Here is a 144,179-nt window from a genome sequence, read left to right on the forward strand (position 1 = left end):
AAACCCACACACCTATGGATAGCTTATTTTTGACAAAGGAGGCAAGAATACACAATGGGACAAAGATAGCTTCTTCAATAAGTTGTACTGGGAAAACTGGACTGTACGTGTAAAAGAATTAAATTAGAACACTTCCAAAAAAAAAAAAAAAATTAGAACACTTCCTAACACCATACTCAAAGATAAACTCAAAATGGATGAAAGAGCTAAATGTAAGACCAGAAACTATAAAACCCTTAGAGGAAAACATAAGCAGAACACTCAATGACATAAATCAAAACAAGATCCTCTGTGACCAACCTCCTAGAATAATGGAAATAAAAACAAAAATAAACAAGTGGGACCTAATTAAACTTAAAAGCTTTTGCACAGCAAAGGAAACTATAAACAAGGTAAAAAGACAACCAGAATGGGAGAAAATAACAGCAAAGCAAACAACTGACAAGGATTAATTTCCAAAATATACAAGCCACTCATACAAGTAAATACCAGAAAGAAAAAAAAAAAACAAACAACCCAATCAAACAGTCGGAAAAAAGGCCTAAACAGACATTTCTCCAAAGAAGACATACCAGTGGCTAACAAACATGAAAAGATGCTCAACATCACTCATTATTAGAGAAATGCAAATCAAAACGGCAATGAGATACCACCTCACACCTCTCAGAATGGCCATCAACAAAGTCTACAAACAATAAATGCTGGAGAGGGTGTGGAGAAAAGGGAACAAATGCTCTTGTACTGTTGGTGGGAATGTAAATTGACACAGACACTATGGAAGATGGTATGGAGATTCCTTGAAAAACTAGGAATAAACCCACCATACGATGCAGCAATCCCACTCCTAGGTGTATACCCTGAGGAACCCAAGATTGAAAAAAAGACACATGTACCCCAGTGTTCATTGCAGGACTATTTATGATAGCCAGAACATGGAAGCAACCTAGATGTCCATTGACAGATGAATGGATAAAGAAGCTGTGGTACATTATACAATGCAATATTACTCAGCCATAAAAGGGAACACATTTGAGTCAGTTCTAATGAGGTGGATGAACCTAGAGCCTATTATACAGAGTGAAGTAAGTCAGAAAGAGAAATATCGTATACTGATGTATATATACGGAATCTAGAAAGATGGTACCAATGAATTTATTTGCAGGGAAGCAGTGGAGAAACAGACAGAGAGAACAGACTTATGAACACAGGGAGAGGTGAGGAGAGGGTGAAATGTATGGAGAGAGTGACATGGCAACTTACATTACCACATGAAAAATAGATAGCCAATGAAAATTTGCTGTTCGTCTCAGGAAACTCAAACAGGGGCTCTGTATAAATCTAGAGGGGTGGGATGGGAAGGGAGATGGGAAGGAGGTTCAAGAGGGAGGAGACATAAGTATACTTTTGGCTGATTCATATTGATGTTTGACAGAAAACAACAAAATTTTGTAAAGCAATTATCTGTTAATTAAAAAATATATTAATGTTTTTAAAAATCCCCCATGACCGTCCAGTCTGAGGGGACTGTCCCATTAGTGCCTTCACCTCAAGACTCTCAGAGTGAACTCTTAGAGGAATGGGCCATGTTTCATTGACTTATCCCTGCTGCCTAGAAAAGTACCTAATATATAGAAGGGTCTCAGTTTGTTGAATGGCCACATAAGTACATGAATGAACAAATGAGTGAGTACTTGCTGAAATAAAATGAGTCGTGTGTAAAGTACCTTATACCATGCCAGATATATAGCTGCCCCCCAAATTTATTTTCATTCTTTCTTCTACTGTCCTGTGAATCAATTTCCCCTGCTTTTTTCTAGTCCATGGGTACAAGCGGGATCCTTTTGACAGGAAGGATGCATATGCTGCCAGTGCTTGGTCCACCTGTTCTTGAAGGACACTCCCTCCCACTTTACTTGCTAAGTGATTCTGAGAGGCTCCAGAGGGTCTTACAAACTGACCCACTGGCTACTTTCACCACATTACATCTGCCATGCCTTTTTTGCTCTAGCCTTTCCTCCAGGACCCACTATGCAATCAGGACCCTCCAGAGCCACTTTCTCCAGGGCTCACAGAATAATATCAGTGACCCTGGTCAGGTTGCTGTCTCAATGCTCCTTAGCTTATACTCACAGCCCCTCTCGCCACCAGGCTCCAGAAGTGAGGAGTACACCAGATCATACCGCCCTCTCCATCCTGCCTTCCCTGCTCCCCCAAGCAAACCCCTTCCTCCCACACCTACTGTGGGGCTCCCTAATAGTCCCTGGCCCTTCCCAGGCCCTAGGCTCCAGGCAGCCCCTTTCCCTCCTTCCTTTCTCAGACTTGGGAACCCACCTAAACTTCTCTGAGTGCATGTCTGCCTCTCAGGCTTGACCTTGGCTCTGGGGTCCTGATTGCATAACTAGGAGCTGGATCCCTACAGCTACCAGGATACCATAACAGATATGATTTATTCCCATCATGCTTCCCTCTAAATCTGAACTATGACCATAAAGGTGGGGGCCGGGGGTGGGTGGGGGGGCGTGGGTGGTGGGCCAAGGGGAGGAAAAGGCAAGTAGAAGAGAGAAATGAGAAAGCATAAGAACAAGATGCCTTTTTCAGTTGCTTCTCGCATTCTGTCAGGGGCTTATTCCAAAAGATGCTTTAATTGGTCAAACTATGTGTTTTTCACATAGTTTGAAATAGTTATCTTTCAAATAGTTTGAAAGAAAATGCCACAAATAACATAAATTGCATCTGGCACAGCAAGGCAGGGGGAGGACTTCGCCTTTGTCAGGCACTTCAAAACAGAATTAAGGTGGGATAAGGAGGGCCCAGGACCCCCATGACCCTCAGGGGACAAGGACACATCCTTGGGAGAGCCATGGAGTCTGTGTCCTGCATCAGGCCAAAGTGGTCAATCCCGTGTGCCCTCACTTACCAGCGCTCACATGGTGGCTGCACTCTAAGTATGTGAGAATGGCTAGGTGGGGTTGTCTGCAGCCCAGGAGCACTGGGGCCATGAGCAGGGGCGGCCAGGAGGACTTTCCATCCCCTAAGCAAAGGAGGCATCCAGAAGCCTAAACAGGTTGCACAGACAGGAGCAGCAACCTCTCCTGCCCACATTTGCCCCTTATTCTATCTCACTCCACACTCAACAGCATTTCATTTAGACAGTGCTGTCAAGTACTTCCAAACAAGGAAGAGACTTCCTGTCTACTAGGAGATAAAAGTTAGAGACAAAAGATGTCAGAGTGACAAAAAGGTAGTCAATTCAGTGTGTGACACAAACTTGGGACCAACCCCTCAATGGTAAATTTCAGAAGTTCACAGATAAACTTACCCCCCTCAGACAAACCTGCCCCTACTAAGGCCAGGAGTGCCACCATGAGAGTTCCATCCCAACAACTCAAGATCTGAAAAACCTGTAAGAAGTGTTTATCAGTTCCCTAGAAGGTTTTGGTAAGGGGGGTAGGGAATGATCATGAGGACACTGGACACTGATGACAGGGATAGCAGGAAGGGGAGAAGGGGAACAAGAAGATAGGTGGGTAAAAGACGAGGTGGGGAAGAAAGCCCCAAAGTAGAAAGGAGAAGTTGGGGTCACACACAGCCCCAATCAATCAAGCTTTTCTCAAAAGGTCACAGAAGCCCAGGGTCAGGGTAGAGCAGAGCAGTCAAGAAGGCCTTCCTGGATGAGGCAGGATTTGAGGAGTCCTAAAATGAAAGGGACAGTTTAGGCCAAGGTGAGAGGGAGCACTCTTCCAATGAGGTTCCTGTAAAAGCAAATACATTTTACCTGAGAAGACAGAGATGTGGTGAGGTGTCTTCTGGCAAGCAGTTTTTTTACATCCGTGAGTAAAGAAAACTGGATCCCGGGAAGGAGGAGGTGAGGCAGGGGTGGACCAGGGAAAGGAGAGACCAGAGAGATGAAACCAGGGCAAGTGAGCCTGGGTCAAAGGAGCAGAAATGTGCCCAGAGGCCAATGTGAGCTGTTAAAAATGTTGATGTGAGAGAGCAGGGAGCCCTGAAGGGACCCTAAAGACCAACTGTGCCATATGGCACCAGCCATTGGATATAAGGAAAGTGCCCTGCAGGCTTGTTAATATGCCCTGGTGCCTTCAGTCCCTTGCAAGTCCTAGGACTCACTCAGATCTCATCAGGGTTTCAGTCTCAGGCTGGCATTCAATATCATGAAGTTTACTTCCCTCTTCAGAACGTGACTCCCCGAACCCTATCTGGGCCTACCCAAGAAAATGTTCAAAAGTCTTCATCCCAGCCTATTGGCATGGAGGCCCCACCAGGCACTTTTTCTCCTTCTGTCTCTCTCCTCAGTTCTGTCTCAATGTGAAAAGAGCCCTGGACAAGGAGTCCACGCCTGATCAGGGCTGGAGACAAGCCAGCTCTCATTTCTGGGCCTCTTATGTCCTCCATCAGGAAAATGGGAGCCATATCACCAGCCCTGCCTACATCACAGGGCACTTTAGGATAGAACAAAGTAAATACAGACAAGAAAACTCTTTGGAAACTTTCAAATGGTGTGAAGGTTTATTATGATCATTATTCACGTCTGATTTTGCCGCCTCTGTGGAGCCCAGCTCAAGTTCGTGCCTGTGCAATGCCAAAACAACCAGTCAAATCCCATCAAAAAGTCACTCAGTTGAGTGGGGAAAAATGCAAGCACCTCTGTCACATGCTACCAAAAAAAAAATAAAGCCACTAGAAAATCACTGGTGTTTTTGAAAATGTGCAGTGGATTGTTCTAGGTACTATTTTTTAGTTTGTCTAGGGCTTTACCTCCTGTGAACCAAAAAAAAAAAAAAAAAAGACATGGAAAAATCAAGCCCCTCAGTTGTTTCCCAAGGATGAGTACAACTTCAAGATGTCAGGCTTAGGGAAATAAAGGGAGACAAAAATTCATGCATGGGAGAGTCTATGTGTCACTCTGACCCCCTCACTCATGACAGGTCTTGGGCCAATGGGTTATCTTCTGTTGGCAATATCACCTTCTCCAGTTGAGAAGGGACTTTGGAAGGTATCCAGATAGGTTAGGGAGAAAGAAGGAGTTATCTGGACAATTAGCCAAACCCTCAAAGGCTGAAGGAGTCCTGGCTCTGACTCAAGGGGCTGGCACCCAAGAGACGGAGACCAGGGTAGAAAGGGTTGGCATGTGAGGGAAGAGAAGATTCTGAGATAAGATGTTTTTAAAACATAATTGTCCCAAGAGGGTTGCTTCAGAGGAACAAGTAACTCAAGCCAGTTGGTTTTGCTCCATATAAGCAGTTCTCCTAAGTGTTTGCTGGGGGAAAAGATGGAATCTAATTTTTTAAGAGGAGCATTGGCAGTCATCGTAAGTTTTATTTATGCAGGTCTCCCAGCACAGCATTCTCCTCAGGAGGTATTCACCTCTAAGAGAACATTTCTGGATGAAAATGGGGATGTATATGAGTGAAAAAATGTCATATCTTGAATTTAATTCTATCAGCTAACAAGTCCTTCCTGAGCATCCATACATTCCCAATCCCTTGTTAGAGATAAGTGGAAGGTAGGGGAGGAAAAAGAGAGGAAGAGTGTCCAGGAGAATAAGACCAGAAGGCATGAAAAAGGATAAACAAAGACTATGCCATAGGGTGGTAGGACTTAAGTCAAGTATGGGCTGGAGCTATCCACAGGGACAAAGTAGGTCTTGAGATAATATTTGAAAAAGAGATTTTTGTGAAACATTAACTATCTGTATACAAATATAGACAGATGATAGATACACAGATAGGTAGATAGATTAAATAGATAGATAGATGTTCATTAGCATACTGTTTGAAGTGGAACTTGAAAGATGATCAACATAGTAGATGCTGTCAGTTATCTACCTATATCCCCTTCAAAACACCCATTTCCATTTCTACCACTTGCCAGCACCTGCAGCTCCAGGGACTCCCTGCACGAATAGAGGGCAGGTTACAAGCAACAGGGAACTAACACCCATCCCCAGCAGCCACACCATTGACTGATATATGTATGTATGATATATGAACTCTTCACCAGGATGCATTAAAATATTTGGGCCTTTGTTGTTATTTTTTTATGGAAGCACAATTCAATTGTTTTAATTTTCATCATTTCTCATCTCTGAAAAATATTATTTATGTCTTTGATTATTGCTCTCATTTCATTTTTGTGTTGGGCTTCATGCTGTCTCTTCAGAATTGTCATTCTCTCTTATCAATTTCATCTCTTTGAGCTCTTACCTGGCTTTCTGGGAGATTTTCTTAAATTGCCCCCTCCATTTTATTTCCTACAATGTCATTTGGGTTCTTTACTATTTTCAATGCATACTTTAACTCTGCTGTTGAGCTTTTGTCTTGCTTGAATAGGTAATACACAAATAGGATGCAAAATTGAAAAGGGGAAAAGGAAAACAGTGAAAAGTAGGTCTTCCTTCCAATCCTGTCCATGACACATTTCTCTCCATAGAGGTAAACACTGTTACCAGTTTTTTAAATCCTTCTAGAGATAATCTATATATAAGCTATACACACACACACACACATATATATATATTTCTTTATGTTTTACTGGTAAATCCCTATACTGTTGGGGGTGATAATAGGTATGACAAATAAGTATATTTTCTAAACTTTCCAGCCTTGGGTATCAGTTATTACAGTTGTGGATGCAAAAAACCAGATAATTCAAATTAGCAAATAACTATTAACTATTTTCCACAACAGGATGGCAGCTTCAGGACTTGTTGGCTGAGCAGCCCACACAAGTCATCAAGAATCCAGATCCCTTCCATCTTTTTGTTCTTCCAGGTCCAAAAAATTATTTTCTTAATATGAGTCTTTGTAGTCCCAAGATTAGTGCAGGAGTTCCAAGCATTATACAAGAAACAATAATTTCTAGAAGTGAAAAAGTGGCTTTTATGTGTTTTTTTATTAAGAACTAGAAAATAATTCCAAGAAGACATCCTTTTGCTTTCCATTAGACAGAATTTCATCTCGTCCTTATACCTAAACCAAACATTAGGTACAAAAATAGGACTTTTGTGATGGCTTTAACCAGTTATGACTCACTTCTCAGAGCTATGGAAGGGACAAATACAAGGTTTGATGATAGAGAAGGCTCTTTCAGAAAGGCAGAATGGGATGGGGCAAAGTACACTGAGGAATGGATGTTGGATAGGCAGTCAACCATGTCTCATCACCACACATTCTTTTTTTTCATTCTTAAAATTATTTTAAAATTATTTCTTTATATAATTATATTTATAAATTCAATTATAAATTTAAATATAAATTATATTTATAAAATTATTCTTAAAATTATTTCTTTATATATTTTCCTCATACTCAGGTTAATAAATCATTTGTTATTTATATAAGGCACATGCACATTTGTTGGTAACTAGACAGAAAATGTATTAAGTTTTCTCTAATTTTATTTAGCTTTTAAATGTTTTTTTTTCATTTATTTTTATTAGTTGGAGGCTAACTACTTTACAATATTGTAGTGGTTTTTGCCATATATTGACATGAATCAGCCATGGATTTACATGTGTTCCCCATCCTGATCCCCCCTCCCACCTCCCTCCCCATCCCATCCCTCTGGTCTATTTATTTTTAATTGAAGGATAATTGCTTTACAGTGTTGTGTTGGTGTCTGCCATACATCAATACGAACCAGCCATACGTATAGATATGTCTTTTCCCTCTTGAACCTCCCTCCCACCTCTCACCCCATTCCACCCCTCTAGTTGTCACAGAGTACTGCACTCAGCTCCCTGTGCTATACAGCAACGTCCCATTAGCTATCTATTTTACATGTGGTAATGTATATGTTTCAGTGCTACTCTCTCGATTCTTCCCCCCCTCTCTTTCTCCCGCTGTGTCCACAATCTGTTCTCTATGTCTGCATCTCTATTCCTGTCCTGCAAATAGGTCCATTAGTACCATTTTTCCAGATTCCATATATATGTGTTAATATGCCATATTCGTTTTTTTCTTTCTGACTTACTTCACTCCGTATAACAGGCTCTAGGTTCATCCACCTCACTAGAACTGACTTAAATTCATTTCTTTTATGGCTGAGTAATATTCCATTTTATATACATGCCACACTTCTTTATCCATTCATCTGTCAATGAACATTTAGGTTGCTTCCATGTTCTATTGTAAATAATGCTGCAATGAATAGTGGATTACATGTGTCTTTTAGAATTGTGGTTTTCTCAAGGTTTATTTCCAGTAGTGAGATTGCTGGGTTATATGGTAGTTTTATTCCTAGTTTGTAAAGAAATCTCCATACTGTTCTTCATGGTGGCTGTGTCAATTTACATGCCCACCAATAGTCAAGAGGTTTCCCTTTTCTCCACACCCTCTCCAGCATTTATTGTTTGTAGAGTTTCTGATGATGGACATTCTTAGTCATATCAATTACCAACATAAAAACTCCCAAATCCTCAGCTAATACCTTTCGGCACTTACTTTTGTGATGCAAACCACCACTTCTCTCTGCCCTCCTAAACACATTGACTGTGTCCTCCTGTACCACAAAACTCCTCTCAGGACATTCCACTGACCTCTTGCTTTAACCTAGCTGCCCCCTAAGACACTGCTTCTCTGAGGCCCTCTCTAGGGGTTATCTGTTTCACTTTTCACATCCCCAGAATCTCAGACTTGGATAATTCCTATGGACTGTTTGTGTCCCTTACCTCCAAATTTCAATGTTAAGTTTTAATTCCCAGTGTGATATTATTAGAATGTGAGGACTTTGGAGGTAATTAAGTCATGAGAAAAGAGCTCTCTTAAATGGGATTCGTGACTTTAAAAGAAGAGACATAAAACAACTTGCTTGCCTTCTTCCTTTCTTTCCCCCACAACGTGAATATATGAGAAGATGGTCATCTGCAAACCAGGAAGAGGACATTTACCAGTTCAGTTCAGTTCAGTTCAGTCACTCAGTCATGTCCAACTCTTCGTGACCCCATGGACCACAGCAAACCAGGCCTCCCTGTTCATCACCAACTCCCAGAGTTTACCCAAACTCATGTCCATTGAGTAGGTGATGCCATCCAACCATCTCATCCTCTGTCATCCCCTTCTCCTCCTGCCTTCAATCTTTCTCAGCATCAGGGCCTTTTCAAGAGTCAGCTCTTCACATCAGGTGGCCAAAGTATTGGAGTTTCAGCTTCAACATCAGTCCTTCCAATGAACACTCAGGACTGATCCCCTTTAGGATAGACTGCTTGGATCTCCTTGCAGTCCAAGGGACTCTCAAGAGTCTTCTCCAACACCACAGTTCAAAAGCATCAATTTTTCAGTGCTCAGCTTTCTTTATAGTCCAACTCTCACATCCATTCATGACTACTGGAAAAACACTTACCAGACACCAGATCTGTTGGCACCTTGATCTTGGACTTGTCCAGAACTATAGGAAATAAATGTTTGTTGTAACCAATCTTTGGTAATTTGTTATATATAGCAGCCCAAAATTACTGACAGTAGTCCTCTTGCTTCTGGAACCTGGTCTCCTCACTGGCTTATTAAAACTCCAGACCCACTGAGATTCATGTTATATGGCATTGCCACTCTTTCCTGCTTCTCACAGCTGCCATCCATCAACTTTCCTAGTCACTCTTCCCATTTGCTGACAATTATAGCACCTAATGACAGTCTTTCTCTCATTTCCAGTTCTTGGGATTTCAACATCCACAACTATGACTCCACTCAAAACCCTAGTCTTAACTGTAACACTTCCTTTTCCACTCATCAACTATTCCTAAGTCACACTCTAGACTGAAGTGACTGAGCGACTACTCAGTCACTTTAGCCATGTCCAGCTCTTTGTGACCCCAAGAAACATAGCCCACCAGGCTCCTCTGTCCATGGGATTTTCCCAGCAAGAATACTGGAGAGGATTACCATGCCCTCCCCCAGGGTATCTTCCTGACCCAGGGATCGAGCCCACATCTCCTGTATCTCCTGCATTGCAGGCAGATTCTTTACTGTTGAGCTACAGGGAAGCTCCCAACTCTAGACTTTGGCATCACACCAATAATTTCTGATAAACACTTATTTTTTAAAAGCTCTCTTGTTTGACAATACCTCAGAAAATTCACATATGTGAACTTTTTGATGCAGCAATCTCACTTCTAGGAATCTATCCCAATGCTGAACTAGCAAAAATATAAAAGTATGTATGAATAAAACTGGTCTTGGTAGCATTCTTTTACATAGTGAAAGACTATAAACAATCTGCTGCTGCTGCTGCTAAGTCGCTTCAGTTGTGTCTGACTCTGTGCGACCCCATAGACGGCAGCCCATCAGGCTCCTCTGTCCCTGGGATTCTCCAGTCAAGAATACTGGAGTGGGTTGCCATTTCCTTCTCCAACGCATGCATGCATGCTAAGTCGCTTCAGTTGTGTCCGACTCTGTGTGACCCTATGGACAGCAACCCACCAGGCTCCTCTGTTCATGGGATTCCCTAGGCAAGAATACTAGAGTGGGTTGCCATTTCCTTCTCCAAGAAACAATCTAAAGATAGAAAAATATGGAAGTGGTAAAATTAGTTACAGCTCGTCTATACAATGAATTAAAATGCCACTATAAAAGGCAACAAGCAAATCTCTATATACAATTAAAAAGTGATTTTCAAATACTTTACATCCAAAAAAGAATCAAGGTGTAAGACAATGTGCACAGTTTGCTGTGTATAAGAAAGGGAAGAGAAAGAAAGACTGTACGTCTATGTGTATGTGTCTAAAAGGTAGGTTCTTAGTTAATTTGAGTTGTTTTAATACCAAAACCATAGAATAGGTGGCTTAAGCTACAAACATGTATTTCTCATAGCTTTGGAGGCTGGAACATCTAAGATCAAGACACTGGCAAAGCTAGGGCTGGTGTGAGCCCACTTCCTGATTTGTAGACAGATGCTTTCTTGCTATATTCTCACATGACTGAATGAGAGAGAAGAAGCAAGCTCTTTCATGTTTCTTCTTATAAGAACACTAATCCAAATGACCTTCTAAAGTTCTACCACCAACTATCACCACACTGGTGATTAGGGTTTTTCAACATATGAATTTTGGGGTAACAAAGCAAAAAAATAAGCCAAAAACTAATTTAATGGCTAATAACATGGGAAAAGAGAGAACTTGGGAAATGAAATTTTGAAATCATATAAATATTTCATTTTTAAATAAGTTATTAATTCAAAAAGAAAATATGCATTTCTGTAAGTCAAAAGTAAACAAACAAATGTGAATGTTCACAGTGGCTTTATTTATTTTTTTAGGTCTTAGGATTGTAATTTTATTTTTTTATTTTAACTTTTATTTTGTGTTGGGATATAGCCAATTAACAATGTCATGATAATATCAGGTGAACAGTAAAGGGATTCAATCATACATGTACATGTATCCATTCCACTCCCCCCAAACTCACCTTCCATCCAGACTGCCACATAACACTGAGCAGTTTCTTGTGCTATACAGTGGGTCCTTGTTGGTTAAGAAACATAGTATTTTGATGATACAACCCTAGTAAGTTACATTCTAAAGACAAAATGAACCACAAAGAAATCTTAAACTATACACAGTGGTCTTTTTGTTGGCAATAAAACAATGAATTAAATTAAATTTAATTAAATTAAATAAATGAATTTTTGTTGATGTCTTCATTTCTTATTGCTGCTCTAACAAATAATCAGATTTAATTTTTAAAACAACACAAGAGTATAATCTTCTACTTTTGGAGGTTGGAAATATGAAATGAGTCTCACTGCATTAAAAACAAGGTGTCAGCAAGTTTGCGTTCACTCCTGAAGGCTGTAGGAGAGAATCCAATTCCCAGGGGCTGCCCATATTCCTTGGTATTGTGGGCCCCTCCCATCTTCAAAGCCAGCAATATCCAGTCTAATTTTTCCTGCCCTCTCTCTGATTCCAACTCTTCTTCCTTCTTCATCTCCATTTAAATACTTTTTGACTCCATTGGGCTCACTTGAATAATCCAAGATATTCTCTTTGTTTTCAGTTTTGTTGATTATCGAAGTTAATTCTCTGCAGACTTGATTTTCTCTTGCCATGTGATAAAACATATTTACAGGTTCTAGGGATTAGAAGTGGACATTTTTGCAGGATCAATATCTGCCCACTAGCCCCCAAACATTCACAACTATTCCACATGAAAAATGTATTCATTCCATCGCAAGGTCCCCAAAGTCCCAATTCACTACAGCATCGAGTCTAAAATCTCAACTGAGTATCATTAGTTCAAAAATCTCAAATCTCACCATCTGAATCAGGTGTAGGTAAGACTCTGGCTATCATCCATCTTAAACACTATTCCTCTCCATCTGTGAGCCTATGAAACTCAGGAGACAAGTTATCTGCTTCCAAACAACAGTGGTGGGACAGGCTATCTGATTCAAAGAAGAATAAGATGGATGGAAAAAAGGAGTCACACTCCCAAGCAATTTCAATATCCAGCCAAGCAAATTCCATTTAGAACTATGGTCAGGGAAGAACACCCTCTAGCTCAAGGCTCAACCCTTAGAGTCATGCTCACTTTCTTTTATGAAAGGTCTCAGATTTGCAGCTGAACAGATATAATTGTTCTTTCTGATATAATTTTAGGAGTCCAGCAGCCTTTTTTCATTTTCTTTTTTCTTTGTTCCATTTGAGCCAGGTGATGGACAGGGAGGCCTGGCATGCTGCGATTCACAGGGTCGCAAAGAGTCAGACACGACTGAGCGACTGAACTGAACTGAACTGATAGTGTTTCTGCTGGCATAAGCTCTCAAGAGCCTTGTGAATTTCCTGTACATAGCTCAAGGAGTCACTCCATTAGGCAAGAGGCGCCCCTACAAAAATTTCCTGAATGATCCCACCTCTAATCCTGGCTTCTGTTGAGACAGCTGAGGGATCCACGAGTCATGCACCTTCAAGAGCCCTCTGTAAGATCAGAAACTCTAAACTTTGAGCTTTTCAAGGCACTAACAAAAGTTGCTGATCTATAGCTTCGATTTCTCTCTAGACTGTGATTTCCTAACATTGAATCTCCTAATTTTAGCCTCTTTTGCCCTCTGGGTAAGCTGACAACTTCCCAAATGATCAAGTTCTGGTTCCTTTTCACTTAACAATTATTTCCTCAACCTATATCTTTCTTTAGTATTTTGCTATAAGGAGCAAAAAGAAATCAGACCACACATTTAGCACCTGGCTTGGAAACTTCAGCTAAATATCTAAATTCATCATTTGCAAGTTTTGCTTTCCATGTAACTGCAGAACACAATTCAGTAAGCTTTTAGTTAATCGCCTTTCCACTGGTTTCCAATAATATGTTTCTCACTTCCATCTGAGCCCTCACCAGCAGTACTTTTAATATCCATGTTTCTAACATTCTGTTCATGGAGACACTGTACTGGGAAAGATCCTCAGAGTTCTTCTTACTGGCTGCAAGTAATAAATCCTTCCTTCTCAAACAAAAACAGAAAAACAAAAAAAAACTTCTGCTCATGATGATTTATATATCCTCTAAGGCTTCCCTGGTGGCTCAGTAGTAAAGAATCCATCAGCCAATGCAGTTGACAGAGGTTCAATCCCTGGGTCAGAAAGATTTCCTGGAGAAGGAAGTGGCATATACTACTATATATATATATATGCTTCCTATTGCTACTATAACAAATTATCACAGATTTAGTGGCTTAAAACAATGCAAATTTATAATCTTACAATTTTGGAGGTCATATGTACAGAATTAAGCTAGGCTCCAACAGTATGTGAACCAAGAATTTCCAGATATTCAAGCTGGATTTAGAAAAGACAGAGGAACCAGAGAACAAATTGCCAACAGCGACTGGATCACAGAAAAAGCAAAAGAATTACAGAAAAACACCTACTTCTGCTTCATTGACTATGCTAAAGCCTTTGACTGTGTGGATCACAACAAACTGGAAAATTCTTAAAGAGACGGGAATATATGGCAAAAACTACCACAACATTATAAAGCAATTGCCTTCCAATTAAAATAAATAATTTTTTAAAAAGGAGATGGGAATACCAGACCACCTTACTGCCTCCTGAAAAACCTGTATTCATGCTAAGAAGCAACAGCTAGGACTGGACATGGAACAATGGACTTGTTCCAAATTGGGAAAGGAGTTCATCAAGGCTGTATATCATCACACTGCTTTTTTAACTTATATGTAGAGTACATCATGAGAAATGTGCACTGGGTGAAGCACAAACTGGAATCAAGATTGCTGGGAGAAATGTCAATAACCTCAGATACCCAGATACCACCACCCTCATAGCAGAAAATGAAGAGGAACTATAGAGCCTCTGGCTAAAGGTGAAAGAGGAGAGTGGAAAAGCTGACTTAAAACTCATTCAAACTTAAAACATTCAAAAAGCAAAGATCATGGAATCCAGTTCCATCACTTCACGGCATATAGTTGGAGAAACAATGAAAACAGTGACAGACTTTATTTTCTTGGGTTCCAGAACCACTGCAGATGGTGACTGCAGCCATGAGATTAAAAGATGCTTGCTCCTCAGAAGAAAAGCTATGACAAACCTAGGCAGCCTATTAAAAAGCAGAGACATCACTTTGCCAACCAAGGTCAGTATGTATAGTCAAAGCTATGGTTTTTCCAGTAGTCATGTATGGATGTGAGAGTTGGATCATAAAGAAGGCTGGGCACCAAGGAATTGATGCTTTTGAACTGTGGTGTTGGAGAAGACTCTTGAGAGTCCCTTGGACTGGAAGGAGATCAAACCAGTCAGTCTTAAAGGAAATCAATCCTGAATATTCATTGGAAGGACTGATGCTGGAGCTGAAGCTCCACCTGATGCAAATACTTTGGCCACCTGATGCAAAGAGCTGACTCATTGGAAAAGACCCTGATGCTGGGAAAGATTGAAGGGGATGACAGAGGATGAGATGGTTAGATGGCACCACCGACTCAACAGACATGAGTTTGAGCAAGTTCTGGGAGATGGTGAAGGACAAGGAAGCCTGAAGTTCTGCAATCCCTGGGGTCACAAAGAGTTGGACACTACTGAAGACTGAATAACAACAAATGTCCAAAATGGACCTCACTGGAAATTAATTATAGTTTATTATTAAGAGTATTTATTCAAAGAGAACAAGTGAATCCCATTAAGAACAGTGAGCCCTGATGCAATTTAACCTACCCTTAATCCATTCCCCAGTCTCCAGCTCCACAATAGTCTTAAAAAATAACAACCAACATTTGCAGTGTAAAGTAGCTTCCTGACTGCCACAAGGAGCACAACAAAGTTAGAGCTCTTTCAAAACTACAGTCCTAAAGAATTGTCATAATTTCATTGGTTTGATGATTTCTTGGAAGATCTGCAGACTTGCAAGGCTGTCTGTATTTGACCTGACTCAGTGCTTTCCAAATAGGAAAAACAATTAAAGGCAAAATGCTTATTCATGCTATCTATGGTGGTGGATATCAATTGGAGCAAACATTAGACTAGCCAAAAATTTTAAAAGGAAAACCTTAAGAGTGAGATATCCATGAGGACCTGGAAAATTTCTGATATATTCCTGGGGATCTAGAAGACAATTTGCATGCAGAGGGCTGTGCACATGCTCAGAAAAGGCTTGAGAAGACCCTCAACTCTCATCTCTGGCTGACTTGAAGGAACTACACAGGCTAGTGAAGGCAAAAGGAGGGAGGGACATTGCCTGGCTTAGTGTTAAGTTCGTGCCCTAACATGAACACATATCCCTTTGGCAAAGACTAGGAGGCTTATCTAAGAAATTCTCGGTTCATTAACTGACAACTAAGCTACCAAGCAGAGATTTCAGTAACCACACATGACAAACAGCACAGACTTTACAGAATTGGTTCAGAAAAGTCATTAAACAAACAACATCTACAACAAACAGCAATAAAAACTAACTCTGATGGGAAAGAGAGGGAAGAATCTAATTTCCGAACTTGCCATATTGTATTTTTAAATGTACAGATTTCAGCAAACATTTAGGAAACATACAAAAAAAAAAAAAAAAAAAAACTAGAGTGTATGTCCCATACACAGAAAAAAGGGCAATCAATAGAAACTGTCCCTGAGAAACCCAGATGACGAACTAACTAGACAAAGACTTTAAATCAGCTACTTTAAATAGAATGGAGTAATATTCATCTACAAACAGGAATGAAGCACTGAAATGTACTGAAACATAGATGAATCTTGAAAATATTAAGCAAGGTAAAAGAAGCTGGCCACAAAAGACATATACTATTCCATTTATATTAAATGTTCAGAATAGACAAACCTATGGAGATAAAAAGTAGATTAGTGATTGCCAACGGCTGAGCTGAACTGAACTGAGGACTGCAGAGGGTAAGTGTGAGGGAACGGCTCACACTGTGAGGGTAAGTATAAGGAGTGACTGCTTATGGGTAGGAATTTTGTTTTGGTAGACATGGGAGAGTAGGTAATGAAAATGTTCTAAAAATAACTTTGGTAATAATTGTTCACATCTATGAATCTAATAAAAAGCCCTGAATTATATTCTTCAAATGGCTGAATTGTATGGCATATGAACTACATCAATAAAGCTGTAACTTAAAAAAAATTTAAAAAACTAGGCCTAAGCAAGAAGTGCAGCCAAACTGTGACCACACAAGGGAAAATCATTCCTTTGCCAAATGCTGCTTACCCAGCTTCTTCATACTCAAAGACTCTTGAAAAAAAAAAAAACCAAAAACGTATGTATTATGTCTGCTTTAACTTTTCTTTTGAATAAATTGATTAAAGGTGACCACAATAACTGCTTGCTTCCATTCAGTTCAGCTGGCTCAAACTGTTACAAGGAATTAAAATGGAGACCAGCTAATATTCATTTATTCATTACTTCAGTATTTGCTGGACACCTAGAAATCTCATGCAACCAGGAAGCATGTGTATTGGTCAAGTTCATAGTCAAAAGAGTGGCTTCTACCTTGGATGGTCAGTGGTTCAGTCATGATGAGTGACCCAAGCCCAGAGTGTAACCCAAGGATGAACTGAACCACCATGTTCTTGCCCTTAGGGAGCCTCGAATCTAGTGGGAGAGACAACCATGAACTATGTTACCAACCCAGGTGAAGACTCAAAGGAAAGATGGCCATCCTGAAGGAGACCGTAACCAAGGGCCTCACCAGGACTGACAACTAAGAAGGGCCAGTTGGCCACCATGGGATGAGAATGAGTTAACATTGTATTTCTTGAGCTGGGCAATTGCTACACAGGTGTGTTTACTTTATGAAAGTTCAGCAAGTTATTTACCTATGAGCTGTTCCTTTTTCTCTATGTATGCTATACTTTAATTAAAAGTTTACTTGACAAAATTTCATTATGTGGAGCTTTGAAGTTAAATACAGATACACAGATATCTACATCCCTGTGTTTCCCCCAGCTTCCTCTCTAGCTTCAACTCATGCCCTCAATCCTCATACTCTGCTCTAAGTTCAGAATTCCAAGATTTTCCTGAACTGAGACTTTTCTACATGCTTTTTTGTATGCCTGCTCTTCACAAATTTGATATTTCTGAAAATCCAATCTCAGTTGAAGCACCACTCTCTCACCTATGTTTCCCAGTGCCCTCCATGATCCTGCACAGTGCCATGTGAGTGTTCATTGATTATACAGACCTCAGACAGCAAAGTGATGTCTCTGCTTTTTAATATGCTATCTAGTTTTGTCATAACTTTTCTTCTGAGGAGCAATCTTTTAAAGAGAAGGAAATGCATTAAACAACACAATGACAGGAACAAGGTCCCTGTCATTCCTACCATCTCCTCATTCCTACCAAGCTGGGAGGTTTGCAGCATCATAGCATCTGGATCCTTAACACAATGGCACAAGGGCAGCTCTGGTTTACCAGAAGATATGATTATCAAAACATCTTTGTGTGCAGATGTGATGATGCTTTACTCACATGGTAGAGAAAGACTACACGGGATAATTTTGCCCAGCCACACCATTATCAAAGTCATGCCACTTCCTGCCCAACACTAGACTATACCTAAAATTCTCCCCCAAATGTACCAGGTGCAATTGGAATTGTTGTTGTTGTTCAGTCACTCAGTCTGGATATTTGTTCATGCTGTTCAGTCTTCAATTGTGTCCGACTCTTTGTGACCCCATCGACTGCAGCATTTCAGACTTCCCTGTCCTTCACCATCTCCCAGAGCTTGCTCAAACTCATGTCTACTGAGTCAGTGGTGCCATCCAACCATCTCATCCTCTGTCATCCCCTTCTCCTCCTGTCTTCAATCTTTCCCAGCATCAGGGTCTTTTCTAATGCGTCAGCTCTTTGCATCAGGTGGCCAAAGTATTGGAGCTTCAGCTTCAGCATCAGTCCTTCCAATGAATATTCAGGATTGATTTCCTTTAAGACTGATTGGTTTGATCTCCTTGCAGTCCAAGGGACTCTCAAGAGTCTTCTTCAACACCACAGTTCAAAAGCATCAATTCTTCAGCACTCAGCTTTCTTTATGGTCCAAATCTCACATCCATACACGACTACAGGAAAAACCATAGCTTTGATTATACATACCGACCTTGGTTGGCAAAGTGATGTCTCTGCTTTTTAATAGGCTGCCTAGGTTTGTCATAGCTTCTCTTCTGAGGAGCAAGCATCTTTTAATCTCATGGCTGCAGTCACCATCTGCAGTGGTTCTGGAACCCAAGAAAATAAAGTCTGTCACTGTTTTCATTGTTTCTCCATCTATATGCCGTGAAGTGATGGAACTGGATTCCATGATCTTTGCTTTTTGAATGTTGAGTTTTAGGTCAGCTTTTCCACTCTCCTCTTTCACCTTTAGCCAGAGGCTCTATAGTTCCTCTTCACTTTCTGCTATGAGAGTGGTGGTATCTGGGTATCTGAGGTTATTGACATTTCTCCCAGCAATCTTGATTCCAGTTTGTGCTTCACCCAGTGCACATTTCTCATGATGTACTCTACATATAAGTTAAAAAAGCAGTGTGATGATATACAGCCTTGATGAACTCCTTTCCCAATTTGGAACAAGTCCATTGTTCCATGTCCAGTTCTAACTGTTGCTTCTTGACATGAATACAGGTTTTGCAGGAGGCAGGTCAGGTGGTCTAGTATTCCCATCTCTTTAAGAATATTCTACAGTTGTCGTGATCCACTCAGTCAAAGACTTTAGCTTAGTCAATGAACAGAAGTAGATGGTCTTCTGGAATACTCTTGCTTTTTCTATGATCCAACAGATGTTGGCAATTTGATCTCTGGTTCCTCTGTCTTTTCTAAATCCAGCTTGTACATCTGGAAGTTCTCAGTTCACATACTGTTGAAGCCTGGCTTGGAGAATTTTGAGCGTTATTTTGCTAGCATGTGAACTGAGTGCAATTGTGCAGTAGTTTGAACATTCTTTGGCATTGCCCTTCTTTAGGATTGGAATAAAAACTGACCTTTTCCAGTCCTGTGGCCACTGCTGAGCTTTCCACATTTGCTTGCAAATTGAATGTAGCAATTGGGGGAAGGTCTCTTAATGCCAAATGAGATATTGAGAAAGCAAGAAGAGCTTAAGTTAGAGCTGGTCAGAGATTGGGCCAGAATTACTGAATCATCCTTTCATCACTAGCCTATCTGCTTTGGCCAACTCCCTTACTCTGCCCTGACCACAGCCCAACACCTCTCCTGAGTACAACCCAACCCTCATTCCACCTACACCTGACCTTCAGCCTACCTTCAGATAGATCACATTATCCCAGGTACAAACAGTCTTGTCCTTGAATGTACATCTTATTTCTTTACCCAGACTGTGAGCTTTCTTGGGCAAGACACCAATGTCTCCTCAGATATTGAATATACAAATGGACAATGGCCAGACCATATATGACAATAGAACTCTAATCCACAATCTGTAACAACCAGCCTAGTAAGCCAAACCCCTACAGCAATCATCCCAGAAGGGTCAGGAATTGGTCAGTTACTTCCAGCTTCCTTATTTGTTGCATATGCTTCCAACTCAGGACCAATTAGAAAAAGGCAAGTATGTTCCCCAAACCAATCATACAAGATGCTTAGCTTCTTGTCTGGACCCCTCCAGGGTCCGCATGCAAACAACCTTCAATTATAGCATACCTGAAACTTTCCCTTTTTTTTTTTTTTTTTTGGCTGTAATTCTTCCCTACTTTCTGCCTGCCTTTGAGTCCCTGACAAATGCAAGTGATGGTGACTGACTCCCTTGCTAGAGCAGGCTCTGAATAAATGGCTTCTGTTTTTTCTCATTTGGGTGGTTTGGGGAAATTAACAAGGTGGCATCAGTCAGGCTCTCTTGCCCCACACTCTCATGCCCTCTTGCCCCATGTTCTATAAACAATGACTTTGCAGGGTTTTGTAACAGCTGAGATCACTCATAGCACTGTGCATGCACGTCACAAGGTACTCACTTGGTCGCAGGCAACTTTGTGCAGTACACCTATATCAACTTCACCATGAAAGCCCTGGTTGTTGCTCCATTGGGGCTACACTGGAGCAGCCTCATGGTTATGTTATATGAGGTTCTGTTATGTCTATGTCATGGTTACATTACGGTTATGTCGTGGCTGCTGTGTCATCCAGGAGCGAGGCTGTGTTATGGCTGCCATGCCAGCCAGGAAAGAATAAACATGTCTGCATTTCCTACAGCTTCTCAAGTCTTCTTTCAGCCTCTTAGCTCACATCTTTCCTACCCTAGGTTCAGAAACAGTGAAGACAGTGTGAATAACGAGACAACTGGCCTCACAAATAGGATAGCAATACAGGTGGTATATTATTTCCAGTTTTCCTGGAGGTCCCAATGAGATACAGTCTGTACTACCCATCACTGGTGATCCCAGCCTTTGGCCAGATGCATTATCTATAGATAGTAATATATGAGCCCCTTCTGACTTGCTGCTCATGACTTGTCAGATCCATGCCAACATGATAAATCAGTGCTAGGTTTGAACTCTGCAGTCCAAGCTTCCAGAAGACCAGAGCCCTGCAGCTTCTGGGGTTTCTTCCTGCCTCCCCAAGACTCCAGCATCCCCAGCCAAGGCCCCACTTGATGAGAGGACTCCTGCCACCCCCCTAGTCCAGGGGTCCCCACTATGGCAGCCCTGGAGGCCCCCAGACCCTGCAGCTCTCCTATCCAGGAGCTCTCGGGCACCACAGCCTGGAGCAACCCCCAGCCACCTCATCCCAGCCCCCGATGAAGGGAGATAAGTTGCTGAACCTCCCTTGGACGTTTTCATCAGGAGAGGGGGTGGCCACAGGTGATGGGGACCTCCATCCCATTGCCCTGGTTCAATGCTGATTTTCTGAAGGTGTTCTGTGGCCACCCGGCCAAGACAAGGAGAAGCTGGGTGCTCGCTGGTTGCCCTGCCCCACACCCAGGGGAGCCGGTTGGATCATTTCTTTGGGAGTAGGACAGAATCCAACCAGAGCTTGTCATGGTCTCTTGAATGGACCTTTCCCGTGGGGCCTTCAGGTCCGGTGGTGTGGTGACTGGACTCCCCACCCCCTCCTCTATCACTGAAGCCACTGAGGCTGCTGAGGCTGCCGAGGCTGGAGATTGGGCTGTGTACAGCAGGGAGGTAGGCACGTACAAGGGGCCCTGTCAGCTCCAGAAGGCCTGCTTCCTGGGTGCAGATGGATGATCCATGAGTCTCCCCAAACCCAAAGGGGATGGGGAGGGCTATCCTCAGGCCCCAACTGTCCCCCTTGAGCACTTGCCAACAGCAGGGGGCCCACTCAGACCAGCCTTGCTACAGGCAGAGGAGACATAGGAAGAATGGAAGTCCTTGGCTGGACAGGAATCCCTGCTCCCTCTACCCACCAGGGAGGGCACCCTGACCATCCTGGACCAGTCCTGGAGTAGCAGCAGCCAGCATCCTCTGACCAGCCTTTTGTCCTCTTTGCTGACACCTCTGACCCCAGGCAGGCACTGTCTGCCAAGGAGAAGCCCGTGAGCCTGACCTGGGCTGACCTGACCCAAAACAGAAGTTCAAGATCCCTGTTGGGCATCCCCTGAGCCTGCAGGCCCTGAGAGCAGCTCCCAGGGGCTGGAGGACCTTCTGGCATAACCACCACTCTGTGCACAGCAGGGAGCCAGACCCGAGCTGAAGGATGCCCAAACCTGCATTGCCTGCTCTGAGGCTTCTCAGGTGGTGCTGGTGGTAAACACTCTGCCTCCCATTTCAAGAGATGCAAGAGATGCTGGTTTGATCCCTGGGTCAGGAAGATCATCTGGAGTAGAACATGGCAACTTGTTCCAGTATTCTTGCCTGGAAAATTCCATGGAAAGAAGAGCCTGGCAGGCTATAATCCATGGGGCCAGAAAGAGTTGGACACAACTAAGGGACTGAGCACATCCTTTGGACTCAGTTCAGTTCAGTCGCTCAGTTGTGTCCAACTCTTTGTGACCCCATGGACTGCAGCACGCCAGGCGTTCCTGTCCATCACTAACTCCCGGAGCTTATTCAAACTCATGTCCATTGAGTCAGTGATGCCATCCAACCATCTCATCCTCTGTCATCCCCTTCTCCTCCTGCCTTCAATCTTTCCCAGCATCAGGGTCTTTTCAAATGAGTCAGTTCTTCGCATCAGGTGGCCAGAGTATTGGAGTTTGAGCTTCAACATCAATCCTTCTGATTCAGGACTTATTTCCTTTAGGATTAACTGGTTGGGTCTCGTTGCATTCCAAGGGACTCTCAAGAGTCTTCTCCAACACCACAGTTCAAAAGCATCAATTCTTCGGCCTTCAGCTTTCTTTATAGTTCAACTCTCACATCCATACGTGACTACTGGAAAAACCATAGCTTTGACTATATGGACCTTGGTGGGCAAAGTAATGTCTCTGCTTTTCAATATGCTGTTTAGGTTGGTCATAGCTTTTCTTCCAAGAAGCAAGCGTCTTTTAATTTCATGGCTACAGTCACCATCTGCAGTGATTTTGGAGCCCAAGAAAATAAAGTCTGTCACTGTTTCCATTGCTTCCCTATTTGCCATGGAGTAACAGGACCAGATGCCATGATCTAAGTTTTATGAATGTTGAGTTTTAAGCCAACTTTTTCACTCTCCTCTTTTACTTTCATCAAGAGGCTCTTTAGTTCTTCTTCACTTTCAGCCATAAGAGTGGTATCATCTGCATATCTGAGATAATTGATATTTCTCCTGGCAATCATGATTCCAGCTTGTGCTTCATCCAGCCTGGCATTTCACATGATGTACTCTGCATATAATTTAAATAATCAGAGTGACAATATATAGCCTTGACTTACTCCTTTCTCAATTTGGAACCATTCTGTTGTTCCATGTCAGGTGGTAACTGTTGCTTCTTGACCTGCATACAGATTTCTCAGGAGGCAGGTCACGTGGTCTAGTATTCCCATCTCTTTAAGGATTTTCCATAGTTTATTGTGATCCACACAGTCAAAGGTTTTGGCAGTCAATAAAGCAGAAGCAGGTATTTTTCTGGATCTCTCTTGCCTTTTCAATGATCCAGCCAATGTTGGCAATTTAATCTCTGGTTCCTCTGTCTTTTCTAAATCCAGCTTGAACATCTGGAAGCTCATGGTTTGCGTACAGTTGAAGCCTGGCTTGGAGAATTTTGAGCATTACTTTGCTAGTGTGTGAGATGAGTACAATTGTGTGGTAGTTTGAATATTCTTTGCTATTGCCTTTCTTTGGGCTTGGAATGAAAACTGACCTTTTCCAGTCCTGTGGCCACTGCTGAGCTTTCCAAATTTGCTAGCATATTGAGTGCAGCACTTTCACAGCATCATCTTTTAGAATTTAAAAAAGCTCAATTGGAATTCCATCACCTTCACTAACTTTGTAGTGATGCTTCCTAAGGTCCACCTGACTTCGCACTCCAGGATGTCTGGCTCTAGGTGAGTGATCACATGATTGTGCTTATCTGGGTCATGAAGATCTTTTTTGTACAGTTCTTCTGTGTATTGTTGCCACCTTCTTAATATCGTCTGCTTCTGTTAGGTCCATGCCATTTCTGTCCTTTATTGTGTCCATCTTTGGATGAAATGTTCCCTTGATATCTCTAATTTTCTTGAAGAGATCTCTAGTCTTTCCCATCCTATTGTTTTCTTCTATTTCTTTGCACTGATTGCTGAGGAAGGCTTTCTTATCTCTCCTTGCTATTCTTCGGAACTCTGCATCAGATGCTTATATCTTTCTTTTCTCCTTTGCTTTTCACTTCTCTTCTCTTCACAGCTATTTGTAAGGCCTCCTCAGACAACCGTCTTGCATTTTTGCATTTCTTTTTCTTGAGGATGGTTTTGATCAGTGCCTCCTGTACAATGTCATGAACCTCTGTCCATAGTTCTTCAGACACTCTATCAGATCTAATCCCTTGAATCTATTTGTCACTTCCACTGTATAATCATAACGGATTTGATTCAGGACATAACTGGATGGTCTAGTGGTTTTCCCTACTTTCTTCAATTTAAGTCTGAATTTGGCAAAAGGAGTTCATGATCTGAGCCACAGTCAGCTCCCAGTCTTGTTTTTGCTGATAGAGCTTCTCCACTTTTGGCTGCAAAGAATATAATCAATCTGATTTTGGTGTTGACCATCTGGTGATGTCCATGTGTACAGTCATCTCTTGTGTTGTTGGAAGAGGGTGTTTGCTATGACCAATGTTTTCTCTTGGCAAAACTCTGTTAGCCTTTTCCCTGCTTCATTTTGTAGTCCAAAGCCAAATTTGCCTGTTACTCCAGGTATCTCTTGACTTCGTACTTTTGCATTCCAGGCCCCTATGATGAAAAGGACATCTTTTTTGGATCTTAGTTCTAGAAGGTCTTGTAGGTCTTCATAGAACCATTCAATTTCAGTTTCTTCAGCATTACTGGTTGAGGCATAGACTTGGATTACTGTGATATTGAATGGGTTTCCTTGCAAATGAACAGAGTTCATTCTATCAGTTTTGAGATTGCTCCCAAGTACTACATTTCAGACTCGTTTGTTGACTATGAGGGCTACTCCATGTCTTCTAAGGGACTATTGCCCACAGTAGTATAGTGGTCATCTGAATTAAATTCACCCACTCCAGTTCATTTCAGTTCACTGATTCCTAAAATGTCTATGTTCACTGTTGCCATCTCCTGTTTGACAGCTTCTAATTTACCTTGATTCGTGGACCTAACATTCCAGGTTCCTATACAATATTACTCTTTACAGCATCGGACTTTACTTCCACCACCATTCACACCCATAACTGGGTGTTGTTTTCACTTTGTCTCTGTCTCTTCATTTTTCCTGGAGTTATTTCTCCACTCTTCTCCAGTAGCATACTGGGTACCTACCAACCTGGGGAGTTCATCTTTCAGTGTCATATCTTTTTGCCTTTTCACACTGTTCATAGGGTTTTCAAGGTAGGAATACTGAAGTGGTTTGCTATTTACTTCTCTAGTGGACCATGTTTGGGCAAACTGTGGGAGATAGTGAAGGACAGGGAAACCTGGAGTGCTGAAGCCCACGGGGTGGCAAAGAGTCAGATACAACAGTGACTGAACACAAACAAGGGACACATGACCTAGAGCCAATTCCTCTGGGAGACAGCATGACCCACCTCAGACTGTAACAACATCTGGTGGGTCTCTATTGCCTCAGGCACTCCCCAGTACATCTCAACTGTGGCTGCTATCCCCCTTCTTCTCCCCAGCCTAACTGAGCAAGTGAGCCCTAATAAACCTTGGCCTGTGCCCCCTCTTGTCTGGGTGGGGAACGAACACCAAAGGGTGACCTATGAGCAGAGGTTGGACAAAACCAAAGTAGAACACTTCTCTGTAACCAAAGAAGAGGAGGGTGATTAGCTCCTGCAACCACAGGTGCTACAGATGAAATCCCCAAAATTAACCTGAGACTCTAGAGAGTAGGGACAATTGTGGACTTTGGGAGCCAGTGCAAGCTAAGGTAAGGCAAGTTCTGAATCTGAGCTGACCCCACACTGCTCACAACAGGTCCAGAGATATCCCTAGAGATATTGGAGGACTTTCTGAGTAGGCAGAGTGACTGGAGCACACTGTGTGGAGAGGAAAATGGAGGAATCACAAGGACATTCTTCCGACTACCACTTTATATAGTTTTCCATTTTTCTTCCTTTTTTATCATATTGTTCTAATGTTGTTCTTTACTATTTCTTTAATTTTTATATTCTATAATTACATTTTCCTTTTTTTATACACCTCATTTTTAGATAAATTCATTTTATTTCTTCCTGTTTTTACTGTACTGCTTAGTTACAAAGCATTTTTAGTCAGTTTTTTACTTTGTATTTATGCTAGTCTAGTTTTTAGTACTCTATTTCACTTAGGGGTTTGTTTATTGGTTTGATTGCTCTCCTCTTTTTAGACTCCTGTTTTTATCCTTTTTTCCTCTTTTCTCTCTTTTCCCTTCTCTTTGTAAATCTATGAGCCTCTTGGCATGTTCTTGGCTGTTGAGCATTGTTTCACCATTAATCTTAAAGTTTTGTCTTCTATGCTGGGTGCCTGTGAAGTCTTGGTGCTGCAGAAAGGGGTTGGCTGAACCCCTGAGGTCAGAGACATGAGTCCAAGACTTTGAACCACCAGAGAACTCCCAGCCCCACGGAATATTACTCCGCAAGAACTCTCCCAAAGGCCTCCATCTCAACACCAAGATCAATCACCACTCAAAGATCAGCAAACTCCAGTGCTGGATGCCTCTCACCAAACCTTTAGCAAAACAGGAGAACACAACCCTTCCCACTAGCAGAAAGGCTGCCCAAAGCCGTACCACGCCCATAGTCACCCCAAAACACTTCTGGATATGGCACTGCCCTTAAGAGAGACAAGATCCAGCCTCATCCACCAGAATACAGGCACAAGTCCTCCCAACCAGGAAACCTTCACAAGGCACTGGTCAAAACCCAACCATGGGGGACAGACTCCATATTTAAGAGGAACTACAACCTGCATAAAGGAGATCCCAAACACAGTAAATTAAACAAAATGAAAAGAGAGAGATATGCAGCAGATGAAGAAAATGATAAAAACCAACAAGACCAAACAAATGAAGAGGAAATAAGCAGTCTGCCTGAACAAGAATTCAGAGTAATTATAGAAAAGAGGATCCAAAATTTTGGAAATAAAATGGAGGCACAGATAAATAGACTGGAGGCACGGATTGAGAAGATACAAGAAAATGCTTAACAAGGACCCATAAGAATTAAAGAATAGACAATCACCAATGAACAATACAACAAAAGAGATTAAAAATACACTAAAGGGAACCAATAGCAGAATAACTAAGGCAGAAGAATGAATAAGTGAGCTGGAAGATGGAATGGTGGAAAAAACTGAAACAGAGAAGAATAACCAAAAAAAGAATAAAATGAAATGAGGACAATCTCAGAGACCTCTGAGACAACATTAAGTGCACCAATGTTCAAATAATAGGGATCTCAGAAGAAGAAGAGATAAACAAATGGTATAAGAAAATATATGAGAAGATTATACTCAAAAACTTCCCTAACATGGGAAAGGAAATAGCCACCCAAGTCTAGGAAGCCCATAAAGTCCCATATAGGATAGATCCAAGGAGAAACATGCCAAGACACATATTGATCAAACTAACAAAGATTAACCACAAAAACAAACATTAAAAACAGCAAGGGAACAGCAACAAATAACATACAAGGTGATACCCATAAGGCTAATAGCTGACCTTTCAACAGAAACTCTGCAGCCCAGAAGGGAATGGCAGGATACACTTAAAATGATGAAAGGAAAAAAACTAAAATCAAGATTACTCATTCCAGCAAAGATCTCATTCAGATTTGAAGGAGAAATCAAAAGCTTTCCAGACAATCAAAAATTAAGAGAATTCAGCACCACCAAAGGAGCTTTACAACAAATGCTAAAGGAATATCTCTAGACAGCAAATATTTGAGAAAGAAAAGGCCTACAAAAACAAATCCAAAACAACAAAATAAATGGTAACAAGACCATACATATCAATAATCACCTTATGTGTAAATGTACCAAATGTTCCAGTCAAAAGAACGAGATTGGCTGAATGGATACAAAAGCAAGATCTCTATTAATACTGTCTACAAGAGATCCACCTCAGACCTAGGGACACATATAGACTGAAAATGAGGGGCTGGGAAAAGGTATTGCATGCAATTGGAAATCAAAAGAAAGAGGGAGTAGCAATATTCATTTCAGATAAAATAGACTTTAAAATAAAGACAATTACAAGAGACAAGGAAGGCCACTACATAATGATCAAGGGATCAATCCAAGAAGATATAATAATTCTAAATATATATGCACCCAACAGAGGAGCACCTCAATACATAAGGCTAATGCTAATGACTATTAAAGGGGAAACTGACAGTAACACAATAATAGTGGGGGACTGTACAACTCCCTCACACCAAAAGACAGATCATCCAGACAGAAAATTAATAGGGAGAAATGAACTTCGAATGATACATTGGACCGGTTGGACCTAATTGATATCTATCAGGCATTTCATCCAAAAACAGTAGACTTCACTTTTTTCTCAAGTGAACGTGGAATATTCTCCAGGATAGATCACACCTTGGGTCACAAACCAAGCCTTGGTAACTTTTAAAACATTGAAATTATTTCAAGCATCTTTTCTGACCACAGTACTATAAGAGTAGATATCAATTAAAGGAAAAAATATATAAAAAGCACAAACACATGGAGGCTTCCACACACAATATGCTTCTAAATAACCAAGAGGTCATTGAAATCAAAGAGGAAATTTAAAAATACCTAGAAAGAAATGACAATGAAAACATGACAATTCAAAACCTATGGGATGCAGTAAAAGCAGTGCTAAGGAGGTTTATAGCAATACAAGTCTACCTCAAGAAACAAGAGAGACATCAAATAAACAACCTAACTTTACATCTAAAGCAACTAGAAACAGAAGAGCAAAAAAACCCAAAGTTAGTAGATGGAAAGAAATCATAAAGATCAAAGAAGAAATAAATGAAAAAGAAAAGGGAATAAGAGCAAAGATCAGTAAAACTAAAAGCTAGTTCTTTGAGAAGACAAACAAAATTGACAAACCATTGGCCAGACACATCAAGAAAAAGAGGGAAAAGACTCAAATCAATAATATTAGAAATGAAAAAGAAGCTACAACAGACAAAACAAAAATACAAAGGATCATAAGAGATTACTACAAGCAATATATGCCAATAAAATAGACAACCTGGAAGAAATGGACAAATTCTTGGAAAAGTATAACCTTCCAAAACTGAACCAGGAAGGAACTTTAAAAATATGAACAGATGAATCACAAGCACAGAAATGGCAACTATAATCAAAAATCTTCCAAAAAAGAAAAGCCCAGGGCCAGATGGCTTCACAGTCAAGTTCTTCCAAACTATTCCAGAAAACTACAAGATAGAAAAACTCAAAAACTCATTCTACAAGGTCACCATCACCCTGATACCAAAACCAGACAAAGATGCCACAGAAAAAGGAAAATTACAGGTTAATATCATGGATGAATATAGGTGCAAAAATCCTTAACAAAATGCTAAAAGACAGAATCCAACAACACAATTTAAACGATCAAGTGGGCTTTACGCCAGAGATGCAAGAATTCTTCAATATACACAAATGAATCAATGTGATACACCACATGAACAAATTGAAAGATAAAAGTCATGTGATCACCTCCAGATATGACAAACCTAGACAGCACATTAAAAAACAAAGACATCACTTTGCCAACCAAGGTCCATATAGTCAAAGCTATGGTTTTTCCAGTAGTCATGTACGGATGTGAGAGTTGGACTATAAAGAAAGCTGAGTGCTGAAAAATTGATGCTTTTGAACTGTGGTGTTGGAGAAGACTCTTGAGAGTCCCCTGGATGGCAAGGAGATCCAACCAGTCCATCCTAAAGGAAATCAGTCCTGAATATTCATTGGAAGGACTGATACTGAAGCTGAAACTTCAATACTTTGGCCACCTGATGCAAAGAACTGACTCATTTGAAAAGACCCTGATGCTGGGAAAGATTGAAGGCAGGAGGAGAAGGGGATGACAGAGGATGAGATGGTTGGATGGCAGCACTGACTCAATGTACATGAGTTTGATCAAGCTCTGAGAGATAATGAAGAACAGAGAAGCCTGGCATGCAATAGTCCATGGGATCGCAAAGAGTCGGACATGACTGAGCAACTGAACAAGAATAGATAGATGCAGAGAAAGCTTTTGACAAAATTCAACATCCATTTATGATAAAAAGAAAAAACTCTCCAGAAAGAAGGCATAGAAGGAATGTACCTCAACATAATAAAGCTCATATATGACAAACAGCAAACACTATTCTCAAGGAAGGAAAACTGAAAGCATTTCCCCTAAGAACAGGAACAAGACAAAGCTCCCCACTCTCTTCACTATTATTCAACATAGTTTTGGAAGTCCTAGTCATAGAAATTAGAGAAGAAAAAGAAATAAAAGGCATTCAGATTGGACAAGAAGTAAAACTCTCATGTTTGCAGGTGACATGATATTATAAACAGAAAACCCTAAAGATGCCATTAAAAAATTACTAGAACTGGTCAATGAATATAGTAGTCACAGAATGTAAAATTAATACACAGAAATCCCTTGCATTCCTATACACTAACAATAAAAAAGCAGAATGATAAATTAAGGAATAAATCCCATTCACTATTGTAACAAAAATAATAAAATACCTAGGAATAAACCAGCCTAAAAAGACAAAGGACCTGTATGCAGAAAACTATAAGACACTGATGAAAGAAATCAAAGATGACACAAACAGAGAGATATACTATGCTCTTGGATTGGAAGAATCAATATTGTGGAAATGACTATTCTTCCCAAAGCAATCTACAGATTCAATGCAATCTCTATCAAACTACCAGTGGTAGTTTTCACAGAACTAGAACAAAAAATGTCATAATTTGTGTACAAACACAAAAGACTCCAAAGCCAAAGCAATCTTGAGAAAGACAAATAAGACTGGAGGAATCAATCTTCCTGGTTACAGACTATACTACATAGCTACTGTCATCAGGACAATATGGTACTGGCACAAAAACTGAAACACAGCCCAAGGGAACAAGATAGTAAGCCCTGAGATAAGCCCATGCACCTATGGGCACTTTATCATTAACAAAGAAGGCAAGACTACACAATGGAGCAACTAGTCTCTTCAATCAGTGGTGCAGGGAAAATTGGATAGCTACATGTAGAAGAATGAAATTAGAAAACTTCCTAACACCATACACAAAGATAAACTCAAAACTGATTAAAGACCTAAATTTAAGGACAGAAACTATAAAACTCTTAGAGGAAAATATAGGCAGAACATCCTTTGATATAAATCACAGTAAGATTCTCTATAATCCACCTTCTATAGTAATGGAAAAGAAAATAAAAATAAACAAATGGCACTAATTAATCTTAAAAGCTTTTGAACAGCAAAAGAAACTATAAACAAGGTGAAAAGACAACACTCTTTGAAGTGGGAAAACAATAGCAATGGGAGGAAGTTTATAGCAATATAAACTATAAATAAGAAAAAGAAGCAAGGAAATCAAAACTGTAATCAAAAATCTTCCATCAAACAAAAGCCCAGGACCAGATGGCTTCACAGCTGAATTCTACCAAAAATTTAGAGAAGAGCTAACACCTATCTTACTCAAACTCTTCCAGAAAATTGCAGAAGAAGGTAAACTTCCAAACTCATTCTATGAGGCCACCATCACCCTAATTCCAAAATCAGACAAAGATGCCACAAAAAAAGAAAACTACAGGCCAATATCACTGATGAACATAGATGCAAAAATCCTTAACAAAATTCTAGCAAACAGAATCCAACAACATATTAAAAAAATCATACACCATGACCAAGTGGGCTTTATCCCAGGAATGCAAGGATTCTTTAATATCCACAAATCAATCAATGTAATACACCACATTAACAAATTGAAAGATAAAAACCATATGATTACCTCAATAGATGCAGAGAAAGCCTTTGACAAAATTCAACACTCATTTATGATTAAAACTCTCCAGAAAGCAGGAATAGAAGGAACATACCTCAACATAATAAAAGCTATATATGACAAACCCACAGCAAGCATCACCCTCAATGGTGAAAAATTGAAAGCATTTCCCTTGAAATCAGGAACAAGACAAGGGTGCCCACTCTCACCACTACTATTCAACATAGTGTTGGAAGTTTTGGCCACAGCAATCAGAGCAGAAAAAGAAGTAAAAGGAATCCAGATAGGAAAAGAAGAAGTGAAACTCTCACTGTTTGCAGATGACATGATCCTCTACATAGAAAACCCTAAAGACTCTACCAGAAAATTACTAGAGCTAATCAATGAATATAGTAAAGTTGCAGGATATAAAATTAACACACAGAAATCCCTTGCATTCCTATATACTAACAATGAAAAAACAGAAAGAGAAATTAAGGAAACAATACCATTCACCATTGCAACAAAAAGAATAAAATACTTAGGAGTATATCTACCTAAAGAAACAAAAGACCTATACATAGAAAACTATAAAACACTGATGAAAGAAATCAAAGAGGACACAAACAGATGGAGAAACATACCGTGTTCATGGATTGGAAGAATCAATATTGTCAAAATGGCTATTCTACCCAAAGCAATCTATAGATTCAATGCAATCCCTATCAAGCTACCAACGGTATTTTTCACAGAACTAGACCAAAGAATTTCACAATTTGTATGGAAATACAAAAAACCTCGAATAGCCAAAGTAATCTTGAGAAAGAAGAATGGAACTGGAGGAATCAACCTGCCTGACTTCAGACTCTACTACAAAGCCACAGTCATCAAGACAGTATGGTACTGGCACAAAGACAGAAATATAGATCAATGGAACAGAATAGAAAGCCCAGAGATAAATCCACGAACCTATGGACACCTTATCTTTGACAAAGGAGGCAAGGATATACAATGGAAAAAAGACAACCTCTTTAACAAGTGGTGCTGGGAAAACTGGTCAACCACTTGTAAAAGAATGAAACTAGAACACTTTCTAACACCATACACAAAAATAAACTCAAAATGGATTAAAGATCTAAATGTAAGACCAGAAACTATAAAACTCCTAGAGGAGAACATAGGCAAAACACTCTCCGACATAAATCACAGCAAGATCCTCTATGACCCACCTCCCAGAATATTGGAAATAAAAGCAAAACTAAACAAATGGGACCTAATGAAACTTAAAAGCTTTTGCACTACAAAGGAAACTATAAGTAAGGTGAAAAGACAGCCCTCAGATTGGGAGAAAATAATAGCAAATGAAGAAACAGACAAAGGATTAATCTCAAAAATATACAAGCAACTCCTGCAGCTCAATTCCAGAAAAATAAATGACCCAATCAAAAAATGGGCCAAAGAACTAAACAGACATTTCTCCAAAGAAGACATACAGATGGCTAACAAACACATGAAAAGATGCTCAACATCACTCATTATCAGAGAAATGCAAATCAAAACCACAATGAGGTACCATTACACGCCAGTCAGGATGGCTGCTATCCAAAAGTCTACAAGCAATAAATGCTGGAGAGGTGTGGAGAAAAGGGAACCCTCTTACACTGTTGGTGGGAATGCAAACTAGTACAGCCGCTATGGAGAAACAGTGTGGAGATTTCTTAAAAAACTGGAAATAGAACTGCCATATGACCCAGCAATCCCACTTCTGGGCATACACACTGAGGAAACCAGATCTGAAAGAGACACGTGCACTCAATGTTCATTGCAGCACTGTTTATAATAGCCAGGATATGGAAGCAACCTAGATGCCCATTGGCAGATGAATGGATAAGGAAGCTGTGGTACATACACACCATGGAATATTACTCAGCTGTTAAAAAGAATTCATTGAATCAGTTCTAATGAGATGGATGAAACTGGAGCCCATTATACAGAGTGAAGTAAGCCAGAAAGATAAAGAACATTACAGCATACTAACACATATATATGGAATTTAGAAAGATGGTAACGATAACCCTATATGCAAAACAGAAAAAGAAACACAGAAATATAGAACAGACTTTTGAACTCTGTGGGAGAAGGTGAGGGTGGGATGTTTCAAAAGAACAGCATGTATACTATCTATGGTGAAACAGATCACCAGCCCAGGTGGGATGCATGAGACAAGTGCTCGGGCCTGGTACACTGGGAAGACCCAGAGGAATCGGGTGGAGAGGGAGGTGGGAGGGGGGATCGGGATGGGGAATACGTGTAAATCTATGGCTGATTCATATCAATGTATGACAAAACCCACTGAAATGTTGTGAAGTAATTAGCCTCCAACTAATAAAAAAAAAAAGAAAAAAGAAAAGAAAAAGAAATCAGAAAGAATGGGAGAAAATAATAGCAAAGGAAACAACTTACAAAGAATTAATTTCCATCTATATAAGCAACTTATGCAGCTCAATACCAGAAAAGCAAACAATCCAATCAAAAAGCGGGCAGAAGATCTAAACAAACATGTCTCCAAAGACATCTCTCATACAGATGGCTAATAAACACATGAAAAGATGCTCAACATCACTCATTGTTTAAAAAATGCAAATCAAAACTACAATGATGTGTCACCTCACATAGGCCAGAATGGCCACCATAAAAAAAAAAATCTACAACCAATAAATGCTGAAGAGGGTGTGGAGAAATAGGAACCCTCTTGCACTGTCAGTGGGAATGTAAATTGATACTGCCACTACGGAGGACAGTATGGAGATTCCTTTAAAAACTAGGAATAAAACTACCATATGAACCAGCAATCTCACTATTGGGCATATGTCCTGAAGAAACCATATTTGAAAAAGTCACATGTACCCCAGTGTTCACTGCAGCACTGTTTACAATAACTAGGACATGGAAGGAACCTAGATGTCCATTGACAGATGAATGGATAAATAAAGTTGTGGTATATATGGAATATTACTCAGCCATAAAAAGGAATGCATTTGAATCAGCTCACATGAGGTATATGGACCTAGAGCCTATTATACAAAGCAAAGTAAATCAGAAAGAGAAATACAAATATTGTACATTAACACATGTATATGGAATTTTCAAGGATGGTACGGATGTATCTATTTGCAGAGCAGCAATGGAGATGCAGACATAGAGAAAAGACTTGTAGATACTTTGAGGGAAGAAGAGGCTGGGATGAACTGGGAAAGTAGTATTGAAACATATACTTTAACATATGTAAAATGGATAGCCAGTGGGAATTTGCTGTATGACACAGGGAGCTCAAACTCGGTGCTCTGTGACAACCTAGAGCGGTGGGAGGGAGGTTTCAGAGGGAGGAGACATATGTAAACCTATGGCTGATTCACACCGATGTATGGCAGAAACCAACACACTATTGTACAGCAATTATCTTCCAATTAAAAATAAAATAGAAATTCAAGGCAATTAGAATAGTTCAAACAATTTTCAAAAAAAAGAATAAAATGGGAAAATTTAAAAAAAAAGAGAGAGAGCGAGCGAGACTAGTCTGGTCTCATGATTTGCTTGAATGCAGCTGAAACTACATTCTTGGCCCCAGTGTTAAGAGGACTGACATCTGTTTTCTGCCTCTTGGGTACAGTCATTAAACTAAAGATATGTAGAAACACTCTGGTGGATGAGATGAAAATTTTGGTCTTTTCAGCCCCAACTGACTTCCCAGTTGAAGATGACCTCATTTGGCCTGTACAATGTAGGAAAAAATGCCAAGTTTAGCTCAATCAATGCATAGAACTAAGAGAAATAATAAACTATTTTTATACCATTAAATAATTAAATAAAAAGAAAACGCAGGCCTTAAACAATACATTAGACTGAAAGGGCTTAACTGATATCTATAAAGAATATTTCATATGAATGCAACAGAATATACATTCTTTTCAAGTGTACATGGAACAGTCTCCTCCAGGTTAGATTACATGCTAGGCCAAAAACAATCCTTAGAATATTCAGGAAATTAAAATCATATCAAACATCTTTTCCAACCACAACACTATGAGACTAGAAATCAACTACAAGAAAAAAACCGCAAAAAGCACAAACACGTGGAGACCAAACAATATGATACTAAACATCCAATGGATCACAGAAGAAATTAAAAAGGAAATAAAATATACCTAGAAACAAATGAAAACAAAAATACAATCATCCAAAATTTATGGGATGCAGCAAAAGCAGTTCCAAGAGTGAAGTTTATAGCAATATAAACTATAAATAAGAAAAATAAATCAGGAGGGAAAAAAAAAGAAAAATTTCAGATAAGCAACCTAAATTTATACCTATAGTAACTAGAGGAAGAGAACAAATAAAACTCAAAGTTAACAGAAGGAAATAAATAGTAAAAATCAGAGCAGAAATAAATGAAACAGAGACTTTTAAAAAACAGTAGAAAAGAGCAATGAAACTAAAAGCTGGTTTTTGTAAAGATAGACAAAAATTAATAAAACTTCATCCAGACTTATCAAGAAAAGAAGTGAAAGGGATCAAATTAATAAAATTATTATAGAAATGAAAAAGGAGAAGTTACAACTGACACTACAGAAGTACAAAGGATCATAAGAAACTACTACAAACAACTATACATCAATAAAATGGACGACCTAGGAGAAATGGACAAATTCTTAAAAAGGTACAATCTCTCAAGACTGAACCAGGAAAAACATAAAATAAGAACAAACTGATTACCAGGAATGAAACTGAATCAAACTTTAAAAACTACCAACAAACAAAAGACCAGGATCAGATATGGCTTCACAAGTGAAGTCTACCAAACATTTAGAGGAAAGTTAATACCTATCCTTCTGAAACTATTTCCAAAAAATGCAGAGGAAGGAATATTTCTGAGCTTACTCTCTGAGACTAGCATCACCCTGATACCAAAAGCATACCCCAAAAAAAGAAAATTAGGGGCCAGTATCACTGATGATACTCATTGGAAAAGACCCTGATGCTGGGAAAGATTGAAAGCGGGAGGCAAAGGGGACGACAGAGAATGAGATGGTTGGATGGCATCACTGACGCAATGGACATGAGTTTGAGTAGGCTCCGAGTTGGTGATGGACAGGGAAGCCTGGCATGCCACAGTCCTTCCATGGGGTCACAAAGAGTCAGACACGACTGAGCGACTGAACTGAACTGATCACTGATGAACATAGACGCAAAAATCCTCAACAAAATACTAGCAAACCAAATTCAACAATATACTAAAAGGATCGTACACCATGATCAAGTGGGATTTAATCCAAGGATGCAAGAAGTTTTTTATATTTACAGATCAATCAACATGATATACCCATTAACAAACTGAAGAGTAAAAAACATGATCACGTCATCAGATGCATAAAAATGTCCTGATAAAATGCAATATCCATTTATAATCAAAACTCTCCAGAAAACAGGTAAGAGCAAACATACTTCAACATAATAAAAGTCATATAAGGATTTCCCGGGTGGTCCAGTGGCTAAGACTGCACTCCCAAAGCAGGGGGCTCAGGTTCTATCCCTGGTCAAGGAACTAGATCCCACATGGCCCAGCTAAGACCTAGGGCAGTGAAATAAATAAAAATTTTTTAAACCATATATATGACAAGGGACTTCCCTGGTGGCTCAGTGGTACCAAATCTGCCTGCCAGTACAGGAGATGCAGGTTCAATCTCTGGGTTGGGAAGATGCCCTGGAGAAGGAAATGGCAACCCACTCCAGTATTTCTGCCTGGGAAATGCCATGGTCAGAGGAACTTAGCAGGCTACAGTCCATGGGGTTGCAAAAGAGTCAGACACAACTTAGTGACTAAACAACTACAACAACAATATATGACAAACCCATAGTAAATATCATATGCAATGATGAAAAGCTGAAAGCATTTCTTCTCATACCAGGGACAAAGCAAGGATGTTCACTCTTGCCACTTTTATTCAACATAGTTTTGGAAATCTTAGCCACAGCAATCAGAGAAGAAAAATAAATAAATAAAAGGAATCAATATTGGAAAAGATAAAGTAAAACTATCACTGTGTGCATATGACATGATACTATACATAGGAAATCCTAAAGATCCCACCAGAAAACTACTAGAACTCATCAATAAATTCAGTAAAGTTACAGGATATAAAATTAGTATACAGAAATATGCTGCATTATTATATACTAACAATGTAGTATCATAAAGAGAAATTAAGGAAACAATCCCATTTACCATCACACCAAAAAGAATAAAGTACCTAGGAATAAATCTACCTAAGGAGGCAAAATATCTTTACCCCAAAAACTGTAAGCTGCTGACAAAAGAAATTGAAGGTGACACAGATAGAAAGATATACCATCTTCTTGGATCAGAAGAATCACTATTGTTAAAATGACCATACTACCCAAGCAATCTATAGATTCTATGCAATTTCTATCAAATTGTGAATAGCATTTTTTCACAAACCTAGGACAAATAATTTTAAATTTGTATGCAAATGCAAAAGACTCTGAATAGCCAGTAGCTTCAGAAAGAAGAATGGAACTGGAGGAATCAGGTTCCCTGAATTCAGACTGTACTACAAAGCTACAGTAATCAAGACAATAAACCATCAACAAAATGAAAAGACAACATACTGAATAGGAGAAAATATTTGCAAATGATATGACTGGTAAAGAATTAATATTCAACATATATAAACAGCTCATACAACTCAACATCAAACAAACAAAACAAACAATTCAATTAAAAATGGGCAGAAGAACTGAATAGACATTTTACCAAAGAGGAAATTCATATGGCCAACAGGCACATGAGAAGATGCTCAACATAGCTGATCATGAGGGAAATGCAAATCAAAACCAGAATGAGATATCCCTCAACCTGTCAGATATCCCTCAACCTGGCTGTTATCAAAAAGAAAACAAACAACAAATGTTGACAAGGATGCTGGCGAAAAGGGAACCCTCACCCACTGATGACGGGAACAGAGATTGGTGCAGTCATTGTGGAAAACAGTATGGAGGTTTCTAAAAAATACATGGACCCCAATGTTCAAAGTAGCATTATCTACAATTGCCAAGATATGGAAACAATTTCAGTCCATCAGATGAATGCCTAAAGAAGATGTGATACATATACACTGGTTTGGCCAAAAAGTTCATTCATTTTTAACGTAAATATCCAAGGTATTTTCCCCCTAAACATCCAACATATATTAACTATAAATATAGATGGTTACCCTCATTCTTGTTGATGCTTCTCAGGAGCTTTCCTCCTATGAGAAAGATACTCATGCCTTCCCTAGCAGACCAGGTTCCCTGGAATGTGTGAAAACCCTCCCCAGTCACCTACTGCAAATGGTTGGAACTCTGGAATAGACATATATACTCTAACCATCAGTGATACTCAGAGGCGCACAGTTCATGCTTTTGTGCATTTATTCATTTCTTCATTTGTTGATTCATACTTTCACTATCTCTAGCTACCACTGATAGACAATGAAATTACAAAACACTGCTCAAAGAGAAATAAATCAAAAGATACTGGGGACACAGAGGAGGATGTAAATGGGATTTTTGCAAACACTTAATCCTCATGCAGGACAAAGTTATTACAATTATTTTACACTTATAGGGAAATGAAGGATCAGAGAGATTAAGTGAATAACTCACAGAAGACAGAGGAAGGGAGAACTGCTAGAAGTCCATGGGATAAGGCATAGAGAAGAGTAAAGTGGGGAGAGCCAGCCTCACCTCCTAATTTTTTTCCTGGGACACTTGGAATTTTTTTTGTTTCCTCCATTCTTCCTTTCCTCCAATGAATCATTATCAAGGGAAATCCTCCTTTCTTCACTGTTTCCTCCAGAGACTGAATGTTGGCCAGAAGAAAGGAAATGGAAAATGGCTTTGTGCCATCTTATTTGTGAGTTAGAAGGTTGACATCCCAGCAGGAGTGGTCTTAGCCTTCTTAATTGGGATTGGAGTCATGCAATCTTGCCAGGTCTCTTGAGTTGATTATAGGTCACTTCCTCAAAATTAAGTGCCCTATATTGACTCTGTTTTAGGAATTCGCCCTTATTAGCATTTGCGGCTCCATTTGGGGATCAGGTTAGCCAAGTTTACATGTAGAATTTTCTCACATTTCTTCTCATTACCACAGAATATCCCTATGGAACTTCTTCCCCACTATTCCAAGTTCCATATCCCACCATGGGTAATCAGATCTTGGGAATGGAGGAGATAGTAACATTATAACCTCTAAGAAACACTTGTTCCTGGAGTTAGAGGACCTAGGCTGTAAGGGTGGGATTTCAGGCACTAATACAGGAAACGAAGGGATTCCCCTTGGTACTGAGTGGACTCTTCTAGCGAGGGTTTGCTTTTTCTCCAGGGAGGCTAAAGCAATACTACCTGAGTTTCTATTGCCCACTTTAATTCTCATTTTGCATTCCCAGAGCTGAGTGAATTAGAATTATCGTTGTCACCAGCATATTCTTAAATGGCACTCTCAACTTTAATGCTTTTTCAGTAAGCCATACTGGAAATGTGCACCTTGGGACTGGTCTAGAAGAAATAGCCACATGAAAAGTGTCCAGTGGACTGGGTAGAATATTAGCCAAGAGTTCAGATCAGTCAGTCCACCTACTCTTTTCACAATGCACCTATCGGGCATTGCCTAGTTAGTGCTCAAATGGAGTCTTCCTGGGACCCCTGCTTTCCTGCAACATAATATCCTGCAAGCTGAATGGTCATCAAATCCATTCCCTATTCTTGGGAACTTGGCTGACCCACATTTCCCCCTTGCATCCAAGTGGAGGCATGAACTTAGACAAGATTGCTGTACTTGATTACTAAAATGTCTATATAATCCTCCACAAAAGGAATCCCTTTGTCCTTTGGGCAGGTGGATATAGACAATCTATAAGAGGTCTCCAAGGCCTTGGAGAATTCCAGGATTCTAGGAAATAGTGGAGTCACACATTGGAAGAAACCTGGATCCCATGGAGATCTGTCCGGGATAGCTGCTGCCAACCAGGTACATTCATATTGGATGCTGAATAAATGACAAATAAAGTTTTACTGTGCTAAGCTACTGAAGTTTGGGGGTTATCTATTACAGCTTTTAACCTACCATAACTAATCTCTGCCCACACCAAGAGTTTTCCACCTTAGTGGGCCTTCCAACTTTCTTCAATATCCTGCTTCCCAGCTTACTTGCTCTCCTAAAGAAAATAAAAAGAAACAAAAGAATAGCTCTTACACAAAAAAACAACAACAAAAATAAATAAAAGAACAACAAGAAAAAACCAAAAGAATATCTATTAGGAGCAGAATCAAACACAGCTGCAAAGCAAACAGCCACACCAAGAGTCCCCAAAGCAGTAGACTGCTTGCCAGGCTTCAGTGAGGAATATCATTCCATTGGTGCCCATTCCGAGAATCTACCATTTCTACTATGATGAGAGATATAATCACTAACTCCCAACTCCATTGATTTTAGGTAGATATTAGCATAAACAGTCAAATAACAGGCCTCTAGTCCCCCGTAGCCTCTACTGACATATGAATGAAGACGGGAAGATGAATTACGAATCTCCTTTCTGCATAAATATTTTCCCCACATACTCTGTAACCCACAAGCACTGAGCGATAGCCAGCACCAAACTCTACTGTCCTCATGGTGAAACAGTGGAGCACTAATCCCTTCCCTTCACTCAGTACCCCTATTGACCATACATAGTATGTATTTGAGGTGAATGGCACTATTAAGTGGATCAGGAAGCCTTAGGTTTCGGGTCAGTCAGGGTTGTAGGTCAGCTTGTAACCAGAGGTAGGGTCAGGCCATTGTAAGTTTAAAGGTCAGGTCAGAGCTAAAGATCCACTTGCAGCTGAAGAACAGAAGGGATGTCCATGTTGTTCATAGTAACTGATCCCAGGAAGTGGCAACATTAGCCAAGTTTTCCAATAACATATGTGAATGTGCGTGCTTTCAGCTTCCACTGCTACTCTGAGGCAGGGTAGAACTGGAAAACAGTTCCTTTGGGTTTTGAGGACATAAATGAAAAGAGTCTCAGGAGCCAGATACAAAACCCAAAGAAAACTTTTTGTCCATGGGAAAGCTCTCCTCTTAACTCTTTTGGGTAGCACTTTCTACAATTTGAATGCAAACACCAGGAAGTCAGGAATTTTACTTTTGTTATTGCTGTTGTTGTTTGACACTAAGTCATGTCTGATTATTTGCGACCCCATGGACTATAGCAAGAGTGAACATCCTTGCTTTGTCCCTGATGTTAGAGGAAATGCTTTCAGCTTTTCATCATTGCAGATGATGTTTATGATGGGTTTGTCATATATTGTTGTTGTTGTTGTTTAGCCACTAAGTTGTGTCTGACTCTTTTGCAACCCTATGGACTGCAGTCCGCCAGGCTCCTCTTTCCATGGGATTTCCCAGGCAAGAATACTGGAGTGGGTTGCCATTTCCTCCTCCAGGGGATCTTCCCAACCCAGGGATCAAACTCAGGTCTCCTGCATTGCCAGGTGGACTTTTTACCACGGAGCCACAGTGAAGCCCCCTTTTTCTTTACTGTCACTCTAAAGGGGTCTCTTAAGGGAGAAGAGACAACACAGGTGCTTAGTTTTCCTTCTTAAACTAGAAGTCATGCTGCTGGATCACAAAGGGCCAACCAGGTCTCCAGGGCTTACTGGTCCAGCAATTTAACCCCTTCCCAGATTTGAGCATAATAAACTAGTAGGGGAGAGGAACAATTTCATAGCTCCTGCCTTTCCCTGTTTCTTCCTCTAGAGCTCTAGAACCTCCAAAGCTCTCCTGCAGACCAAGATCTGAAAAGCAGCAAGCTGCCCTGTCTCCTTCCAGGCAACCTATCACACAATTCCTCCTCAACCTACTGGCAAGTATACATCCAGCCAGTCTTATGCTGTTACTCTAAACCAGAATTAGGCACAGATCTCTATGTGACACCTGTCAAGTAGCCCCCTATCACCCCAGGCCCAGCTTAGGTTTAACTATGTCTCCTATTCCCAATCATCCTTGAAAACTGACCAAGATCAGATATACTCCACCAGTGTTACCCCTTGTCCTACACCGTGAGATAGCAGCCAGTTACAGACACAGAGCCTGCCATCCAATATTTCCATGTGAGAAGCTCCTGGCCTCTCTTTCCAGAGTCCTCTGCCCCTCCCCTTCATAAAGGAAACCCAAACTCACAGTTGTGCTTTGGGTCAGCTGCCAAGTAATCCTTATAAGGCACCTTGCTTTCATTTCAACTCTCCACTGTAAGTTCCCAAAGACCCAAGTAAAAGATGAAAGATGTAATGGGAAGCTAATGACCTTGGAAAAGCTGTTTCTAACCCAAGACTATAGCAGCTTTGGCTTCCTAGGCTGGGGAGGGGGGTTATTCACCTCATTTCTCCCATTTTTCTGCTTCTTCTCCAAAGTACCTTCTCATCTAAGACTCTCAGACATCACAGTCAGGGGGCACTGAGACCATGAGTTCTCGGGCCCCTCCCAGATACCTCTCCAAACAGGTCCTCATCTCCCTGGCATGGCTCAAGCCTTCCTCATCCTGCACTTACTCAGTGACATTATTCTCCTGACAATTCCCTACTTCCCTGCCACCCAGAATGTCCAGTTGGGCTTGACACATGACAGCAGCCTGGTTAGTATTTTTATGTCGGCCAAAGGAATGGTCTCTTTTTGTTTCTCCCTACCCAGTCTTACTTGTCAACAAGAGTCTCCTCAAGCCCACCCCTCCACCTGTGTCCTGGTTCATATCATCTCCACATACCCTCTGCCCTCTGTTCTCCAGTTCAAATCCTGCCCCGCCTAGTGCCACTCAGCTAAGGAAGCAAGCACTGCTCTAGAGTGTGTGCGTGCATGCTAAGTAGCGTCAGTCGTGTCCAACTCTTTGCAACCCCATAGACTATAGCCCACCAGGCTTCTCTGTCCATGGGATTCTCCAGGCAAGAACATTGGAGTGGGTTGCCATTTCCTTCTCCAGGGTATCTTCCCAATCCAGGGATCTTATGTCTCTTGCATTGGCAGGCAGGTTCTTTACCACTGCTGCCACCTGGGAAGCCCATAACTCTGGAGCCCTAACACATATTAATTCATTAAGCCTTCAGGCCAGTAGGTAGACACTACTCACCTTCATTTTACAGATGGGAAACTGAGACATAAAGAGGTCAAACAGCTAACACTGGGGGAGCTTAGATTTGGAGCCAGACTGTCTGCCCCACCTCCTTTAACCATCCAGCCAAGAGACCTTTCCCACCCTCCAGCCCTTAAATTCTCCCTCTCTAGAAGGAAGCCACTTATTTAGTGTAAAAATGGGAAGTTTCATTTCGTCATTGGATATGGAGTAAAGTAACAGTGCAGAAGTTGGTATATGCAGACTGATGTGTCCTGGGCAGGGTCTGAAGGCTGTAACCATATAAGTAGTCTCTTGTTCCTTCCCCATCACAGGCCCCCCAAGCTTCAGACCTCCTCCCTGGCTCTCCACACCAAGACACTGGACAGAGGTGACTGAGATCCTCCCTTGCCCAGTACCCTGAGAGAAGAAAGGAGGTGCAGCAGATTGATCCAGGCTGTCCCTGGAGGTGACCCGCCGCAGCCCGGCGAGGCCCAGCCGCAGTCTGCAGATCTCAGGCGCTTGCTGCTCTCTGACGGCCACCGGGGACCCCGGAATTGCACCTTCTACTTTCAGTGCCCCTAAGGGCACCAGCAGTGACCGCGACGCTGGGGGAAAGGCGGCAGGAAGACGCAGCTGAGAGAAAAGGGTGAGGAGGCTCGGGAGGGACGCGGGAGAGGGCCGGGAGCCGATCGCTTAGAGAGAGGGCCGGCAAGGGCATCTGAGGCGCGGCAGGGGTGGCTGCCGCGGGGTCGGAGCGTGAGCCACCGCTGCCGCCCCTGGGGACCCCGGAACGCCAGCTGGCTCGGAGCACAGATCCCCTTCATCCCGCAAGTGTGGCGCCGGTCCCTCGGAGCCGGCCACCCCCTCCTCCTTCCTCGGGCTGCCCTGGCTCGGTCCCGCCCTCGGCGCTCAGGAGCGAGCGCCACAGCGGTCGCCGCCCTCACAGCCCGGCCGCGGCTTTGCCAGCTCGCCTGGGCACGCTGCGGGAGCGGCGCGCGTCGCCGGCCCCGGTTCTTCGATTCCACTACGCGGCCAGCCCACTCCGCTCGCGAGCAGCTGCGCTCCACGTCACAGGAACTGGAGTAGGACCCTGACAAGACCGGCGCGTAGGGCTGGAGACGGAGCCCCGAGGCTTTGCCCGGTGCCCCACGCTCTACCAGTCGCTCGTCGTGTGCCCAGGCCGGGCCCCCGACGGCTGCGCGTTGAGATGACTTTCCGCGATCTCCTGAGCTTCAGTTTCGAGGGACCCGGCTCGGACAGCAGCGCCAGTGGGGGTGGTAGAGGGGGAGGCGCGGGCGGTTCTGCCGCCTCTGAGGGCCAGGCGGTGGACGGCGTGCCTGCGGCCGCGGGCTGCGGCGGCGGCGGCGGCGGCGTGGTGGGCGCCGGCAGCAGCGAGGACAACCGGAGCTCCTCTGGAGAGCCGGGGAGCCCAGGCGCCGGCGGCGAGGTGAATGGCACAGCGGCCGTCGAGGGGCTGGTGGTGAGTGCTCAGGGAGTGGGCGTGGGCGTCTTCCTGGCAGCCTTCATCCTCACAGCTGTGGCGGGCAACGTGCTGGTCATCCTCGCGGTGGCCTGCAACCGCCACCTGCAAACGGTCACAAACTATTTCATTGTGAACTTGGCTGTGGCCGACCTGCTGCTGAGCGCCACAGTGCTCCCGTTCTCGGCCACCATGGAGGTTCTGGGCTTCTGGGCCTTTGGCCGGGCCTTCTGCGACGTCTGGGCCGCCGTGGACGTGCTGTGCTGCACGGCCTCCATCCTCAGCCTCTGCACCATCTCTGTGGACCGGTACGTGGGTGTACGCCATTCGCTGAAGTACCCCTCCATCATGACTGAGCGCAAGGCAGCAGCCATCCTGGCGCTGCTCTGGGCCGTAGCTCTCGTCGTGTCCGTGGGGCCACTGCTGGGATGGAAGGAGCCGGTGCCCCCTGATGAGAGCTTCTGCGGCATCACTGAGGAGGCAGGCTATGCTGTCTTCTCCTCATTGTGCTCTTTCTACCTGCCTATGGCAGTCATCGTGGTCATGTACTGCCGCGTCTACGTGGTAGCGCGAAGCACCACGCGCAGCTTGGAGGCGGGCGTCAAACGCGAGCGCGGCAAGGCCTCCGAGGTGGTGCTGCGCATCCACTGTCGCGGGGCCAGCGCTGGCTCAGCTGAGACCCACTGGGGGATGCGCAGCACCAAGGGTCGCACGTTGCGCAGCTCCCTGTCGGTCCGTCTGCTCAAGTTCTCTCGCGAGAAGAAGGCGGCCAAGACGCTGGCCATTGTCGTGGGCGTCTTCGTGCTCTGCTGGTTCCCCTTTTTCTTCGTCCTGCCGCTGGGTGAGTGACCCCTCTCCCACCAACCTCTAACCTCCCTCCCTGAGCCTGTGGCCGTCCCTTCCTGGCACCCAGACTTGGATGGCTCTCCAAGTGGAGAGTGACTGTCCACCTGAACGTGGAAGGTTTACTTAGCAACCTGCCTGGTCTCTTAGGTGCTTCTGCTGCTTTGTGGGAGAATAACAGGCTCTTCCTGCTTGCAGGATTTGTTATGAACTCACTTTTCTGACCGCCTTCTTCACTGCTAGTAGAAGCCCTGGGCTTGTTTTAAGTTCCCTACTGTTCTAAATATAAAAGATCAATGGAAATCTGTGTAGGTGACTTCCCATAGTAACTGGGGAACAGTGTATCTGCTTGTTTATATATCCCCCTCTCTGCACCCCCAGCTTTAAATGCCAACACCCAGTAGTGGCACCCAGGGTGGGTTGGCCTGCATTCATTCATGGGCAGCAATCCCTGGCCAGTCTACAATGAACATCAGCAGACACCCAAAGCCACCTGCTTTCTCTCAGTTGGGAAGCTGGCCCCCTCTGAGAGGCCTTCCCCAGCTGGTATTTGTGAATACCCTGGGCTCTCACTTCTGAAATAGGCATGAGAAGGAAAAGTAAAGGACATATTATCATATGGAAAGTTAATATTGTTCATTGTAGTTTCTCAAATTTACCAAGTCCTTCAGCACTTCCAGAGAACTTTGCTATTTCTTCCACAGGCTCTCTTGTTGTCCTGGGAGGTGGGCAGCTGTTCTCAGGAACTTCCTCCCATACCTTGAGGCCCCTTCTGGAAGCCCTGGGGCTTCCAATACAGGGAGGGGAAGGGGAACAGCATCTCTGGGGACACATTCATTACTCCCATGGTTGGAACTTCAGCCAGCCCAAGCCAGAACCTCCCCTTTCTCAGGCCTTGCTCCTTCCGCGCTCTGCAGCTGAGTCAGGAAAGGAACAGTAGCCCCCTCCTGCTCCCTTGCAGGTCCTCTCCTCACATCAGCTAGAGTGATCGTTATGCATTATAAATTAGAGTGTCATTCTCTACTAAAATCCCTCAATGCTTTTCTACTGTCCTGGAAACAAAATCCAAACTGTCCATCATAGCCTATGATAGAGTGACCTTCAACTTTATTACTGTCCAGACCAAAATGAGCTATAAAATGTATATTTACACTGAGATCACAGGCACATACCAGGACTATGGTGGGTAAACCCAGACATATGGTCCCTCTTCTGCAAGGAAGGATCTGAGTGATGAGTTACCTCCCCCCTGACCCCATGGCTTTGTTGCCCTGAACTTTGCTCACTGTGCACTCAGGCCCTTCTGGCCCTCTTCTGGGTCCTTGATCATGCCAAGCTCATACCTTACACTTGTTCTTTTTTTTTTGTCTGGCTTGCTTTCTCCAAATCCTTCTGGCTATCTCCCCATCTTTTAGGTCTCAGAATAAATGTTCCTACTTCATTAAGGCCTTTCTTCTTTTTTCTCAATTTTGCTGTGTCTTTCTCTGTATATTCTCCCTTGGGCACGAGTTTCTTTTCTTTTATTAGCTCCTTAGCTGTAATCACATTTCTGTGTTACTTGACTTGGGGTATGATTGCCCCCTGCCACCACTGACCCAGAAGCTCTGTGAGGACAGACTATGTCAGTTATGTAATCACCAGTGCCCAGTACAGTACCTGGCATATGGGGAACAATGGAGGAGAATAGAATGATCCACAGGCTCTGGTGCCAGAGCCTGGTCTCAAAACCCAGCTCTTCTTATGGGCTGTGTAACTGCTAGCAAATCCCTGAACCTCTCTGCCTCTGTTTTCTCATCTATAAACTAGGGATGGCAATGATGGTAATAATACCCACTTGTACTACTATGGTGATACTTGAGTGAGATATTATGTGTGAATTTAACAGACACATGGTGAGTACAGAGTGAGCTGTTGCTTTTGTAGTAGAGGCTCAGTAAATACAAGATAAGGAATGACTAAATCACCAGCTTGAAAATCGTCTTGCCAGAGGCTGCTGTCAGGGAAGAGAGAGGGATGGATGGAGCAGGAGGTGGCAAATAGGCAAGAGAAAGTTGGTGTGGCCCCCCTCTTAGAAACCCACATATCCAGGATTTAGAATCCTCCCAAGCCTACTGCCCAGGTTTCTTTCCTACCAACCAAACCACAGCTGTGACCTGTTCCAGGTGCCCTCAGCCTCCTCCCTACCCCTTCGTTCATACTGGCCCCCTGTCAGGAATGATCAGGGTGCATATAGAATGCCACCTCCCTTTATGTTCCTTTAACTTCTTTTAAAAATTTTAGTTACAGAATAATGCACAGATAAGGAGAAAATAATATAAGTGCCCATGTATCTGTCATCAGCCATATTGAACAGATGATAACATTTCACGTTTGCCTCAGATCACTTCCTCTCTCTTTTCAAAGAAATAGAACAGCCACAACTAAGTTCCCTCCTCCTGTCCCTTCCTCTCTCCCCAGAGGTAAATCTAGTGTTTATCACTCCCACACACATGTTTTTACTCTTACCACAAACACCTGAATCCATAATAATAAACAGTATTGTCCTGTGTGTCCTGCGGACTTATATAAGTTGTACCAGCTATGCACATTCATCTTCAGTTTGCCTTTTTTACCCAATGTTTTGTCATTGAGATTTATCCATTCTGGTTATTTTAGCAACAATATAATATTCTGTTTGAGTGTATTCCATGGTGTGTTGACAGAGTCTCCTGCTGAGTGTTCAGTTTTTCTAATTTTCCACTGTTACAATCAACACTGCAAAAGGCTACTATTTTTTGAGGTTGAGATCACGTCTGCCTCCTCTAGGAAGTCATCCCTAAATCTCCGTGGCCTCTTCCCTTGTTGGCATGCACTGCTCTTCCTCAGTCCCTCATCTCGGCTGCTCCTCACAGCTGGAATGGCAACCCAGGGGCTATCCTTGCCTCTCCCTTCCTGCTAGTCTGCACTGGGCACCTCACCAAGTTTTGGAACACAGCCCAGGGCCACTGATGGAGCCAAACTGAGTGGAATCTGGCAATAATGAGCAAGCAGGACTGAGGCCAAGCAAGGATACAGAATATTCTGATCTGCCATGATGTGGCTCGGAGGGCAGGACAACAGAAAGAACAGGAGGACAGAGCCTGCAGTACAAGCAGGAGTCATCTGAGGGCTGTGCAGGAAGGACAGGGCAAGCCTCCCCCTCCAAGAGCTCTGAGGCAGGCCTGGAAGAAGGGAGGCACTTTTGGAGGAACAGGGAACATTCTGAGCAACAGTTTTTGGGGTGAATGTGGAATCCAGGGATCTGCCACATTTTGGTATGAAGTGGCAGTATGTGCTTGGGGAAGAAGGTGCTGGGAACTTAGATAAGGGGACCAAGGATGGATGTGTTTGCAAAAGGGGGGTGTGAGGGTACAGTCTCCAAGGAAGAGGATGGAGGAACAAAGAGATGAGAGGGGCTGGGGAAGGAGCCTTAGGGAGCACCAACTTTGAAAGAACCAGAGGAGGCAGAAAAGGGGGCAGCCAAGAGAAGTGGTACCTCCCTCCTTACTGGCTATAAGGTGTGAGGAGCAGCAAAGATGGGAGGATTGAAAAAGAGTACTGTATGCCAGCAAGGGCCACAGGCCAGGAAATGAAGGCACCCAGTAGGGCGACAACCTGGGAGTTGTCGAGCAGACCCAGGGTGTTCTTTACCCACATCACCACACACAAAGCCAAGTGGAAGCAGGAGCCTCAGGCACAATAGTGACATGGCCAGGGAGCAGCCCCAGAGGGTATCAAAAGCCTTAGGAAGTGGGCCCAGGGTTCCATGGGGAAGTTGGCACAGAGGCCGTCTATCACCTAAAATGTTTTAGTCAAGCTAGAGCTGCAGCAGAGAGACATACAGCCAAGGTATGCTAAGCTGTGGGGCCACTGGGACCTAAGTGGCCGGGCAGGAAAGACTGGGACAGAGACACAGGGCTAAAGTCCTGAGGGGCTCAGAGAGGGACTCGGGGCCATTCCCCCCACCTCCATTGCCCTGTCTGTGACTTTATCTGAACAGTGACTACGTTGGTGAATATATATGTAAAGTCATCAGTCTGTATTCATAAAATGTACCCACTTTATAAATTTGACTGTCAGTATCTTATGCCTTAATGAGAGAGAAAGTGAGAGGAAGAGAGGTGGGAAGAGGCAGGAGGAGGCTGTGAGTTATCTGAGGAATTGGTGTCCAGGCTGGAAAGCACACTTTAGCAGCCAGGCATGGAGGGTAGAATCAGTGTTTGCATCTCAAGAGTTTGGCCAAGTGCGGAGGGACCCATCTCCACAGGCTCCCTGAGGTGATACAAGGTCCACAGACGCACAGAGAGAGGCAGGGGGTGTACTGTGGCAAGTGTTCAGGAATAACATTACTGTGCCCTGGCCCAAAAGCCTGAGGAAGAAACTGACATTACATCTCTATCTGTGCCCTTATGGCATCTGGCACATAGCAGGTCCTCACTCAGTGAGTGTAGAAGGAAGAAGTGGCAGAACCCAGGGTCTCTTCACTTCCTTCCATGCCAAGGATCTGGGTGACAAAGCATAGCCCTGTATCTTTATTATTATTATTATCATTATTACTGTGGCAAGAACACTTAACATGAGAGCTACCCTTTCAACATTTCTAAACATGAACATTGTTAACCCTAGGCGCAAGTTTGTGCAGCAGATCTATAGAATTCTTTCGTCTTGCTTAACTAAAACTTTATGCCTATGGATTGGCAATTCCCCTTCTCCCCCTCCCTCCAGCCCTCGGCTCCCACCATTCCTGTCTTTGATTCTTTGAATTTTAACTGTTTTAGATACTTCATAGAAGTGGAATCATACAGTCCTTTTGTGACTGGCTTATTTCACTTAGTATAACAGCCTCTATATAAAGTAGACCCCCCTCTTACTAGCAATGTATTGGGGGTGACCCCCCTATTTATGTGGCCCCCAAAATTTTAAATATAACAGCTAACATTTATTGTGTGATTTTTATGAACAAGTAATGAGCTAGGGGGTTTATTTTCCATTTTAAAAAATCATGGATAGTTTCAAATATATGAGTAGACAGTGTGATGGCCCTAGTACCTATGACCCAGCTTCAACAAGTATCAACCCAACCAACTGATCTTGGTTCATTCCAACCCCCACCCGCTTTCCACCATTGCTTATTATTTTGAAGAAAATCCAAGATACCATATCAGTTTATCTGTAAATTCTTCAATATTTTTAGAAGAACTTTAAAAAAAAACTACAGTCCATTATAATACATAAAAATACTTGTTTAATGGATACCAAATGTCTTTGTGTTCATATGTAGCTGATTACCTCATAAATTTTTAGTTTGTTTGAATTAGGGTCTCAAAAAAAAGTACATCTATTACATGCAGTTGATTTACCTCCACCATTTCTTTAATTGATAAGATTACCTTTTCCCCACCTTTCCCCTTTTATCTTATTTGGTGAAGAAATCAGATAGTTCATCCCAAAGGAGTTGCCCACAGTTTGAAGTTTACATCCCTGTGTGCTCAGATGCTCAGTCATGTCCAACTCTTTGCAATGGCTCCCTTGTCCATGAAATTTTCCAGGCAAGAATACTGGAGTGGGTAGCCATTCCCTTCTCCAGGGGATCTTCCCAACCCAGGAATCAAACTCAGGTCTCTTGCATTGCAGGCAGATTCTTTACTGTCTGAGCCACTGGGGGAGCCCTGCATCCCTATAGTGCCATTTAATGTGTCCTACTGTTCCCGGTACATCATATAAATTGGCTTAAGCAGATTCAAACTCAGTGTCTGGGACAAAAATTCTTCTTTCATAATGTTAAGATTGACCAGGGGTTCAGATGCAGTCATCTTGATTCATTTATTATAAAATGTCCCATCAACCTTTTACCTGCTAGTTTTAGCAGCCATTGACCATGGCCGGGAGCCATTGTATCACTGGGGTTTAAAGTGGTGATATCCAAATTCTGTCGTTCCTTCTGCATTTGTAGACTTAAATTCTAAAAAGAATTCACCACTAGATGTTTGGTCACTTGAAATAGAGTCTATACAAGAAAAGTAGGAGAGCTGCTCAATGCTCTCCATTATCAAAAAAAGTCAATTTCCTATCCATGTTTCCAAAAGGGACCAACAGATATTTTAGTACCATGATAAAGTGACTTTTTAATCTGTCACACATTATATATGTCACTGTTTGAGGGCTAGCCAATAGGTGCCCTTTCAGGTTGACTCATGAGACCTATGGCATAACCCAGAGAGTCCTGAATTTTCTGGTCTGATGAGATGTTTCAGGCTCAGCTTGTACTTTTTTTGACCTGTCCCATTTCTCTAAAGAGGCCTGGTCTCTTTTAGTGAAAAATTATCATTTAAAGACCACAGTCTGAGCTCTCAGATGTTCATTGATATTAAGTTGGCCACTGACTCAGTGGACAGAGCTAGGAGATTTTTTTTTTTTTTTTTTTTTTTGGGAAAAGAAAAATATACCACTGATGGAGGGTAGGCTCCTGTTCTTGGGTGAATACATACCCTTCCTCCACTTAGGGTCCTGTACTCTGCCCAACTCCTGTTGATATGTTTGTCCCAAACATCTGATGAGCTGTTAATCACTCCACCTCATTCTTTAAAACTAGGATACGGGGGTCATGTACTTTCTCCCCCATGCTCATCTCCACCCTGGTTATCTTTGTGACTCCACTGTACTGAAGCTGACCCATGTTGACACCCTGTGACTCTCCCTCCACTCTTTCTCCCAGGGTCATGCCCTGGCCTATGTGCCACCTTGATCTATGAGCCCCTAAATCCTCAGTAAATCTCCGCCACTTGAGTCCACCTGCTCATTCTGCTTACTGACTCCAGCCTTGACCAAGCCTTCACCTCCCTGCCTTTCCCCTTGTCTTCTTGTCAGTTAGGCCTCCGTTTCCAACTGGCACCATAATCCATCACTTCACCCTCTCTTGCCATCTTTAACTCCCTTGCCTCCACCTACTTCTGTGAGCCCCAGACCCTGAATCAAGTCATTCCTCCATGTGATACACAGAGGTGTGCTGGCAAGTGTTTAAGATTGGCTTTGAAGTGTGGGCTAATTTGTAACATCTGTCCATTTCCATGATGGAAATATTCCCACCATGGTCAATTTCAAACTACCAAAGAGACAGCCAGCTTGCAAAGTTCCTGAAAATTTATCAATCAGCTCTTATGAACCACAACAAACCAGTGTCTAATACTGGAAGAACACGTTAAAAGAACACGTTTAAAAAAAAAAAGAAAAGAAAAATCCCACTTTCCGTTGGTTAGGTCTCCTCCTCAGGGCAGTCCTCAGGATGTCCTTAAAGTCCTGCAGGTCCCTGTCAGCTCTGAATCTCTCTCAACCCTCTTTCCTTCCCAAGGGATTTCCCTCTGTAAGTTATTTCTCATCCCTCCTTAACTTCCACCTCTCCTCTGCCTGCTCATACAGCATGTATATGTATCCACAACTTCTTAAAAATGATTCACCCTCAACCTTGTGGCCCCTTCACCCTCACTCACTCCCACTTTCTCACTGTAACGTTTTCTCCTTTTCACCTTCTTGAAATTTTCACCTTCTTGAATATCCCATGCTACTTACTTCTTTAAAAAAAAAAATTCCGATATTAATCTTAATCCTAAATATCAGAGCTGAGTTTAGAACCCAAGTACTCTGGCCCTTAGAGTCCTTGTTACTTCCTCCGTAGGTCAGAGAACAGAGGCCAGGCTGAAGCTAGGGTTAAGGATCAGTTGGGATCTGCCATGTTTTAAGCTTTGACTCTCACCAAATGCTTCAGTGCCTACTTACCCCCCTCAGGTTCAGTTCCAGGCTCCCTTCTGCCCCAGATCCTGGCCATGAGGGCCGTGAGCATCACCACAGGACATGACCACTTCCTGTCTGTCTTGATCCTCCCAAACCCCCAGAGCCCTTGAGCCTACTCCTTGTGAGAAAACCTCTGAGTTCCTGAGCCTACTTCTGACCCCACTTGAACCCTGCTCCATCCTGGGCTATATGCCCACAAAAAGGTCTTCTTGAATACTAGAGGATTTCCCTGCCCTCCTTTGCAGATGATGACCCAGCAGAACATTGGCCTGAGCCCCTGAAAGCCAGCATTGGGACCTAATGGGCAATGCACCATCTACTCAGTGCTGGGACTCCTGGACAAAATGACCACTGTCTGGAAACCTTCTCTCCTCTGGCACAAGCACTGATCTGCTCCGACTTAGGAACCATTCGTCAGTATGACCCAAGAACTGAAAGGTTCATGCTCAGAATAGGATCATGTTCAGCTTAGCACAGGGCCATTTGGCAGGGACTTCGGCCTTGGGCATATGGAGCTTGGAGTGTGACTCCTCCAAGGCCACAGATCAGGAAATAAGTTAAAAAGTAACAAGAGTGAAATGGGAGGGGAGAGAGAGATGTTGGAGAAGTGAGAAGGGAAGGGAGAAGAACTGAAGGGAAATGGATGGGGCCCAGTGTAGGACACTGAATAGGTCTATGACTCATCTCCCTGCCTTGGGCACTACCAGGCATCCTCTGTGGATCCAAGAACTGGCCCTCCCTGTCAATCCCTACAGCTGCAGAAGGATATCCAAGGTTAGGCCAGCCCCACAGAGTTCAAGGATCCTGAGAAAGACACGGGACACAGAAGGACTTCTGATCTATTCTTTTCCTATCTCAAACCAGATACCCGCCAGTTACCTGTCAGCATGGAAAATTGTCAACACAGGGAATTCAAGAGATTTAGCTTGACACAGCTAGCCCCACAGTACCCTCAACTCCCTGTCTTCATTATCCATCTGAGATCTGGACCCTATTAAGGTTACCTCTTTCTGACAGCCTTCCATGGTTGTTTCTGCTTCAAAATGGCCTTATCTCTTACCATCTCTGTCTCCCCTTCTCTGTTCCAGCAGTCCTAACTTCTTGGTTGTCCTCCAACTTGTCAGGTGCCTTGCTGCCTCGGGGCCTTTGCACATCCCCTTTCCTCTGTCTGGAATTTTCTTTCCTCAGAAAGATGCATGACTCACTCCCTCAGAGAGTCTTCAGGTCTCAGCTCAAGTGTGCCTTATGAGAGAGGCTGACCCTTTAAAATATAGCAAAGAGGTCACTGCTTCCAGCCTCTCTTGGGGAAGGTGAAATTGAATTCTGAAGAGTAGAAGCATTGAGTGAGCAGCTGAAAGAACTGGAAGAATGAAAGGGAGTCTAGGACTGGGAATTCCTTTTCTCCTAGGCAGTGTGTGTGTGTCTGTGTGTGTATGCGCACGCATGCATGTGTGTACTCAGTCGTATCTTGTTCTTTGTGACCCCATGTACTGTAGCCTGCCAGGTTCCTCTGTCCACAGAGTTTTCCAGGCAAGAATACTGGAGTGGGATGCTATTTCCTACTCCAGGGGATATTTCTGAGCCAGGGATTGAACCCACACTACTTGCGTCTCCTGCATTGTTAGGTGGATTCTTTACCACTGCACCACCTGGCAAGTCCCTCCTGGGAAGCAGGAGAGACCTGAATATCTGAGAGAATGTGATATTTTAACCCTTATATTTCATTCTGGCTAGAGAAAATGGCTGCCTGGGATAGAAAAGTCACTCGCTGGGGAGGGAGTGGGAAAGGGGAAAGCCTGGGGTGTAGCCTGATAGTTCGTTGCTGACCGCAAGCTATGAACAAGTCTGGTGGCAGAGAATTCTGACATTCTTCCAAGAACAAGTTCACTTCTGGTGATGCCAGAAGAATGCTGTTAATCACACATTCCCCTCTTGCCTTCAGCACTGTCACTCCTCAGCAAGGCTTGGCCAGATTGGCCAGCTCTAGCATCTCCTGGGCCTGGACGTTTCTCTTACTTAAGAGAGGGGATTGACCTGTGATAAGGCTGCAGACTTTCCCACAAAGCTCACAGGCTGTCCTAGTTTCCCCAGTAATGTGCAGGCCAGGCTGGCCCAACCAAGTGTGCCAGAGAGTGGGGTAACCTGCCCTCATAGACAAGGCCCTGCCTCTTCTGATCAGTGGATGTTCAGCATCCTGGACATTAGGTTAGATTCCTGATAGAGGCACCCCAATGCAGAGAATAGAGGAAGGCAGGTGGGAGCAAGCTTGATGGACACATGCGAAAACAAGGTCAAGGAGCAGAGAGAAACAGCAAGGGCTGTGGTTGCAGTCATTTCCTACTACATCCTGACCACCTCTCCTCATAGGCCAATGTGTCCACTCCCATGCTCCAGCCTGCCTGTTGAGTGGAGAGAAATGAACATGAACATGCACATCTACGCCCTGCCTTTCCCAGCAGTGGGCAGAAGAGTTGAAACAGTGACCAAGAGCTAATCCCTGGATTATAGATTTGGGACCAATCAAGAGAACTTTGAAGACATATCCATGCAAAGAGTGTCTTGGGTCATGTCCCTGTACTCAGAGCCTGAGGCAGGGGTTCTTACGCAAGTGATGGACTGAGGGAAGCGCTCCTGTGGTATCTGGGAGGGAGGGAGGGAAGCAGAATAAGTCAGAAAAGACCTAACCCCCGGATGTGGTCTCAGAGTCTGGCCTCAGCCTGACCCCACCGGGAGCCCTGGAGCGAGAATGACAACAGAATTGCACCACCTGGAGACATGAAGGCTGGCCTTTTCCTTCCCACTCAGTCTGTCACTGGCTGTGGACCACCACCTTGGTGGGAAAGTATCATCTCCCAGTTGAAGCAGCTCACATTGGTCAAGAGTAATTCTCCAAAGAAGGGGCAATTATAAGCCATTAGCAGCCAACAGTCACAGCAGCTGGGGGCACCTGGGTGGGGCACTAACAACATCAACTTCAAACCTTTAAGGTGACTTGAGCAGAGACTTGAAGGACAGATGGCCAAGTGGCTTTCTGGGGCTCCTCCCAGGAGGCTGGGGTCTGTTTGACACTCCCTCCTGAGATGCAGCAAGCAGGCAACAGCCCAGACTTTCTGAATGTTCTGGATGGTTCTGGGTGCACAGGAGCTGAACTTGATGTGGTAGGCCCCACAGGCCACCCCAAAGGTCATAGGGAAGGCCAACACATGCCACTTATGTGGAGGCAGAATCAAGGTGCTCAAGGCACATACACTCCAGAAACCATGGTCACCTTGGCAGATCCTAGGAGTGGAATTAATCACAGAAATGCTCCTGGAGAGGCAGTTCTGTGCCTGAGTCTGAAGAACTGGAGGGACCCACTGTGGAGAAAAGAGGAAGGCCATTCTCCAGGCCAGGCCAGTTGTACGAAGACCAGAGGTAGGGATGGGCTTGCTGTTTGTGGAGTAGCTGCTGGAAGGTATTAAGTGATCCTTTGTGGATCCTGACCTCCAGGACCCCTGGAGGACCAGGGGAAGTTTTTTTCCTATCTTTACATGATGTCATGAGAAGACCAAGCACTTTGGGGCTAGATTGATTCAGGTTCAAATCCTGACCCTTCCACTTGTCCTCTGGAGGTAATTAGAATCTCTACAAAGTAGGATCCTAATGCCATGAGAATTAAGTGAGAAGTGCTGCATACAGGGCCCAGCATGCAGCCTGGTAGGTACTAAACACTCAGAAAGCAAGCATGAGCTCCCATTTCCTTCTTTGTCACTTTAGACGCTACCTGCACCTACCCACACGGCACTTACTCACTCACTTTACAACCCCTGCTCTGGATTAGGCACTTGTGTTAGAGGCTGGGATGAAAAGAATCCTACAGCTGCCATCAAGAAACCTAGAGTCTGGGAGAATAGATAGAACAGTAACTAATTTTATTTGTTAAAATGCAGGCATGCATAAAGGGGCACCTAACTCAGGTTTGTTCAGGGAGGACAACTGACCTGGGCTGGAGGGATGGGTGGGAGGAAGCAGAAAGCACCTTGGGAGAAGTCTGGGTCATGCAGAAATGCAGGAGTCCAGTCCCTGTGGGAAGACATGCTTGTGGCTTTGTGCGGCCAATTTGGGAAGGAGGTAAGATGAATTCAGCATGGGAGTCTAAAAATACTTGAATGAGACACAAGAAATTTTGGGTTTATTCCTCAAAGCCATAGGAAGCCGCTAACGGTTTTCAGAAGGGAGAGGAGAGAAACACTTTTCTCTTTTACAATAAGTCTCCAGTAGCCATGTGCAGAGTAGAGAAGACAAGCCAAGTAAATACTGTCACAGCCAAGTAAATACAATGAGATGCCAGAGTAAGCAAAGGCTTCAGGAATGAGGTAAAGGGAGGGACCCCACTAGAGAGAAAAATGAATGACCCAGACATGGTGACATAAAAGGTAGAAAAGAGAGAATCATTCAGTAAACTCAGAAAGTGTTGAGCACCTATGGTGTGTTCAGCATACTCATGAGGTCTTCTGGGCAATGGGAATGCATTGCCATTCAAAACAGACACTAGTCCTGCCCCCCAGACTCCTACTGCAGGGAGAAAGATGATAGACACAATGAAGAATAACTCAAATAGTACAAGAGAAGGTGATAAGGGTCACAGATATAGTTGAGGGAAATGAGTATGGGGTGGGGGACACTGCCATTTTTTATTAAAGTTGATTTATAATATCATGTTATTTTTAGGTGTACAGCAGAGATTTTTGTCAGATAATTTTCCTTTCTAGATTATTACGATATACTGAATATAGTCCACTGTGCTATACAGTAAATTGCTTATCTATTTTATGTGTAGTAGTTTGTGTCTGTTAATCTCACACTCCTAATTTGTCCCTCTCTCCTTCTCCCCTTTGGTAACTATAAGTTTGCTTTTCTATGTCTGTGAATCTGTTTCTGTTTTATACATAGATTCATTCATATCATTTTTTAGATTCCACATGTAAGTCATATCGTATGATATTTGTCTTTCTCTTCCTGAAACTTCACTTAATATGATAATCTCTAGGTCCATCCATGTTGCTGCAAGTGGCAGTGTTTCATTCTTTTTATGGCTGTGTAATATTCCATTTTTTATACATACCATATTTTCTTAAACCAGTCATCTGTTGATGGACCCTTGGGTTGTTTCCAGGCACACTCCAATTTTAAATGGGAGGTTAGACAGACCTCGCTGCAAAGATGAAGGCAGGAGCCATGTGAATTTCTGGGGGCAAAGATTCTGGGGGACAGCAAATTCAAAGGCCTAAGGTGGGAGTGTGTCTTCCAAGAAGCAAAAGGAGGGCAGTGAGGCTGAAAGAGGGAGTAGGGAAGGATGTCAGGGGGGTTGGGGGACCACATGTTGAGCTAGGTAGTCATAGATTTTTATGTGAGGAAGAATGGAAGCCCTTAGAGGGTTTTGAGCCTAAGGAGTGACATATCTGTTTATAAAGGATTGTTCCAGCTGCCAGGTTGAGGATAGATTTCAGGCTGCAACAGTACAAACAAGAGACAATGGGGAGGCTGCTGAATTATTCAAGGAGTGAGATGATGGTGTCTCAGACAGGGTAGGAGGGCACAGGGTGGAACGTAGTGGTTGAGTTTCAACCTCATCTCCTTCCGTTCTGCCCTCAGTCACTCCATTATCCACACTAGCCTTGTCACTGTTTTGCACGCATGCCAGGGCCACCTCAGTGCCTTTGCACTTGCTGTCTCCTCTGTCTGGAATGCTTTCCCTGAGATGTCTACATGGCTTATTCATCTCTTACTCAAATGTCACATCCTTAGTAGGCCTTCTCTGGCCACTTTATCCAAAATTTATACTGCCACCCCCAGCCACATGCACACACACACACATAAACACACACTAGCTATCTTCACTGCTTTGTTTTTTCTTAGTAACATGTCTTATTATCTGATATGCTTGTATTTTCCTTGTTTATCGTATGTATTGCTGGTCTTGCCCTATGAAATGTAAGCTTCATGAGGGCCAGATAAGTGTGAGATGCCAGTAGGCATCCAACAGAGATGTCTGGGAGGTAATTGGACCCATGAGTCTAGAATTTGGGAAAATAGACTGAGCTGAAGATAGAACTGTAGGAGTTGGCCAAAAGTCAGTGAGCCTGGTTGAAACTGCAATGAAAATGCAAAAAGAAAAGATTACAAGACTCTCCTTGCAAGGGCACTCCTACACAAAGCAGTGGGGACATGAAAAAAAAGCGGGGCAAAGGCAATTGACATGGAATAGAAAATCCAAGAGAACAGTGCCCTAGAAGCCCTCGGTGAGATGAGAAGTGTCCAGGATGGATGAGAGCAATATCTGCAGGTAGTGGTCCAGGGTGGAGTGGGTCAGTAGGGCAAAGCAGTGGAGTGGAAAGCAGGTGGGGGAGAGGAGATGGGCTGTGTGGATAGAAAGGGTGGAGAGAATTAAGTAACAGCCAGAGAATCAGCAAAGAGGGTGCAGCTGTGATAGAGGCAAGCTCACAAGTGATTGATGGGTCAAGAGCTCCACAATGCAAGTAAAGATGTGAACCTTGAGTGGGAAGAGAGACTCCTTTCTTAACAATAAGGAAGAGAGGCGAAGACGGTTTGAGTGAGTGTCCAACTTCTTTGCCTTGTTCTCTTGTTATTTTCAAAGTTTAAACTTTTTATTTTGTATTGGGAGATATACAATTAACAATGTTGTCATAGTTTCAGATGAACAGTGAAGGGACTCAGCCATACATACACATGTATTTCTTTGTCTTGTTTTCTCTGCAAAACAGGAAGTAAGATCAGCTGCTCTGGAGAAGGTGAAGCAGCAGAAGACTGCTTGGCCTGTAGAGAGGGGTAAAAGCTCAAAGGTGGAGGAATCATAGGAGACTGGGTTGAGGATGGGCAGCAAGATTGCTGGAAGCCAGGACGCAGAGCTGAGGTCGAAGACCCTAAGCATGTTCAGAGAGTGGGTGGATCTCTCCAGAGTTAGGATCTGACTGAATAAATACAACCCAATCCAGAAGGACATGGGCGTGGAAGGCCTGAGGAAACAACAGCTGGGGTGCATGAGAACAGAAGTCTCAGTTAAGCACAGATATTAGGAGAAATCCAAGGGGCTGGCAGGTCAAAGTACAGATAACAAAGTGGGAGAGAGAGGATAGAAAGCTGCAGTCAGCAGTGGAATATAAGTTGAAGTGAAGAAATGAAATCCTCAGCCTTATGTCTTAAAAGGTATCTTCCCAGCTGCTGTGTGAAGAACAGGTACTATGGGGGACACGGGGCCAGGAGCAGGGAGCCCACTTGGAGGGAATTGTAAGTATATGATGATAGTACCAGGGTGATAACAGGGGATGGTGTACAGTGGGGGATTCAGGACCAACAGGAATTGGTGATGGATGGGATTCACAGGGTGATAGAAAGAGAGGAGTCAGAATGTGTGGAGTACCTGTGATGTGCCAAGCATGGTGTTGGGAGCTCACCATTTAAGAATCAAATAGATGGGAAACCAGTAGTTACCTATAGTGTTCTTGGCACTTAGAAGTGAATAGATATGCTAGGGGACGAGGGAATACAACTAACTCTGCTGGGTTGGGAGGGGGTGGTAGGAGGAAGGCTTCCAGGAGGAGATGCCACTGGAGCCAGCACTACCAGGTGGAGGAAAGAGGAAGTGCATTCCAGGATGATTGTGCAAAAGTGCAGAGTTTAGGGGATTGGGATGGGGAATACATGTAAATCCATGGCTGATCCATGTCAATGTGTCGCAAAAACCACTACAATATTGTAAAGTAATTAGCCTCCAACTAATAAAAATAAATGGAAAAAAAAATAGGGAGTCCACTGTGGCCAGAGGGCAGCAAGCAGTCAGTGTGGTTACTTAGCTGATGCACAGGAAGGTGGAAGAGAAATAGGAATCACAAGAGAAAGAACAAGGGAGTTGTGCTAGGTGCCTGGATGGCAGGATGCTGAGGGAGGGAGTCCCATAAGCACCTGTTTCCAGTGACAACTGCCAAGATGAGTTAGCACAGCTGGGTTATATGCCTGCAAGAAAGGCCATGGATAGTGTGGGGAGTAGGAGAGGGAATCAGCTCAGGGCAGAGAAGGGGGCTGCCAGGTACTGAGAGACAGAGGCCTTGTCTTAGAACCCCTGTGGTTCTAGAACCCACTGAGGCTTTCCTGTCACTGGGCTTCCAAGACTGGCAAAGGCTTGTGCTGGGCAGCTGGAGATGAATGAGAAGGCAAGAGAGGCAAAATAAATGGTCAGCCTAAGAAGTCATAACTTAGAGTGGCTGGAGGAGGAGAAAGTTGGGAGTGGCTGAGAAGGGGCTGGTCAACTAATGACCCCACACCCGGGCAGCCCTGTAAGGATAATGCAAGTGAGCACCCTTGGGAGTCTCAGTTACCTACCTTGTCCATGGCAAAAGGGAAGGAAGTGTCCACACGCCCCCCTGTCCCCTGACCCAGAAAACCTTCAAAGAGGCTGTGGGCAGATGAGAGAAGGTTGGGACAGGCAGGCAGCAAAGAGTAAGGCAGGGTGCAAGAAGGCATAGGGGGTGGACGGCAGCACTCTATGCAGAGGTAGGTGTGAAGCTCAGTACTGTCATATGTGAAGGGAACAGAGTGAAATCTCTCGAGAGCTCCTGCCTGTGGAAGCTGGAGCCCAAGACATAGATGTCCGTATTTTACATGCAAGATGTCTGTGCACAGAGGGCAGACAGCCAATGAAACAAAATTGTGGAGGCTGCCATCAGTGCCCCACTCTGCCCTCCTGTAAATGGGTCACTTTCCACCCCAGCAGCTGCCTCCATCTCTTTGCCCTCGACTTTCTCTGACCAGCAAAATCCTCATTGTCCACCCACACAGAAGACAGGACTATGGAAAATTAACACCCTGAGGGAGCAGCCCAAACACTGACTGATGGGAATGGGAGTATAGATACCTCACCTCCCTCACCCCACTGGTGCGACAACTACAGTCCCCCAGAGCTCCCAGAGAGATTGCACCCCAGTGGCCCATAGCAGTGACTAACTTGTTAACTCTCCTTTCATTGGCTTCCTTCTCTTCCCTCTTTTTATCACACTTCACTACTGGTGTTTCATTTACCTTCCAAATAAACAAGTTGTATTTGAATCCTTGTCTCAGGTCTGTTTCTGGGAGGACCAAAGTAAGACAGAAACCTCAGCAAGACGTGGTAGGAAAAATGTGGGGCTGAAAGGCTGAGTTCGAATCCCAGCTCCTTTGTGTGTAAGGAATTCTGAGCTGGCAGCAAGCTTCCACATAGGTTGGTTGAGCACAAATTAGAATTCTAATTCTTAAAAACAAGGCCCAGGCCACACTACAGATATGCCATGTTCCCCACAAAATTCAAATCAAAACCACATTGATAACAAAGCCCCTTGGCTGGTTTTTGGCTTACTGCTGAAAGCATAGTCCCCTGATTTGTCATCCTGGGCTAAATATAAAAGAATTCTAGCCTGAGTCAGAAAGTTATTTTCAGCACTCGGTCTTACTTTGCAGCCATTGAAGGATGCTGTTCAGAAGGCTGTCTTTCTGGAGGCTGAGGTCAACCCTGGTGGCCCCTGGATTCCAGGGACAACTGCCCAATACTTCTCCCAAGGGACATTATCTCCTAAACACATTCTGACTGATGCCCAAGCCTCCCCCAAACCCACCAAATCTCAGCTTCTGTTTCTGGCCACTATCCAGAGCTGAGAACGAAGTCCCTTCAGGACTGAGGTCTCCTCTCTCAAAAAGCCACAGAAATAGGGGAAGGGGAAGTGAATAGACTCCAGTATTTAGTACAAACCTGCTAAGTCTTACACCCTGAAATTTATGATTCGTCAAAAAATCCCTTCCAGAGAAACATTGTTATGTATATTTCACAGAAAAGGAAAGTGAGACTTAGATGGCCAAATAACTTGCTGAAGGCTGCATGACCAGAGTTTGAAAATCCTGTGCCACGCAATACTACCTGACATTCCTCTTTCTCCACACTGTCTCTCAGCACCAGGAATCTCACCAAGTGGGAGGTGGGTGATATACAAGAGCCCACAGGTCAAAGTGGGACGCATGGTGCCTCTGCTCCCTCAGTACGGGACCTTGCTCTTATTTCTTTGAGGACAAGAAAAGAAAGCATGTATCATGACTTGTCAAGGACCACTATCCCTGCTCTGCTTACCCTGGCAAACACATGAGGCTTTTGCCTGGGATGAGACACTCTTGCCACCTATCCTTGATCCCTGCTGCTGTTGCTGCGGAGGATGGTGAGGGTGACAAAGTAGCCTGTGCTTCCTGGATGATGTCTTTGCACTTTGTTAGTTGCCCTTGGAGATATGACTCCTTACAGTCCATGGTGGGGAAGGCAGGGGAGAGGTTTGTGGGGAAGAGGGTCTTTCTGGCACAACTCAGACTCCAGTGCCCCCACTCCCTCCTGCCAGGCACTCTGCTCCCTTTTAAAGCCATCCCAGAAGCCTTCCCTGACCACTTCCCACTTCCACCGGGACAGCCCCATTATCCTGCATTCCAGCAGCCCATGGGCATTGCATTTGTTCAGTTGCTAAGTCGTTTATGACTCTCTGCAACCCCATGGACTGCAGCACACCAGATGTTTGCTCAAATTCATGTCCCTTGAGTGGCTGATGCTATCCAATCATCTCATCCTCTGCCACCTCCTTCTCCTTTTGCCTGCAGTCTTTCCCAGCATCAGGTCTTCTCCAATGATGTTCTTCGCATCAGGTGGCCAAAGCATTGGAGCTTCAGCTTCAGCATCAGTCCTTCCAATGAATATTCAGGACTGATTTTCTACAGGATTGACTGCTTTGATCTCCTTGCAGTCCAAGGGACTCTTAAGAGTCTTCTCCAACACCACAGTTGGAAAGCTTCTTTCAAAGCTTCTTTAGCACTCAGCATTCTTTATGGTCCAACTCTCACATCCATACATGACTACTGAAAAAAACCATAGCTTTGATGAGATGGACCTTTGTCAACAAAAGTGATGTCTCTGCTTTTTAATATGCTGTCTAGGTTTGTTATAGCTTTCCTTCCAAGGAGTGTCTTTTAATTTCATGGCTTCAATCACTGTCCACAGTGATTTGGGCATTGTGTTTATTGAGGCTTAATTCTAGGTTCTATCTTTTGCCTGCTCAAAAATATCCATATCTCCTAACTATCCAAAAATTAAAAGCCTAACTTTCCAGCATTTAAGGTCCTTTACCATCTGTCCCAAATGAAGTTTTCTGAGCATATCCTATAGGACATTCCTCTGCCCCAAACTTGTTATCCTATTGCCTACCTCTCCCTTCCTCATCCTGCCTGACTCCTGTCTATCCTCAGACTTTGGAAGCCCCCCCACCCCAATATACTGGGCACCACCATCATCCCATCTTCTTTCTCATGATCTTTGATCCACATTGCTACTGAGTGAGCAGGACCTCAGGTATTTGAAGAGAGTCCAGGACACTGCCTGGCATGGAGCAAGCCTTGGTCAACATTTAATTCAGGAGTTCTTACCCTTCTTATAAAGATAGGGACTGTTTGGGCATCTGACAAAGTGTATGGAGCCTTTATCAGAATTACTCTTTCAAATGCATAAAATAAAATACAAAGGATTACAGATGAAATCAATTTCATTTATTTTTAATTAAAATTTGTGATTTAGTATTAAATGTACTTCCACATGAAGGCTTTAAATAACAGGATCCACTGGTGTGTTCTAGTGACCAACATTTCCAAATAGGGAGGAGCATAGACAATATTTCAAAACATCTCCACCAACTGCTAATATTAGGTAGAAAACTGACAATATTGCACTGCTTTGTAGCTGCAGTTTGGCGCTACAAAACAGTGATTTCAATATCATTTTGTCTAATTCTACTCAGGTTTGTTGCTTACACTTGCAGGAAATGCTTGATTTCAGGTAAATGTGAGTAAAACTGAAGATGGTGGTTTTTCTTCATCAAAGTTCATGGACACTCTTGAATTATATCAGGGACTCATTGAGGAGAAATATCCTGATAGCCCCTAGTTGATGAATGGTCAGAGCCCAGGAAAGGTGCCGTGGGAGGGGGCGTGGTGTGCAGACGGGCTGCCTGTGGAGAGGGGCTGCACCAGGGGCAGCCTGGGGCTCCCTGGGGCTCCCTCTTCCTGAGCATCTAACTAGCCTGGGTCTCTGCTCCCCACAGGCTCCCTGTTCCCACAGCTGAAGCCCTCAGAGGGCGTCTTCAAGGTTATCTTCTGGCTGGGCTACTTCAACAGTTGTGTGAATCCACTCATCTACCCCTGCTCCAGCAGGGAGTTCAAGCGTGCCTTCCTCCGCCTCCTGTGCTGCCGGTGCCATCATAGTCGCCAGCGCCGCCGCCCCCTCTGGAGTATCTACAGTCGCAACGGGCAAGCTTCAAATGGCAGCCCACACCCAGACTGCATGCCTGGCCCAGGTGCCATACCTACTAGGGCCCCACAGGCCTTCACGGTGCCCTCAGCCCCTGGCTCCCTGGGCACACCCAAAGCACAGGCTCCAGCTGTCACCTGTCGAAAGATGCCCTGCACCTTCCGTGACTGGAGGCTTCTCCAGCCATTCCAGAGACCTGCTACCCAGCTGCATGCCAAAGTCTCCAGCCCATCGCAAAAGATCCACACCAGAGAGGCCATGTGCGCCCTGCACTCAGAGGTAGAAGTGGTGTTCTTAGGTGTCCCCCATGATGCAGCTGAGGGCACCACCTGCCAGGCTTATAAACTGGAGGACTACAGCCATCTCCAAGAGACTGATATTTAAGGACCTTGAGTTAGGCCGAGGAGTATGCTGGAGTGGCAGGAAGGGTATGGAGAAGGAGGCTGTCTTTGTTCAAGAGGCTGGTGAGAATCAGAGACCCAGAAACGAATCAGCATCAGTTTTGGCAACTGCTCTCCAGCATCCGTGAGGAACTGAGATGGGGTGAGGGTTTTAACACACATGCCCCTAGCTCCTCCTTTCAAGAGAGGTGCTACGGGCTCCTTGAGGCCATTTGCTTCCAATCCCTGCATGAGAAACACTGCCCCATCCATGCTGTGAACCCTGGGTAGGTGGCCCCAAGTATAGCCAAGCATCCCTGTCCCTCCTCTTGGGGAGGAAAGGGCACAGAAGCCCTGCCTGGCTGTCCCCAATGCCTCCCCTCCAGGAAAGGTCACTGGGGCCAAGGATTCTCAATGGACATAATTTCTCCTTACTGCAGACTGGAGAAATCCAGTGAGCCTGCCACTGCCACCGGCATGCTTTGGTGGCAGAATGAATGACTGTCCTACAAGCATATTGTATAACCTGCAGGCCACTCTGCCCTACAGAGGCCCTGCCCTGCCCCTCATTTTGTCTTCCACAGGGCCTTACTGTTTACACTCTGTATATAGCTCCTTATGCCTGTGCCCATTACTTCTTGCTGGGATCTAGAACCATCAAATAGGGAGAGCTTTGTCATTTTTAGGCATATTTATTGGTCAGGGTACTTCTATTTTCTCCAAACTGTGCAAACTGTTCCTCTTTAGCTTACAACCCATGAAGAACTCTTTTTTTTAAGGCCCACAACAGGATAAATTGAGTTATCCTGTGATCTGTGTTCACTTTCTAGTTTAAGCCTAACTGTTTCTTTAACTGATGGCTTCTGTCCTTTGGGACTTTCAGCATGACCAAAAGATTTGGGAATTTTGTTGGCTCTTAAAACTCACATGATTAGTCTTTGAAAGCAAACAAAGTTTAACTTTTTCAGTCTCACCAGATACATCTGTGATGCTCTCAGGGCCTCAGTCTGGAAGGTGGCCATCAGTGAAATTGGTGAAACATTCTTTACATGAACAAATATACAAGCCCAAGTAGACATGTGTACATGGTGAGTGAGGGAACACTTACCTGGAACCGTGCTTATTAGCGTTGATGGTTCAACAAACCATCCAAAATCTGTTATATTCCCAAGAGGCTATAGGTAGCTCAGTTTGCAACTGGATAATACCAACCACACATGCCCAACCAGCAAAGGAATGATGATGGTAGGCCAGTGGACCTTTGGAAGGAGAACTGCTAGATAATACCCTGGGGTGTCTGGGATGGAGGTGTTCTGAAACAGGAAGAACCAACTGCTGGGGCCAACATGGACCAGTATTTTCAACTAGAAGCTTCCTGTAGTAGGGAGGTAGTCTGTTGAAAAGGTCACCACAATTTCAGACTCCTCATCCCAATATTACAAGGTAGAAAGACAGCCAATATCATCTGGGCTCAGGAGCAGAAATTTCACCCTGTGGATCTATAGCAAGTACTGGACTTTCAGGCCTGGCATCCCCAAGGCACAGGAGGAGCAGTTAAAAGCGGATACTGGGAGCATGTTGCATACATCAAAGAGGGCCCCATCTTGCAGCACATTGGCTGCCCTAACGCTGGGAACACTGGCACGGCCCCCAGAATCTTCTCACAGAGGTGGGGCCATCTGTCAAAGCAAGGAGGCAGACCCTTCCGTCAGTGTATTGAACGCTGGGCTTCCGAGCAGGAGAGTTCAACAGCAAGAGAGGGTCTCTTAGAGGGTTCACACATGCCAAGGCAGTTGAGCCCACAGGAGTGGGGACAAGGGATAAGTGTGGAGAGATAGCTTTCATCAGAAGGATTTAAGTGGTGGCGGGGTTGGGGGGACTCCCTGTTCTGGATGACAGTGGGTGTAGAGGCAGGGGGGGTCAGCAGCTTGCCCAGTACTTGCTCTAGGCTTGATGACCAATCAGCAAAACATATCTGACCTTTAAGCCTCAGCTTCGGTCTCCTGCACATGGGGCCCTCAGCACAAAGCTGGCCTCCTCTTATGCCCTCCATACTAGGGAACAAGCCTTCGGGAGAGGGGGGTGGGGCTACAGAGCCCCTAGAGAGGCTGTGCCAGAGCAAGGGCATCCAGTGACCCAGTTCTAAACATCAAATAAAGCACTTGCTGACCTTATTCTTAGGACGTGGCAAAGAGTCCTGGAATAGCCAAGAGGAATGGAGGGAGTAGCAACAGCCTTTCTAAAGGAAGGAGCCTCTTGCAAGTGGTTTTGGGACATCTGGAAGAAGTGCATTCACTGCACCACTTTCTGGGTCTTCAGGTGCCCCAGCCCCATCCACGACTGAGGGAGTAGAGAAGACTCTCTCAGTGCCCATGAAAATGGGACTAAGTGTTCCTTTACACAATCCTCAAGGGATGGAGTGAAGCCAGAAGGAGTCATGAGTGAGAAGGAGAATGCTCCTGTGAGAAGTGACAGAGACAGAAGCAAGCCTCCAAGGGCACTGGTATTTGCCCAGTTCCACCACCCACCCCACCCCCTGCCAATTCCTTAGAAAGCTGCATTCCCACTTCCATCCCAAGGTCCCAGCTCCAGTCCATCCTCCCTTTCCAGCTGGGCTCTTGTGACCCATCTTGCTTTCTTCCCACAGTCTCCAGGACCTCTGTCCCAGCATTGCCCAGGGCTGTTTTTGCAATTCACCTGGGACCTTTCATTTCCCCAATCTCCTCCCCCTCTGTCTCTGCCACAGTCCACACTGGTGGCCACTCTCTGTTTCCTGAAATATTCCTCTCCCTGCCTGATCCACACCCCTGGGATCTTCTGATCACCTGACCACATTCTCTCCATCTCTCTCTCTGCCTCCTGTGCAGGTGCCTCTCTATGCTCTTCAGTGTCCCCAAGGTTCTTTTCTTATCTCAACTTGCCACCCAATCTCATCCACTCCAAATCATCTTAATGACCACTTGTACATAAATGGCTCCCAAAGTGTCTGTCTCTAGCTCCAAATGTGTCTCTAGCTCCTCCCCTAGATGACCTCAGACACCTCAAATACAAGCCCTCCAGCCTCCTCCAAAGTCATGTCCTCTACTTGCAGGCATGACAAACGCACTGATGCTGAAGCTTCAGGCTCTCAAGGGCCCTGAGCCTGCCCTCTCTACTTGCCGTTATCTTCCCAAGACCTCCTTCCCAGACCCCTGGCTCAGAATTAAGCCCTGAGTGGCCCTCAGCCCCTCTGGTAGTTCACACCAAGGTCATCCAGGCTTAGAGTTCACCAGTAGAATCCACATCTTCATCCACTACGAGGAAGTGGGCTGTCTGACCCCGGGCTACTCAAGATTAGGTGTGAGTGTTCATTAAATCCTGGATCGATGGAGTTGCCCCATTACCCTTTCCTGCCACACTGTTCCCATGCCCACCTGATGGCTGGCCAACATCACTGTCTTTGTAAGACCCTCCCCACAGCTGGTTCTACCAGTCCTCAAGGAGCTACAGCCTGCATCCTTCTCCAGCCAGAGAGCCAGCTACACCCTGGACTTGTGAAGAACGAAGTCTCTTGCTCCACATGCCCTGCTGCCCAGACCCCTCCTGGAGTCCAACTCTGCAGGTCACTCACCATCACCACCACCAGCACTACAAGCCAGTCCCTTAGTCCCTCTGGTTTCAGGCGCTGACAGGTCCTGGGGAAAGTTTTTGGACCTCAGTGACTTGTCAGAGCTCAACTCCTCTGTGCCCTCCTGACCCCGTTTCTATTCCCATCCTGTCATACCCCTAGGGAGTTACATGTTCACTGTCCACTTGGAAAAGAATTTCCTTTTTTTTTTCTTCTTCTTGTGGTTCCAATGAAGCACAAAACCAGATGCTTATAAAGGCTAAACCCGTCCCATAGCCTCTCAGCTCAGAATGGCTCTCTAGGGAGCCCAGTAGATCCAGGTGGTGCTGGGGATGGTAACTTTGGGAAGAGGGCCTGCACTCGGCTCTCCTGAAGGTCTAGGCGGTCACTTCTTCCCTTCCCCACCCAACACTTTGAGGGAGCAGGGAAACAAAGAAACTGTTGAACAAGACCCTGCCCTACATTCTCAAATTGCTCTTGTCTAGAGAAAAATTAAGCAGGAATTGCAGGGTGAATTTGGAACCAAGAAGAAATATAGGAACTGGGACCACAACAGGCTGAGCTTTTAGAGCCAGGAGCTGGAAGGAAGGACACATTGGAAGAGGACTTCACCCATGAAATTTGTGGATATTCCTTCCAGTAGTTTGACATTCATGTGACTCCATCATACTGTTTGCATCCACCTTCTTTTGTCCTGCCAGAAACCATAGGACTCTCAGCTTCCATTCCGGAGACAAGCCACAAAGGCCATGGTTCACTGGCCAGCCTATGGATTGACTAATTAGAGGTCAGTCTGAACATCTGGGCAGGCAGATAGGCATGAGATGGAGCACGTAGTACAAAACACAGCTGCCTGGGTACCAGTGTCTGTGAGTAGAGTAATTCTCCTAGATGGGGGAGGGGTGAAGCAGATAACGAAGGACATAAGCGCCCTGGATATGTTGAAAATGCAGCTACAAGTAATCAGGAAGCTGCCTAAACACTGGTTATTGTTTTTCTCACTTCACAACTTATGAATTAGGTAGTTTCTGGCATTGTCAGTCACATACCCAAGCTCTTTCTATCTTTGCTTCATAATCTTTGGTGTGTTGGTTTTTCTCCTCCTTGTCGCTTCACCATGATCAATGGTACCATAAATCACATTCATATTCAAGGCAGAGGAAAAAGGAGAAGGGTCTGGGCTATGGCATCTGCCTCCTTTTATCAAGATAATAAAAGTTTCCCCCAAACCACCCTTCCCCAGCTTACCTCCAGAAGTGGATGCCATGACCACCCTGCAAGGGAGACTGGTAACAAAAAAACAAGACGGGGTGATAGGTCTGCAAAGTGGGCCAAATTTAGTCTACCACCTGACTTTATACAGACTATGAACTAAGAATGGGTTTTACATTTTTAAATGGCTGAGGGGAAAAAAAGTCAAGAGATTATTTCATGACAGGTGTATTATATGAAAGTCACCTCTTGGCCCACAAAGCCTAAATTTAAAAAAAAATTTTTTTGTCAAAAAGTTTGTTGACCCTGCTTTAGGGCAACATGGATCATTGCCTCCTATTGGAAACCACTGCTATTCTGAACAAAATCACAATTCTGGCAGCAGGAGGAAGCAATGGATATCATGCAGGCAACTCTCAGTGTCTGTCACATAGGCCAGTCACATCAATGCAAGCCTTTGTCAGCTATCTAATCTGCAATAGCATAAGCTAAGAGCTCCCCCTCTCATCAGGAACCTAACCAAGGGGGTTTTTTAGGAAGCCCTCTACCTCAAGGAGAGTTTCCCAAACTGACCAAAGGTGTGGAATTTTGAAAAAGTAAAAGGGGACACAATGAAATATCTGTCTGGCTATGCCTCAAAAGGCTCAATCAGTTATTATTTACTCAATGAACTTGCCCTCAGCCAAGGGGCTGGTCCTTGGTATTACAGGTGTAGAAAGTGAGTCTGGTCAGTGTCCCACAGTTACCAGTCCCATATAAGCTACACAGATGACCTGCCTCACTAGGACATGAAGTTCATAAGCCCAAAGCCAATGTGCTCATTTTTAATGGGAGCTATAACTTAACTATCACACAAACCAGTGTTCTCATGATGATAAATGAACTTAATGGGAAGCCAAAGTGTGGTCTGAAAGATGCTTAGTGAGTTCAGAGGCTGAGCCAGGAAGTTAAAGGGAAAAGTCACTTACTTAGTACACCAGGTATGGGGACTGGTTCCCAGGACAGGGTTCCATGCCCCAATGCATTGTGCCTCTGACTCCCTCTCCATCCTCCCATCTCATGTTTTCGCATTTCAGCCTTTTTTCTTACTCTGTTCCTCAGGAGTGAGAGGTAATAACACAAACAGAATATATAGTAAATGGTGATAAGCAAAAAATATATAACAGGGAAAGGGAACGGGAAATGTTCAAGCTGTGGAACATTGTACTTTCAGATTGAGTACCCAGGGAAAGTCTCAGGTAAAAGGTAATATGTGAGAAAAGGCCTGAAGGTAGTAATGATGTAAACCATGCAGAGTGTTGGGGAAAAGCATTCCTCACAAATGGAACAGCAGGTGCAAAGTCTTAACTTAGGAGAAGACTTGGTGTGTTCAGATTAGCGAGCAGGGCAGGGTCGATCAGGCAGATCAGGCAAAGTAGAGGAATAGAAAACGAGGGTGCCAGAGGCAGCAGGTGATGAGTGCCAAAGTGCACAGAGCCGTGTAAATAACACAGGACTCTGGCTTTCCCTCTGAGTGAAGTGGTGCCTTATAAGAGTTTGAGGAGAGAAGTGACAGGGTCTGACTTTGGGTGGACAGGGTTATTCTAGCTATTGTGTGGAAATAAAAAAAAAAGAAACAAAGAAAGACCAGAATGAAAGCAGGAGGCCAGTTGAAGAGTAGTGACAGCAACAATCTCAGCTGATGATGGCTTGGCCAGAGGAATGCAGGTGAATGAGAAGAGGGAGATTCTGAATATTGTGGAGATGGCATTTCCATGGGCTACATCCATGCTCAGCTTTCCTTTCCCAAGTTACCATCTATACCTGCCTGCCTTATTAGGAGCCCTTAACATCTCAGGAAAGACTATGATTAAATCAAAACCACTTCCAACTTAAAGTGACATCCTGTCAAGTCCTTAATAAAACACTTCTCCTTAAAATACCCACAAATACTTAAAAAATAGGATAGAAATTCAATACATGTCTGAAACGTAAGGCTATCAGCTAACCATTTGGCAAACAGTGGGAACTCTAAAGGTAAGGAAACAGAATTAAAAGGCTAGCCAAAGTTCTATCCCTTGTATCAAAAGTACCACTGGCTGAGGGTGAGTAAGGAAAAGGCTCTACCCTCTTCAACCAGAGCCCCTCACAGCCTACTCCTAACTCCAAGAAGAGCCTGCCCAGTCATCTAATCTCAACCACTGTCCTACTGCCAAGAATTGCTTTCTGAAAAGCCAAGAATACAGTCTATGATCACCCATAATCCTGACTCCCTGCAGGAACTTTCTACCTTTAGCAAAGACTTCAATACTGTCCAGACTTGTGGGTCTGGGTCAGAAAGGACATTGAGAGTGGAGGGAAACATTGTAATTTCTCAAGTTCTCCATTTGCTAGAAAAGGAGTCACAGCATTTTTTAGAACAATGAGCTGAAAACTAGGCAGTAGTTAGATCTTTCCTCAGTTAAGTAGGACAGAACTAAAAAGAGCTTCTGTCTCTTCTAGCTCCTTGAGCCAGAGTCAAGCTATGAAATGAATCCTCCAGGAATCTGAATCCCTTGGCCCATTCCTGCCAGGCCCCTTTGCTAGAACTGTGCCACCTTTGTACCCTGGGTGGCTTCCCAACGCATGGGCCATTGTTCACTCTACCACTAATGCCAACAAATATCCCTCTTGGGTTAGATGACTCTCCCAAAGAGAGATGTTAACTCCTGCTGTGATAATGCTGCAAAACAGGCCCCCCCTAAATTCATAGGTTAGAAGAGCAAGCATTTGTCTTTCTTGTCTATGTGTCTGTCTACAGGCCGTAGGTTTGATTCCAGGCTTCTATAAGCTCAGATCTATTCTCCCTTTCTCCATATTCTCCTTGAAACATCAGCTATCAGGGACCTGTTCTTATGACAAATTGCAAATACATGAGAGGCAGAAACCCAACTGTGCTAACATGTTGGAAGCTTCAGCTCATACCACAATGTGTCTGTTCACATTTGTCTGATAGCCAAAACAAGTCAGATGGCTAAGCCCAAAGTCAAAAGGGAGGAAAATATACTCTATTCCCAGAGGAAGAAAAGTGATTGATATTTGCTGAATATCAGTTTCAATGAATATCAATATCAGTATTTGCTGATAATCTTTAATCCATCACAGGGAGTTAGGTCAGGACTTCAACACGTGAATTTGAGGGGACACAATTCAGCCAATAACAACCTCTTTAGTGAGAGGAGATGTGAGTTCACATAGCAAAGCAAGCAGAAATAAAAACTGAGGTCACTTTTGCCATTATCAACCCCACGTGGCAACACCAATCTAGCTTGCCCCAAGGTAGACCAAGCTCTATCAAAAGGAATCAGGGTTCTCTGAAGAAATCGCTGTTTCAATGGCAGAGACAGGAAATATACAAGACATGCCTAGAACATCTTATAGTGCCAGAAAGTCAGGAAGTGTTCAAAATGGAAAGAAAAAAAAAATCCACACATTGATGGCAGCAGGTCAGAGACATAGGAGCCAACTGAAAGAGCTCCCAACAACCAAAGTTGGAATAATTTAACAACAAAATAAAGTAGTGTTAGATTATAATCAAAAATATAAAATAAATAGGCACGAGTCCATTCTGATATAAATAAATGACTGAACAAGTTAATAAATGAAAGGGGGAAAGGAAGAGAAGGGACAATTTTCCTGTGCAGAAGAATTCCAAATAAATTATATAGATACTCTTCTCTAAAGGAGGGGAACATAACTCTCCACTCTCCCTAAGTGTGAGGGCTGCAAAGTGACTTCCTTCCAAAGAGGACAGTATGATGGCAGGGGCGGGGGGGGGGAGGAAACTTCACAGTGCAGAAACCTGACAATGCCTATCTCAGCAGTGATCAAGGTCAAAAGATGAGATGAAAAAGGCACTGTAACTCTGTGGTTTTCCTCCTAAAAACCTATAATCCCAGTCCAGTCATGAGAAAAACATCAGACAAATTCCAATAGGGGGCACCCTACAATATACCTGAGTATACTACTCAAAATGGTTAAGATCATTGAAGATAAGCAGAGTCTGAGAAAACATCACAACCAAGAAGAATCTAACAAAATATGATGGCTAAATGTAATGTGGCATCCTGGACAGAATTCTGGAACAGAAAAAGACATTCGTTTATTCATCTTTCCTTAGTTTAACCTATGAAATTTGGTTCACTGGTTAAAACACTGGTTTGCTGGTTATGACAAATATACCATATTAATGTAAGATGTTAATGGGGAAATGGGGTAGAGGCTAAATACTAACTTTTTTTACAAGTCTAAAACTGTTCTTTAAAAAGCTATTAATACCAAAAAAATGATAGAGTTGAACGGATAAACAGATACACAATTATATTTAGACACTTAAACTATTCTCTCAACAATCAAAAGAACTAGACAGAAAATCAGCAAAGATATAGAGGAAATCAACAACACTATCAGCCAACAGGATCTAATCAACATCTGTAGGATGCTGCACCCGACAATAGCAGAAACACATCCTTTTCAAGCACCATAGATCATATGCTGAGATAGACCATATCCTGAGCCATAAAACAAACCTCAACAAATTTTTTAAATTTATTTCTTTTTAATTGAAGGATAATAGCTTTACAATACGTGTTGGTTTCTGCAATACATAAATATCAATCAGTCTTAGGTACACATGTTCCCTCCCTCTTGAACCTTCCTCCCACCTCCCACCTCCCATCCCTCTATAAACCTCAACAAATTTAAAAGAATTGAAATCATACAGTTCAGCTTCACTTGGGGAATAAAATAAGTTCATAGTTCCTATTTATTTATTTAGTAAACTTACTTACTGAAACATAATTAAATCTTCCTAGCACAGAAGCTGGCATAAAAAAGTCTGATGAATGAACGAAACAATGAATGACGGAATGAAGGAACAAAAAAGAAAATATCTTGTTGTTCAGTTGCTCAGTTGTGTTCAGCTCTTTGCAACTCCATGGACTACAGCATACCAGGCTTCCCTGTCCTTGACTAACTCCCAGTTTGCTCAAATTCATGTCCATTGAGTCGGTGATGCCATCCAACCATCTCATCCTCTGTTGCCCCCTTCTCCTCCTGCCCTCAATCTTTCCCAGCATTAGGATCTTTTCCAATGAATCGGCTCTTCCCATCAGGTGGCCAAAGTATTGGAGCTTCAGCATGAGTCCTTCCAATGAATATTCAAGACTGATCTCCTTTAGGATTGACTGGTTTGATCTCCTTGCTGTCCAAGAGACTCTCAAGTCTTCTACAGTACCACAGTTCAAAAGCATCAGTTTTTTGGTGCTCAGCCTTCTTTATCATCCAACTCTCACATCAGTACATGACTAGTGGAAAAACCATAGCTTTGACTATATGGACTTTTGTCTGCAAAGTGATGTCTCTCCTTTTTAATACACTAGGTTTGTCATAGCTTTTCTTCCAGGGAGCAAGGATCTTTTAATTTCATGGCTGCAGTCACCTTCTGCAGTGATTTTGGAGCCCAGGAAAAAAATTCTGTCACTGTTTCCATTTTTTCCCCATCTATTTGCCATGAAGTGATGGGACCAGATGCCATGATCTTAGCTTTTTTTTTTTTTTTTCCTTCTTAATGAAGGATAATTGCTTTACAGAATTTTGTTGGTTTCTGCCAAACATCAACATGAATCAGCCATAGGTATACATATGTTCCCTCCCTCTTGAACCTCCCTCCCCATCCCACCCCTGTAGGTTCTTACAGAGCCCTGGTTTGAGTTCCCTGAATCATACAGAAAATTCCCATTGGCTATTTACTTTACATGTGGTAATGTAAGTTTCCATGTTACTCTCTCCATACATCCCATCCTCTCCTCTCCCACCCCCTCCCCGCCTGCCCCCGCCACTGTGTCCATAAGTCTGTTCTCCATGTCTGTGTCTCCACTGCTGCCCTGGAAATAATTCATCAGTACCATCTTTCTAGATTCCATGTGTATGCATTAGTATACGATATTTGTTTTTCTCTGACTTACTTCACTCTGTATAATAGGCTCTAGGTTCATCAACCTTATTACAACTGACGCAAAGGTGTTCCTTTTTATGGCTGAGTAATATTCCATTGTATATATGTACCTCAGCTTCTTTATCCGTTTATCGGTCAGTGCACATGTAGGTTGCTTCCATGTTCTAGCTATCATAAATAGTGCTGCCACGAACACTGGGTTACATGTGTCTTTTTCAATTTTGGTTTCCTCAAACCAAAATGTGCCTAGCAGTGGAATTTCTGGTTCATATGGTGGTTTTGATCTTAGTTTTTTAAGGAATCTCCATGCTGTCTTTCATAGTGGCTGTATCAATTTACATTCCCACCAACAGTGCAGGAGGGTTCCCTTTTCTCCATACCTGCTCCAGCACTTATTGTTTATAGACTTTTTGATGATGTCTATTCTGAATGGTGTGAGGTGATATCTCATTGTAGTTTTGATTTTCATTTCTCTAATAATGAGCGACGTTGAACATCTTTTCATGTGTTTGTTAGCCATCTGTATGTCTTCCTTGAAGAAATGTCTGTTTAGGTCTTTTTCCACTTTTTTATTGGGTTGCTTATTTTTCTGATATAGACTTGTATGAGCTGCTTATATATTTTGGAAGTTAATCTTTTGCCACCTATTTCATTTGCTATTATTTTCTCCCATTCTGGGGGTTGTTTTTCATGATCTTAATTTTTCAATGTTGAGTTTTAAGCCATCTTCTTAACTCTCCTCTTTCACCTTCATCAAGAGGCTCTTTAGTTCCTCTTCTCTTTCTGCCATTAGAGTGGTATAATCTGCACATCTAAGGTTATTGATATTTTTCCTGGCAATCTTGATTCTAGCTTGTGATTCCTCCAGCCTGGCATTTCACATGATATTCTCTGCATAGAAGTTAAATAAGCAAGGTGACAATACAGAGCCTTGACGGACTCTTTTCCCAATTTTGAACCAGTCCATTGTTCCATGTCCAGTTCTAACTGTTGCTTCTTGACCTGCATACAGGTTTCTCAGGAGGCAGGTAAGGTGGTCTCATTCTGGAGGCCAACAAGCCTCTTTTTACAAAAGGTTAAGAGTGAAAAATAAATGATGCTTTGCAATAAGTTGCAATATTACTTTATTAACTTTATTCAGTATTAACTTAAGGTATTTTCTATGATTTATTGAAAAATTTTTTAAATTCAGAAAAGCTCACAGAATCCCAGACACAGATGTTCTCTTGCAGCAAAAGGGCTGCATTCTGACATGGCCAGCAGATGGCACCAGAGGATGTGGTTCAGCCCATGAGGCTGTCCTTTCATAAACCTTAGGAGTCCACCTTACCTCTCCAGGCCATGGCAAGGAGAGCCAGCCTAGTCCTTCCCTCTGTGGTCTGAGGAACCCCACCAACCACTGCTAGAGCAAGGATAGTGAGGATGCAGACAGCAAAGTGTAGAAAATGCTAGTGTGATGCTTGACCAGGAAAAAAGGCAAGGAAAAGTGGGAGTAAGATGAGGGCTGGAGATGGGAAAGACATGAGGAAACTGAAATTCAAGTGGGAAGGACGGAGTAGACAGAATGGGATAGGAAATGACAAAGTCCCTGAGTTTGGGGCATGGAATACACAAGCGATGGATCACACACTTCCATTGTGTCTGGGAAAGGTCTAAAAGGATGGGTGTGTAGGCTAGCAATCTGTAGATTTGTCAAGGAAGTTGCCTCCAGGTGGCTTCTATTTTGTCTGTGAAGCAGGAGACCATTCTGCCTGTTGACAGTTGGTAGGGGAGGGGAGGTGTCAAGAGTTGAAGGGGTGCTGCAAGGGAAGCCCATGAGGACTGCTGGCCAGCACCAAGGATGCGTCTGGAGGATAACACTATCCAGTTCAGCTTCTTCTTTCACTTGCTCATTCATTCTGCAAATATTCATTGATAACCCACTATACCAGGCACTATTTTGGACAATGAAAGCTACAACCTGGGAGAAGAGGAAGGGGAGTAGACAGACAAATAAATAGACATATAAATTTAAAAATATGACATCATAGAAAGAGAAGGACTCTGAAGAAACAGGCAAAGGAAAGGATAGGGAGTGCTGAGAGTGCTGTGAATCGGGTGCTTAGGGAAGTCTTCCTAGAGAAGTGACAGCTGATTAGAGGGCTGAATGCAGCAAGGAAATAAGACCTGCATTACTGGGGACAAGCATTCCAGATAAACGGGACAGCCAGGGCCAACAGAAGGGGGCCATGGAAGGAAGTGGGGCCAAAGACAGGTCTCACTGGATGCTGGAAATCACGTTTTATGCTCAGTATGATGGGAGTCACTGGAACTAGGGAAGCACATAACTGGATTCATATTGGTAAAAGGATCATACAGGCTCCTGTGTGGAGAACAGGCTAAAAGGGCCAAGCATGGAAGAAGGGACACCAGCTGGTCAGTATGAGAAAACACGCTTCATGTGAATCCACCATTATGTTTGGCAGACCATTAGTTAGACAGGCAGTTCTCTGAACGGAACCAACAGCCCACTTCACTCTTGCACCTTGGGATCACCCATGGGCTCATTTTGACAGGCCCAAGCAAACTCAGAGTGATTCAAACCAGAGGCACTTCACTCCTACCTTTGTGTGTAGGTAGGATAGACATTCCAAGTGGCTTCCTTGAAAAGGAACACCTGTTCCAGAGCAGCAAAAGTAGAAAGAGACAGTACTTGCTGAGTATCCCAGGGAACCTGAAGGACCATTTCAGAGGCTTCCACAAAGCCACAAACCAAACACGTTGGTCGTGGATTCACTGATGCCCACAGCACAAGAAACCATGCAACCAGTTCTATGCAGAATCCAGTGCCAGGAAAGAACTTCCCTCTCAAGTGACCTCCCACAAGTGACAAGAATTGTGTCGCAGTTTTGGCACAGGCTGTTGGCCTGAGCATGCCATACTAGACACCCCTAATAGAGTCATTTGAGTATCAATCAATGCCACAACTATTTAAGAAACCTAGTCACAGCAAGGAACTCATCCTGCATATATCTAGTCTCTGGTACATATTTCAGCTGGGCATATCCACTCACTTCTCTTGGGTGTATAGCCAGGAGTAGAAATGCTGCCAGGCACAAGGCCAGTTTTAGTAGAGTCAGCCACACAGTCTCCTAGTGTGGTTGCACCCAGTTCCACCCTGTCCATAATGGCCGAAGATTTTTTTTTTTCATGGCACCAGCCTCTCTTTATCACACAATAACTAGAATAACCCTTCACTGTAGCACCAAACAGTGTAGCAGCTGGGCTTCCCAGGTGGCACTAGTGGTAAAGAACCTGCCTGCCAATGCAGAAGACATGAGACATGGGTTCAATCCCTAAGTCGGGAAGATCTTCTGGAGAAGGAAATGGCAACCCATTCCAGTATTCTTGCCTGGAGAATTTCATGGACAGAGGAGCCTGGCGGGCTACAGTCCATAGGGTTGCAAAAAGTCAGACATGACTGAAACGACTTAGCATGCACGTAGCACCACAGACCTTGGATTAAGTCTCACACCACCTATCTGAGTGAACTTAGGTGCTTTACTTGCATTACATAACCCTCTGGAGGTTTTGTTCCCTCACTGGGGTGAATCACCCTCCCTAGTCTGAGGTGGCATCCATGTTAAATTAAGAGACTTTATGTCTAGCCCTTAGGTGTGGGCAAGTCAGACTACCCTCCTGACTTGCCCACACCTGAAGCTCCCCAACTTGCAATCACCAAATAAACTTCACCCTCATAGAGTTCTTTAAATTCCTACACTTGTGATCTGGAAATTCTACATATTATTTTCATCCTTCATACTTATGTGATGGGCCACTTCTGTCCATCCCAGCACAGTTAGTGGGGAAAATCCAGGACATGGGGAGGGGTCAAGACTGGATCAGTGCCTCCAAAGGTGAAGTTAATAGGAGGTGCTTCCTGCAACACAACCCTGGCCAGGAAGGAGACAGACACTCTTTGACCAAAGTAAGATCCAAATTTACATTGTCCATTTAAGTACCATTATGGTAAGATCTCCAAGACACATTATGTTAACTAAAACAAGCAAAATGCAGAACAGGATGGATACTTTGTCACTTTCACATAAAAAGAGAGAAGGGTATATATTTATAATAACATACCTAGAAATGAATACTCAACAGACTAATATATATAATATAATAATACTGCCATTGGGAGCGGCAGTGGTACTGGGGACAGCTGTGGGAGGAGGTTGTTCAGTGTATCCTTTTATGACTTTTGAACATGAACTACATTATTAGATCCTCTATTCAAAAAATACTTTAATACATATACTTACAATTTTTCAAGTTACCCATGAGGTGAATATGAATCCCTAACATAAACTCCATGAGGGATGTCGGTAGGTCAACCTTCACAAAACAAGAATGCCTCTTTGACATGTGCATGTAGGTGTGTGTGGTGGGGGGTGGGCGGGGAGTATGTGCATGTAGGTGGGTGTGCATGTAGGGGTGTGCAGACATGTGCATGTAGGGGTGTGTAGAGGCATATCCATATGTTGGATATCATCACAGCCTAAGGTGAGGGAGGAAAGGATATAGATTAATACGAAAGGCAGTGCCCTAAGCTTCTGAAGAGCTAACACAATCTAAATTCACCCAGAGTTAAACCAGGGGGTGTACCCAGCTTTTCATCATATCCTCCACTACCCAACCCCTCAACTCTGTAGAATTCAAATTCTGTCGCTAGAAATCTGGAGTAAGAAAATGACTAAATGTTCTTTAAGGTTTTATGCATGTGTGTATAGTTGTACTTGTGTATAGGTGTAAGGGTGTGGGGTAGTGTATCTGTGCAGGAGTGATGTATGTGTGTGTGTATATATAAGGGGTATATATGTGTTTGTATGTTCTCACCCACCAAAATGGCTATACTTCTGTACTTCCCAGAAGTTTTTCTGGGAAAAAACTTCCCAGAAGTCAACTGGAGCATCCCAAGGGCAGAACCAGGGCCTTCTGGCCAGATGACATTGATTAATAATTAACACATCTGAGCTTGGCATGGAGCCACAACAGGTGTCCCCTCCCATAAAACTCACCTTCACTCCATGTGGCTATGTTACCCAATCAGGCTCTGAGAAGTCCAACAAAAGGCCAGTCCAACCCAGACCTACCTTGAAGGAGTTGGGGCTGGATAATGAGGGACTCTTACTCCTAAGGGGTCTCACTGGCAGGAAGGGAAACAATCACAAACAGATTGGGGTAAGAGGATGCCCCTTCCACTAAAGGCAGGCATCTTCCTTTCTGGGGGTATATCCAGACCATAGATGGCCCCATGATCCCCTCAAAGAAGATATGACAAACACACAAAGACATACATACACACACATGTACACACATACACACACACACATGAGGCTAAGAAAAATGGAAGAGAGAAGCTGAGGAGCACAGGAAGGGCAAGCCTCTTTTATTATCCCAAAATGCAAAGTATTGAAGGCACTTACAATAACAAGGTTAGAGATGAGGGGAAGCATAGGGAGGTCAGAGATCAGAGCACAGAGGTAAATCAACGGACCCCACCCTGGTCACCACCCAGGAAGGAGAAAAGAAGAAGCTACAGGGCCAGGTCTGAAGCCAGTTAGATGTCAGCTCTACAAAAGACACAAATCCATTCTAGAGAGGATTCGGAAATGAGGAGTACACAGCAGCAAGGGGCAGGGCTGGCAGTCACGAGTTAGTGGTTCTTTAAGGAACACGCTCGGCAGCAATGAGGCACTCAGGTCCCCTGCTGGAAGAGGTCTCGGTACATCTCAATGAGACGGGCAGCCTCACGCTGGCCAGAGAGCAGAGCACCATGGGTGGTGGAATAGTACTTGCGATGGGTGGCCTCACCTGAGAACAGCACCTGCATAGGCTGGGCAGGGGGACAGGGAAGTGAAAATGGAGGAGCAAGAAAGGCTAGCTGTCTGCCCCAGAACCCCCATCCATACTACAAGTTAGAAAGGAATAAGCGGGCATCTGAGATGCAGGTATTGCTATTTCCATAGGATGAGGAGCTGCCCATCCCACCTGCCCATCTTCCCCTGCTTCTTCCCCAAACATCCGGGCCTCAGTCCTTTTTGCTCTGAGGTTTTCGTGAGTACTGGCTCTACAGTTTCAGAAATTCAGACTGCCTCTTACTAGTGAACTTGGGGAATGATTTAACCTCCCTAAGCTTTGATTTCTTCATCTCCAAAATGAGTTTATACCATCTACTTCTGAGGGTGATTGTAAGGATTAAGTGAAATAATGTATCTAAAGGACTCAGAACCTGAAAGAATATAAGAACTCAATAAAGTTAGGCAGTAATTTAACAAACCTTTATGGAGCCCCTATTAGGTTCCAGGGACTGTTCTGGGCACTTGGAAGATAAAAGGTGACCAGGCAGCTGCTTTGAGGAGCTTCCTTGCTGGTGGGGAAGCCAGACACGAAACCCAATTACTAAATGGCATCATACGTGATGTGATGGGTGTGTGGGCGAGGTGCTGAGAACCCAGAAAAGAGGCCCTCTGTCAGGGAGATCACACAAAGCTTCCCAGAGGACAGGACCTTTGGGCTTCTTCTCAGAAGATGCTGGATAAATAAACAGGCAAAGGATGTTTCAGGAAGAAGGAAAAATGGGGGCAGAAATGCATCTCCTAGGCCTTGTCTAGGAGATGGTGAGAATTTTGGCAGAGCCAAGCTTAACATCAAGAAAGCAGGCTGTTTAGGTGGGGTCCAAGCATAGAACAAATGCTTGCATTCCAAGCTTGAGTTTGGATTTTGTTCCAATATACCTCAAACTGAATGTGTTGGGGACCTTGTAGAATGAGGTTTTCACTCATCAGGTCTGTGGTGGGCTGCAAGTCTGCATGTCTAATATGCTCCCACATGGTGCCAGTCTGCCGGTCCATGGACCACCCACCTTGAGTAGTGAGGTTTTAACCCACCAATAGAGCCTGCAGAGGTGGTTAAGCTGAAAGGGGGGTACATATAGTGGCAGAGGGCAAGCTGCCTACTCCACATCCTTTCTCTCTCTCCTCAGTAACAAGAATCCTGACCTTTAACTGGGTCCATGGACAGAAGAGCCTGGCTGACTACAGTCTATGGGGTCGCAAGAGTTGGACATGACTTAGCGACCAAACCACCACCACCACTGCCATCCAGGAAAAAAAATGATGTATCCCAGTCTCTCTAGCAGCTGGTAGAGTCATGTGACTAAGTTCTAGCCAAGCAACTTCAAGTGCACTATTGCTTAGGGACACTGACTCCTCCCAAGGGTTCCCTTCTTTCACTCATCAGCCTGTCACAGACATGAGAACAAGAGCAGCAGCCTCCACAGCCCTCTTGGATCCCAAGGTGGCCTGGAAGATGGAGCCAGGTGCTACTGATCCTGGGCCCCAACATCTACCTCCAGATTTCCTTTTGTGTGACCTAAGCAAACTTCTGTCTTATTTAAACCGCAGTTTGTTTTGCTTTTTGTTATGTGCGCTAGTCCTAACTAATGCAGGGGACAAGAGAAGGAGGACGGCTATGGCAGCAGCCTTTCCTAAGCACAGCCAGGACAGGCACAACACATTGTTTAACTGCCATCTTCTTCGTCAATTACACCAGAGGATTATTTCAAATATAATTCTGTTGGGGTTTTAACATTTATTCTATGGGTATGCTTGGTGGGGGGAACTCAAAATCTACTTTATAGGAACAGAAATATATATAAATAATTTCAATTTATTATTTTTCTGTATGTTTTACGATATAGTTACTATAATTGGGGGGAAGGTCAGTATTTTGTTTTATTTTCTAAAACAAATTGGGGGAAATAAGCAAAACATACTGGGTCAGTGCTGCCCAACAGAACTTTCCACAATGACAGAAATGCTCCATAGTGACACACTCCTAACATGGCAACCATGAGTGATAGGCGGCTCTCAAACTTGAAATCTGGCTAATGCAACTGAGAAACAAAATGTTGTACTTATTACTTTAGATTTTAATTAAATTAAGTGTGGCTAATGGCTACCATATAGGACAGCAGAGAATTAAAAGGCTCGGTTTTTATAGCCTCAAGAAAGCATTTAAGATATCCTAGTTTGACTCTGTCTGTTCTTCCAGATGTTAACTGTCCTTTTTCTTGTTTTCTCCGTCATTACAGGAGCTACTCCACCTATCTTACCTTGGCACTCCTCCCCTGGACCAAACACACATAGCAAACACCCACCCTCACAGACCCCTCACCCTGCAGCCCGTCGCCTACCCAGCACACCCACACTCACCGCTGCCTTGGAGCTCTCTGTGTACGGCAGGGGCTTGGCCAGCTTCTCCACATCTGCCCCACTTGAGCCCACCTGTGTGTATGAATAGGATCCCCGGAAGTAGGGGTTGCTGCCCCAGGCCGAGCGCAGGATTCGCCGAGGCTTTGGGATATTGGGGTTCCCTGTTGGGGAGTGAGAAGAGCGAGGAGGAGGGAGGATAAGAAATGGTTGTACAAAGAAGACACTCCTGAGCAGACAACTCCCATTGCACCTCGGGGGCTCCAGGAAGGCCAGGCATGAAGAAGGGAGGGAGGGAGGCTGGGGTTCAAGCTGTATACCCCTCAATGTCTCCTTGTAATCCCCCAGAAAAACACCTCCTCTCCGTGGGCCTTAATTTTCCTCTCCGTGGGCCTTAATTTTCCTATCTGAAAAACATCCCAGATAATCCTTCCAACTTCAGGGGTTCTTGTGGGGCTCTTCTGGGATAGTGCAGGAAAGACGTTCGACTAAAAATCAGACAAAACAACCACAAGCCCATCTCTTAGCAAGACAACATGAGTAGGCAATCTGAGGTTTGGGGGTGATATCTGAGTTTTTCACCATCAGCCTTAGAAACAGAGAAGAAACACAGAGCCTGTGATCTTGAGTGTCTCAAATTCCAAATGGAGAGAGCTTCCAATTTAGGAGGCCAAAGCCAAGACACAGTGACCTACAGCATCTCTCCCAAGGGGTGCGCCACCTCAGTTTCACAACCTGGGGATGAGGATGCTAGTACTGGTTCAGGAGACTCAGAGGGTCTAGAGGAGGAGGACAGACAGAGCGAGGCCTGTTGAGCCGGTGGCGGGACAAGGACCGGGACGCACCTGTGAACTGCCGCAGCATCTCTGTGCAGATCTCGGCCACTGCCTCGTCATCACACTTCTCCATGACAAGGGCCTCCTCCCCACAGATCCAGCCACTCAGCACATGGCCGTAGCGCTCAGGCGGGTAGAGGACATCAAAGCCACAGATCTTGCGGTACCAAAGCTCGGGCGGGTAGGTGAGCGTGCAGCTCTCCGCCTCGTCCTCCCACACAAACCGTAGGCTGTTGCACTCGGGGCCCCAGAAGGGCTCCTCGAATTCTAGAAAGATCTTGTCAGTGGTGCCGATGCCCAGTCGGTGGATGGCAGCCACCTTCTCGGCGGGCAGGCCTGGCCGAAAGAAGCTGGCATGCTGCCTCTTGAGCACGCCCAGCGACACGGTCACGATCACATGGTCTGCCGGGATCACCTCGCAGTCCTCGCACTCCACCACCACTGGCCACTGCTCATCCTCATCCTGCCTCTCCTCCCGGGGCTCCTCTCCACCCTGACTGCCCTCCCCGGCATCATGATTATGGTCACCCTCATCCCGGGGCTCAATCTCAGGGCCCCGAGGGCGGGATGAGGCCTGGTCCCAGTGAACACAACGGACGGGCTTCCCCAGCTGGATGACGTGGGCTGGGATGCCCTCAGCCAGCAGCTCCACAACCCGCATGAAGCCCGAGGGGATGACGTGGTGGGCACCAGGAATCTCAGTCCATTCCCCAAAGGCGCTCAGGGACACCTCATCCATGCTGTGCGAGCTACTCTCACAGCTTTCCACCTGTGGGAAGAGCCAGAGGGGAGCCAGGTGACCGCCAAGGCTGGGCAGGGATAGAAGCAGGACTTTAGGGCAGTGCTGCCCTTCTCGGACCCAACTTCCCCAGGGTCAGTCTTTCTCATTCTGGCATTTGTACTCAACAGAGCTCCGAGATGGCAAAGATACCTTCAGGTACTGTTGGATCATGGCGAGTTTCAGGCGCTTGGTGGCCTCTGGATCATCAGGGTCATCCCTGATGCGGTTGCGCACCTCCTCTCGGGTGAACACCCCCACGCTGTTCTGACTCTCAGCATTAACTGGTTTACCATGCCGGAAGAACTCCTGGGTCAAGTTATAGACCTGCAAAGAGATCCCAGGAGACTGAAGACACATTCACTCATCCCACCTCCATCTCAGACCTACGGGTTCTAACTCAATACTCACCATCTCCAAAGTGCTCCTGGATATGCTGAGCCCATGGCACCTCGTGGTGAATTAATGTGGTGCTCAGCTTTGTGCTGAGGCTGCACCAACAAAATGGAGGTTTGGGGATGGCAAACTGAACCTGGACGGTCAGCTTCCTTGCCTCCAGACACAGGAGGTGGGATGGGCCCCAGAAGCATTCTTACTGAACCCCTGCTTAGAACAAAGTGAAATCTCTGCTGCCTGTACAGTGTGTGGGAAAGGAACTGCCCTTTCAAGTGCTCTACATAGCCAAGCGTACCGGCCACTAAAGAACCCACGTCTACACAGATAACCCTTTTTCAAGAACCAAATGCACGGACTCTCCCCTGACATTCCTGTCCAAGTGTATCTGCTTCACCCTCTCCCGGGAAGGCAGTATAGAGCTGTGTCCTGGCTGATGTTTTGCAGGGGAAAGAGCAAAAGAGGCCCATACATTGACAGGACTGTGTCTACCCTGCAACCCAGCTATAGGACTGCTGAGGAAGAAAGGTGGTATGGCCCGACCCCCACCACTCCCCCAAGGGAAAAGCCTCCACATAAGATAGAAACATAAATTAAACATTTCTCTGGATATAAAGAAGAAAGCAAGTTAAATTATTCCTTTTTCTTCTCCCAACAGTCACAAGATGCTGGGTGTTTGGCTTTAACTGAAGTCCTCAGCAAATTCCTCACCTAGTAGCATTGCCAAGGAGTCAGGCTTTCAACTTGTCTCCTCCCCCTTAGATTTTTCCCGTTGGTGATAAGAAACAGAGTAGCCAGCCAGTCAGCTTATGTCAACTAAAGGCCAAAATGCCCAGCTGAGGACTAACAGATTTACATGATTCTTTGTGTCAACCACTGACTAGGACCGCCATAATTGAACATGCATTTGTCATGTGAGTAGTCTCCTGTCCTAGGTTAAATGATATCTTCCTAATGTGACCCAAGGGAAATGGGATGGGTCTGTAAGAGCTAACAATATTCACCCCATTTCTCATTAAGCACTTTTCACTGGGATCTCATTTACCCTTCAAGACACTATGAAGTAGGTATAACTGTGTCTGTTTTACAGATGAGGAAAGTAAAGCTCCGAGAGGCTCAATAACTAGCTCATGAATATACAAGTATATACCATTCTACATGAATGGTAAAACTGGTACCTGAGCCAAGGTAATCTTGCTCCAGAAATTAAGCTCTATATGATAACTACCGAACAAATTCATCTATTTGTTAACAAATATAACACATTCAAATGAGTAGCCCTTCAAAGTCATCGCCTTGGGGGTGAGGCTACATATTTATTATGAAGCCACCCTCAGGCAAGGCTTCACATGCTTAGAGCACACCTCTTCAGAATGGCCTCCAGCACTGTGTAAGAACTATATAAGGAAATCTCTCTCTTGACCTGATGGTTAACACCTTTTCCTTCTGACTCAAAGCAGCACCACTTAGAATGATAATAATAATAATGTAATGTTAGTCGCTCAGTCATGTCTGACTCTTTGCAACGCCATGGACTGTAGCCCACCAGGCTCATCTGTCTATGGAATTCTCCAGGCAAGAACACTGGAGAGGGTGGCCATTTCCTTCTCCAATGATAACCTACCTTTATCTGTCCTACTTTCCATGACTCACACTCTTGGCTTTCAAAAATCAGACCCACAAGCAGAAGTTGATGATGATCTACCTTCAAGAATGTTTAAAAGAACCAGTAAGTTATGAACCCTGAATGTCATTCTCAAAAGGCATCCATGCTTGAAGCACTCACAGTAACATAGGAATCAGGACAGGACTGATTCTCAGTACACCAAGAAGGTCTACTTTCAAGAATACTAATTCTTACTTGCTTAATATTGAGTGAGAACACACAACACTATAGGATTGTACACAACATAAGACAATGAGTGTTCCTGCCTTCCATTGAGCAGGGACAACCCAAAGCAAGGGTCATTTCTCCTTTCCTATGCCCCAGAGATATAAAAAATGTATAATAGGTAAGTGTTGACCAGTTTACTAACCTAAAGTGAAGGGTCATTACACTATAAATGGAAGCTATCAGAAGGCAAGACCTACAAGTTACCTTGCTTGTTTTTTGCAGTTCACAGCAAAGTTACTAAAAATATTAACTTTTTTTTAAGCCAGAATAAGACATTGACACATACCCTGACTTCAGACTATACTACAAAGCTACAGTAATCAAAACAGCATGGTACTGACACAAAAACAGACACACAGATCAATGGAACAAACTAGAGAGCCCAGAAATAAACCCACACACAATTAGTCTATGATAAAGGAGGCAGAATATATATGGAGAAAAGACAGCTTCTTCAACAAGTGGTGCTGGGGAAACTGGACAGCCATATGTGAAAGACTGAAATTAGAACATTTTCTCACACCATATACAAAAGTAAACTCAATATGGACTAAAGACCTAAATGTAACAATGGAAATAATGAAACTCCTAGACGAGAATGTAGGCAGAATACTCTTTGACATAAATTGAAGCACCTTTTTTCTCCTAAGGCAGAAGAAACAAAAGCAAAAACAAATTTAATTCAATCTAAAAGTTTTTGCACATCAAAGGGAGTCACTGACAAAACAAAAAGACAACCTACTGAATGGAAAAATATATTTGCAGATAATATGACCAATAAGGGGTAATATCCAAAATATATAAACTGCTCATACAACTCAATTAAAAAAAAAACTATCAACTTGATTAAAAAATGGGGAGAAGACCTGAATACACATTTTTCCAAAGAAGTACAGATGGCCAATAGGCATATGAAAAGATGCTCAACATAGTTAATCGTCAGAGAAATTAAAAATGACAATGAGATATCACACCTATCAGAAGAGCTATCATCAAAAAGAATACAAGTAACAAACATTGGTGAACATATGGAGAAAACGGAGCCCTTTACCCTGTTGCTGGTAATGTAAATTGATGCAGCCACTATGGAAAATATGGAGGTTCCTCAAAATATTAAAAATAGAACTATCACATGACTGAGCAATTCCACCCCTGGGTATATATCCAAAGAAAAGAAAATCTAATTTGAAGAGATACTTGTACCCAAAAGTTCACTGCAACATTATTAATAATAGCCAAACTATGGGAGCAATCTAAGTGCCCATCAGCAGATGAATGTATAAAGAAGATGTTAGATAGATATAGATATAAAACATAGTTATATATGTAGTATACACACACATGTTTTATATACATGTTAGATATAAACTATATTGTTATATATATGTGTATATATATATATATATATATATATATACACACACACACACATTGGAATTTTACTCAGCCATAAAAAAGAATGAAAATCTGAAATTTTCAACAACATGCATGGACCTAGAGGGTATTATATTTACTGAAATAAGTGTGACAGAGAAAGACAAATACTCTATGTCACCACTTATATGTGAAATCTAAAAAATAAACAAACATAACGAAACAGAAATAGACTCAGATATAGAGGACAAACTAGTGGTTACCAGTGGAGAGAAGGAAGGAATGAAGGGTAAAACAGGGGTATGGGATTAAGAGATAAAAACTACTATGTATAAAAATAAATAAGCAACAAATATATATTGTACAGTACAGGGAAATATAACCATTATCTTGTAATAACTTTAAGTGGAGTATAATGTATAAAAATGTTGAATCACTATGCTGTACACCTGAAACTAATATAATATTGTAAATCAACTATACTTCAATTTTTAAAAATCAGTTATAATTCTATATACCAGGAACAATTAGAAAATAAGGGTTTTTTTAAAGTTATCATTTACAAGAGTGTCTAAGAACATTAACAACAATAATCATACACATTTACCTGGTAACAAATCTAATAGGTATTTAAGGGCTTCTGGGGAAATATTTAATCATAAGTATCAATAATCTCTTCCCTAGTACTTCTCCTCTCATTGTCTTCATTCTACCCTCAAACTGGGGCCCAGAGAATGTACAGACATGACCAAGATCACAGAAAACCCTAGCAAGTTGCCTAGCCCCCCACCACCATCACACACACACACACACACACACACACACAGTGCCCGTGTGCTCCCTGTCCCCCACACCCTTGTGCTCAACTATTCCCCTAATACCTCACCTCGTTGTATAAATCACTGAATTCCTCAACCACATCCTTGGGGATCCTGCAGCCACGGTTGGTGAGGTAGCAGGCCACGCCATTCTTGGAGTAGAGGCTGATGCGGCCCACACTGCGTTCTCCATCGGTTGTCTCTTCCAGGAGGCCATTGGCTTCTGCTAGATGATAGATGGGATTCCCGTGGGAGCCATGGATCCACGTGGCTCCCAGCTCAAAGGTAGCGTGTCCTGATGGCAACAACAGGCTCTTAGCGCAACAAGGACTCTTCAAACAGGGTCAGAACACTGCCTCATCTTCCTTCTCCAAGGGGTCCTTCCATCCCCAACAACAGGGCAAGCAAGGAGATTAGGTCCCCCTCTGGCAACAAACCAAAGTCTTCAGTGAAAAGCTCCCAGTAAGAAACCACATGCAGCACAAAATGGATTGCACTTTATAAATGAGGTAACTTCCACCCTCAGTGACTCTGACGACACCAAGTCGCCTCACTGGAATAATTAGAAGATTCTCCTTCTGTGATAACATCAGACAATAGGCCCTCCCTCCTCAGTGGTGCCTCCCTCTCAGGAGAAATTCTATGGTACCAGAGGGTACCCAGTGAGGAGGCCCAGCCTTCCAGACCCAAGGTCCCCATTTGGCCTTATTCCAATTCCTCAAAATCCAGTGGTTCAGGAATCTAAGCCACTCACCCAGATGGAAAATGGCCAACTCCTAACTCAGTCTAGGGCAGAAGAAAGAGGGAAAACATTCCAGTTTTGAAGACTCCTCCCCAAGGCAATCTAAAACAGACTTCTGGAAAAAACCAAGCTTTCTCATCCTATGGCACAGGTGGCGAAACCTTAAGAGACTGTTTGGAGCAAGGGAAACTCCTGGGCCCAAACTGGGACAAGGCTGGTGGCTCATTTTACCACCCCATCCATAGCCAAGGGACCAGATACTCTGAGGCAAGTTCCCACTGTGCCTGGGCCTATTTCCTCTTCTGGGGCTCAACTTCCTTTTCTCATGCTGCAGAGCCTGTGATATAGTTGCCTCCTCCCCTGCATAGCTCCCAGGAAAGTTGAAACAAAGAAAGGAAAATATAAAGGAACATTTTTTGGTGTTTTGTTTTGTTTTTTGTTTTTGGAGGCCTGATTCAAGACATCATGTATGATAACTTTTTTGCCAAGATGGACACAATAATTCCTCCTATCCTTACACACATGGCCCTTTGCAATGTGACTTTGATAGTCCTCCCATCAAGAGATGGAGTCTTTCCTCACCCCTTGAATCTGGGCTTGCCTTATGACTTGCTTTGATTAATAGAATGCAATGAAAGCAATGTTGTGGCTTCAGAGACCAGGCCTCAAGAAACCTTGTACCTTCTATCCTCACCCTCTTAGACTGTGACCACCATGAAGAGAAACTCAAGTTTCTGGAGCCACAGAATATCAGCAAATCAAATGATGTTGTTTTAAGCCACCATATTTCAGGCTGGTCTGTTATGCAGCAATAGCTATCTTATAAACAATAACAGACAACAATCACCCCTCACCCCAGGAACTGGGCATTCCTCTTTTTTTGTGCCTTCTCTTTCCTGGGCTGCTTCTAATTAAACCATCAGTTAAAAAAAAAAAAAAAAAAAGCCCTGTAGCCCTGTATGCATCTATGTGCCAAACACAGAGCAAGAGAAAAAACAATCAACCTCAAACCACAGCCAGTAAGACAGAACTTCCTGGTGACTCTGGAATCAGGGGCAGGAATGTATGGGAAAGTGGGCAGACTAGAGGGTATGAAAAGCTGGAAACCCATTGTCCTTCTTCCACAGGGTTCAAGAAGGGGGGCTGGTCACTGGGGACATTTATCACTAATTATCCTTTAGGGCCTCAAGTTCCCCAAGGCATTTGTTTTTGTTTTTGTTTTGCTTCTTTTGAGTTTGCTTCTTTTGAGTTTCCAAAAGAAGCAAAAGGGGCTTGCATCATGGACCCTTCCCAGGGTACACCAGGGAGTTCCAAGTCATAGTCACTGGGCAGCAATGTCCAGGCATGGGGTATCCAGGCATAAGCAGGAATGAGGTGAACAGCTCAAGGTCAGCAACATCAGAGTTCCACCCTATCCCTCAAGCTTTACAAGGAGGTGGGGTGTGGCCCAGAGCAGCCTCAATCTTAGGATGTTTCCTGTCCTCCCCCACAGGCCTCTCACCTCTGCCGTCCTTGTAACCACAGGGTAGCGGGCACCATCTCTACAAATACCCTACAGTGTCCTTGGGGCTTCTGGTCATCACCACTGCCCTTACCACCGGGATTCACAGCTAGCCTCTCACACTGCTGCAGGTCCAACTGCAGCCTGGGCTTTCAGCCCCAGGTGTCTGCACACACAACACCTACGTGCTTGCCTGGACTTGCTCTCCCATAGTCTAGCAGAGTCTGCCTTGATCTGATTCCTCATATACATCATCTGTTCCTTCTTTTGACCAGCTATCCAACTCCCCTCATCACCTAAGGCCCACCCAAGCTCCCTCCCCTCCGAGGGAGGCTTCCAGCCACATGCATCTCCTCAGCCTCCTATAGCCCCATTCCTTCCACTTTGCTCCCTCTACCAACTTCCCTGCAAAGCACATCTCAGTTGTCAACTACCACTGAGACTGGGCCATTTGTCCTCCCGTCTTCCGCTTTTATGTCAGACCCTGAATGTCTCATCAAGACTTGAGAACCACAAATGGAGCCATCCCATCCCTAAAGCTCCTAGCCAGCCAATCCCTAAGACTCCTAGCCAGCCAGTCGGTGTTGAGCAGAGTCTCAGGCTTCCCCCAGGAGGTCCCCCAGCTGATTGTCCTCAGGTTTCCATTGTGCTTTGGGACACACTTCCATCTTCACTGCCAACACATACTCCTGTGTCTGCCAGGGAAGACAGATATAACTTCACATATACCTTCCAGGAAATGCTCTAAGGAAGACTTTTAATGTGATCAAAGTTTTTTAAAAAATAAAAAGTTTCCCATGTCTCCTCAATCTCTGCTTGTTCTAAGCCTGACCACCTACTTTTCTGAACCAATTGCCCCATTTGTCAAAAGTAAATGCACAGAATCTGCTTGGCCTTGCAGCCCAGGTAACAATAGACACAAAATCCTATGGAGGGTCAGTGTAACCCACATACACCAGGCCACTACGGGTAGTCCCACTGGGCCATTTTCATTGTCAGACCCCTTGGCTAGGAAACCCTGATCTCTGGCTGCATTTCAGGCAATCCCCCAACCTCTAGGACCCCTAGCAAAATCTGCCCACTCCTGGGGTGTGTCTCTTAACGGGTTGCCTTCTCCAGAAGCCTTAATACTCTGAAACCTACACAGATCCTCTTCCCAGACAATCCTAAGACCTGCCCATCACTCACAAGGAGGCCCAAAGTCTTCTTCCACCTCCACTGCGCTGAACTCCTATTGTCCCAGGGCTAGCTCTTAGTAATGGTATATTAAATCATATTCAAAAGTTAACAACTAATAGAAACTTGCACAATTCCCCTTCTTGTGAAATAGAAACCAGTCTACCCACTACAAAGACAGTTGTGTTCTGGGTGTCCTCTCCCACCTAAACACTGTGAACCCTAGATTTTGTTCCAAAAACAGAGGCCAGACTCCCATTCTGCACACCTCAGAAGGGTGCTGAGGAGGCAAAGGAAGTTTCTGGAAAATGCCCAGGCAGCATGCATGACAGAACACCAAACCCTGAGAAAGAGCTAAAATAACAAGATCTCTGGCTAGGCCAGGGCACTGGGAGGCAAGAGGTGACCTTGGGAGATGGCTGGACTGAGATGAATGAGGCACTTACCAAGTTTCACACTCTGTACGCGGCCCCCGATGCGGCTGGACGCCTCAAGCACAGTGACATCTGTAAAGCCCTGCTCCAGAAGTGCTTTGGCCGCAGCCAGGCCAGCCAAGCCAGCGCCGATCACCACCACACGAGGCTGTCCCCTTCTCCGCAGGCCACGACTGAGAGGGTCATCCGCGCTGTCGCCACTGGATTCACAACTTTGCATACCGTCCACACTCGCCTCCTAGGAACCTGGAGCGGGGAGGGGGTCACAGCTCACCTGCTCTGCCTTCACTTCGCACCTGCCCCAGGAGATGCTCCCAGCCTCTGCCCTCAAGGGGGGACCTTGAGCCCTCTCCTTCTCTTCTGAGGATCTGGGCAAGAAGAGCCATCTCCAAAGGACGTGGGGAGGGAGGGAAAGAGGGAGCCATGAGGAAGGAAATAGGAAGGAGGTTATGTACTGTGGGCCCTCATCAGCAAACAGGAGAGCTAAGAGCCCATCCCAAACCCCTGAAATCCATCAATCCCACCCCAGATCAACTAGGTACTGCCTCTTCCTCAAGGACGAGACAAGAGTCAGCAAGAAAGAGAATGATCAAGAAGGTCAAAATTAGGAGAAACTGACCCTGGTGCTGCTAACCCCGGATCAGCACAACCCAGCACAGCCCAGCATCACTGCTGTGGTCCAGCTCACATCAACCTCAGGATGCTCACATGGACCCCAGGATGCTGTACAGACCTCAGGGTGCTGGAACCAAGCCCAGGATACTTGTACCCACTGCACTAGACCCTCTACTCTCCCTCCCTGGCCTGGCCCTTCCCTGGCCCTCACTCTCCCTTCCTCTGCCTTCTCTTCTCCTCTTGCTTTCTGTTAGTCTTTCAGAGCCTAAATGAGGTGGTAATTTGGTGGGCAGGACACAGTCCCACCTTCCCCCAAGAAAGTGCCACGAGGCTGGTATTGAATGAACCTCTGCTATTCCGGGTAGGTCTCCGGGTTTTTGTCCCAGGCCACCCAGCCCCTCAGTCACCACAAAGCAGCAAAGAGCCCAGGAAACAGTGGACCGTGAGGACCTGTGGCACCAGAGGCCAGACATCAAATTGACAGTTACACTAAGCCAGCTTGCTCAGAGACGCCAGTCTAGGGAGCTGATGAGAGGCCAAAGGTGTCCCTGAATCTGGCCCCAGGGCTGGGAGAGGTTGCCCTTCTATTCCCAGAGTGACTATAAGGGCTTGAAGGTATCTTTGGGCCATCCCAAGGGGCCACTCAGCTCTGATCCTGTCCCCACTTCCTTCCTGACCCAAGCTGCCTTTGCTAAGCTTTCAGAGGCAGAAGTTGCATACTGTCCAGTTATTCAAACTATCCATAGTATTCAAGACCTAACAACAAGGAAATGAATTCATGAGTGGAAAGTAGCTGCTGGGCAGTGGAGAGGGGGCATATAAATCTAATAAAGCTAAGAAAAACCCTTCCTATGACACAACAATTCCACTCCTAAGAAAACACCCAAGAGAAACAGGGTATACTCCACCAAACAGATACACTAGAATGTTCATGACAGCTTTCTTCATGATAACCAAAACCAAATATCCTAAAGGTCCATCAACAGAAGACTAGAAAAATATATTGTGCTATTTGTAGTGTACTCATACAAGGTAATATTCTTCAGCAACAAACAGAACCAAACTACTCTCAACAACATTACATTGACAAAAGAAGCCAGAAACAAAAGAGCACCATATTGTATGACTCTATTTATGTGAAATTCATGAAGCCATAAAATGATTCTGTGATGATAGAAGAGAGATTGGGAGGAGGGGAATGAGTGAAAGGGTCAGAAGGGAACTTTCTGGACTGGAAGGAAATGTACTATGAATGGTGGTTAGTGCCACTCTATATATGTATGCATAAACACCTCAATAACTATTCCTGGCTCACTGTAAAAAATAAAAGCTGTGCACTAACCTTCTTCCCACACTTCAAGGTCTGACCGCTTAGGTTTCCATCCCACCTCTAACATTTTTTTATCACAGATTTTAAAAGAGTTATTTTTCTAAATATGTTCAGGCTGAGAAGCTGCTCCTTGAACTCCTCTTCCCACTCTACCTGCCGATGTCACACCTGGGCACGGACAGGAGTGTCACCCCATTCCTGCCCCCAAACTCTCTCCAAACTGCACCCCACCCCCCATGCCCACGCTGCCCGACTCGGCGGAGGACCTATTCCCTAGAGGGCCGGAAGGTGGCGCCCGAGACACGGAGACCTTCAGAGGCAGGGGCTCCCCTCCTCCTGGGAGAACCTGTATCCCGGCTTCCACATTCTTCCTAGTGCATCTTCGGTCTCGCCCACCCCCACCCCAGTGATGTGCGGTTCCGCCTCCTGGGAGCAAGGAGGTCAGAGCTGGCTCGAGCCCTTTCCTCCCCTCCCCTTTACCCTTCCTCCGCTCCCCCTCTGCCTCCCTCCGCTTCCTCCCCAGGTTCTCCTTGGGAGGACTAAAATTAGAGGTGAGGGTGTGGCTGCCGGTACCAGCGGCCGACCGAGAGGAAGAGTCCGCCCCGCGGCGCAGGCAAGAAGTGTGTTCTACATCAGGTTTGTAAACACGCAGGGAGCACCTGCGTAAACCTGTAAACACTGAGCACCCTGCTATGCTCTGCGAGTATGGGGACTGCCCACCCTGCCCCAGGCCCCAGTTCTCCAAGCCTGGGGGGCTCTGCCTGGGCGTCTCCAGCCCCACCCCCAACCTGAGGCTGCTCCCCCCAAAACAACCACTTTAACGCTGTAAAGGGGTGGGATTACTGCAGTGGTTCTCAGACCTTACAGATGGAACCCCTTCTCAAAAAGCTCCTGGGGAGACCAAGGTGTAACTGGGATGAAACGGGATCTCTCTACTCCTTCAAGTCCCTAAGGTCTCAGGGCAGAACTCCTTGGCTCCCTGGAGCACCACCTCTGAAAACGTGGAGGAGCAGGATAACTTCAGCCTTGGGAGGCGTGTGGAGGGAAGAAACGCTTGGGGCAGCACATTGGGGTGGGGGATACCTAAACTTCCTGGCTTTCCAATCTCCATTTCTTTCTCTCTCAAGTGGTCCAGCTTGTCCTAACCTACATTATTATGACAGTTAAATAAGGCCTTATATGGATGTCTAGAGATTGTCAGCATTTTTAAGAGCCTTGTCCAGGAAAATCATTTGTAAAGTTCTGTAGCGAAATTTTTTTTAAGATATTTATTTATTTATTTTGCTTGTCTGTATTTACTTATTTTAAAATAAGCATCTAAGAACTCATCATCTAATACAAAAACTAGAAAATTGATAATAACTAAATTTTTAAAAGACTGCCTTTGGTATAGGCTTCAGGAATGGATTGTGGGAAATATGGGCAGGCAGTTTGCCTTTAAGATGAACCCAGAAAGGACCCCAAGTTCCCAACATACCAGAGACCTTCAACTTAAAGAGACATCATACATAGGGTACCGTGGTATGTGTGTTAGTTGCTTAGTTGTGTCTGACTCTTTGTGACCCCATGGACTGTAGCCCATCAGGCTCCTCTGTCCATGGAATTCTTCAGGCAAGAATACTAGAGTGGGTTGCCATTCCTTAGCTTCCCAACCCAGGAATCAAACCCAGGTATTCTGCATAACAGGCAGATTCTTTACCATCTGAGCTATAGTGAAGTCATGGTGGAAACAGGTAAACAGGGGTCATATCAGTCACCTATTCCACTGGCCCTCACTGCTAACTCTAGTTCTCTGTCTCCACAAGCCTTGTCCCAGATGGGCCTATCAACCCCTGGGGCCCTTAAGCCAGAGACGCCACAAGCACTGTCCATAGATGGCAAAATGAGGCATCTCCATCCTCCCATAGAGTCAGTCTACCCCGGGATCCAAACTGAAGGGAAGAGAGGAAACTATACGTAGCAACACCTACTGTGTGCTCGGCCCTCAGGTAAATGCTGAACTGGACTTTTGGACCCTCTGTTATCTCAGATTGGGAGGGAGCACATTTGTTTTCTGTTGGTTTATGCCATCTCTTCCTTTGAAATTTTTTAATTTTATGAGAAAATGCCTTACTGGGGAAGAAAAATCACTTAACGCTCCTTGGTGCTTGCCTCTCCTTCTCTTGCCTTCAGTAAATAAATAAATAAATAACATCCCCTTCCTTGATCTGTATGCATAGGAGAAACAGAACACCCTGTACTTTTGGAGCAGATAAAGGAGAGAAGAAAAAAGTGCTGGCTCAGCCAGGCAGGGAGGGGGAGGGGGAGGAGGAGGCGGGGAAGGAGCAGGGACAGGGCGAAAGACTCTTGCCTTCTGGCTCCTGTTTCCAAGGCAAAACAGGGGTAGGAGGGTAGGGCCCCCATGTCCCCAGGCAGGCCATGCCTAGTCGCTTCAAGAAATTAGGTCCACTCCCTTTCAAGATATCCAGATGCCTCACTGCCTCCCCACCCAACCCCCACCCCCTCCTACCCTCACTCCCATTTTCTCTGGCCTGCAGGCCACCACCTCCCCCTGCAGGCCAGAGCCAACACTGCCCCAACTGAACCCACCCAAGTAGCCAAACTGGAAAGCAGACAGAAGAGAGAATAAAGGGAAGAAGGGCCCTGTCCCGTGGCAGGGTCACCAAAGAAGGATGAGTGAAGGCCAGGAGGCCAGGTGCCAAGAATGGGCACCAGCCACCGAGCATATGTCCACTGGCACTTTCCCACCCGCCCTCTCTCAACATACTCACCAGTTTCATTTTGTAACCCTCAGAAATTTACCCTCCAAGAAATTTAAAAAGTAAAAGAGATAGTCCTATCCAACCCGCCAAGAAGAATTTCCTAATTGCCAGATACTAAAAACATGTTTTAGTCCTGGCCTCCAACATCTAAATTTGCTGAGCCCAGAACTGAATTGGGGACACCATGCATCTCCTTATGCTTTCTCAACCACAGTAAAACCACTGAAGGGCCAGAGCACTCACAAGGCTCAAAAACATCCTAAGGAGAAGTTCTGCCCTCACCCCTCAGGTCAAGTCTTGTCAACCCCACACCCCATATCACTGTTCCCCAGGTGCCTGCCTGCCTGCCTCCTCCGACTGAACCACACTCCTGGAGAATTGTTGGACCTATTCCAAGTTCCATCCTTTAAAGACAGCATGTTGTTCAGTCGCTAAGTTGTGTCCAACTCTTTGTGACCCCGTTGGACAGCAGCACACCCGGCATCCCTGTCCCTCACTATCTCCCAGAGTTCGCCCAAGCTCATTCCATTGAGTTGGTGATGCCATCCAACCAAGACAAGCATAGCCAGGGATAAAAATCTAACAATTCATGAACATCTACTATGTACTTCTATGGGGAAGGCCTCAGCATGTCAGCCCTTGACCCCTCTGAACCCAGCTGTTCTTTCCGGTTTCAGTTTTCACTCACACACACTCCCTCCCCGCTCCAAACATATACACACACGTACTCCAGCTTCACCAAAGACTCAGGTATCCCCAGCCTAGCCTCTCTGAAGGCCTATGGAAAACACTCCTCCCCACACATTAGAGAAGGGGGCTCTGGGTTCTCTGAACACATGTACAGCCTTGTGAAGGATACAGAGTTTGTGCAACTGTGTAACTGCACAACTCTGTGCTGACTGAACCATCAGCAAGGCCTGCTCCCCTGGTGTTTCCTGAAGCGACAGACATCTTGGAAATGAGAGTTCTTTGCAGCCATCACCACCGAACCCCAGCCTGTTCCCAGAGCATGAGCATCTCACCCCCAGGAAATCCTGCTGCCTATTACTCCAGTGAGGCTGCAGTTCCACAATCACTGAGCAGGGCTGAGGTCCCAGACTAGACTGGTGACCCCTTCCTCAAGCCCTGGGAGTGAATCACAAGGAGTATCAACGACCCAGGTTGGTGCAGGACGCCCCATCCCCCCGCAGTGTTGGAGCCCACTTCAGCCTATCAGGCTAATTCCCTCCCTAATAGTGACCACTGTAACAAAAACAATGCCACAAGGGACCAGCCTCCTAGGAGCCCCTCACCCTTCCAGAATTGTCTCTCAGAAGAAACAATGAAACAAAAGAAAAGTCTACCTATCCTTGGCTCCCTTCTGAATTAAGGCTCAGGCTCCCAAATGGTCTGTCTCCCTGTCCTTTTCTCAGGGTCACCCCAGGATGAATGACCATATCCCAGACAACTGTATGACCAAAGCAGTTAGCCCACCTGGCTCACCCCCTGTCACCTTTAGCGTCCAGACTCCCAACAGCTGAAGCACTCCAAAATGGGCCTACCCTTCCAATAAGCAGCCTTCTCTACGCCACATGCTTGCTCATGTGAGCTCTGTCCAGAGCTTTGGGGGCCACTTGCACCTTCCTCAAGCAAACTCAGGAACTTAAACGGGTCTCCTCCCAACAGATACTCCTAGTACCCTGGGGAAGCAACCCTACCTCAGTTTCTCTGAAGGAACCCCTCTCTGCCTCAGGCTCCTCACAGGAGGGAGGGAGGGAGGGGGAGGAAAGCTGGGATACTGGTCCTGAGGAATCTCTCTGGACTGCCTGACAGGTCTGGGGAGGGATTTGGAGTCTCAAGGGCCCCCTAGACAATGCAATTATTCTTCAAATGTAAAAAACGCCCAGAAATCCCAGACCAGCTGCTTTGCACAGCGGCCCTGACAATGGGGCTCTGTGTCTGCCCATGAGGCTCCTCCCACCCTCAACCCCAGGGAAGGACTGAGCCTGAACTCCTCCTAGCCAGACCCTCTCCAGCCCTCCTCACCCAGGCTAGCCAGGCAGGAAGTGAAAAAAGTAGGATTGCTGAGCCAGGCCTGGCCAGTCACGGAAGGTAGGCTGGGGTGGGTAAATGTGGGGACAAGGCAAGAGCAGTCTGTGACCCAAGAAGAGACAGGGGGAAGGGGGAGAACACTGGCCTGGGAACCCAGAGACCTGGATTCAGGCCCCAGCTCAGTCTCTCTTGGCAGTGACCCCAGACTAGTATCTTCCCTTCTCTGGGTCTCACCTCCAAATACCTCTGAACTCACCCCAAAGGCATAGCACCTGTACCCCCTCTTCTGGACATATTTATCGAAGCCCCATCTGATGTGTAAATGCCTGCCTCCTTCCGTCTTTAAGTTTCCCTTCTGTAAAATGGGGATAGATACAGCTACCCGGTGGGACTGCTGGGAGAATTCAATGACAGCACAGAAAAAAGACGGGGCCACCTGCCAGGGTCACCTCAGAGAGGGAGGGGAAGGGAGGATGATCCCCACAGAGACTGGTACAGAAGAGGGAGCCACCTCTTCTAGGGCCCAGAGCTCTGTTTCATGTGTAGAAGAACCTGTCTTCATCTGAGCTTAGACTCCAGCGTCAATCTTGGCCCCAACCCTAATATCAGTGGACCTTAGCCTTGGCATCAACCAGACTATCCCACAGCCTGTGTATGACCGACCCCCCAACCTTGATTCAGCCTGACTATCCCACCAGTCTTGCCAGGGAGTGAGTGGGGAGTAGGTATCAGATACGGTGGCCATTTGCCAACTGCAAGCTCAATCAATGAAAGGGACAAAGCATGTGGGCTGCATTCTGCAGAGCCCTCCCGCCAGCAGTGTTCTCTGGCCCTCACAGGCCAAGATGGGGAAGGGGCTTTAGGGGCCCCATCTTCCTTCTTGGCACTTAGACTTTTCTCCAAGCATAATGTCTTTATTACCCACATCTCTTCCCTGTAACCACATGTGTAAAGTCCCTAAAAGCACAATTTTAAAAGGCTTTGTAAGCTTTTTTCAGAAGAGAAGTGGGGAGCCTGCCCTGCATGGAGAAAAGACAGCCCTAAACTCAGTGTCTGGGGGGTTGTCAGAGCCAAAGGCATGACCCACGAAGGCACTGGTGGGCAGGACGGGAAGGCATTCCTGGGGAGGTGAGTCCTCTGGCTAGTTTATATTTCCCTTGATGCTCTGCAAGGTGGGATAGACTACGTGAATTGTTTCAGGAACCCAGCTTATAGCTGCCTGCAGAGACGGAAACCGGGGACTACCTGAGAAGGGGTGGAGGAGGGGAAAAAAGGAAGGGGAGAAGTCAGAGAAGGGGCAGGGTCCTTCTGATGGGCATAAAGCTCAGCTGGCAGTGGAACCAGGGTATCCATCCTAGAGATCCCGCCCACCTTTAGCAAAAGTGAGTGGATCATGCTCTGACATCAAACTACTAGCGATCAAACTGCCAACATCCACAACCCGTACCTTGAATGAGGCCAGCTGGGACCCCAGACCCTATTAGCTGGTGTCCTATGTCCCCAGCAAGGTCCTAAAGGCACAGATTTCACTGTGGTTCCCTTTAGCTCACCCTTAGGATGAGACTTCATGGCCTGGATTCCCTCCCTCTGAGCAGGACCTGACACCCCAACTCTAACCACCCCTCTAGGAAGCCATTAACTCCAGAAGTATAAGAGACCACAGAGCTGATTACTATGCCAGTGACTACACTGGTGTGAGACTGCCCTTGGTGACATCAATCAGGCCATATGCAGGGGAGGGCTGATGGGAGATGGTACTCATAGTCCCTCAGTACCCTGGGAAGGGCTGAATCTGGAGAGAGAAAATCAGCCTCGAGACCGTATCAGGCCTGTTCTGAGCCACCCAAGTCACCATGGCCCTTAGGGAACCCCAGGAAGACACCTTTTCTTTACCTTCTCATCCTCTTTTGTCTTTCCCCAACCCTCCCCCCCACCACACACACACACATATACACACACACTTTTATGTTTCCCTTGATGACTCAGCTTGCTAAATAGTTTCCTCCTTTGGGACTACCTTTAGCACCATGGTTTTCATGGAAACCATGGTTCACAGGAAAAACCCTCAGAGAGGACCCAAAGTGCAAGGATGAGGTCTAACACTTAGTGACCCAGGGAAGACTCTGTTTTCTCATCTGCAAAATGGCCATCACATCTGTTCTGTTCTCTAATGGATCTTGGGCTCCGACTCAAGTTCTTGGAGGGATATATGTTTTGCTTCCCTCAAGATGCAGCTTCCCCCTCCTTCATCGCAGCATTATTCACAATAGCCAAAAGATGGAATCCACTCAAGCATCTATCAATGGATGAATAAACAAAATGTGGTACATGCATATAATGGAATGTTATTCATCCTTGAAAAGGAAGGAAATTCTAACACATGCAACAACATGGATGAACCTTGAAGACATGATGCTAAGTGAAATAAATCAGTCCCAAAAGAACAAACACTGTATGATTCCACTTATATGAGGTACGAAGAATAGTCAAATTCACAGAGACAGAAAGTACAATGGGAGTTGTCAGGGACAGGGGAGTGGGGAAAAACGGGGTTAGTGTTTAAAGGGTACTGAATTTCAGTTTTGAAAAATGAAAAATAGTTCTGAAGATGGATAGTGGTGACGGTAGCACAACAATGTGAATATATTTAATACCACTGAGCTGTATGCTCAAAAATGGATAAAATGATAAATTTTTTGTGTATTTAACAACAACAATAAAGTTGAGTGAGTGCTACTCTGTGACAGGCTCTCAAGATACAGAAACAGCCAGATGCCTCCCCATCAAGGATTGGGGTGACAGGTGTATGTGTGTGTGTGTGTGCATGTGTGTGCCTGCGTGCGTGTGTGTGTGTGTCTGAATGTGTGTTATTCGCTCAGTCATGTTCAACTCTCTGAGACCCCATGGACTGTAGTCAATCAGGCTTCTCTGCCCATGGGACTTTGCAGGTAAGAATACTGGAATGGGTTGCCACTTCCTTCTCCAGGGGAATCTTCCCAACCTAGGCATCGAACCCACATCACCTGCATTGGCAGGCAGATTCTTTACTGTCTGAGTCACCAGGGGTGACAGGTGCCACAAGGCAAAGCAGATAAGGGGAGAGGCAGCTGCTCTGTTGGGGAGGTCAGGGAAGCCTCTCGGACAGAGTGGCACCAGAGCAGAGGGAGTGGGAGGCAAGAGGGGACCAGAGCCTACAAGTGTTGTGGTGACCTCCTAGGGATTTGCTGAGTGAAGGAATGTGGAAGTAAGAGCAAGGATGGGGTCAGGATGACTTGGGTGGCCAGTCATGACACCAGGACCAACCCTTACAAGTTCTCTGTCAACTGGTCGTCTCCTTTCCCCCTCACAACAAGCCTGTGAAGCTGGAAAGACAAAAATTGGTTCAGGGACCCACAGGCAGGAGAAGGGCCCTGGTGGCCTGATTCCAGAACCCAGGTCTTCTCTCCTTGGGACTTCAGGAGAGTTAGGAATGCTTCTCCGGGCCACCTCCCATCGCCGGGCTGAGCCTGCCCCCAAACACACAGCCTAGGGCCCCTCTCCCAGCCCCACTGCATAGGGCATCACCTGCAAGCATGGCCTTAACCAGCCCCAGACCTGAGCTAGTGTCCCCACATGGAGATCCTCCCATTCAGAAGATGGGGCACTTGAGGCCAGGGAGGTGTGAGCTGGCAGACAAAGAGGTAGCCTCCCAGCAGGACTTCTCCCCTCTCCCTGCCAGGAGCCGCAGCCTCACAGTTCTGGAGGGAAGGAAGACAGCACAGTCAGCAGTTTCCGCTGACTCTTTCAAAATCACTGACAAGAGCTGAGGCTTGTGAGACAGCTCAGCCAGGCGCGGTTCCCCCTTGCCTGCCCCTCGTGACTCTGCACAAAGCCGATCTGTGCTTCACCTCCAACCCCGGGGGGTGGAGGGGCTCTTAAGTAGAGTGGGGACCCCACCCATGGCTCTCTCAAGGAAAGATTTTCCTCTCCAGGAGAGGCTCTGGAGCCACGGGTGGGGTCCCCATTCTACTCAGCCCAGGACTCAGGCTCCTAATGGCATAGTTGGGCTATCCAAGGCTTTTGTTGGTTCAGGCAGCATTTGCAGGAAGAGGCTCCCCTTCATTCTAAACTCCCTTCCTGCAAAGCTCCCTCTTTAATGCTCACCACCCCCCAAATACAACATGGTTTATCACAGAGCACAGGTGGCATGCCTAATCATGAAGAAAACATCCCTCCACAGTCCAGTTACTAAATAAACCCCAGAGTAAATCTCTCTTTATTGAGCCCTTTGTGTGCCTGGCCCTGTGCTGGGCACTTTCCATTCATGGCATCATTTAATCCTCCCAAACACCCTGGTGCCCATTTAAAAGATGAGGAAACAGGCTCAGAAAGATTCACAGGTGTGATGGAGGCCACCCAGACAGAGTGAAGGGCAAAGCAGGCTTGTCAATGCCCAGCTCAGCTCTCTACCCCGAACTTGCCCACCTCTCAGGCCCTCGGTCAGCCTCCCGGGGCATCAGGCCTGAGGACAGTCCTCGATCTGGCATTTCTGCCTTACCCCTACCCACACAATGACACTGTACAAACTGTACCAGGCACCCAGGGCTAGCAGGAGGTGTCCCCAGCCCAGCAGTTTACCCTAGCTACACTGCCAAAACTTGCTGCCCAGAGGCCACTTGCCTCCTGGCCAAGGCATTAGTCAGGTGGGCTGTGGGTCCCATGGGGACTGACTTAAGGCTTGCCAGACCACAGCCCTTTGCCCTTGGTTTTACCCTCCATAAACAGTGACAAGGATGGTGATTTTGGTAGCACAAAATAAAATTCTAAGAGCAGCTAAATGATAATTCCCTCTAAACAGTCACCTCTTCTCTGTGGCCCAAGATTTTCCTCTCCTGGTAACTCCAAGGTAGTTTAACTGTGCTCTCCTTATACAGGATCACCCAGTAAAGAGCTCTTCATAAAGTTCAACCCTGAAGCAGAACACCACCACCCTCCTCCCCTGCTATCACCTGCCGGCCTCAGAAAGAGCTGGAACCAAGTCAGAAAAGCCAATGGTATTCATTTCAAAATGCATATGTGGGCCCCATGATTTAATCCATAAAACACCTACAGAGTTAAAACACTGAGCTTAGACAATAACATATTCTTCAAGTTCTTTTGTTGAGTTCAAAGACAAATTAAAAAACTCACCAGCGTTTAGAATAGAGAAAAGTCTGTTCTTATAATTCTATCATCACTGTTACCACTATTTTTCACTGAGTATGTCTGAGGTACAGAGGGCAATGCTAAGCTTTTCACATGGAATGTTTAGGTTAATCATGTCAATATCACCCTTCTACAGAGGACAAAACTGAGTGAGTTTCAGAGAGGTTCCACAACCTGTCATCTGACATAAGGCAATCCAGAATATACTAAGATATTAAGGCTCAGATTTTACTCTTTCTTAAAGCCAGAGAATGAAAATCAAATTCATCATCTTTTCTTGAGTTACTTTCTCAGATTAACTCAAAATTTTGCACTAATTGTATATGATTTTTTTTAATTTTCCAAAACAGAAGAAAGTAAGAGATATGTGCATTCAACATTTAAAGACCTCACTTAAAAATCTTTCCTATGAACATTTGCCCACTGGTGGTCCTGCATGTCTCCTACTTTGTTGACTTAAGGTCTAGCTATTTGCCTGTCCACTCAGAGCATCCATCAGTCCTCTCTCCCTGGAGTCAGTAGTTTGGGGAGGTGGGGGTGGGGGGCGCCTGCTGGGCTGGACTGGCCTGGGGAAGAGGTCTGGTTGTGGGTAGGAAGGCATGGTTGAAGGTGTGGAGGCAGGCTCTGAGGGGTCTGTGACTTGAGAAAAGGGCATCAAACCAATGTCCTAGAACCCAGATTTGAGAGCCAGTCATGCCACTTGCTGGCACTGACACCATTCCCATGTTTGGGAAATAGCTCATGCCCCATGCACCAGAAGGAGAGGAATTATGTGTCCATCAGGGCCTCGGACAAGGCTGCAGAAGGTGGCTGGATTCTTTGTTCTGTTTCCTAATAAATTACAACTCATTTCCAAGTGCTACTTTTCTCAGTCTTAAATCACACCTTCCTTAACACCCTCCCCCAAGAAGCAGCTAGACAATAAAAGGAATCTGGACTGGCCTCTCTTGTGGCTCATTGGTAAAGAATCTATCTGCCAATGCAGGAGACATGGGTTCAATCCCTAGTCTGGGAAGATCCTACATACCACAGGGCAACTAAGCCCGAATGCCACAACTTCTGAGCCTGTGCTCTAGAGCCCAAGAGCCGCAACTACTGACGCCTGCATGCCTAAAGCCCTTGCTCCAACAAGAGAAGCCACCACAATGAGAAGCCCAGGCACCACAATTACAGACTAGCACCCAGTCACCACAGCTAGAGAAAAGGCCACGCAGCAGTGAAGACCCAGCACAACCAAAAATAATTAATTAAAAAAAAAAAAAATGGAATCTAGACTGAGAGGCAGGGGTACTGAATTTACCTGCCCCAACACAGCTAAGCCACCCTGGTTTGGCTGAATCCAAATGTTTTTCTTCATCCCTTCCTACTGACTCCTGATTTAGAGAGCAGGAGAAACCTTGGGTTCCTACCTATTTGAAGAAGAAAGAACCAGGGGCAAAGGAAGAAGAGAGTGCAGCTGAACTGGGTAAGAAAGCTCACGGAGCACCCAGGGCCTCCCTGAGGGCTGTCGTCAGCACATAGGGCTCTTACCCACATGCACTGTTACGGCAATTTCTGGATCGTTGTTTGAAATGCCCTACTCCATCACCTCCACCTGAGCTGCTGAACAGGGTCTTCACACCTCAGAGGAAATGAGGTGTGGCAAGGGGCAAGGCAGGGTGACCTCACTGACCTCCTCTCCCAGCCCAGGGATTCTCCCTGTCCTACACTTTAGACTCCCCTTCCAGGAAGGTGACAAAAGTGAGATTCTTAACCTTTTGGGAAAATGACTCAGAGCTCTGATAACCTAAGTCATATGAGCAGTTCACTCACTCCTGGCCCCATGCTTGAGACATGAAAGGGCGCAGCAATTCTCTTCGGAAGCCCAAAGGGGAGTCCTGTACTCCTAACCCACCATCACACCCAGCCACCTTTCTCACTCAAACACTGTTCTGATCAAACCACTGCTCTGCCCAAAAACCTTCAACAGTTCCCAGTGGCCTAAGGAATGAAGACAGGTCCCTGACACCTCTTCCCTGCCCTCAGGCCCTTTGTCTTCTGCACACCCACTGGACCCCACCCACTGGACCCCAAGACTCCCACACCCAGACCTGGCCCACAGGGCATGTGAAACCTCCGCCTTCTGCCCAGATCTCCCCACCCTGCTAGCCGCTCCTCCAGAAAGCCAGTCCTCACTCACTCTTTCTCTCACCCTTCCAGATCACTCTTCTGTTCTAATCAAGACCCTACCCCGAGCCTCAAGGTGAGTGCAAAGAAAAAGAGAGCAAGCCGGGCTGTCAGGCAAGAAAAGGGAAATTTATTAGAATGAAACGAGAGGGTGACTGGCCCTTAAGGAGAACCAGCGTCCTCCCTTTCTGACAGGGTCTTTCTTATACCCCACCAATGAAAAATTCTCTGAAGGGATGGTTAATTTTTAGCCTGTAGTTGAGTCCTGTGGTCACGTAGCCAGAGGTCTGGAATCTGGTGGTCTCGTAGCAGAAGGTAGGCAAGTGAGAAAACAGAATGTCATTTGGGCAATTTGGTCATCTCAAGGATCGCTGTGATTTTATTCTTTGTTTGCAAGGTCAACATAATGAGCCATCTTAACAATGAGACCCCAAGTGGGCCTTATCAAGGCTCTCTCCTGACCTTTGTACCTTTCAAATCTCTGACAGTCGCTTCCCCAGGATCCTCCTGGAGACACTGCCTGCAGCCATGTCAATCACATTAAGAGCAGGCAACAAAAATCTGGGTGTCACACAACCCTATGAGGGAGATAGCATTATCCTCACAGTACCAATGAGACCAAGGCATAGCGAGGTTTTAGCTTCTTGTCCAGGGATCACAGTCCCACTCTCTGAGATGAAAGGATAGGAGAGAACTTGTAGTGCAAGAAGACGGCAGGGAATGATGGGGTAGGAGGCCCTCCCAGAACCCCTAAGACTCAGGCCTGGCTACTGTTGGGTCCCTTGCCCACCCACCAAGTGAAGCAAAGTGTCCTAGAACCCGAGTCCTAGAACCAAGGACTCGTTCTGGGTCCCAGTCTCCTCCTGGCCATCCCTCCCTCTACAGCGCCTTTTTCTTCCACTGACTGTCCAAACTGAACCCAAACCACCAAGTCCACCTCTGCCAGGAAGCTATTGCTCCATCCTACCTCCCCTCCCTGGCACTTCTGGGCCCACCTGTCACCCATGTTTATAGGCTCTCATGCAACAACATCCTCCCACATCAGCCCTTCCCACCAGGTGTTTTATTGGTCAGTTAGTCATTATTAGGATGTCTTCAAAAACTTTTCTTTGTATGATCAAATCAGTTTAGGAAATACCAGTTTCTTTTCTACAGGACTTGTCAGAGTCTTTTAAACGCATTCTGAGTCTCCCACAGAGTTGTGGAGTGGCTTTTCCAGTTTCTTCCCTTGTTTGTCCCCTGAAACCTTGAGGCTTCTCAGAACAGTCTTTGAGAAACACTTCCTCCTCCCATCCCCTCAGGCTTCCCTGATGGCTCAGCAGTAAAGAATCAACCTGCCAAAGCAGGAGATGCAGGTTCGATCCACAGGAGAAGGAAACGGCAACCCACTCCAGTATTCTTGCCTAGGAAATCCCATGGACTGAGGAGCCTGGCGGGCTGCAGTCCATGGGGTCACAAAGAGTTAGACACAACGACTAAACAGCAACAGTCCACCCCTTCAGGACAGCCTTCACAGCAGGGAGCACACGGGTAGGAATCAAGGAGGGGAGCACAGGGTCCCCTTTTAGGAGTTATGAGTGACATTTTGGGAGCTCAGCCTGAAAGCCCCTCTTGGAACTGCCCAGGGCAGCAGAACCAGTGTCTTTAGAGTCTGCTCTTCCTACCTTCCTTTGGGTAAGGTGAGTGCCTACACTTCTGCTAGGGTCTAGAGGGACCTCATTTGACCAGTGGCCTCAGATACTACCCTTCAGGCTATGCACAGCTCAGAGAACAAGGGGTCTTGGGAGATTCCCCCAAATCAAGCTGGATAGCTCTTCTAGGCAAATCACTCACTCTACTCCATCATTAGCACATGAGTTTCCATAGTAATCCAGGATTGAAATGTATTAAGCTGCCATTCTGGAAAGATGCAGTGTTCCACTCAATAAACCCTGCAACTCTCCCCACTGCTCCCCAGGGAGGGGACTGAATCCCTCAATTTACAGGAAACTGAGGCCTCAAAGCAGAGCAGACACTTGTGTGTAGTGACCCAGCCAGGGGCAGAGCAGAGAGAAGCATTCAGGCCTCCCCACTCCCACGTGGCCCAACAGCAACTCATGCAACCATCAGGGCAGCTACAAGGACTCACGCAGGCCAGGCGGGGATAAGGGTTACTTGCTGGGGGATGATGGCTCAGCAGCTGGGGAGACTTTCGGGGCTTTGAGGAGAAGATGGCATGTCTAGGGCTGGAGTCAGCTGTTCCCCTAATCTCCTTGGCCACACCCTGGCTGGAGGAAGGGTGCTCACCCCAGATTGGCTAACCATAGGCCGGCTTGGCTGTGAGGAGAGATAAGATGCCCTACATGCTACCCGCATGTCATCTTGCCCTGGGGCAGTCACCTAAGATACTTTCTCATGGTTTGGGGAGCTCCTCAAAGTCTGGCAACCTAGAAATCAGGCTTGTGTTCCCAACCTGAGACCCAAGTCCCCAGAAGCCCCTCACTTGGCCCCACCTCCCAACAGAGTAGCCCCTCCATCCCATACCTTCTTCATAACTCCCCTCTGCCCTGCCTTCATACAAGTAGTCTCTACACCACCCCCAACACGGTCCACAGGAGCCAAGACAGTCTCCTTTACCTGTTTCAGGTCTCACCTGATCATTGCCCATCCCTGCATCTGCCTGGCCCGAAGTCCCCAGTCTCAACCCTCACTACACAAAGATAACCCATAAGCCAGCAGCATCACACCACCCAGGAGCTTGTTAGAAATGCAGAGTCTCGGGCCCCATCCCAGACCTGCTGAAATGGAACCTGAATATTATTAACAAGCTGCCCAGATGACACACATGTATGCTAGAGTTTGAGAAATACTTTTATAGACCACTGATGTAATCAAGTCCTTGCACCCATGGCAAGCTTCGACGGCTCCTTGGGGGCCTGGTGAATCAAGTCTAGACTCAGTGGCTTGGCAATCAATGCTTCAGCTGACTTGTCCAGGCTTGGGCTCCCACTCCACCTCAGGAAAACCACCCCCTCCTGTGGGGTTCCTCCTCCTGAGGAGGTGGTTCTCAACCTCCTCCACCAAAGCCACCCAGGACTTCAGAGCCCCCTTAAAGCACCACCTCCTCCAAGAAGCTGTTCTGAACCACGTTCTACAATATCGCAACTGGCGTGGCTCACTATTATTTCCTGATTAGCGAGGACCCTGAGCTGTGTTCCCAGTGGCTCCAAGCACCAGGATGGGGCACAGAAGATGTCAGGTGCCAATTCCAGGTAACAAGGCCCAGTGCCAGTTATTGGGAAGTCCACCCTCAGCTCTAGCCTGTCTTCACCTCAACTCAGCAGACAAGGACTCAGGCAGGGTGGACAAGCCCATTGTATACTTCTGAGAAGAAGCACTCCTCAGAAACATGGGCTTAATGAGCTTCCAGCAGCAAGGTGGAAAATGCAGAAGAGAACACCACCGAATCTCCCTCTTTTCCTCGGGGACTGGGAGGTCTGCTGAGATAGATAAGCAGATCCCTTAAAACCTGGGGTCAGAATGTGGAGCAAGGAGACTCCATCCCTGTGTGGTCAGCAAACCTTTTTTCTGCCTTTTAGCCAGGCCCCTGGAAGGCCAAGTCACCTGCCCCGAGGCATCCTCATGACCAAACAGGAAAGCCTCAAAAGACAAGGCTGCCACACCCTCCTGCCCACCCCCTCCTTTCTGGCCCAGTTCCTACAGGCTGGCATCCCATGGGAAGTCCTTGCTCCTTTACCCTGGGTCTGCAAGAAGGTATTCAAGCATGGACCTCAAGGAGTTCCTGGCTTCCACAGCCTCTGGGGATCAAAGAAAAAAAGGTCTCTTGACTCTCATTTTACAGACACAAAGAGAAGTAAGGTCAGGGCCAATATTGAAGTAGATTAAGCTCTTTTCAGCTCCCATTTCTCTGTTCCCCCAGTTTTACTCCCACCTTCAACCCAGCCCTACTTAGACCCTCATCCAGGTTTCCCAAGGCCAAGTCTGAACCTCCACCTCATAACATCCTAGATGGAATCCAAAACAGGCTAGTTTATCTGCAGAGCTCCTATCTGACCTCTCTGGAGTCGCCACAGGCAGATGAAGAGGGCAATGGGGCAATGCTGAATCAAAGAAGTGACATTCTAATGGTGGCATCTCAAGCAGGGAGCTGTTTTTGTACCAGAACAAAATGTCCTCCTTAGCTCCCCGAAATCACATTATGCATGACACCCTACTTGGCCTGGGCACAGTGCCCCTCCTAAAAGAAAAGGAGAGACATGAAACAGACAGACTCAGCCACCCACTCTGAGTAAGGACCCCTTCTACCTTAGAGGGTTTGACTTCTTTCCTACCTCTCCAGCCCCAAAGCCAAACACCTTTGGGAATCAGGAAAAAAACACTTGTTAAAAAGACTTCAGCTCGCATATCTGAGAGGTAAGAGAGAAGTGACAGACTAGAGTGACTTAGAGCATGGATTCTGAAGCCAGATTGCCTAAGTTCAAATCCTTGCTCTGTCACTACTGAGCTGTATGACTATGCCTTGGTCTTCCAATCTGTAAAATGGGAATAAGACCTACCTTATAGAGCTGTTAAGAGGATGAAAGGAGCTAATATTTGCACAGTCCTTAGAATACTGCCTGGCACCCAGTGAGTATACCAGAGCCCTGGACTAGCCTCTTGGCCTCTGCTCAATTTCTCCCACCCAGGACACCCTCTTTTCTGCCCCCTCTATCCCAGCTCAAAGCCTTTCCTAGGCATGCCAACCCAGTTGTGATCTGAACCCCAAGCCTCTAGGTGTAGCACTCACCTCACAGTGTTATCTTGGTCCATCACCAGTCTCCCTGTCTAGGGCTGAGCTTCCCGCTCCCAGATCTGAAGACCCTTGACTCCTAGCCCTCCATTCTGAGAGCACTAGCCAAACAGCTCAGTTCTCAGCTGGGCTCCTCTGTGCAAAGAGGAGAGCTGTGGGTGGGAAGATAAAGGATTAGAGGACCCCCCCAACCTCAGCTTCTTCCTCCCCTTCAACTCTCTGCCCCCAGGGCTGGGTACCCAGAAATCACCCAAGAAAGTAACCTGAAATAAAGCCCTGGCTGCCCAGGCCATCTCTATCTCCTGAGTTAGAAAACATACACAAGCACACAGGTACATACCCTTCTGTTGACCTAATCTGGATTTCCACCAAAGGGAGCAAACGAAATCATTGATCCCCAACCCAGAGCAATCCACATCAGCTCCACACCCCCCAAATCCAGCCAGTCTCCCACTACGTGTACAGGCCTGCCTTTAAGCCATTTGTACCGTCTCTACTTCCCTTTTTCCCACTGGTCCTCCCAGATTCTTGCAGTGATTTGCACAACTGCTTTCAAGGAAAGAAAATGAAAGTCCTATGATCACTTGAGATTTACAGGGGGCTCCGGCACTGCCTGACCTTCCCACCTGGCTGAAGATTTCCTGAGTATTGGCTACATTCCAGGCACTCTGCTAGATGCTCCAGATGCAACAGTGGGCCAGTCCTTAGGACGCTACACAGAGTAAACAGACAAGTGCAACAAATGGTTGTGAACTGTGACAAGCACAATGAAGAAAGTAAACCAGGTGCTATGATGAATTACAAAGAATGATGGGAAGACATATTTGAGGTAAGACCTGAAAAATAAGAAGGAGCAGAGCCAGTCCCGTAGAAAACCTTGGAAGTACATTCTAGGCAGAGAAAACAGCACAGGCAAAGGCCACAGGGCAGGAAAAAGCTTAGGTGTTCAAATGGCAGAAGTGATTCAGGTGTAGCTGTCAGAAAAATACAACGGGGACAGTGGTCAGGATTAGCCTAGGAGAGGTCAGCAGTGACCAGATCATGGAAGACCTGAAAGGCGAGGGGAAAGCTTTGAAATTTTACTCCAAGTGCAAAAGGGAGCTATTGAGGGTCTTAGAGGAATGAGAGACTACTCAATACTTTTCTAAATTGTTCTTATTGCTGTTAAAATGGATTTGAGGAGGCAATTGCAGACTTGGGGAAAGCAGGCAGAAGCTACTACAATATTCAGGCAAGACAGAAAAGGTAGCTTGGCCTGGGGCAGTAGCCTAGGGCAGTAGCATGGAGTCAAGAGTATGAAGAATAGGCCTGAGATAGATTTGGCAAAAGAACTTGATGTCATACCAGCTGTGGAGAGAAGGAAAAAAGATGCCACCTAGTTTCCTGTCTTTGATGGCAGGTGGGTTATGAGGCCTTTACTGAGATGGGAAGGCCAGAGGAGGGTCATGTTTGGGGAGTGCAGTCAGGATTCTGTTTCATCCATATTAAGTTTTCATACCTATAACATCATAAATCATTAGATTGTGGCTAGATAGTTGAAACTGAAGATAAAATTTGCTACATAAAATTATGAGAATGAAAATGATGTACATTTGAGATTTGTGCTAGTAAATTAATGTTTGATTTTAATGATTTTAAAAATTATAAGAAAAAAAGGAGAGCTTGAGGGGAACGTAAATAGAAGGGACTCAGGAGAAAGGAGGGGGCTAGGAACAGAGCCCAGGATCCTCCAACATTTACAACTGTGTGAAGGAGTCATCCTTAAAAACAAGTAATTTGGTAGGAGGAAAGGGGGTGTGTGAGGAAGAAAACCAACAGTCAAGAGAGGACATTGCAAAGAATGATCTAGACCAAGGGAGGTCAAGGAAGATCTGCTTGTAGGGGAGTGTAAACCACTGGAGACCTTTGCTAGGGCAGTTTCAATGAAGCGGTGGGACCAAAGCCAGGTCAAGTGAGCTGAAGAACACAGCGACCATAGGTACAGGCAGCTCTCTGGGAAGTTTTGCTGTGAAGGGAAGTGAGGTCATCTGTAGCTGGGGGAGAATGAGGGATGAAGAAAAAAAGGTGGGGGAGGGTCATAAAATGGAAGTGGTAGGGTGCCAAACCATGTTAAGAAGTACTGCTGTGAATGATCCAGGAGGAGAGGTAACTGAAGAATGAGGGACAGGGAGCAGACTACCTTGGAATCCTAGTGGAGGCATTAGCCTGTGGCAGGAACTGGGATGCTTCGACCTCACCTAACTAGAGGAAAGGGGAGGAGGGGCAAAGATGCAAAATGCAGATGTGAGTCCTTCACTACACACTTTCAGATGCATGCATGCCCATTCCAATGACCCCACCTTAAACACCTGCCGTTTTGCTGCCTGCTCCAAACACAGACAAGTTACCCACCTACTTCGCGGTCTGGCACGGGATGTGCAACCACCAGCAGATCCTGCAACCAACCTGTGGGCACAGCTCACCACAGGTGCCAGCTACAGCGCTTGTCTTATCAGGCCATGCCTTTTCCTGGTGCAAGCTCCGAGGGGGTCCCCAGGCCTCTCACCAGCTCTATCTCTAAGCCCTTCCCCCAAATTGAGCACTCAACACTCCCTACCCCTCTCCGAGAAGGTAGGGAGCCTAGCCTACAGCAGCCTGTGAGCCCCTAGTTGGCTCTTCGGAGAGAGCTGCTCCCCACCCTGTCCGGGGGACTCCCCCCATACCTCCCGCGAGGAGACTACCTGGACGCCCTTTGGGAGGATGGCCCAGCCTCTTCCAGCGTCCCGACCATCGCCCCGGCGCCTTCTCTTTCCTCCCCAGTGCCCACCCTCTGGGTCGCCCCAGCAGTCGCGGGGCGTCAGCGCCCGGCTTTGTCTGCTCCCACCGAGGACGCCCGCCGGGCGCACTGGGTGCTCTCCTGCCGCACGCAGCCCCCGGGTCCCGCCTGCCCTCCACCCCAGCGCAGCCCCTGCCCCGGGAACCACCGCCGCCGGATCGGACCGCCGCCTCCCGCAACACGAGCAAAGGGGCGCGGCACCCACCGCCCTCGGCAGCCTCCGGGAACGCCGGATACCCTCGCCCTCCCGCGCGACCGCCGCTCTAGCTGCCGGAGCCCCGGACCGGCCGAGCCCTCGGGGCTGCTGCGGGCCCCTCACCCTCCCGCGGTCGACTCAGCCCCAGCCTGCGCCCGAACGGGGCCGGCGGCCGGGGGTCGAGGATCGGGGAGCAGGCGCGCGCTGTACCTTTCCCTGCTGAGCCGGGGAAGAGAGTTTTCCGCGAGCGGCGCTCCACCTCGGCCTCCTCCGCCTCCCCTTCTCCTCCGCCGCCTGGCTTCCTCCTCCAGCCGCCGCTGGGACCTTAGGGGCCCGAGCCAGCCGCCGCGGCCTGTGTGGGGCCCCGTTCAGCCTCGCGTCCCCGACCCACCCCGCCCAATCCGTTCAGGCCCAGCCCCCGCTCCTCCTCTAGGCGGGGACTCGCCGAGCTCCTCCCGGGCCCGGCTGGCCAGGGGCGGGGAGGCTGGAGGCCGCGTTGGCAGAGGACCTCTGTGTCCCTTCTTGCAGAGGGACCGGGATTCAGCGCTCCCCACCTGAGCTCCAACGTCCCCTCCTCAATCTGGGCACCTAACGTTCCCACCTGTCCCCCAAAAGAAAAGCAGTTAGTCCAGCCCTGCCTGCCCTGTGCTTGGGCGTAAGGTGGAGCCCAAGCTGCCTGCCAGGCAACAAGCAGAGCTAGGCCCCTGGACTCAGTTTACCCGCAGAACTCAAAACCCTGCCGTCGAAAGGAAGAGGAGCCTCTCTCTCCTCCCAGAGCTGCCTTCACTTCCGCAGAGCCACTGGATCTTAGTTGGGGCGGGGGGCGGGGTGGTTCCCTAAGGGGCTACCTCTAGCCCCAGATTGTCTGCAACACCACTGCGCACTCAGCCACCAGCAGCCCCTCCCATGCCACCTTACATCAATACTGGTGTGGAAATCTCAGCATCTCTGTACACTGGTGCCAATCAAATCTCAGAGACACAGTCTTGGGTGAAATAGGAAAGGATAGCTTTAGTGCTTTGCCGGCAAAGCAGGCCACAGCTAGGTCATGCCCTCAAAACTATGTGTCCCAATTTGGGGAAGATAGTGAGAAGTTTTATATTAATTGTTTAAAGAGGGCATGATCAGCTCCTGGACATTCTTCTGCTGGGCTGGTGGTGAGGTAAGTAGGAGTCAGCATCATTAACCTTCAGGTCCAACTGGTCTGGGGTCTACATGCTTGTGGGTAGCATACCATCATTAATCATTAACTTCCCCCACCTGGAGCAGGTTTCAGTATCTGTGAAATATCTCAAAGATATTGTTGTGTGTATCCCTTGAATAGCAAGGAGAGATAAAGGGGCCTTCTTAAATGAAAAGAAATAGGGGAAAACTATAGACTGGGAAAGACTAGATATCTCTTCAAGAAAACTGGAGATATCTAGGAAACATTCCATGCAAGGATGGACACGATAAGGACAGAAACAGAAAGAACCTAACAGAAACAGAAGAAGTGGCAAGAACAGAAGAACTATACAAGAAAGATCTTAATGACCCAGATAACCATGACAATGTGGTTACTCACCTGGAGTCAGACATCCTGGAGTGTGAAGGGAAGTAGGCCTTAAGAAGCATTACTACAAATAAAGCTAGTGGAGATGACAGAATTTTAGCTGAGCTATTTAAAATCCTAAAAGATGCTGCTGCTAAAGTGCTGCACTCAATAATGCCAGCAACTTTGGAAAGCTCAGCAGTGGCCACAGGACTTGAAAAGGTCAGTTTTCATTCCAATTCCAAAGAAGATCAATGCCAAAGAATGTTCAAATTACCAGGCAGTTGTGCTCATTTCACACACTAGCAAGATTATGCTCAAAATCCTTCAAGCTAGGCTTCAACAGTACATGAAGCGAGATGTACAAGCTAGATTTCAAAGAGGCAGAGGAACCAGAGATTAAATTGTCAACCTTTGTTGGATCATGGAGAAAGCAAAGGATTTCCAGAAAAACATGCGCTGCTACTCATTGACTCCACTAAAGCCTTTGACTGTGTGGGGATCAAAAGAAATTGTGGAAAATACTTAAAGAAATGGGGATTCCAGGCCACCTTGCCTGTCTCCTGAGAAGAACCAGACATGGAACAACTGACTGGTTCAAAAACTGGGAAATAAGTACTATAAGGCTGTATATTGTCATTCTTCTTATGAAACTTATATGCAGAGTACATCATGCAAAACGCCAAGCTGGATGAATCACAAGGTGGAATCAAGATTGCTAGGAGAAATATCAACAACCTCAAATATGCAGATGATACCACTCTAATGGCAGAAAGTGAAGAATAATTAAAGAGCTTCTTGATGAGGATGAAAGAGGACATTGAAAAAGCTGGTTTAAAACTCAACATTAAAAAAAAACTATGATCATGGCATCTGGTCTCATCACTTCATGGCAAATAGAAGAGGGAAAAGTAGAAGCAATGACAAATTTTATTTTCTTGGGCTCCAAAATCACTGCAAATGGTGACTGCAGCCATGAAATTAAAAGATGCCTTGCTCCTTGAAAGGAAAGCTATGACAAACCTAGACAGTGAATTAAAAAGCAGAGATATCACTTTGCCAACAAAGTCAATATATTTGTTTCCAATTCCAAATTTGGTCTGTTTGCAGCATGACAGGCCAGTTAACCCAGCAACAAACTATTGAGACAAGGAATATGACTTTATTCGGAAAGCCAGTTGACAGAAAAAAATGGTTGACAAATGTCTCAAAATAACCATCTTTTCAGGGTCTGGATTCCAGCTTCTTTTATAGGACAGAATGGGGGAGGAGTAGAGGAAGTAAAGGCCAAGTCTATACCCCCACCACTAATGCCAGAGAAGATGAAATTGAACAGTTCTATGAAGACCTGCAAGACCTTGTAGAACTAACACTAAAAATCTTTTTCATCATAAGAGATTGGAATACAAAAGTAGGAAGTCAAGATATACCTGGAATAACAGACAAGTTTGGCCTTGGTGTACAAAATGAAGTAGGGCAAATGCTAATAGGGTTTTGCCTAGAGAACATACTGGTCGTGGCAAACACCCTTTTCCAACAACACAAGAGATGATTGTACACATGGACATCACCAGATGGTCAATACCGAAATCAGATTGATTACATTCTTTGCAGCCCTGAAGAAGGAGAAGCTCTATACAGTGAGTAAAAATAAAACCTGGAGCTGACTGTGGCTCAGATCATGAGCTCCTTACTGAAAAATTCAGACTTAAATTGAAGAAAGTAGGGAAAAACCACTAGGCCATTCAAGTATGACCTAAATCAAATCCCTTGTGATTATACAGTGGAAGTGACAAACAGATTCAAGGAATTAGATCTGATAGAGTTCCAAAGAACTATGGACAGAGGTTCATAACATTGTACAGGAGGTGGTGAGCAAAACCACCCCCAAGAAAAAGAAATGCAATATATACAAATAGTTGAGAAAAAAAGAGAAGTGAAAGGCAAAGGGGTAAAGGAAAGCTATCCCATCTGAATGCAGAGTTCCAAAGAATAGTAAGAAGGGTAAGAATAGTAAGGAGAGATAAGAAAGACTTACTTAAAGTAAAGACTATTATCTTGCAAATATCTCCTGGAATGGCCAACCTCAGAGAGTTGCTTATGCTCAGTTGCTTCACTTGAGTACGACTCTTTGTAACTCAATGGAGCTACAAGAGCCTGCAAGGCTCCTCTGTCCAGAGGATTCTCCAGGCAAGGAGACTGGAGTGGGTTGCCATGCCCTCCCCCAGGGGATCTTCCTGACCCAGGGAGCAAACCTGGTCTCCTGCAATGGCAGGTGGATTCTTTGCCAATAGCACCACCTGGGAAGCCCCAACCTCAGGGAAAGTGAAAGTGAAAGTCGCTCAGTCGTGTCTGACTCTTGGCAATCCCATGGACTATATAGTCCATGGAATTCTCCAGACCAGAATACTGGAGTGGGTAGCCGTTCCCTTCTCCAGGGGATCTTCCCAGTCCATGGATTGAACCCAGGTCTCCCGCACTGCAGGTGGATCCTTTACCAGCTGAGCCACAAAGGAAGCCCAGGGATGTATTAATCTCTTCAGGCAGAGGGGCAAGTTTCCCCAAGGCAGGTTGTTATGTGTGATTATAATAGCAAAAACAATGAAAAACAAAGGTTAAAGTCAAAGAAACAGATACATCATGGAGTCAGAATTGGTTCTTCCCTGCAACACAATCAAGGGTATGGTTGTTTCCAGTAGTCATGTACAGATGTGAGAGTTGGATCATAAAGAAGGCTGAGCACCAAAGAATTGATGCTTTCCAACAGTGGTGCTGGAGAAGGCTCTTGACAGTCCCTTAGAACGCAAGGAGATCAAACCAATCAATCCTAAAGGAAATCAACCCTGAATATTCATTGGAAGGACTGATGCTGAAGCTGAAGCTCCAATACTTTGGCCACCTGATGCAAAGGGCTGACTCATTGGGAAGGACCCTCATGCTGGGAAAGATCAAAGGCAAAAGCAAAATGGGGGCAGCCCAGGATGAGATGGTTAGATGGCATCACCAACTCAATGACATGAGTTTGAGCAAATCCTGCTAGATGTGGAGGACAGAGGAGCCTGGCGTGCTGAAGCCCATTGGGCCACAAAGAATCAGACACAACTTAGTAACCGAACAACAACAATCCCTTGATGGGGAAACAAAACCTTGCCCCAAGGCTGCTCTTGACTGTTTCTCCCTGGTCTCACTCCTCCTCCCTTTCCTAATTATCAACTGTTTGAATTTACCCATTGGAACTCAGGGAAGGTCATGGAGGCTGCATGAAGATTATTTACTATAATCAAAGAAATGGGGGATACAGAAAGGCCTTGTGTCCAGAAACCCCACAGGACCCTGCGTGGTATCAATCTCGAACGTTTAACTGCAAGGAGAGGAAAGTGGGGTGGGAGGGGGAGCATTCAAATCACTGGAGCCTGTCCCTTCACAATACACGACCTTGAGTGGAGGTGGCCTCTGTAAGAAAATATTTTTCACTTGTACCCACTGCTTCATCCTCAATTTAATAAAACCCGAAGTAAAGTGTGAGGGTCATTTTTTCCTTAAGGAACAAAAAAAACAAACAAAAGCCCCCAAAGATTTGGAGGTTATTTGTTCATTTATTTTCTACTTGAGATTCTGCTCCCTGGTAATCTTTCACTGCTCTACTTTGGCGGCGGGGAGGAGGGAGTGTCTTTGACAGTTTCATTCTATTTAATCCTGTGAGCATCTCCAGGGCTTCCTGGTAGTGACAGAGTCTCAGTCCAAGGGGTCAAGCCTTCCATGGAAGCTGGGCCCTGCCTGAACTGAGTCCACTAAGCTCCTCTGTCCATGGAATTCTCCAAGCAAGAATACTAGCGTGGGTTGCCCTGCCTTCCTCCAGGGAATCTTCCCAACCCAGGGATCAAACTGAGGTCTCTCACATTGCAGGTGGATTCTTTACCCATCTGAGCCACCAGGGAAGCCCCTGGTGTAATTGTCTATTACTGTGTAACAAACCAACCCCAAAACTTAGTAGCTTAAAGCAACAATGATTTCTTCCTCAGAGTTCATTGGGTTCACTGGGCTCAGCTAGATAATTTTTCTGTTGCATTCAGTGTTGACCAGGGACGTCAACTGAAAGCTTGTCTGGATATCAAACAATCCAAGTGACTTCTCTCTACAGAATATACTAACAACCTGGCAGCTTGACTTCCCAGAGGGTGAAAATGGAATGTGCTAGGCATCTTAAGACCTAGGCCCCGGAGGACCTGCAAGAGGGTGGCGGAATAAGATGGGGAGACCACCTTCTCCCCCACAATTATATCAAAAAATCATCTGCGTGTGGAACAATTCCCACAGAACATCTGAACACTGGCAGAGGACCCCAGACTTCCAGAAAAACAAACCAATCTCCTCAGAATCAGGTAGGGCAAAAGATAAAGACAAAAAAAAGGAGACAAAGAAGTTCTGGACAGAGAGCTACCCCCCAGAGAGGGAGTTGTGAAGGAAGAAAACTTTCCACACACTTTCCTAGTTTCCTACCCACTCACAGACAGGGTCAGAGGGGAACTTGGGAACCTCAGAGGGGAGCGCAGCGAGACAGGTGCTCTGAAGGCAAAACAGAGAAAATTCACCACAGAGATCACGCCAAATGTCACTTCCCAGCTGCAAAGCAGCCTACATGTTCGCGTCTGCCCACAGCGAGTGGGGGCTGAGTGCAGAGGCTCGGGCCTCAGGGGTCGGTCCATAGGGACAGGACCAGGGTTGACTGCCATGAAAATACTCTGAGGGGGCTAATGTGACACTGCAGAGGTTTGATAATCTTGATTGCTGTCTTCTGACTCCTTTTCTTACCCATCTTTTTTTCTTTTTCTTCTTCTTCCTCATTTGTTTCCCTATAGAAGTGTGTGAATCCCTTTGGGAGTTCTTGGCTATTTAGAGTTTTTTCACCGTTAGTCTAGAGATTTTTGTTTTCTGTGCTGTGTGGCCTGTGAAGTCTTCATAATACTATAAAGAACTCGAGTCCAGGAATCTGGACCACCAGAGAACTCTTGCCCCATGGAAGATTAATAGGCAAGAGCCCTCCCAAAGGCCTCCATCTCAACATTAAGGCCAAGCAACACCTAAAAGACAGCAAGCTTCAGTGCTGGATGCCCCACCCCAATCCTTCAGCAACAGGGGCACAACCCTGCATATGGCAGACAGGCTACCCAAAACCATACCAAACCCATAGACACCCTAAAAGACACTGCTGGACAGGGCATTGCCCTCCAGAGAAACAAGACCCAGCCCCATCTACCAGAGTACAGGCACAAGTCCTCCCAACCAGGAAACCATCACAAAGCCCTGGCCCAACCCCACCCAGGGGGACAGACTCCATAATTAAGAGGAACTGTGACCTTCCAGCTTACAGAAATGAAACCCAAAACACAGTAAATTAAACAAAATGAAAAGACAGATACAAATGCAGTCGGTGGAGGAATATGATAAAAACTTTCCAGATCGAATTAATGAAGAGGAATCAAGCTCAACCTGAAAAGGAAGTCAGAGTAATAGTAGTAAAGATGATCCAAAATCTTGAAAATAAAATGAAGGCACGCATAAATAGACTGGAGGCACGAATCAAAAAGATGCAAGAAATGTTTAACAAGGACTTAGAAAAGAGCAAATAATCAACAATGAACAACACAATAACTGAGATTAAAAATACACTGTAGGGAACCAACAAAAGAGTGACTGAGGCAGAAGAACAGATAAGTGAGCTTGGAAGATAGAATGGTGGAAATAACTAAAACAGAACACAGTAAAAATAAAAAGTAATGGGAACAATCTCAGAGACCTCTGGGACAATGTTAAGTGCTCCAACATTTGAATCATGGGGATCCCAGAAGAAGAAAACAAATGAAAGGGCATGAGAAAATATTTGAGGAGATTATAGTTGAAAACATCCCTAAAACAGGAAAGGAAGTAGCCACCCAAGTCTAAAAAGCCCTGAGAGTCCCATACAGGGTAAACCTGAGGAGAAACTTGCCAAGACATGTATTAATCAAACTAACAAAAATTAAGCACAAAGAACAAATATTAAAAGCAGCAAGGGAAAAGCAACAAATAACATACAAGCAGATCCCTAAGAGCTACAAAGCTAACAGCTAATAGGGCTAACAGCTGATCTTTCAACAAAAACTCTGCAAGCCAGAAGGGAATGGGAGAATATAGTTAAACAGATTGAAAGGGAAAAGCTTACAACAAAGATTACTCTATTCAGCAAGGATCTCATTCAGATTCAAACGGGAAATCAAAAGTTTCACAGACAAGCAAAAGTTAAGATGATTCAGTACCACCAAACCACATCTACACAAACACTAAAGGAACACCTCTAGATAGGAAACACAAAAAGAAAAGGCATACAAAACAAACCCAAAATGTAAAGTAAATGGTAACAGGATCATACATATCAATAATTAAATTACTTTAAATGTAAATGGGCTAAATGCTCCAACCAAAAGACACAGATTGGCTGAATGGATGCAAAAACATATATTCTGTCTACAAGAGAACCACCTCAGACCTAGGGACATGTGCAGACTGAAAGTGAGGGGCTGGAAAAAGACATTCCATGCAAATAGAACTCAAAAGAAAAGTGGAAGTAGCAATTCTCACATCAGATAAAATAGACTTAAAGACTGTTAACAAGAAACAATGAAGGACACTGCATAATGATCAAGGGATCAATTCAAGAAGAAGATATAACAATTATAAATATATATGCACTCAACATACAAGCACCACAATACGCAAGGCAAATGCTAACAGCTATCAAAGGGGAAATCAACAGTAACACAGTAATAGTAGGGGACTTCAATCCTATATTCACACGAATGGACAGATCAACCAGACAGAAAATAGGCAGGGAAACACAATCTCTAAATGATATATTGGACCAGTTGGACCTAATTTATTTCAGGTATTTCACCCCAAAACAATAGATTTCACTTTTTTTTCAAGTGCGCATTGAACATTCTCCAAGATAGATCACCTCTTGGGCCATAAGTCAAGCCCTGGCAAATTTTTAAAAATTGAACTCATTTCAAACATCTTTTCTGACCACAAAGCTATAAGATTATATATCAACTAGAGGGAAAAGCTGATAAAAAAACACAAAAGTTAGGCCCAGAACTGCCAATTCATTATTTCTGTCACATTGTATTGGCTACAGAAAGTCACAAAGCCAGCTCAGATTCAAGGGAAGAATAAGTTTACTCTACCTCTTGATGGGAGGATTACGATGGTATATTAGTTTGCTAGGGCTGTTGCAACAAAGTCACACAAACTGGGTGGCTTAATCAATGTATTGTTTCATAATTCTAGAGGTTAAAAGTCTGAGATCAAGGTGTCAGGGGGTTGATTCCTTTTATCAGATAGAGAGAATATGTTTCATTCCTCTCTCCCGGCTTCTGACTATGTTCTGGCAATTGCAGCTTTCATCCCTTTATCTTCACACGCATTCTCTCACTGTGCCTATGCCTATCTCTGTGCCCAAATTCCCCCTTATAAAGACACCAGTTGACCAGGGCCTTCCCTGATGACTTCATTTTAACTTGATTACCTCTATAAAGACACTGCCTCCAAATAAGGTCACATTCTGAGGTCCTGGGGATTAGGACTCCAACATATCCAAGATATCTATTAGGAGGGATATAATCCAACCCATAACAAATGTGCAATACAGGAACAGGAGTCCTTAGTAACCATCTTTGCAGATATCTACCACAAAGCAGAAGCTCCAAGAAATACCTCTCTCTTATCTTCAAGAACAGATTCTTCGGGTAGGCAGTTTTAAGGAGCCTGGAACTTTAAATGCTCCTTACAAATCTAACCACCAGCATCAGCCTTGGGTATAACCTGTTTTTCTCTTCCCCCAAGGGAGACTTTGGAATCTGATTGGTGCAGTGTGACCTGGAGTTAAGACACTCCCTCATTGTTTTCTCCCAGAACTATAAGAGGAAAAGGTCAGGCTCAGGCACCTGACCCTCTGAGATCTTGAGCAGGTTTTCCAGATTCCCGTCTGCCATCCTTTAAATGGGAGTAGTGATAAAAGACTGTCTCTCAGGATGGGGGTGAAAACTTAAAAGAACAAACTATGTAAAAACTAATGTCTAAACAATCAGGGTTTCTGTGTGTGTGTGTGTGTGTGTGTTATTCAGTCAGTCATGTCCAACTCTTTGCAACCTTATGGACAGTGGCTCCTCTATCCATGGAATTCTCCAGGCAAGAATACTGGAGTGGATAGCCATTCTCTTCTCCAGAGTATTTTTCTGACTCAGGGATAAAACCCAAGTCTCTCACATAGCAGGCAGATTCTTTACCATCTGAGCCACCAGGGAAGCCTTCTAGATGGCCATAATTATTGGCATCAGTCTCTACCACAACAATACAGCTGACTTAGACTACATTTTGAGTTGAAACATTAGTAAAGCATTAATCATAGTAAGACTTCATTTGTGTGGAGAACTACACAGTTTACTAAGCACTTCCACACCCACCATCTCAGGGAGTCAGATCTCTTTGTTTTATGAGAACAGAGACCTTCATATATCTGGAGAAAAACATGATCCAAAGGAATACATGCACCCCAATGTTCATTGTAGCACTGTTTACAATAGCCAAGACATGGAAGCAACTTAAATATCCACTGACAGAGGAATAGATAAAGAAGATAGGGTACCTATATACAATGGAATATCACTAAGCCATTAAAAAGAATGAAATAATGCCATTTGTAGCAACGTAGGTGGATCTGGAGGTAGTCGTACTGAGCAAAGTAAGTCAGACAGAGGAAGAGAAATATTATATGACATCCCTGTTGACTTAAAAAATAGTCACAATCTAAAAGTTGAAAATTATGTTTTATTAAGTGGGAATTTTTAGGACGTAAGCCCAGGAGATAGCATCTCAAGTAAACCTGAGAGAAGTGCTTCAAGGTGGTGAGGGGAGGAGCCAAGTAATATAGAAGTTTTGCAACAAAGGCCAGGTAGCCTGAACATCAAAAGATTATTGTTCCTTAAAGGAAACTGGATATCCAAAGTTAAGGAATTTAGTGATTTTCTGTGTATGGGAAGATGCAAGGGTCTGGGCTCACAAAAATCATTCCTTTCATATGTATCTCAATTATCTGGGGCCAGTATCCTGTGTTTTTCACATTCTGAGTTCTTAAGGGCCCATGGCAGGGAGTGACTGCAGCCTGATGGCTGCTAAATCACAGGTATTCTTCTCCTTCCTGAGTGCCCTTAGGAACTCACATTGAAAGGCTGGAATAACTGATGACTGGGACATACTTATTTACTGACATAGCAGGAAATACTCCATTTATCATCCCTTATAGTGGAATCTAAAAAGAAATTATACAAATGAACTTACTTACAAAACAGAAAGAGATTCACAGACTGAAAATGAACTTTTGGGTGCTGGTGGTGGGGTGGGGGAAGGATGCGGGGGAAGGGATAGTTAGGAAGTTTGGGATGGACATGTACACACTGCTATATTTAAAACAGATAACCAACAAGGACCTACATGGAGCTCTGCTCAATGTTATGTGGCAGCCTGGATGGGAGGGAAGTTTGGGGGAGAATGGATACATGTGTGTATATGACCAAGTCCTTTTGCTGTTCACCTGAAACTATCACAACATTGTTTGTTAATCAGTTATACCCCAATACAAAATACAAAGTTTTTAAAAAGAACAGAGCCCTCAAAGAAAGGACTTTAAGAAGTGTATTAATAAAAAATAAATAAGTGTATTAGTAATAATAATACTGCCTCCTATAACAAAGAGATCCAAGAATACAGTGGTTTAAACATAATAGAAATGTATATCTTACCCACATGATAAAGAAGTGTTTCCGTTTCATAATGGTCTTCATCCACACAGTGATTCAAGGATCTAGGCCCATTCTATTTTGCACCTTCAGTGACTATTCGAGTCTTATAGTTATCTGCACAAAGCCTGCAGCTTAGGAAAGCCTTAGCTTGACAAATGGCTCTACTTCAACTCATATACCATTGATCAAAATGAGTCACATAGTCACCTAACTACAAAGAAGGCTGGGAAATGTGTTCTAGCTAGGAGACCAGGAAGGGTAGGAAAGTGATTGTTGGTGAACAGCCGGTAATCTCTCCCATGGGAGAGTTTATAAAGTTCTAGAAGGGATGGATCACATATTCCCAAGGAAGTATAGTTTCTGGTTAGAGGATGCAATGAGTTGATGTATGGGCCATAATTCTTCACTTCCCTATGTAGTACTGTGTACCCATAATATTGCCATGAACTCAGAGAGGTGGAGTATATTTTCCCACCCACTGGTATTGGACTTGACCATATGACTTTCTCTGGTCACTGAAATCAGGTAGAAATGGTAGTGTGTCAGTTTTGAGCTTCAGTCTTAAGAGTTTCTGCATGTTTCTACTTTTCTCATGCTTTAACCATCTCCACTAGAAATTCTCCCCTAGATAATTACTGCCCTTCAGCCTGGGGCCACAGAGTGAAGACAAGAGAAGCAGACCAGAGCTCCACCCAGCACTTAAAGCCCAGCTCACTAGGGCCATCATCTTGAAGTGCCTGTCTGATGCAAGTTTAGATCCCTCAGCACCCAGCCAACTTGTAGATACATGAGATCAGCAAAGTAATCTCAGTCAACCCACATACACATGAGAAATATATATTAGTTGTTATACGCCACTGAGGTTTCATGGTTGTTACACAGCACTATTGTGGCAATAGCTGCTGATACCAAAGGACAAATAAAGAGTATCCTCATTCCCCCTAGCCTTTTGTAAGTGCTCAGTTGTGTCCTATTCTTTGCGAACCCACGGATTACAGCCCACCAGGCTCCTCTGTCCAGGAATCTTCCAGGCAAGAATACTGTAGTGGGTTTCCTACTCCAGGGTATCTTCCCGACCCAGGGATCAAATCTGTATCTCTTGCATTGGCAGATAGATTCTTTACCACTGTGCCTCCTGGGAAGCCCAAGTGATGTCCATTCCACCTGATTAAAGAAAGAGTTAGAAAATAAGAGATTACTTGGCTCAGCACCAGGCATGCAGTAAATGAACACTGCATCTGAAGTCAAAACCAAACTGTATACTTTGCTTGTCCTCTCCACACACCCTGACTTGGAATCCTTAGTTTTCTCCTCCAGGACAGGATTCCCTGATCTTCAGCCAACATCCTTGGTCACTGTATGGTTATTCTGATGGAATAGTGACGCATTAATGACAAGACACTAACAGACCCAGACAAATATAAGTTCCTTTGCTTAAGTCTTCAAGTTTGTACGCCCAAGAACGGGAGATACTGAGCAGGCTGGTGGAGGGACCAGCACCCATGGCTTTCAGGTTCCCATTGAAGGAGGCCAGCTGCTTCCAAGACCACCCCATCAAGACTAGGCTCCTGACAAATCCACTAAAGCCAGTCCTCTCAGACTGCATACAAAGCGCCCAGAACTTTGTTAAGTGCATATTCTGATTCAGCAGGTCTGGGATGGCACCTGAGATCCTGCATTTCTAACCATCTACCAGGTGAAACTGATGCCTCTGATCTTCAGGCCAGACTTTAAGTAGCAAAGCTCCAAAGCAAGGGTATCAACCTTGGTTGCACAATCTTAGCTGCACAATAACCTAAGAAGCTTTAAAAACATTAACCACCCCTGGGTCCCACCCCTAAAGGTTTTGACGCAGGAGGTCTGGGATGCCACTTGGGCATCCTGGCTATTCCAGTGTATAGCCACTGCTCTGAAAGTACCCTGTTTCCAGGGGGGTTGTGCCCTCTTGCCTCCTCCCTGTTGTCTGGAGGCTCTCACTCTCTGCTTGCCTGACTATCCTTTATTTTACCAAGTAAGAGAATATAGTATTTTTCAACTAAAATAATTTCAATTTTGTGAAAGAAGAGACAATTAACCATTTATCAAAAAGGTAAAATAGGAAGACAAAAATGAAGTCCTTAAAACTGAATTAATGGGACCTTATGAAAGTCCTACTCTCCTGCTCTTCTTTTCCTAGTTCACTGGTGCCTGGTGCAAAGAATTCCAGGGCCCCACATGCAGCCCAGGGCCTCCTTCTGTCCACCTGAAAAATTGGCCATTGAGATGACAAGGCCTTGCTTCCCAGGTGGCTCAGCTGGTAAAGAATCTGCCTGCCAATGCAGGAGGAAACAAGGCCTTAACTAGTCCACAACCAGGTGGAATATGTTTGCTTTCTAACCCATATAGTTTCATACATGTTTTATACCAAAACAAGGATAGAAACATGGAGATTAACTTAAATTTATGTGAGTTTTTTCCATGAAATCCCAGACTTCAAAATAATTCAGGGTCTGTCTCAGGTTGGAGGTAGAGGCTGACTTTTGAAGGGTTTGGAAGTATTGCCAGATCAAGCAAGACTCCCAGTTCAATCTCAGTTTCAGACAATGAGTCATTTCTTGGTGGAAGCATGGGCCCCAGTCGCACAGTAGTGAATGCTGGAGTCGGACCCCTGAACCCACATCTGTCTGGTTCTTCACCATCATAGTTGGTATGCAATCAGGCCTGGACACGGACCCTGGCAAGCTCCAGATGACTTCAGGAATTCTGAGAACCCCCTCAAAGTATCAAAGGGCATCCACCTAGACTCTCAGTTTACATGTGTTTTATTTGTTCCTTGGCTTTTTTTGTTTGACAGTCTTTGTCCACTTGGGCTCTCCCATTTATAGCTTACAAGTCAATTCCCAGGCAAGCACCTTGAAAAACAGAGTACCATCTTTTTGGCCTGGATTCCTCCATGCCTCAACAAAACATTTATCCCCCATGTGTCTAGCCTTACTCCCGCCCTTTCCCCACTCATACCACCAACACCTGAAGACCTTGTCAATCCCCAGCCTACCCCTGTATATTAGCCGTGGCATAGGATTTTGGGAAATGAAGAAAAACAAAAATGTGTATCTCAAATCACATGAACTAGTCAAGAAAGGCAGAGCATAGAAGGGATGTGGTTTAGGGTGATCCATTCTCCAAGCTCTTTGCTGTCTCTGGTCTTAATGCCCTCCTCAGGCAGAAGTGGGATCTCTGAGCAAGATGCCTTCTACATTATCCCCTTTGAGTGCTGCCCTTCTGGCTCCTGAGACCTCCACTATCCTCCAAGGAGCTGTGCACTATGCACTCAACTTGTCAGGATATCTTTTCTGAGCTCTGAGTCCATACCAAGCTCAGACCAGCTGACTGTCTCACAAGATCCCAGACATCAGAGTGGGACAGCCCAGGACCTCGCAACTCTGGTGGAGCAGGCTGACCTGGTCATGGCTGAGTGTGTGTGTCTACCTGTGTGTGTCAGCATCCTGGCCCCCACCCACACCACCCTCGCTGGCAGACCGCCTTGCTGACCACAACCCACTGTGTCAATAACTAAACAGGATGGGTGTATTGCTGCCTTGGTAAGCAAATACCAGTCACCATCTGAACAAGAAAGAAAACACAACCCATCGGGAGGGGACCCTTCACAACTCTTTGCATTGTAGGAAAGAGGGAAGAAATGGATAGAGAAGAACAAAGATGGACAGGAAAGCAGCAAAGAAGACAGAGAGAAGAAAACCGGGGCCAGCATTGTAGGCAATACCAAAACAAAGTCTTGGGCTACTGTGTTTTCACCAGCTGCTCCGTGCCCCCAAAGATGCCCCTACTTGCCAAGCTCCCTTGCCTCGGGCCTGCCTCCCCACATCATACCTCCTGTACCTCCTTCCATGCAGGCCTCCCTATCCTCCTGCAGGCCCTGCTCAGGCTATAGCTTGTCCTAGAAATCCTGAAAGATAAGCCATCTTCAGGGTTCCCCCTCCTTTTGTACAGAAAAGGTCCAAAGTGTGTCTGTCTCCAGCCAGATAAACTCCTGGAAGATTCACCTTCTCTTATTTGGGGCCCTCTACTGAGTCTATTAATATTGTAGGATACTCAGTATACGGACAGTGTACCTTTCGTTGGTCCATCCAGGGTCACCAGCAAATACGGAACAGATTTAGCCTCCTACATCTTAGCCTTTCATCTCTCATCTTCTATCCTTTTGCACTTATCCTTGACTTTTCTTGGCTTGCCTCCCTGGGTCTCAGCGGTAATTGTGTCTTAATAGGAGCACCTCTGGTGAGACAGTGAAGAATCTGCCTACATGAAGCAGGGCACTCAAAGTCAGTGCTCTGGGACTACCCAGAAGGATGGGGAGGGGAGGGAGGTGGGAGGTGAGTTCACGATGGGGGGGCACATGGGCACCCGTGGCTGATTCATGTTGATGTATGGCAAAAACCACCACAATATTGTAAAGTAATTATCCTCCAATTAAAATAAATAAATTAATTTTTTTAAAAAAGAATCTGCCTGCAATGTGGGAGACTTGGGTTGATCCCTGGGTTGGGAAGATCCCCTGGAAGAGGACATGGCAACACATTCCAGTATTTTTGCCTGGAGAATCCCCATAGACAGAGGAGCCTAGTGGGCTACAGTCCATGGGGTCACACAGAGTTGGACACGACTGAAGCGACTAAGCAGCATCAGCCCTGGGTCACAGTGGTAATTGTGTCTTAATAGGAGCATTCAAGGCTGGTGACTCAGATTGGGGGAGGCTTGAGCTGCCAACTTCCTGGGAGGAGCATTTGCCCATTAAACAGACCATCCTCTGAGTCACTGGGAAGACTGGGAGGTTCTGGAGGTTGGCAGAGGCTGACTCATCCTTGTCTTTATATTTCAGTGGAGGAGGAAAAGTCCTCACACAAAGGAAAATGGCCAGTTCATCGTTGTTTCTCCATAGACTTGAAAGCTAGATTTGAGTCATAAGGAAAGATGGGACAGGCTTCAAGAACGTCCCTGTGACAACCCTGGAAGACACGACCTGGGGAGAGAAAGGAGAGTCTGCGGTCCTTTCAAAATACCACGGCAGGAACAAAGATCAAGATATAAACACTCATTCAAATTCAGAGTCAGAAAAGTAAAAAGTGTATTTGAAGGATATGTGTGCCTTGTGAAATAATCTTTCATCATAAAGATCAGAGCTCTTAACTTTACATAGCATTCTGTTCTTGGCAATTTCCAAGGTGTGCTTGTAGATCTGTCACTAGTTAAGAGAGAAGACACTTGGGCTTCCCAGGTGACTCAGTGGGTAAAGAATCTGACTTCAATGCAGGCAACAGAGGAGATGCAGGTTCCACCCCTGGGATGGGAAGTTCCCCTAGAAGAGGCATGGCAACCCACTTCAGTATTCTTGCCTGGAGAATCCCATGGACAGACGAACCTGGCGGGCTATAGTACATAGGGTCCCAAAGAGCTGGATACGACTGAGCACAAACACATGCACTCTAGAGCTCACACCACTAGGAACTTCTGCCCCAGAGGATGGTAGTTCTCACCTGCAAGTTGCAGATCATCCCTCATGCCCTCAACTCTAGTTCACTGCTGCTGCCGCTGCTAAGTAGCTTCAGTCGTGTCCTACTCTTTGCGACCCTAAGGACCGTAGCCTGCCATGGTCCTCTGTGCATGGGATTCTCCAGGTAAGAATACTGGAGTAGATTGCCATGCCCTGATCCAGGGAATCTTCCTTAACCAGGGATTGAACTTACATTTCTTAAGTCTCCTGCATTGGCAGGCAGTTTCCTCACCACTGGCGTCACCTGGGAAGCCCCAACTCTAGTTCAGAGCCTCTCAAACTTTCCAAATAAACTGGAAAGCCTGTGCAAAACAGAGATGGCTAGGCTGAACCCCAGAGTTTCTGATTCGATAGGTTTGGGGTAGTACCCAATTGTTTGCATTTTCAACAACTTCCCAGGAGAGTCTCATTCTGCTGATTGATAAGGTACACTTTAAGAATAACTGATTGAGTTAGCTGCATCTGCTAGCACTACACTCTGCATAGTGCACTCTGCATACACCCCAGAAAACTTGGAAAACTAGTGCTTCAGGGAGAGTCACTCAATCTAAGCACTGGTCTCTTTACATCCTGGGCTACAGGGCTCTCTGTGTTGCCTGCTGGGCACACTGCACTTCCTGTAGGTGTTGCCGCTCCTACTCTGACCGGCTCACGTCTTCTCTGTCTTCAAATCTCTTCATGTGTCCAGCCCAGCTAGTGAGGAAACAGACACCATCTTCTCCATGGCTTCACTCTTTATTGAGGAAACAGATGCCATCCTCTTCCCACCACTAAATCATCAGACCCACTTCCTCAGGGCCCACTGTCTCTGCCCACCCTGCTCAGAGACAGAGGAGAATGTGTGTCCATCAAAAACCATTCACGTCACTGAAGTCCCTCCTCTTTTCGTTCTCCCTCTTCCCCTGTTTCTTCCCTTACTTTCTCTCTTATGAGAATACTGGATTATTACCACAAGCATACAAACATCTTCCAGCATTTCTCATCTTTGAAAAAAAAGAGAGAGGTGAAGAATTTCCCTAGACCTCCATATCTGCCTCTGGATACCATCCTATTCCTCACCTAATATTGAAAGCAAAATTTCTTCAAGGGATTTCTCTGGTGGTCCAGTGGCTAAGACTCTGAGCTCCCAATGCAGAAGGCCTAGATCTGGTCCCTGGTCAGGAAACTAGATCTCCCATGAGGCCGCTAAAGATCCTTCAGGCTGCAATAAAGATCAAAGATTCCATGTGCTGCCACTAAGACTTGAATCAGCCGAAGAAGTAAATATAAATATTTTTTTTAAATACCTTCTTCAAAGTATTATGGATAATTCCCATCTCTACTTCCTCCCTTCTCAATCCGCTTCAGTCTGCCTTCCTTCCTTCACACTCTGCTGAATCCCCAACCACACCCTCATTCCCAGCATCCTGCTGAGAAGATTCTGAGAAGGTAGGTTCTCCACCTACCTACTGGATGTGCCTCCTGAATAATGAAGGGCTCTAGCCTTGGAACTGACCATCTTCCCTTCCCTACACTCCCTCTAGCCCATGGCTCTAACATGCTGACTTTTAAATCTGCATCTATAGCCTATGATCACTTCCCCTGTGCCTGGAATTTTGTCTAACTACCTTTGAGCATCTCAAACTCAACATGCCTAAAATAAAAGTCTTGATTTCCCCTACCCAACTAGTGTGTGTGGGGAGGGGGGTTCAGGGGGGAGGGTTTGGGGTGTGAAAATGCATATAACGTAAAATTTACCACATTAAGTGTACAATTCAGTGGCATTAAGTATTAATACATATGTTGTACAGCCACATCATTACGTATTTCCAGAACTTTTTTATCATCCCAAACTGTTCAGTAAAAACTTCCCTTCCCCCCACCCCACCTTCCTACTCTGGCCTCAACCCTGGTAATCACTATTCTGTTGTTTCTATGAATTTAACTATTGTTATATATCTAATATGGGCTTCCCAGGGGGCACTAGTGGCAAAGAACCCACCTGCCAATGCAAGAGATGCAGTCAGGAGACGTGGGTTCAGTCCCTGAGTCAGGAATTTCCCCTGGAGGAGGGCATGGCAGCTCACTCCAGTATTTTTGCCTGGAGAATCCCCATGGAGAGAGGAGCTGGGCGGGCTTCAGTCCATGGGGTTACAAAGAGTCACACACGACTGAAGGATCTTAGCAGCAGCAGCAGATATCTAAGAGAAATCATGCAATATTTGTGTATGCATGCCCGACTTTTTCCTTCAAGCTCTACTATCCCCAATTGTCCAATACTTCAGAGTAAATAAGTTTCTGAGCTTTTTGTTGTCCTTCAGCTTAGTTTTTCAGGTATTTTTGTTGTCTAAAAGTTTTAAATACAAAAAATAGCCAGAAAAGACATAACACCATGCTTCTACTTCTGAGATTTAATCATCATAAATATTTTGTCAGTTGCTTTAGCATTTTTAAATATAAGAAATAAAATAATTCAAATTATAATCCCCTCTTAATCCCTCCACCAGAGTCAACAATAGATAAATTAAGTATGAATTATTTATCCAGTTTTTATAGTGTACACCTATACTATATTTCACCTAATCTGAGACACCATTGGCTGCAAGCCCCACTTAAAAAGAAAAACAGCACCAATTAAACTATGAAACAGTATGTTCTAATCTTAGATTTTATTTTATTAAATGTAATGAAAGAATACATTTAGACATATATGTCTTATCAAACCATATTTCATCAAATCTAAAATACCATTTATCTCAAGATGTGTACTGATTCAGAAATTTGTATTTTTTTAATGTGTATCTTTTAATGTGTAAAATGTATCTTACACATTTTTTAATGTGTATCTTGTTTTTTTTAATGTGTGATCATTGAACTATCACTACTATTGCCATTTTAATGTGTAATGTGTATCTTTTTTAATGTGGGTCTTTTTTTTATGTGTATTCAAGTGAAATTTATTCACTTGAATAAATTTCAAGTGAAGTAAAATTGATTACTCCTAAAACTTCACAACTAAAGTTCAACTCTTCTGCATCAATTTTTTAAAAATTAATAGGTTTCTAAAATAGTTTAGGGACTTCCCTGATGGTCCATGGGTTAAGAATCCACCTTCCCATGCAGGTGACAAAGGTTTGATTCCTGGTCAGGAAACTAAGACCCCCACATGCTGAGGGTCAACTGAGCTCTCACACTCTGAAACCAGCACACTACAATGAGAGATCCTGCATGCCACAAATAAGACCCAGTGCAACCAAAAATAAATAAATAAATAAAACTGTTCTGGGTTTACAGGAAACAAAAAAATGAGCAAAAAGTACAGAGTCTTATACACTTCCTCACCCTTTCTCCTAATTTTCCCAGTTTTTAACATTTTCCATTTTAGTGGTACATTTGTCATAATTGATGAGTCAATAATTGAACTTTGATGCATCATTATTAACTAAAGCCCATAGTTTACATTAGGGTTCACTTTCAGCATTGTACATTTTATGGGTTTGACAAATGAAATATATCTACTATTATGGTATCATACAGAATAATAGTTCCTCTGCCCCCCAAATCTCCATGCTACACCAATTCACCCCTCTCTCCTCCCAAGCCCCTGGCAACAATTGATCATTTTACTGTCTCCATAATTTTGCCTTTTCCAGAATGTCATATAGTTAGAACCATACAGTATGTAATCATTTCAAATTGGCTTCTTCCATTTAGTCTTAAATGGTTAATTAGTCCTCATATGATCTTAAAATGTCAAGGGATACTAGTGTCTGGTAATACCACCAAGTTATTATACTTTTTTCCTGAGATTATTTTATTTTTTAATAATTGTTTTCAAGACTTCTGGAGTGGTCCGCAGTTAAGACTCTGTGCTTCCAATGCAGGATGAGCAAGTTTGATCACTAGTTAGGGAACTATGATCCCAAATGCTGCATGGCACAGCCAAAAAAATTGTTAAGGAATAAAATAAATAAATAAAAATAAGAAAAACCACCTTGAGGTAGAGGAGAGAAAGGTCAGATGTGTTCATCTAATCCAATTTTTCTTGGTACAGTAGGTGGGAAATCATCTGCAAAAGGAGATAGAAGGCTAATGGAAGTAATTCTGGAAACTTGACAGAACAAGGACCAGTGTTTTTGTTTTGGGGAGCTGTGCTGGTGGTGGTGGTGGGTGGGTGAGAGAGAGTGAAAGAAAGAGATGAACAGTATTTATTTACGTGTCAGAGAGTGAGACTGTACCCTGAAGATGCCTGCATTTTTTCTTTTTTTAAGATATAAATTATAATACATATAGGAATGTTCACTCTTTTTCATGTTCAGTTTTGCACATTTTGAAACATCACTACAGTTATGTTATATGCCCTTTGGTAATGAAACTTTATCCCTCGACCACCCTCCAGAATTGATTGATTTGTTTTCTGTCCCTATAGTTTTACTTCTTCTGGGGGAAAAAAAAAATGGAATTACACATCAGGTAGCCTTTGAGACTGGCTTTTCTCCCTTAGCCAAATGCCTGTAAGATTCATCCATATTGTTATATTAGTAGTTCATTCCTTTGTATTGCTGAGTAGTATTCCATTATATGGCTGTATCACAGTTTATCCTCTGACTAGTTGAAGGACATTTTGGTTTTTGCTTGTTTGGGAGATTGTGAATAAAACTGCTATAAACATTTGCATATAGATATATGTGTGAACAGATTTATCTAGTATTAAGAAATCCCTAACAGTTGGATTGCTGGGTAATATGGTAGGTGTTTTGTTACAGATCATTGTAGTTTTAATTTGCTTTTGCATAATGACTAAACATGTAGAGTATCTTCTCATGTGCATTTTTCTCATCTCTATATATTCTTTTGTGGAGTGTCTATTCAAATCCTTTGTCCATTTTTTATTGGGTTGTTTGTTTTGTCATTGAATTAAGAGTTCCTTTTAGATTTCCATTTTAAACAGTAGAAAAGTCTTGAAATGATTCTGTAATGTTTTTCCTTAAAGTCATATTTTTCTCTCTCTGGTTTCTATCACATATTTCAAAGTAAAGACAGTCATAGTCTTTCTAGTGGCAGCAAATACTCTGGCCTTGAAATGACTTTCCCTCAACCTTCTGAAAGCATTTGGTAGCAGTGCTTTTATTTTCTACTTCAGAAAGTCCTAAGAATTGGTCTAGTAGGAAAGCCATAACAAGGGAGTGCATCTGGTATTGGAAAGTGAATACAATGGAAAAGCACATGAGCACATTTACTTAGTTCTGAATGAACAATCTTTAGTAAAGTTCTGCTGGGGATAAACTCATAATTTAAATATATTGTTTTATGGAAATGCCTTTGCTTCACCTTTCTTGAAAGATGTTTTAGCTGGGTATAAAATTCTATTGGCTTTTGCCCAAGAAATACAATGAAAATATTATTCCACTTTCTTCTCACTTTTCTTGACAGCTAATTAAAAGTAATCTTCTCTTTTTCTCTCTCTGGCTGCTCTTAAGATTTTTCTCTGTGTCTTTGGTTCTCTGTAGCTTCCCTATAATGTATCTAGGTGAAGATTTCTTTTCTTTTTCTTTTCTTTCTTTCTTTTTTTGTAGACTGTTTTGAAATAAACTTCTTGAATCTGTGGATAGGTATCTTTCAACAGTTTCAAAAAATTCTCAGCTATTATCTCTTCAATTATTGCTTCTGTCCCCATCTTTTCTCTAGGTCTTTAAGAACACAGATATTTTAGAACTTCTCACTGTGCTCTCTGTCTTTGGCCCTCTCATGTGTATTTTCATTGTTTGCATCACTTAAGCTTGTTATCTCACGTCTCAAATAATTGCTAATGAAATCCATCATGACTAATGTACCAAGTGGATTTTTTGCCCATGGTTCCCAAATATCTATTCTGTGCTGTGCTTAGTTGTTCAACCATATCCAATGCTTTGCAACCCCATGAACTGTAGCCCACCAGCCTCCACTGTCCAAGGGGATTCTCCAGGCAAGAATATTGGAGTGGGTTGCATGCCCTCCTCCAGGGGATCTTCCCAACCCAGGAAATGAACTGGAGTCTCCTGCATTGCAGGCAGATTCTTTACCAGCTGAGCTACCAGGGAAGTCCATATCTATTCTAGATGGATTTAGTTGGCCCCCAGCCAGCATCCTTCCATTATTTTATGAATCATTGGAGAAATTCTCCTCAGAAATTGTTTTATAATTTAAAATTATGGTGACCCAGGTTAGTTGGGACTGTCTTTCCTATCCTTAAACGAATTCATAACTCCCTCTTTGTCTCTCTGCAGTATTCTATTTTGGAAATTAAACTATCTTAATACCTTATTCATAGTAAACATCTTTTGGTTTGTTGTTATGCATTCACTCAGTCATGCCTGATTTTTGTGACCCCATAGACTGCAGCACTCCAGACTTCCCTGTCCTTCACTATCTCCCAGAGTTTACTCAAACTAATGTACATTGAGTCAATGGTGTCATCCAACAACCTCATCCTCTGTCATCCCCTTCTCCTCCTGACCTCAGTCTTTCTCAAAATCAGGGTCTTTTCCAATGAGTTGGCTCTTTGCATCAGATGGCCAAAGTATTGGAGCTTCAGCTGATACATTGGAGTATCAGTCCTCCCAATGAATATCAGGGGTTGATTTCCTTTAGAATTGAGTGATTTGATTTCCTTGCTGTCCAAGGGACTCTCAAGAGTCTTCAACACCACAGTTCAAAAGCATCAATTCTTTGGTGCTCAGTTTTCTTTACAGTCCAACTCTCACATCCATACATGACTACTGGAAAAACCACAGCTTTGAATATATGGACCTTTGTTGGTAAAGTGATGTCTCTGCTTTTTAATTCACTGTCTAGGTTTGTCAGAGCTTTCCTTCCAAGAAACAAGCGTCTTTTAATTTCATGTCTGCAGTCACCATCCACAGAGATTTTGGAGCCCGAGAAAATAAAGTCTGTAACTGTTTCCATTTATTCACCACCTTTTTGCCATGATATGATGAGATTAGATGCCATAATCTTAGTTTTTTTAATGTTGAGTTTTAAGCCAGTTTTTCCAGTCTCCTCTTTCAACCTCATCAAGAGGCTCTTTAGGTTCTCTTCACCTTCTGTCATTAGGGCAGTGTCATCTGCATATCTGAGGTTACTGATATTTCTCTTGGCAATCATGATTCCAGCTTATGCTTCATCCAACCCAGCATTTGGCATGATGTACTCTGCATATAAATTAAATAAGCAGGGTGACAATATACGGCCTTGGGGAAGCCTCCTTCCCCTAAGGAGTGATCACAACCATCCCCAAGAAAAAGAAATGCAAAAAGGCAAAATTAAATAAACAGCCTTGATGTACTCCTTTCACAATTTTGAACCAGTCCATTCTTCCATGTCTGGTTCTAACTGTTGCCTCTTGACCTGCACACAGGCTTCTCAAGAGTCAGGTAAGGTGGTCTGGTATTCCCAGCTCTTTAAGAATTTTCCACAGCTTGTTGTGATCCAAACAGTCAAAGACTTTAGCATAGTCAATGAAGCAGAAGTAGATTTTTTTTTCGGAAGTCCCTTGCTTTTTCTATGATCCAACAGATATTGACAATTTGATCTCTGGTTCCTCTGCCTTTTCTAAATCCAGCATGTACATCTATAAGTTCTTAGTTCATGTATTGCTGAAGCCTACCTTGAAAGATTCTGAGCATTACCTTGTTAGCATGTGAAATGAATACAATTGGGTGGTAGTTTGAACATTCTTTGACATTGCCCTTCTTTGGGATTAGAATGAAAATGGACCTTTTTCCAGTCCTCTGGCCACTGCTGAACTTTGCAAATTTGCTGGCATATTGAGTACAGCACTTTCACAGTATCATCTTTTAGGATTTGAAATAGGTCGGCTGGAGTTCCATCACCTCCACTAGTTTCATTTATAGTAATGCTTCCTAAGGCCTACTTGACTTCAACCACTCCAGGTGTCTGGCCCTACGTAAGTCATCATACCATCGTGCTTATTCAGGTCATTAAGGCCATTTTTGTACAGTTCTTCTGTGTATTCTTGCCACCTCTTCTTAATATATTCTGCTTCTGTTAGGTCCATACCATTTCTGTCCTTTATGGTGCCCATCTTTGCATGAGATGCTCCCTTGGTATCTCCAGTTTTCTTGAAGAGATCTCTAGTCTTTCCCAGTCTATTGTTTCCTCTATTTCTTTGCATTGTTCACTTAAAAAGGCTTTCTTATCTCTCCTTACTATCCTTTGGAACTTGCATTCAGATGGATATATCTTTCCTTTTCTCATATGCCTTTTGCTTCTCTTCTTTCTCAACTATTTGTAAGCCCTCCTCAGACAACCACTTTGCCTTTTTGCATTTCTTTTTTTTGGGAGTGGTTTTGATCACCACCTCCTGTACAACATTACAGACCTTCGTCCATAGTTCTTGGGGCACTCTGTCTATCAGATCTAATCCCTTGAATCTATTTGTCACTTCCACTATATAATCATAATTGTAGTGTGTAGTCGCTCAGTCGTGTCCGACTCTTTGCGACCCTGTGGATTGTAGCCCACCAGGATCCTCTGTCCATGGGATTCTCCAGGCCAGAATACTGGAGTGGGTTGCCATTTCCTTCTTCAGGGGATCTTCCCAACCCAGGGATCGAACCTGAGTCTCCCGTGTCACAGGCAGATGTTTTAGCCTCTAAGCCAGCAGGGAAGCCCATGTAATCACAAGGGATTTGATTTAGGGAATACCTGAGCAGCCTAGTTGTCTTCCCTATTTTATTCAATTTAAGTCTGAATTTGGCAATAATGAGTTGATGATCTGAGCTATAATCAGCCTGCCCATCAGCAGAAAATTGGATTAAAGATTTATTGAGCCTGGCCTTGCCCACCAGAACAAGACCCAGTTTTCCCCATACCCAGTCCCTACCATCAGGAAGCTTACCCAAACCTCTTATCCTCAACCATCAGAGGGCAAACAGAATGAAAAGCACAATCACAGAAAACTAACCAAAATAATCACGTGGACCATAGCTTTGTGGAACTTAATGAAACTATGAGCCAAGAAAGACAGGTCATGGTGGAAAGTTCTAACAAAACATGGTTCCTTGGAGAAGGGAAAGGCAAACCACTCCAGTATTCTTGCCTTGGGAACCCCATGAACAATATGAAAAAGCAAAAGATATGACTGAAAGTTGAACCCCCTGGGTTGGTAGTGTCCAGTATGCTACTGGAGAAGATCAGAGAAATAGCTCTAGAAGGAATGAAGAGGCAGTACCAAATTGGAAATAACACCCAGTTGTGGATGTGTCTGGTGGTGAAAGTAAAGTCCAATGCTGTAAAGAACAATATTGGAAAGGAACCTGGAATGTCAGGTTTATGAATCAAGGTAAACTGGAAGTGATCA

At 44.7% G+C, this 144,179-nt stretch overlaps 2 protein-coding genes across 8 annotated transcripts; one reads left to right on the forward strand and one right to left on the reverse strand.

The window, feature by feature from the left end:
• The first annotated feature begins 45,134 nt into the window (after positions 1-45,134).
• ADRA1D (adrenoceptor alpha 1D) lies at positions 45,135-76,392 on the forward strand. The gene is made up of 2 exons (XM_043479720.1): positions 45,135-46,496; positions 66,457-76,392. Exons 1-2 carry the CDS (start codon positions 45,383-45,385, stop codon positions 67,044-67,046), a joined length of 1,704 nt encoding a protein of 567 aa, XP_043335655.1. The 5' UTR covers positions 45,135-45,382; the 3' UTR covers positions 67,047-76,392.
• A 6,843-nt stretch (positions 76,393-83,235) lies between these two features.
• Positions 83,236-118,346, reverse strand: SMOX (spermine oxidase). Of its 7 annotated transcripts, XM_043479437.1 has the most exons (9): positions 118,132-118,311; positions 114,908-115,062; positions 96,046-96,279; positions 92,249-92,475; positions 87,855-88,028; positions 86,933-87,692; positions 86,091-86,251; positions 84,155-84,244; positions 83,236-83,710 (listed from the first exon to the last, which is right to left on the reverse strand). In XM_043479437.1, the coding sequence occupies exons 3-9, from the start codon at positions 96,251-96,253 to the stop codon at positions 83,573-83,575; spliced, it is 1,758 nt and encodes a 585-aa protein (XP_043335372.1). In that variant the 5' UTR covers positions 96,254-96,279; positions 114,908-115,062; positions 118,132-118,311; the 3' UTR covers positions 83,236-83,572. The 7 variants fall into 7 exon arrangements, with proteins under 7 accessions (XP_043335372.1, XP_043335376.1, XP_043335371.1 ...); XM_043479441.1 differs by lacking the exon at positions 114,908-115,062 and having other exon boundaries at positions 86,933-87,287; XM_043479436.1 differs by lacking the exon at positions 114,908-115,062.
• Positions 118,347-144,179: the final 25,833 nt, after the last annotated feature.

Source organism: Cervus canadensis, chromosome 10, assembly GCF_019320065.1.
Source record: "Cervus canadensis isolate Bull #8, Minnesota chromosome 10, ASM1932006v1, whole genome shotgun sequence".
Classification (NCBI taxonomy): domain Eukaryota; kingdom Metazoa; phylum Chordata; class Mammalia; order Artiodactyla; family Cervidae; genus Cervus; species Cervus canadensis.

Excerpts from the sequence above, each read along its gene's own strand:
- ADRA1D (XM_043479720.1), top strand. The coding sequence starts at position 45,383 with ATGACTTTCCGCGATCTCCTGAGCTTCAGTTTCGAGGGACCCGGCTCG. Across the intron at positions 46,497-66,456 it reads TTTCTTCGTCCTGCCGCTGG|GCTCCCTGTTCCCACAGCTG; the intron begins GTGAGTGACCCC and ends TGCTCCCCACAG.
- SMOX (XM_043479436.1), bottom strand. The coding sequence starts at position 96,253 with ATGCAAAGTTGTGAATCCAGTGGCGACAGCGCGGATGACCCTCTCAGT. Across the intron at positions 88,029-92,248 it reads TCAGTGATTTATACAACGAG|GTCTATAACTTGACCCAGGA; the intron begins GTGAGGTATTAG and ends ATCTCTTTGCAG. Across the intron at positions 84,245-86,090 it reads CAGAGAGCTCCAAGGCAGCG|CAAGGAAGCTCCTCAAAGCA; the intron begins GTGAGTGTGGGT and ends CTTCCCCACCAG.